Below are 144,179 nucleotides of genomic sequence, written 5' to 3'. Positions count from 1 at the left end.
TAAAAATCTTAATTAAATGAGAGTTTTGCTGAAAAAAAGACACATACTGGTGAGTATAATAGAGGTCCTAGATCAATTTAAGAGACACTTAAATCAACACATTATGTGCTAAAGGTACTAACAGTGGTACTAAGAAGGTGTCAACAGGACTATTCCCCACACAAGAAACTAGCCTTCCATTTATTTAAAAAAAACATAAATGCGAAGAGTACAACGTGTAGGTCCAAAAATTTGTTGACATGGTCCAGATCTTTTTGGTAAGTAAACCATTCTCTTTAAGCTTCATAGCTCCATATAATGGTAGCAGGAACAGTGGAAACCGAACATGACAAAGAAGTGCCAAGCTAGAGTCGTGTTAGTTGTGGTGGAAAGCGCTCAATATATATATATATAGATAGATATATTTTTTTTAATGTTCAAATTAGCTTATTATGCCCTTGCAGCAAACCAGTAGAAGGCATGTGTTGTGAATAGAAAGAGACCGGCGCACTAAGCGGTAGCCTAGTACCGTGTTCTCCATGGTGGTATGCGGGAGCACCGACTGTCAGGTGCGTGATGGACACCTCAAGATGGATGAACTCCGTGGATGGCTAAGGTTACGGAGGAAGTGTCATGGGGGAACTGCAGTGAGGGAAGCGTGAAGGATGTGGTAAGCCAAGGTGAAAGAGGTGTGATGGAGCGTCCGTGTGAGCGGGCATGTTTGTCTCCGCAGAAGATCCAGGAGGACAGTTTTTTTTCAGCATCTCTCGCTTTACTGGAGCTTCTCGCGTGTTTCCACCTTCAAGAAATCCCCTGAAGCTGCTTTACATTAAGCCGCAACATAATTAAATTAGAAGCCGGGCCTGAGTCAGTCCAGGATACACTGACTTAATTATTTAAAGACGGAACACGCTAGAAAGAAGTGGATTAACTAAGCTTTTCCTGTTGCTTAAAACATTAAAACACAACTGGAGGCTTAACAAGTTTTATTGAAGAATCTATACTTTTCTCTTGATGTACATGTTTTTTATTTACTCATTTATATTCCTTCCTTTTCACGTCTTCCCCAAATGCTTTTTGAAGGAGCAATGAGTTTCAGGGACGATTATGACAAGAGGGGGTTTATTTTTGAAGATAATCTACCTAACAATTTAGAGTTATGTGGGCCAGGATACCAAAATCCACCGTTTAACGCAATAGATTAAAACATAATTTGATTTTCAAGCACTTGTAGGCAACTTTGAATGACCCACGCCTTGAGTTGGAAATGTATTTCATCACACCTGATCAAGAGAATACGTTTTCTTTTCTCACCTGAATGCTGAGGGAGCTGATGCCCAGACTTCACTCTCCCAATAAACATCTGGTGTTCACATGTCAATAAAGAGACAACATTTCTCCAGCCTGTCCTGGTCTGCCGTACTCAGCTCCTATCTCGAAAAAAAGGCCAAACAGAGGAATCAGTATGTTTTATCTTCTTGGTAATAGAAATCCCCTGGTAAAATGAATAGCTTGGTCTTTTGGCTCAGCTCTTTCTTCACCAAAGATGCACATTCTTCAAGAATGTAGGTAAGTATGTACACAGTCAGTCCCCCTACTTCGTTGACTTGGGAACAAACCCCCAAGACCTTGGAAGTCCTCCGCCTGTTGAAGGGTAATACCCCTAACCCTGTTGTGGGCCATGATCCAGGAGAAAACTAAAGGGGTTTTGTTTTGTGAGAAAATAATTGGATCACAGAAACAGGGTTCGCTCCAAGGCTTGAAACAAACAAACTGATGGTAATGTGTTCTAACATCTCACCCTCAACACAGCGGGAAGATGGAGAACTAAACAAAGAGCGGCGGCACCGTGATGTTCCTGAATAAGACGTATGGCACTTTTGGACAAACCAATAGAAATGGGAATTGCATGAACTGGTTGGGGGGTATTATGGGACTACCTGGTATAATTTGATGTGGCGGCATCGCTTGAGTCTCTTGGGGTCCAGTAGAGTGAGAGATTAGCTGTCAAATCAAACAGAGACCCCCCTCCCCAGCGACTACCAGCTGAACCCGCTTCCTTCGCGGCTCAATCTGTCAAAGCCCGCAGAGGCGACCACAAACTCAGCAGCAGGGTGCAGGAAACACTACGTCTCTCTTTTCTTTTTTTCTTTTGTGTGACCCATTTCTACTACCCAAAGAGTGATGGAGGCAAACACCAAATTAAGTATGATGCTTGTCAGTCTCCACCAAATATGATTTATGAAAAATTTGCAAACAGACCAACCTATTCAATCCCTTTTTTGTATTTACCCTCACTATGTGGTTGAGCCCAACCAGTCTGGCCGAATCACCCACCACACTCACTTTACATTGAGTGTCCAAGACATGTGGTTCCAGACCTGATGAAAGGATCAGCTTGGAGCAGCCGTTTCTCCCGATCACATCAGTCCAGGATAGTAGTGTTGCCCTTGTGAGTGTGCACGACTCTCGGCATGTACTACACAAACGTCAGTTCAAGGTCCAGGTGAACCAAAATGCCTCTTGAGTGTTAAGGGGATTGATAGCACTTGAAAATGTAATCTAATGCTTATTTGGTGTGCCTTAAAAAACGGTGCACCACAATGCTTGAACGTTGATATCATGGCCCAGAAACACTATAATATTTGAGCTGAGAAAGTAGATAAAACATTGATGCAGAGGGAAGGACTTTAATGAGAGATGGGAATGTCCATATATGTTTGTGCTTTAAGGGGGAGGACGGCAGCAACTTTTAAGATGAAAACCAGTTATTTGTAACAAGTTATATCTAACGGAGGATTGATCAGACGTCAGAGATTAATAATAATAAAACATACAGTACAGTCTAAGAGTTTTTACCTAATGGGCTCATTCAAAGTTAATGTTTTTCGGACTGACTGATCTTATTTTGTCAAAGTAATGATGGCCTCTCATTTCTCGTTACTTAGTGCACAACACAACTTATGTTCCCAGCCTCATTAATAAGACAAACAATTCCACTAAGTACAGCTGAAAAGGCAAAGTAAAAAAACTTTTCAGTTGACTATATTTTTAAGGTCATCAAAGAATCCAAATGTATGCATCGCCCTCATTAAAGAAAAATGAGGCTATAAGACAAGTTTTCAGTTATTTTCTGCTTTTTTGTTTTTGGTTTAGTTGATAATCCCACATGTGTTCAATCAAAGGATTCATTCGACTCATTCAGTGAGACTCTATTATGTAAATATATTATTTAAAAAAATACAAAGCATTAAACGAGAAGGCGTGTCCAAACAATTTTACTATATTAATTTTCTATGCATTCTCCATTGACTAGGCTCTGTTAATAGGACCCAGTTTAAAATGCTTGGGCCCAGACGAATGTTCAGAAGGACATTCATGTTGGCGAGAGCCCGGCATTTCTGGGGAAAACTGCAAGCTGCGCGATGTGTTATCATGTGACTGGAAGCTGAGCTGCCGATTTTAACAAAGTTTTTTTCAAACAGCTCTTACAATTACCATAGAGGAAACACTGTCACTGGCTACTTTCATTTGTGCAAATAAACATTGCTAATTTCCTTATTATGTCAAATAAAAACTAAAAAACTACCGTCAACAGTCATAACAGTGTAAATATGGCTAAAATTGTTAAACACTGGATAAAAAAGGTTATCTTGGACTCACAGCCTTGCTGATCCCCCGTAATTACAAACTGCTATAAAACTGCGAGAAAATCAATACAGTGGCCATAGTAGACGGATGAAAATCGATAGGAAGACAGACGGTCGCTCCACCACGCTAAACATCCTCATTTTCTGGGATTTCGCAAAACATTTTTATATTGAATACACTGCTCGAACAGACACGACAGGTTGCATGTCCTTTATTGGCTTTTGCAAGCTTTCCCCAGACACCTTTCTTTATCTTTCACTCATTTAGCCGGCATCCATTAGCACGTTTCCGTGGGAACCGTCAGCATCTGATGCCCTGATTGGGAATTTTAGATCATGAGGAATATGTGATTAATGTTTTGGGTTATTGTTGGTAGTCCGGGGTGGGGGTTGATGTTAGTGCTGGATTAGTGTTAATGGTTCAGTTTGCCTATATGATTGACAGATCACCAACTGCTTATTATCGTGATTATGATACATTTCATGGGTAAACAAGGTTATAGTTGCGGGTTCAAAAAGGTTTTCAAGGGATCATCCATCTTCTTCTCTTTATTATCTTTACAGAAAAATGGGGGGGGGGTCTAAAGTAGATCCCTATTGTATTCTTCTTGTGTTCAACGTCAATGGGTTAGTGGGAGAGTGGTGGTTAGTGTGGTGAATGGTGTTATTACCCTTATACTGTGTGGCTGAATGCAGTGGTCATTTAAAGAATGAAATGTACGGGAGAAATAACATGAAGGAGAAAGTGTGTTTTTATTATAGTGTGTAATTGTACTCCATATGCAACAAATACACAACAGAAAAAAGTGTGTTTCTTTTCTTTATTTTTATTGAGATAATTCAATGAAGGAAATTGTAAATATTTTGTTTAATTTAAAACAGTTGCGTTTTGTTTGTGAGTCACACACACATTTATCCCAATTGGATCCAGATTTTTAGAGAACAGTTCTTCTTTCTTCCGTGACCTCCCGCATCACGCGTGAGAAGTCCTTTTCCATCCACGAAAGACCAAAATAAGCAGCTCCTCGTGGTTTGATGATGATGTGGTCAGATGTGGTGGAGGGGCCGCACGTCATGTATGAATTAAAAGCTGCAGAAGAGTGCGGTCGTCCTCGCTCGGGCCCCGACGCTCTGCGGCTGAATCATTAAAGCATCCCCACAACAGTCACGCTGGAGTTGGGCGTGTGTGGAGTTTCTTGCGGTCCTGTTCTGTTACTTTGACTAGCATGCTACAGAGTCTTAGTCCATCTATGAGTCCTATCTTGAATATATATGTATATATTTATTTGTATTCTTTTTTGCTCCAAATATTAAACTTAAGTTTTTAGCTTTATCTTTGATTTCGAATGTATCCCATGCCAAGTCACGCTACAGTAAGCCCACCCTCAAGTGACATCCGTGATAACTTCCACTGTGAAAACATCTGCTCAGCACTCATTTGTTTGTGTAAATCATTGAAAACTTGTGTCTAGTTCTCTCTGATTATTCATTCATTTTCTACAGATTATTCCTTTTAAAGAGGTCTTGGGGGGCTGTATCCCAGTCTGTCGCAGGGCGCACAAAGACATACAAGCACTCACAAGTGATAATAATCATAAGAGATTGTAGTCAAGGCCATGCTGCTGATGGTCGGAGGAGAACCTGATACATATATACAATATAGAGAGGGATTCTTGAAAGATTTTTTAACTGGATATTTTGGATATTTCCTGCTGTTACTAAGAAGAACAAAAAAAATATATATTCTTCAAAGAGTGATACGACACAGCACTGACATTGTTTTGTTAGCTTAGCATCACTAGCATTTCTGTTTTTCTAAATAGTTTTATGCTGTCATTGAAAGTTACAACACTTTTTGTTTTTCTTGTTTCTGCGGAATAGCTGAAAATAATGTAGCAAAAGTAAAGAAAAAGATTCCTCAACTGCTGTTCGTTCTTGTTTTCTCTCAAACTAATTGCTCCTGCTGCCCAAACATTTCATGAGCCGATGAAATTATTTTCACTCAATGCTTTCGGACCCCGGGGTTCGCTCCGGGGCCGCACAGGCGACCGCCCCTGCAGCTACGAACACACACCGCGAATGGTCTGTGTTTGCTGCTGTGTTTGTCACATTCGGCACGCTTCATTTAGCCTTGAGCTTTCACAAATCCTCCAGCTCGCTTTTTTTTGGCTGGAGGTGAAAGAGCTTTCTCCAAACTGGACCCTCGGACCCGCCTCATGTGCAGTGGAGCGGGAGAATTAATAATCTATAATATGTGTTTGTGTTCGCTAATGCTGATGGTTTTCCACTGAAGTGGACTCCATTAGTGCGTTTGAGTGATGGATACGACCCTGGTGACGGCTTCTTGAGCACCATTTGACACAGATTACATTACCCCAGACGGGTGCATGCGTTCCATCCGTCTCTCTCTGTCCATCGCTCGTCATCACTCTCTCTCTCTCCCCCTCCATCCCTCCCCTGCTCCGCGAATACAATGCCGTTATTGGATTCATAACAGCAGCCTGGACAAGCAATTAGCTGGGGCTAATGCTAGGCTGTTCGATTCCTCACCCGCACGTGTTTGCACGGCTGATCAATATGGCTTCAGGAGGCGCAAACATCTACTGCTACATCAAACTGCGTCTCGGGCACGTTTCGGCTAAGACGTCAAAGGCCAATTGGGAATTATGTCTGCAGAGCCAACCTGCATACCTTAGATCTGCATTAAGAGAGAGTTGACAAGTGTAGCCGACCTTTGGAAATGAATCGGGGAAAAAATAATGACCATCATGGGAACATGTGATATGGAAACAACCGTAAAGAAAAACAACTAGTATGTGTTGTTTTATATTTGTTCCTCAGAATTAGACGCAAAACAGAAATTTGAAGAAAAAGCAAATCATGATAACAAAATAAAAAGTAAACCGATGAACAAAAATAAAAGCATAACATATATATATATCTTATGCTTATATATATATATATATAGTATATAGCACTCAATCTTTAAATAAGAAACGCTGAATTGGGAGGGGGGGAGAAGAATAAAGAAAATTAACCATTTATTTGTAAAGAGAAATAAAAATCCAACTAAATCAGGGAAAAAAAAAAAAGTTCAAGAATGATCGTACAACATAAGATATATACCATAAAACAAATAGTATACAAACCTTTTGTAAATGTTTGACCCTTGGAATGAGTCAAGAAGTATCCAGTCACAGACAGACGACGGGGTCAAAAGGTTACAAGCAGGAGTCGAGATCAAGGCTGACATTTTAGGGGGAGAAAAAAAAAGATGGTGAACAGGTAGGTCATGTGACGCGCCAAGAAAGGTCAACCTATGAAGCAAGATCACCCATGGCAGGAAAACATGTGAATGCTATGATTGAAAGGGCTGATCTCTTGAAAGGGCAGAAACTGTATTTTGTCTCCGGAAGCGGGAAAAAAAAAGTTTTATTGGTCGAATCTACACAATCAAGCGCGTTCATTTGGAAGGCGTGTGCCATGAAAATGGTCTTAAAGCTTTTAGTTTCAGGAAACATTAAACATCTCTGCCCACATCAGCGCCACGCCTCGCTGTGCGCGATAAGTGGCAGAAAACTAATGGATGTACGGACAGCTGCGAGCCTCGCTCTGTCTGTGCACAACGTCCACCACTTTTTGTTAGCACACCCATTCGCCTGTCATTACACGGCCCATTTCTCCCAAACCCACTCCTCAGAGCTTCACAACAGTCTAATGACTGTTCGGCTCGGCTTGATGTTGCAGCTCTGCTCAGTTTCACTTGGTGCTCTGAGGATGAAGAGGGTTGAGACGTCAGTGCACGGTCCGTGGGAGGTCCCGCTACATTTGTGATGACTCCTGAATGAACACTTTCTCTTCAGGAGGAACCTTCAGGTGTTCTAACTGAAAGACATCATGTCTCCAGAAAATCCAGGGCTAGCCCCGGGGCCTCCTCCCAGTTGATGACGCTGCTAGTACATCCTAACATGAGCGACTGTCCGCCCTTCAGAAGTGGAGGTTGTTCTCTACTGGACGCCTGAGCGTTTATTTGTTGCGGTGCTTTTACAGCAGCAAAATGTGTCAAGTGTTCTTGACTTGTCATATTCATCAGCATGAAAACTGACACAGTTCCTTTCATTTATTCCTTAACTTTACAAGTCATCTATTTTACAAGCTAACGTAAGAGGCTGGAAATAATTTTCTTGCCCAAAACAATCAACTACTTGAGTATGAAGTGTTCAACAACTGTCCCTGGATTACCTTTACAACTGCTTTCTTTGCGAGTTTATGGAAACTCTTTTAGCTTTTTTTCTCTTGGTCACTTGAAACACCTTGACACGCCAGCCGGCTCCTTAACTAAAGCCATGTTTGTGAGCATGAAAGAAGCTGTGAGACATTAAGGTGCTCGAGTGGAAGATCTTCAGAATCCACTTCAGGGATGTTTGCTACTGTATACATGTGCGTCCATGCATACAGAACATCGGCTGCCTTGGCTGTGCTTATGCAGATTACATGCTTGGTTAAAGACCCTCACCTTCCTGAGGTTAGGCCCTGTGAGAAGCTCACGCGTTCGACACACAAGATCTGTGAACCGTCTCGATCTCTTTGTTCATGGCTACCGCAGAAGAAGAATAAGTATCTCTTAGAAAGCTTTATTGATATGTTGGCCACAAGAGCGCGTCTCGTTGCGGTGAGTAGATTCTCACAGAACAGTGTCTATTGGCCTTGAAATAAGTGCATTCAGTAAGTAAAGCTGGAAAAGGCTTCTTAAGGTGGTAAAGTTTTATCTTCTTCCTCTTCTCCTACTTTCACCAAATAACCTCTACATTGTCCACAATAGTGAATCCAATTATATTCATTTTATTATTTGAGATGAAATACTCATGTTACAAGTGAATAGCTTTTGTACAATTCTTTATTTTAGAATCAAGTCACACACAGCCAAAAAGAAACATTGCATCAAAACAAAACCGTTGGTTGATTTATTTTCTTTCTAGGACTGTTGCCCAAGACACTTCTAAAGTAACTCAAATTATATGTAACTTGATATTTTATTGAAATATTCCCTTAAGATGTATTATAAAGGCATTCAGTTCATGGTTATAAGAATAAATCCTCAATTATTAGACCTTAAAAATTCTAAAATAGGATTTTTATAAGTCTTACGATGTCGACCCACGATAAGTAAGATTCCATGTCATTTAACGCTAGCTTTTATTTATTCATTTTTGTTCTATCACAGCGGTTCTTTTTCAACATGGAGAATGAGCTGTCCAACAAACATTTTTATTCATTTTCTTTTCTTTTTTTATTTAACCAGGAAATGTCCCATTGAGATCAAAAACCTCTTTATAAAGGGAGTCCTGGCCAAGGGGTAGCAAAACTAGTTACATGTTTAAATTATAAATCAAAAATAAAATTCATACATACCATAAAAAACTGTTTAAATTTGTTGAATTAATCTCAAGTTCTCTCAATGTCGACTTAAAAACACTCAATGAAATAATAAACCTTCACCAATTTGGTGAGTAAACAGAGTGCTCCAGTCTATCAATATGAACTCAAAAATCACCCAACAAATCGCTGGTTCATCAACTGACAGTTTATGTTGTAGTTCTTCCAGGAGTAAACTTGCACTAAAAGCACATAAAGGAGCTGGAAGTTCCAGGTTTGTGTTAAGGCAGCACCATAAATGACAACCCTCGTTCTTAAACCTCCGATAAATCACTTCAGGAGAGCCAAAGTGCTGTGATCGCAGCTCGCTCAAGTAGACAAAAGGCTCCGGGATGATTTGATGTCTGCCGTGTAATTTTCAAAAAGGCAGCGAAATGTCAGCGCGGAGGAGCAGATGATAAACAAAGGATGAGCTGCTTCTGCTGCTGCAGAGATAAAACGGGAATGGATGAGCGACACGACCGGCCACATCACGGTGGGTTAGCTGCTGTATGAAAATGTTCATTTGAAAATAAATTGTTTGGGTCAATTGTCATTTATTTTTTAAAGTCTATAATTAATGAAAAAAAACGTCACTTTGAATTTCAGTAAAAAAAAAAATCAACAATATTCAACAGGTCAACAGGTTCATCATGAAGAACAGAACTCTGTTTATTTGAAATATTTACGATAGAAAATATGCTTAACCCTGCCCACTGAAAACATTCGTTTTTTTCTGGAAATAAAATCTTATTTACCATTACCAGGGCCACTATGCCGTGATTGTCAAGCATCGAGGTTTGTCACCACACGTCATCAATCTCGTTGTGGGATTACAGCTGGCTGGGGGAGGAGTGAAGACCATTATTATGTCATAATGGACTCTGCTCTCGTAACCTCTCGTTCGCTGAGATTTCAGACGGGGGAGAACTTTATAAAGTAAAAAGTTCAAAACAGGGTCATGATGAGGGATTTACTGCATCTTGGAGAGGAAGACTTGTGATCGATGTTGGGACCTATTTTAAGGGTCTCAGTGCTTTAAGAAAACCTTGGTAAGTCAGTCGCATTAAGATGAGGTCTCTCTTGATGTGTTGTGCATGTTCAGCTTTGAGCCATCATTTTAGGATTTGAGGAAAATCTTAAGCAAGGAATAAAGAAGACTACGAAGCCAACCGAAGTACACAGGCTATCAAAAAGCTGAGACAATATACAGAATGTCACCTAACATCCACTGTGGCTGCACAGATAAATTCTATACACAAAAATGTTAAGCAGAACTGGTTCTAGAGGTAGTTGAACAGCCACTTCATAGGAATCTGATGTTTATCCTGTAATGCGGAACAAATTCTGGTTAGAACCCAATACACCCAGTGAAGGTTAGCTCAAGACATGGGAACCCGTTGATAAAACTCCCATGGAGCTTCAGAGACACTGTCAAAGGTAGAGACCTGGACCACTCTTGAATCAGATGTTCAAATATTGGACAGATCTACCTCCCAGTGACCCTGAATAGGTTTCAAAGTTTCTAAAGAAAACAAGCAGCGTACTCCGTATAGTATAGCTTTCCATCCACCAGCTTCAACCACACTTAAAATCATTTGTTCTGGGGCCACACAATTGAACTTGACCCTGCGGTGACCCATCTTATAAAATGGGGTTTCCTTAAGTTTCCTCTACAGTTGTTCTTCATAAAGATGCTAGGTGGTTATGTTTTGACTTCCTGAATGATTAAACTGAGGTTTATGCACTTATATAAATAGCAATGGGTATTTCAAGATTGTATTCAAGCGGGGAACTGCATTTAACAAATACCTTGACAGTTATCGTCACTCGCTCACCACCACTCTCAGGAGTCAAACCTGTTTCCTGCGACTAAAGACGCCGAGAAAATCCATCAGATCCTCATCCATCATCCGTCCGTCAGTAGACCTCGGCGGACTGTCTCCATAAAGAGTCTTAATCTAGTTCCCCGGAGCCGCGGATCTGCTGAACACACAGTCGCCTCTCTGGCACATGGAAGCTGCATCAACCTCCGCGCCACAGCTGTGGGCCATCGCGGGAAACAATAAAAAGACTCTTCAATTGCTCTGACCTTTTTAGGCGGTGATATTTGCTCCGCCGCGAATGGCTGTCTTGGTTAACTTAGCCCCACAATGCACCTGGGGCGGCGGATCCCAGTGTTTGTCTAAATGCGAGTGTGTGGTAAGCAGATGCCACCCTGAGCTCAGCCCTTCTATCATGGGGGCCTAATAGGCCATAACAATAAAAAAAAGGCATCTTCAGGCAGCCCAGGGGAAATCAGCAGCAGCGCCGCCGTTGCACTACACAAAGACAGAGGAAACCACGGCGACCTAATTCCATGTCTGCAGTGTTTCGCTCAAGTCTCTCCTGGTTCCTCTTTGTGTCATCTGATCAGACTGAGTTATGACTCTCCGGCAGCGGAAGCATCCCATATTTGTGTGCATGCGTGTTGCTGTGTGTGTGGCTGTCAGTGAACATTGCATTATGCGGCCACCGCGTGAACGTCAGTCGTGACATTGTCGTGACTTTCAAAGCTGCTCACCAGTTGCATCGAAAGTCAACAGACACACTGCAACGTGTTTGCTGTAGCAAAGTGCGATTGTCATCTTCGCTTATAATCTTATCCTCTACCGATTCCTCAAGCCCCTTGGCGTCCTGCCAGCACATAGATTACGTCATTTTATTTTTGTTTCACAACAGACGGAGAAAACAGTACGTATTTGTGGTGAAGTTCAAATATACTTGATGATTAAATACTGTTAGTCTATTATAGACCAGATGTAGCTGATCCTAGCATTGCTGCTATGTTGTGTTGATTATATACGTCTTCAACAAAGGTTAAAGGTTAAAAGGCGGACGAGTGTGCGCTTTGTAAGCATACCTAGTTAGTTTGCTTTGGATCCGGGTAACTAGCTGGACATTTGCTTATAGATTACTGACCTCTGAGAAGAAGACTAATAATTCAAATGGTTCCAATTTCAGTCAAATGTATGCCATATTTATTGCATGTTAAATATCTACTTAAACTAATTATTTAAAAAATAAATCAGGTAATCAGTTTTTTTTATATACCTGGACAGTGCTGGGTATTTTAGCTAGTAATACAATGCATTCTGAAACCAAACGATAAAAATACAAGTTAAAATACTTTTATACATGAACTTGACATAATTTGAAAGTGTGTTTATCAGAGATTAGAACATTTTTTAAACGTCAACATGAAAAAATAAACCTTCGTAAGATAGTGTAATTAATTATTTTTTATTTTTAAGTTACTTATAATGAAAAGAAAATATGAGTTGTTTAAAAAAAATAGCGAACATTATTTACTTAAACATGGTTAGCAAAATAAATTTAAAAAAAAAACAACTTTAAAAAATATAGGTAAGATCAATGCAATAGTGCAAAAATGTATTTAAAAATGGTTTAACCCATGTGTTGTCTCTAGGTCAAGGTGAACGACACGTTTGTTTTTGGGCCTCCGGGTCTCCTTGACCCAAAGACAACACAAGGGTTAATGAAAAAACAACAATAAAGAAACAAGAAAACACATAGAATGCATGAAAGAAATCAGAAACAATTAATACTAAAAATAAAATGTCCCTTTTTCATGATGTTAAGAAGTAAAGTTAGAAAGAGAACAACATATTAATAAAATTTGTATATTATCTTCTGTGGTTTTTGGATTAGATAGAGCAACACACCTCCCCGCAGTACCAATATTTGTCCAGCAGGGGAGCAAAAGAGCAATTCATGCGACTGGCGTGTGTTTCTGCAGCAACTGTTCATTCATCACGCTGATGCACAACTGTGTGAGTAAGTGCTGCTCTCCAGACAAGTGTAGCTTGTGTAGTCTCACATCAGCTGAGCAACCATCATAAATATTGATTACCGGCCTGACGGCGCGCGAGTGGACGTCTGACCCCCAATTCAGCTGCTGTCAGTCACCACTCAGCTGTGATGATTGACAGCTTGAGCTTTGACAGTGATAAACAAGCGCGCGCAGTCGCTGAATCTCACTGTGACCCCGCTCGGTCTGACGGATGATGAGATTCAGTCGTATGTTAAAACAAGTCCCCGTGGCCTGTGATGTGGAGCTGCCTCTGGCCGCCACAAGATTTGAGCGTTATTCGTCCGCCGTTGAGGGTCGGAAAATAGAACACCAGTTCAAAACTGCTCAAGAGCATGAAACAAAAGTTTTACATCAGGATCTCAAGTCATTCTGCTGACCACCTGATCTATTTTGTCGGCTCCCTCTAAGTTTCCCTGGTGACCTCCAAGTCAGAGACCCTAGAATGTTGAAGGTCGAGTTCGAGGGGCTGTGAAGGATGTATGGCTTGCATTCAGAATGAATGCATTCGGGAGCTCTGTTTTTTTTTCACATGGAAGTTGTGCAACTAAAATACAAAAAAAGAAAGAAATATCTGTCATGTCTCAACAGGACTTTCAAGTCGTCTCTCCCGTGGTGTCTTTCAGCTCTTCCTCACTGCTCTCCCCCCTGCTGTGTCTTGAGTGCCGTCGTGACTCCCACTTTCACTTCATCGCTTTACAGGAGTGGCTGAGCTTCCGCATGTCGGCGCCCCCCTGCTGTGCCGCGGTCTCTGAAGTGACGCCAGCACCGCTCACTGGAAGGTGAGTCTAAATAGTATGATTTATTTTGTCCCCCGGGGAACTCACAACTTCAAATGCAGCCAGGTATAGTCAAGGCACTTGTTTTCTTTGATCAAACGCTGTTCTAGTCCAGCATTTGCTGTTAATGCCCATGTAAGTGGTACATGCTTAAAATGTTTCACGTTTTTTCTCTTTATGTTCTTGTTCTTATTTTATTTTGATTTATTTTTTATTTTTTATGAAAAATTGCTCTATTTGCTGTGGCAAAAAAAAATTCCCGAAGGAGACCTCCTGAGGGATCAATAGAGTTTTACCTTACCTTACCTTACCTTAAATGACTGTGAATACTGAATAATTCACTACACCTGAACTCACCTCATGCACACACGTGTATATATATACATATATATATATAAATATACAGTACAGACCAAATGTTTGGACACAAAGCGGGCTCATTCGAAGTTTACTCCAATTTTACGGTCTGGCTGACCATTGTTTCCTAAAGTAATGACAGTCACTGGTTTCTGTTTATGTAACCGGTTGGTTCTTGTCATGATATGAATTCTAACAGTTGTGCAATAAGGTTGTGTTTCAACCTGACTTCTGCTCAACACAACTGAGAAACCAACTCCATTAAAAAGTCAAGAAATTCCAAAAAGTAACCCAGAGAAGACGCACCTGCTAAGTGAAAACCATGTCAGGTGAAAACCTCTTGAATTCATCAAGAAAAAGGTAAAAGTCTATAGTAGTATTCATTTGAAAAAAAGATGGCTACCTTGAAGAAACTCGGCTTAAAGACATATTTTCAGTTATTTCAAATGATTTTGTTGACAACATAATAATGTGTATTCATTCATAGTTTTGATGCCTTCAGTGAACAGCTTCACTAAAGAAGTGAAGAATGTAAAGGATTAACTATAAAAAAGAAATCCTTCACAGTGCGAGCGAATAAAAAGCCTTTAGGAAAACCCAACATAAAGAGGGTGTTAAGTAAAGAACATGCTGGACTGTCATGAAAACAGGAGACAAAAAGGGAAAAGATGTGATTTGAAAAGTGAGCTTGGATATACTGTGGAGGAAGTCATTCACATGGTAATAATGGCTGTAGGTTGCGGGCAAACCCGTCTGATAACTGGAATACTCTTTCCTCTGATATAATTAGGAGGCTCGGGGACATTAGAGTCTTTCATCTCCCTCTGATGTCTCGTCTCGGGGAAATTCCCTCAGAAGATGGCGTGGCAGAGGTCGAGGGTCATCATTATCGGCGCCGCAGAAGGAGCGAGCGGGCGTGCGTGGGGTCAAACATTAAGACATATTCTGTTATCCATTAAGTTTGGCGCTGGAGGTCTTCACGTATGCCGGGCGGACGGTCAGATTACTCCATATTCAAGGCCACGGCTCCATCTGAACCCGCGCCTGCCAATCCCTTTCAAATTTGCCATTAAGCCGTGAATAGGGCCGTGGGGAATGAGCCGCAGGCAGCATGTCTGATGGAGAGCTGACCCGCTGCATCTTCGGCGGAGGCTCGCTAAATTGAATGGTCCAGAGGTTGCAAATTGAGACCGGGCTTTGTTTGGCAGCTGATAGGACCGGGGTATGATTCATAGGCCCATTATCATGCTGCTCAAGATACCTTCGGATCCTGCCAGGACCGTAATGGTGCGAGCGGCGCAAATGGAGACGTGTGGCGCGTTATTGTTGGGCCGAGGACGGGATTCGTCGCGGAGGCTTCCGCGGCGTCGGTGCGTGAGAATGATGAGGCAGAAGATAATGTCTTCCATCATACGTTGTTTTTCTCACCTCCGGGGTCGTCCCGCGGCAGCAACCTGGACGAGAAATCGTTTCAGCACGTGGTCAGTGCGTGGAGGAATCTGGTTGTGCTGCTAATCTTATCAGACGTGCGTGTGTGTGTGTGTGTGTGTGTGTGTGTGTGTGTGTGTGTGTGTGTGTGTGTGTGTGTGAGTGTGTGTGTGTGTGTGTCCTCGTGGCATTCATTGAGTCGCTGCTTGTGCGACATCACCGAGAGTTGATGTCAAAGATTGAATTAACCTTCTCTTTACAAGTTTACCGCACGCTCCCTGAGGGAGTCATGGAGTCCCTTTTGACTCGGGTAACTCAAACAACTGAGTCCTGCCTTACTCAGGACCAGGTGAGTCCTACTCATCCGAGTGAGTCTCTGATCTAAAGTAGAAGTCTCTTGTCTAAGTTTAAGTCTGATCTGATCCTGGTGACAAACCAGTACTTCTGTAGTCTGTAGACGACGCAGTAGACCTGGCCCTCCACCTCATTCTGCAGCATCTGGACTCCCCAGGAACCTATGCCAGGATCCTGTTTGTGGACTTCAGCGCTGCATTCACCACCATCCTCCCGTCCCTGCAACAGGACAAGCTCTACTAGCTAAACGTGCCACCCCCGTTGGACTCAGTACCCATCCCTACTCTTGCATTAACGAAAACAAAAGTATCTTCTTATCCTAGAAGATCATAAAAGATCCTTTGTGGTGTTCACACACATGAACAGGAAGTGAAGTCACCTTTACGGTTCATGCGACTCGTTTTGTTTGATCTATGAGACACTTAAGTAATTCACCCAATGGAACTGGAATCAGGGGTGCACCGAAGTATTCTCACTGGATTGCAATTGTAGATGATTGACTTAGTCATTTTGCATTCACACACATTCATAATCAACAGTGTACTGTAGGTCTGTTGACCTTTGGCTTACCACACTCTAATGATGCATTCATAGACACTGGAACTTGGGATGTTTTGAAAAAAAAATGATAAAACCTTTGACCTGAATGGTATTTACTTCATACAAACTAACACACTGTTATAGACTGAATTAATGTTGCACTCATTTATATATTGCACCCCGGAACCTTTGTGCCTTTATCTGTGTTCTCTACGGGCGGGTTTTTGTGTTGCACCGCCTACGGAATGTATGGTCAATGCTGGGCTGTTGTACGGTTATCTCTTTCCAGTAAAGTACCCTAACTGAGCTCCAAGTGTGCGTGCGTCATTACCCTCGGGTTACCACACACACCATGGGCTTTCACCTGTGATGTGATGATTTTATTTATCTGCTAGTTTTTATTATTATTTTCAGTGCATCCCTGTCCTGAATACATGAGAAGATTTGAGTCTCTATCTGTCTTGGATTTAAGTCGTTTATTTAACTTAAATCAGAGAGAAGCCCCCCTCTCAGATGTGATTCTAGAAACTCTTGTAAGATCAAATCACGCTTTTATTCTGAAAAAACACCAGGATGTGATGTTTATTTTACGATAGATCAGGAAGTTCATGAAGGTCTGTATATGAGTCAATTATGTGGAACAGAAATTTGGGAAAATATATGAGTCTCACCATTGAGTCTGACTGAATCAAAATAAATCGATGACTCAAAATACTGATTGTACTTACAACATCATAAAACTGGACACGATTAAGAGTTTTTGTGTGAAAGTGACTCCCCCAGACCTGGGTCTGTCGGGCCATTGACCAGGTTTAATTCCCTTCCATGAACCTCCACAGTAACACAAACGCTCAGGTCAGTGTTTATAGAATAGTCTGCCTCAGAAAACATTAGATTTCTTAAGAAATGTGAGGACTTCTTTTCTTATTTAGTGAGTCTCACAAGTCCAGAGGGTTGACTTGACACTGACGGTGAAATGTTGCCATTAGTTTAGAGATTTTTTACTTTTCTAACAATGATTAAGGTCGCTTTCGTTGTTTTCTCGATGAGACACGACGGACGATTTCACCAGACGATGTTGTTTAAACTCAGTGCTTTGCTTCGGGCCCGGGTCAGCATTAATTATCTCCCTTCACTTTGATTAAGAGTTTTCCAAACGGCTCTTGACCTTCACTCTAACAGCGGCATCCTCGCGGTCGTGTGATGCTTCCGCTTCATCCATTAGGTCTTGATTGGGGCCACGATGACAGCCCTGCTCCCTCACACTCCCTAAATCACTCCAGAGTCGCTTCGTTTTAAAACACACTTTGAGGGAAGATTCAGGCAGTGATTGATTTTTGATCCAACCTGTGACGAACCAGCTTCTTCATCCACATCACGGGAGAGTCCAGAAGAACATCATATGCCTGAGACACTTTTCTTGAAGTTCTAAGGTCTTCCTGAAACTCTATCTGACAATTAACTCTCAATGGAATAACTGGAATGAATATCAGCTTCTGTGAGTCAGGGATCTCATTATTTTCTGCCAAATTATTGTACAATTCTCAAGACTAGGAATTTTATTTTCAAGTGATGCATGGATCGGAGATAGATAGCATAAGTCGGAGAACTCTACATCAGTACGAAGTTTTAAATCTTTAATTTTGGAGATCCAGAAAAGACTCAAAGGTTTTACTCCTTAGTAGAGATGTGTCTTACAGAGTCGAAGCTTCGAAGCGTGTAAAGAGAAATCCAAGATGATTTCCGTGAAGCGCGGATCGAGGCATGTGTTGGTGACAAATGTAGTGACTTTCGAGATCATGCTAACCAGCCTACCATGTGACCGGAACGGTTTGGTTGGAAATGTAGGTGCCATCGAAACGCTATGGATCTGCCCTCAAACTATTTGTATTTTGAAAGATTTTTTTGTGCGAGACCGACCTTACCTTAGTTATGGAGCCTGCAGGAAAGAGAAGATACTCTCCTGTGTGGCAGCACTTAGAGCCGATCTCTCCTAATAAAGTATAATAATTATGTGATATATTTTGAAAGGGTGATATATTTGAACTGAAGCCCAAACACAAGTAATTGTTATGAGCTTCGCATTTATTGTCCACTTGATGGCGATGTAGAGCAAATGAAGCCTCATAAAACTTGGCCCAAAGGAAGAACTACTCGGCTGGAAGGCTTCAGAGGCTTCATCTCGTCATCACTACTCCTTAGTAGAGTTGCAATTATCAGCCATTACATTATGACCACCTGCCTTGTATCGTGGTCTGACAGTAGTCAGAAGACAAAATGACTTCCTGAAAAATGCGTCACTGGATTGACACGATAACAGCCAAAGGTCACACGCCAGTGTTGGAGAACATCCAAACTTCTTGCTCGCTCTCGCCTCATTAGCGTTTCTATTCCACGTCTCAATGTCAGCACTGGCCACAGAAGCGTGTCCCCGCAGCAGCATTAAAACTGAGTCTCACAGACACTCCTGATGATGGGGCGCAGGGAGCTGCAGGAGGCGACGACCGGCGTGTCACACTTCATCATCGTCCTCTCACCTTCCCCGCCAGCCGGGCATCATTTCACCCAGCTATATATGCAGGTATATCTATATATATAGATATACCCACACGTCCAGGCACATCACACCGAGCGGGAAGTGAAGCGGAGCATCCTGGGATAGAGCCCTGATGACACCCTGACAGGACGAGACAAATGGACAACATTATGACCAGCATCAAAAGTGTATATGTGAATGAGGGGGTTTGCTGGTGAGGGCCAGATATGACTTTGCTCTCCAATGAACATGACCTTGTTAGGTTCCCCGAGGTTTATACCAGGTACATTGATTCCTCTGGGATTTATCCGATGAATATCTATGTTGTCTGCATCAATTTTTAAAGAGAAAATGATTGTGAACACAACGTAGTCTTCAGAGGTTATGACACCAATCTATTGCTAGCGATCCAGTCTTAAGTGGACTTTTCAATAGTAATCCAACTGTATGTGTTAAAACTCCTGTGGGTCGTATAAATGACTTTGTGTGCTGGATTCGGACCCCAGGCCTTGAGATTAACACATGTGCTAAAAATCTTGCTAATTATTATATTTTACTCCTGCAGCTACTCTCTCCTTTCCATACTAATCACTAATCATCAGCAAACATCATAGTCCATGGCTAGAAGACCTAATGTTGCCTGCCCGGATTCAATCATTCTTAGAAGAAGGCTCTTAAGAAGGAGCACTAAAATATGGGGAACCTTAAGATTATGCTAAAGACGCTTCGTAAGAAGCTCTTAGTGGGCTTTGGCAACCTTTATAAGGTTGAGCCTCTCCTAGTTTAATTTCACATTTTTCCTTGATATCTGTGAAATGCCTCAGGGTTGTTGATGTTTCTTATTAGGTTGTTAGAAAGTTTGTATGGTTCACGTGAAAACCGAAGCATTGGGAAAGCCTTTGTTAGTCAGTCTTTCCATCACTATGGCGAGGTAGTGTAAGGCTATCAAAATGGCATTAAAAAGCAACAGACAAGGAGAGAGGGTAACTTAAAGGCAACTTATTTCAAACTCTAACTTTCCTCTTCCTCCCCAGGATGAAGTAAGTCCCTCATCATAACGATGTTTTGAAGTTCTTAAATTCTGGTCTTAAATCCCGGCCAACGAGAGGTTACAAAAGTGGAGTCCATTATGATATAATAATAGGCTCCTCCAGGGCGGGGCTTTAGCAGATTTTCTAATGTATATATTTTAGTTAAAAGAGAGTTTTGTACAAACACATACTGATGATACAGTAGAGGTCCAAGATCCATTTAAGACACACTTTAATCAGCACAGTAGTTGAACTAGAAAGAGAAAAGGGGCCAAGTTTTGACAATCAGGTGTAATCTCACAAGGCTCAGACAATAAAAGGCAATTAGAAAGGACAGGGAAAAAGACCAAATAAAACAGGAAGTGGTAGAAAAGTGAAAAACTAAATAATGTATAAGAAAAGTGAACTCATTTGACAATGTTTGACACCTTCCCTTTCCAGGGTGGTAAAATGAGTGGGGATAGAAAAATAAATAAAGACACAACATAAGATATTGCCTGCTTAAGAACAGTCTGGCTCAGGGGCAAAATACAAAAAAGCAATGTTGAATACAAACATACAAAAACCTTTCCCTTGCCTGTCTGTGAAACAAGAGTTAATTTACGTGTAAAAACCAGTTATCTGCACTTGTGTTCTGTTCTGAATTTGTCACTTTAAGGGAGCCGGTGACTCAGCAGGTCGTCTGGAACATTAACCGAGGGCCGCGTCTTTCCACGGAGCCCTGCAATCAAACGCTTCCAGGAAGTGGCGAGCGATAATGTCAGTGATGGATTCTACCGGCTGCACCTCGCTGCTTCCTTCATCAGCTTGAAGGACACTTAATTAAACACACAAAATGCAGAGTCTTGTCAGAGCGAGTGTGTGTGAGCCAGAGAGCAAACACGGCCATTACTCGCCCTCTCTCATTTCTTACCCTTTTTTTTTTTTCAAAAAAGCTGATAGCTTATCTTGTCTCGGCTGACACACTTCACTCTGTTCATTGCCGAGACATCCTTGAGTGAGTCCGAATCCCTGCAGCTCAGCTGATGGCGGGAGCGAGAGGTGATTATCCCAGAGATAGTTTTTATTTTCTAGTGCTTCGGTTAAACCACAAAACCTTCATTTCGCCAAACATATGAACAGTATTTTAAGTTATGAGAGACTGTGTTTTTAAAAAACATATTGATGGTTTTGTTTGCTAAACAGTGGGTTCTTTTTAGGAAACACATTTTTTTTCTATTAAACGTTATAAAAATGTATTTTTTTTAAATCCTTGTTGAACTACGAGATGAATTTTAATGATAGTAATTCACTGCATATTCCTCTCCATCACTCGTGAACAAGAACCAAAGGTCTACTCTCCGGGCCAGCATATCTAGCAGAGCTGGTCATGTGATTTAACAACTTCACAGCCGCACATGAATAAGTGTACACCACACACCTTTATCACTTTCTCATTCGTCCACTCAAGAACGCCTTTGTCTGTAATCCACGGCGAAGTCGGCGGTTGATGATGTAGTTTGAGGAGGACGGCAGACAAATTGGTGCTGATTATGGAGGAGATGCCCTTCACTTCTCCTCCTCCTCCGTCGCCTCAGACAATCATGATTCTCGCCGAACACAATCGATACACACACCTGGTTTTTCCAGCTCACTCTTATTCCCCCAGGTTGATGTAATCTTCCCCTGATGCGGAGTCATTCATCCTCACCGCTGCCCCGGCTCCCGCGGGAAGGGCCGAGATGGATTGTGGAATTTTCCAGCTCACGGAGTAAAAACAATGAAGTGGCTCTCGGAAGAAAATAGTTCACCAAAGAAGAGTTCAGCCAAACACGATAACAGGACGTTTTCAAGAGACACATAAGCATTTGGGATGAGCAGATAGAAGCGGCTCTAGGGTAGGTCCGACACATCCAGTGACCCCAAAGCAGGGCCAGATAGCAAAGGCCTTATGGGTAATAATGAGTTACATTTACTGTTACATGAGTTTTTGTTTTCTGTTATAATTGTGTAAAACAACATTTCAGCATTCATTGTTTTCTGCTGTAGGCAAATGTTTGTCTTGTTAGGTTACACGAGTCAAACAAACTCTCAGACCACACAGGATTACTTGAATGAATCCCTCTGGAGATCTCCTTCGGGAAATCAATAAGATAGTAAATATATAGTAATAATTAGATATTATAGTGATGTTTTGATATGTAAAATTCATTAGGGAAAGAAGAACGCAAGAATACTGAACCATCATGTTTGGTCTCTTGGGGATGTCATAGATTCTGGTCTTGCTTTAGAGGACTTGTGAACCAGCTCTACTGGGCATTGGTGTCGAATTTGGAGATGGAATATTTGCATGCACTGAAACACTAAAGTCCAAACTCACTGACGACACGACAGAACATTGTTCAGTCTACATGTCATCTGTGAGGCCGGACAGGACCAGAATCAAAGTTTGTTAGGGATTTTGTGACACTCCTGAGATCTTTGGTTTTTGGGTGACGAAATGTCTTCCTGCCTTCGCCAATGTCCAAAAACTTAAGACATAACCCTAACCCTCGAAAATAAGTGGAGAGCCAAAATGGTGGATGAAAATTACTTTTGGTGCTGGTCAAGTTTAGCTCTCAGTAACAAAAATCTGTTACAAAGACGTTCAGATCAAGTTCATGTAGATCTCCTGTCAGGGGGTTTACCTGTTCCCCACATGTTTCAGGTGCTCCTCCGATTAACCACAGTTTTGTTCGTTTTTCTCTCAAAAAGGTCACTAACGCGGCGTCGATTGTTGTTCAAACGAATCGATGAAGAACAAGTGAAATTGGGGGCGTCTGAGGCGTCTTTGGCAATGCCACGCTCTGACCTTTAGTGGTCGTGTTTGTGGAGAAATTAAGCAGCCGTGCGGCCGATCAAATCTCTGCAGGGATTATAAATCCAATCTAACTCTTCTTTCATACACAAACAGAGCAGATATGCTAACGGCACAAGCCTCACCTTTCCTTTGTGTCTGTTCAGTGGAGACTGCCGTGGTATTAAAGAACATGAATCATTTGATCTCTTTCCAGCCGAAGGATTTTGTTTATCTATTCCGTGGTGTTTTCACCAGCTTACAGCGCTTTCTCATGGAAATGCAGGTTTCTGCTCCCATCCTTTTAGAGCTCATCCTTTGTCCGATGTGAAGCATAACGGCTTCGATTCGGACTTCCAGGCCGACCGACTGGTGCTGTCTCGTCTTCCCGCGCTCCCCCCGGGGTTCTGGACAGATTAGCCGGGCCTGCAGCCGTTTGTCCACGTCTGGTAACAAGATCGATTCTGTGCTGCTTCCTCACCTCCAGGGAACAACCGGACATCGGCGCTCCCAATGTGTCGGGATTCAATCGTCACAACTTTGGCAGCTGAGCGCTGGGTCAGCAGGTGGGAACGTGGGTCCAGATGTAAGTAAGTAAGTAGTAAGTAATATTTATTTATATAGCGCTTTTCTAGACGAGGGTCACAAAGCGCTTAAACAATCAAAACAATACTCAAAAAAGTATATATTTTAAAGATCAAGATAAAACTGATAACACAACAGGAGTTCCAAAAAATCAAGGAAAAGCCTGAACAAATAGAAACGTCTTAAGATGTTTCTTAAAGGAGTCAGTAGATCCATCAAGCGCAAAGAGAGAGAAGATCGTTCCAAAGCTTAGGAGCAACAGCCTGAAAAGATTTCTCTCCTCTGTGGTCCTCAAGTGTCCTAGTCCTAGAAGATGCTGTTGATTGAACAAGTGGCGTGAAAGTTCAAAATGAAAAGAAAACCTTTGGGTGGTGTAAAGTCTTGCTTAACTCATGATGACTTTAAGGAGATTTAACTTGATCCTTTCCTCAGATTTCATCCGTCTGCACGTGATTCTCCAGGAACATGGTCTCCAACCTTTACAATTCAAATGCATACTTTAAAGATTATTTTCTAAAAAGCTTTATATCTTGCTCCTTTTTTTTTTTTAAAAGGAGGAAACGTCTGATGAGCAGCGCAGGAGATACCTCGACATTGACACACACACACAAACACACACACACACACACACACACACACACACACACACACACACACACACACACACACAAACACACGCACACACACGTACTGAGGGACTAATTAACTCTGATCACATCATCCTCACTTTAGTGGTGTCTGTCGCAGTGACTAATTGCTAAATGATCACAGCAGAAACATGACGCAGAGTGAGAGCAGGAACTTGTCTGTCACACACACACACACACACACACACACACACACACACACACACACACACACACACACACACACACACACACACACACACACATATACACACACATACATGTCGACATAATTCACAGCTTTGAAATTAAGCCATCATTAGTGTTTCGTTCCGCTTGTCCCCTCATGTCATTTTTTTAAATGATCGTAACATTTTTTTTTTTTGGTGTGTCTTTTTCTATTTTCCTTTTCTTTTTTGTTCATTTTGTTTAAGTTAAACAAGGTGCTTTTTAAATGTATTTTTTACCGTTTTTTTCACAATTCAAATAAAAATGCATAAAATATAGTTTTTGTCAGATTGTAAATAATTATTTGATCAGAATATTAAGCGATTTTGGCATTTTCTGTCAAACCCTTTTTATGACACATTTTTTTATAAATTTATTCTAAAATAAAAATATCTTAATATAGTAATCGCTCTCCGTCACACCTTTGGCGAACTTTAACTTTTGCACCATATTTCTCTGTTGAAGAACCATTTATTCTGTCTGGGTGACCTTTTGTTATGCTTTTAGTTTATTTAACAATAATTTCTCGCGTCTGTGTTTTTATTTAATGGCTCAAATAGATAATTAAATGAATATAAATGGATGTCAAATCATTATAAAATGCTTGTTTAAAATAAAACACCTGTGTCTAGGAGGAAGAAAAACGTAGCGGGATGTTGAAGTACAATATTATTACGAGTGATTATATTAATCTGCTGCTGCGTTATCAGAGCAATTAGCGCTAATTCAGCCGAGCTGCTAATTATTTCCATGGATCCAGAGAGTTTCCTCACCTGTGGTGGAACCTGACGGGGATTCTGGCGTTAATTAAAGACGGGATTGTTAATCAGAGTTCGTCACCTTCCTTGTTTCTCCCAGAACGATGGACTCTTCATTTCCTGAATCAGGATTGAAGAATCCTCTTTTCCTGGCGAACAAATAACATGTTCCCTGCCGGCTGACCCCCAGAACATATGATGGATCCCGGAGGAAATCTGCTCCGTTATTTTTTACTTTCCACCACTTATGAACAAGCCTTTTGGGGAAAATGGTGTTTTTAATAGAAATATGGTCCGATGAAGAACGACGACAGGACTCTTTCATTCTTGTGATTTACTGACAGACTTTGACGTCCTTGTGTGTCTTTATCTACTGTGATGTTTTGTCTTTGCCTCACACCTTTGTGTGTCACTACCTTCGCATTACACCCTCGGTTTGTGAAGGTGCACGTATGTCTTAATGTGTGCGACTGCTTGAGGAGCTTGAGCCGACAGTTTTCTGTGAGCGGCACCAAAAACCAGTCAAATTTGACTAAAATTGTCACGTTTTTCTCAACATAGACGACAATGTCAAATTACAAATAATAACAAATTAGTGCGCTCTTAAATGTCGTGTTATTTCAAGGTCAAGGTGACCCGAGGCTCAAAAACAAACAACTGGACCTGAGAGGAAACACAAGGAATACCTCAAACACATTTGTTTTCTGGGCCTTCAGTTGACCTTGACCTTGAGATAACAGACGGGTTAAAGGTCTTGAGTCCATGAGGGCCATGGATTGTGGGTTTGGGTGGCGGCTGGCCCATAGAGGGCGCTAGGGCATCGCCCTCCCACCGATTCAGCTTTTTTTTTTTTTATTTCTTTATCATTTTGTTTCGTTTTCTAATTATTATTTATTCTTTTTTAGTTTAAAATAATCATCAACAGATATCTTTTTTAGTTTTTTTTTCACACTGACTAACCAAATCATTGTTCTGTTTATAAACTTGTTCTTTGTCGTCATTCTACATATTCAGTCCATCAGTGTCATATGTCAGCTGTCAAAGTGTTGATTCCTACATGAGAATGAATATTGTGAAGTTAAGACTATCTTCCACTGATCCTTTAAATGGTATACGCAGGGAAATGTACTGGAATATTTTTCACCAGCCGACACTGGTGGGTGGCAATACAACAACTGCAGACGGCAGACAAGGTTGGTTGCCTGGGGCAACAGTAGTAAGCAGGCTAGTCGTCTTTAGTGGTCTCTTCTCGAGATAGAAAGCAAGTCTCTTTACACTCACTTTTTAGATGATGAAGGTGAAGCTGCATTTCATGCTGATTCTATAAGGGATAACAGGGTTAGGCAGACCTTGTATATCATGGCAGCGTCGGTGCTGAACATTCGAAGAGAAAACACATCAGACTATTGAAAGTATCTCAGTAACAGTCTGGAACAAACAGACGCAACTTGTTGGGTTGAATGATTAGTTATGGCTGTATTTTTGGGGTTAAGAGAAAACTTTGACATTCTTGACATACATTTTGAAACTGTGATTTGTAGTTTTAAGTTCAGGTCATTGAAGGCATCATCAGGCTTTGATTGGTTGTGTTTGATTGAGGGTGGTTTGTTTCTGTGGTAAAGCGTTATAAGTTTTTGTTTATTGTTCCGGCTGTGACAAGAAGGATCTCTCTCACCTGCAGCTAATACAAAACTCTGCAGCAAGAATTATGACCCACTCTAGTAGAAGAACTCACATTTCCCAGATACTTAAGAGTCTGCATTGGCTGCCAGGATCAATTTTAAAATTCTTACTTTCAGAGCTTTTAATGGTCAGGCTCCTCCTTATATACTGATGTTCAGGACCAGAGGAGAGAAATCCTTCCAGGCTGTTGCTTCTAAACTTTGGAACGATCTTCCTCTCTCTCTGAGTTTGATGATCTACTGACTCCTTCAATGAAACATCTAAAGATACTTTTATTTGTGCAGGCTTTTCCCTGATTTTCTTGGAGCTGCTGTGTTTGTTTTATGTCTTATGTCTCCTTTTAGAATTCATTTTTTTTTTACATTTTTTGGTATTTTTGAATGTGTATTGCTTTTGATTGTTAAAGTGCTTTGTGACCCTAGTCTAGAAATGTGCTTTACAAATAACTATTACTTACTTACTCCTATCTGCTGATAGACCTTCCAATAGGAAAAAAACAACACACTGTCTCGTCAGACTGTACACTGTATTTCAAATTAAATACATGCAGTCTGACGAAGAGAGACATGACGATGCAAAAGAAGCAGACATGATGTAAATGTTTATTGGATTCGATTTTTTTATTAATTGGTTTCCATTAAAGACATCGTTGTATGAAAGTTAAATAAAGGTGTATTTTTCATTAAAGAACTCATGTTCTTGTGATTACTCTAATGGACACAATGAAATCAACCTCGTGCTAAATCAAAGCACTCTGGACGACTGTGTGAACCAGCAGATCTTGACAGGCTACAACATTGTAAAGTAATCCTTGCTTTAAAAAAGAATGGGGCACCCCGGGTTTAGAGGTTTAGAGTACTTTGATGATATGTGTTTGAAGGTTCTGTTTTACAAGTGATCTTTTGAGGGGGTTCGATCGACATGCTGTGCATGTCTCACTAGTCTTCTCCAATAAGGGAGCACATGTCTGTGGGCTTGAAGATAAACTCAACAACAAGCAGCACAACAAAAAGTGAGCACTTTCTGTACAGTTGTTCAACTTGTTGTCCTACATTCGGTGACTCAATCCTCACAAAAGGAGCTGGAATGAAAGAGAAAAAGAGCCTCCACCGCCTCTCGCTCTTTTCCGTGCCTCTGCAGTCATGAATAATTTCCAAAGACGGAGACGAACAGATTTTCTCCTCGCAGGTACGAAGCATGTAGGCCAGCGGCTTCAAAGCTTCCCGGAGTCGCAAACATGCGCCTCAAACTTCACAGTGAAACTTCAGAAATGTCACCACGGTTTGTCGCGAAGAGTTTTGTGGAAGGTTGTTGAACCGTGATGATCTGGAGGTGACTCACAACAGCTCGGATAAATCATAGGAGAAACCTGGAGGAGGACAGATCTATAGAACTCGCCTCAGCTGAGTCAGAAACATGTGAGTGACATATCAGTGCTGCTCCTATCATCTCTCTTATCTGATGAAACTTTTGCTTCCATTTCTGGGAACAAATCTTCCTCTGATTCAACTGCTGATACATTTTTAATCATCTATCGCGTAAAGTCGGGCTTGTGGTCCCTCATTAAGATTCACTTCCTGACAAAAAACATTATGTAAAGCAGCAAACGCCAGCCTTCGGTTTTTAGGAGATCTTCAGAGTTGCTCGTCCCCCTCACTCGGTTTGATCGGCCCCCTCTCAGCAAATTAGATCCTGACCCAATTTCGTTCACTTTTAAAGCAGACTTTGTCTTTTCCGCAGCGCCCGTCTGTGGGAGTTAGATAACGCTGGCTTGCTGCCTCCTGGTGGGTGTGAGGCTCTCGTCACTCGACGCCTTTAAACGTGCAGAATTCAAACATGCACTATTGATGCGGCGTTGCATCATTTAGAATCCCCAGGCAGGCAGGCAGGCGGCGCCGAGCACAAGAAGTCCAGTCTTTAAATGATGTCTTTTTGAAGTGGGACCTCGCTCGATCAATCCCTCCCGACTTTCATCTTCCCTCCCTGGACTCCTGCTGCGCCCTCTCCCCTCTTCTCTTCAATCCGTCCATCGCAACCATCATTACCGTGACTCCATGCTGGGGCCTCCTGTTCTCATCTTCGCCCTCTTCATCGTCTGCCAGGCGATGGGCGGAGAAGTTCCTGACGCAGATGGCGGAAGAAGGCGCCGAGTTATGCGACTGGTCGGTCGGGATTATGATCTTAAGTGGACCGGGCAGTGATCACTTCATCATTTCTCATTTCCTGATCAGTGAGTGGGTTGTTATCATCCGACCCGGTCCGACTGTGTCTTCTGATTAGAGGCTCCACTTCAGAACAAGCAGGCGTGAATGGAAGATGAGGTTGGTTGTCAAGGATCAAAGGATGTTGCAGTCATGAAGCAGAGAGGACCACGATACTAAGAAGATTAAATGCTGTGCAGCTTATCGTTGGTCGGACCTGTTTGGTTCGCAGTCACCTCGTGTCTTCTGATAATGATAACTTTACCACAACAGTATGACTCACAGGAAGATTCTGAGTCAGTGACTGAGGAAGAGGTTGGTTGAAGGGGACCAACAATGGTGGGGTTGTTGGTAGTACCATGGTATGAGTAAGAACTCTATTAGTTATTGCAGCAGAGAGTCATGGAGAAGTTTCACACAAGCGTATTGTCACCTCAAAAATTTCAAAACTTACAGTCAGATTCACTAAAGTGTAAACATGCACATTTTTCAATCTAGGAGGATGCAAAGGGAGCTGAATCATGACTATTTGAATAAGAGTCGAACATTTGACTGAATGTTTGGACTAAATAAAAGTGCTAGGAGTCAAGCATTGGTACATGAAAAGCTTTCATCAGACCAAAAAAAAACAGCAGGTTAGCGTCGCTGATGTAATTAATAAACATCCAGTGCAACACCCTGGATGTAGCACAGTAAGTTTAGCATTTAAATTAAAAAGCCAAGACGTGCGGTTACGGCCGCACTCGCAGGTTAATTAAGCTCCTTAACCTCGCTGAGCAATCAAGTTACTTTGGGATTCAACAATCCGGCTCCTTTCTCATTAAAACATTCCCACATACGTTATCATGTCCAGCACAGTCGTCCTTCAGTACATTTCCTTTGTCTCGGGAGAAGCAACTGGCGACAAACTGGCTCGCACACGGTCTGCTGTAGCTGATGCTGCCGTGGACACATGCTGTTTCAGAATCAATAAAAATCACTTCCGCAGCTCCGTCCTCTATTTCCTCCCAGGGATTCTCCCGGGTGGAAATGTGGCTGAGCAATGGGAAAAGGACACGAGGAATAATTGCTACCTTTCAAAGGTGACCGAGACTGAAAAATCCAGGATTTTCACCCCCGTCCCTGAAGACCTCTGATTCATATCCACTGCTGGACTGAGAACGAGATCGTGTGTCATACGAACAGCTCTGCAACAGAAAACATTTATTGTGTATTGACCACAATGTCTCTGACTACACAAATTTCAATTCTCCTGTGTCTGTTCAGCTAATGAGCAGCTAAATGACGCGTAGAAAGGTCAAACCGTTCATGAATACGGTACGTTCCATGTCATTTGACTCGCTTGCTTAGCAGATTACAGTCACAGTCGCAGATTCAAACAATAAGAAGAATAGAATAAATATAATAAAAAACATTCATGACAGCATTAATCACAATGCAAATGAATATTTTACCATTTTGTATTGTGACCGGATGTGTCGTGAGTCATTAAAGGACAAGAGACGGGAAGAAAACACCAACGAAGCCTCTAAATAGCTGAGGGAAACAATACCTCATGGATATAAGGACAAAAAGGTTCAAGTCTTGATTTAGTGGACAGAAAAGTTCAGTAACCCGTAACGTAAAGGTGAAGTGTGACTCGAGGGAATAGTCTGCAGAAGCTTCATAATGCACCACTGGCATGCATAATAAACAGGATAAGATAGGATATAAATATTATAAAGACTAAGAAATGTTAAATATAAGAAGAGTACAATATATACATTAGTTTACATTCATATTCATGTGTAGAACAAAGCGTATGGCATTAATGTCTTTCTTTTTTTCATGGCAATCCTGGTTATCTCTGGTTCAATGTGTTTGTCGTATCAATTGTGTCGTTTCCTGGTCAACTTAAACTAAATGCAAAAGTTAGCAATGTTTTCTTTGACAGATTTAATTCCATAACATAGACAAATGGTACAAAGCTATAGATACTAAAATAAGCAAACAGTTAGCATAGATTTTATTTGTATTTATCATTACTCCATGCCGGAATTTACCGTCGCAAGAACAAACACAGGTTTTCCCAGGAATAGTGGTTCTATCCTTCGTCTATCCTTATTGGCAGCGAACCAGGGGAGGTGTATCTCTATTCTGAGAGGGTATCAGGAGAAGCCACAGGTTGCCGCTGCGTAACCACTGGGAGGATCTCGACGGTGCTGGAATAAATAGACTGGGACTATGAGGTTGTTTGCCCTGGATTAGAAAAAATGGATTAGAATGGAAAGATTAGCAAGCAAAATTTAAACAGGTTGGCAGTGGGTCTGTCTAAGAAATGTGCTTGAAGGATTGTTTTTTAAAAAGACAATATCATGTCTGGAAACAATATAGTGCATCTTAGAGACTTTTCATCTAATACGTGTAGATAGATAGACACTGTTTATAAACAATATTTATCACTGAAAAAGTGTTAATGAGTAACTATTTACCACAAGGACTCATATTTGTGACGACCCGTTCACGTCATATTGGAACGGTTGTGCGATCTGTAAAAGGGGTACCGACAAGGGGGACCCAGGGTCAGTAGAAAGTGACTCCTAGATTAGGGTACATCTTGTTAGAGGAAGTGATAATGCTTTAGATCCAGGAAAAGGACACTATGAACCCTAGAACTAGAACAATGTTCACCAGTTCCTGCTCTGCTTCCTGCTCAGTTTGTACCAGCTGCCGTTTCAATGATTCATCGCTGGCATTTAATGAGCTGATACGGAACAATATTGAATACAGATCCTCATTTCCTCACCTTCCTTTTTGCTATTTAATAGTTCCCAGACTCTGACTGGAACATACATAGTCAAACACACACACACACACACTTGTTTCCCAGGGGTTCCTATAGGCGCTAAATATTTAATGCAACTATCGCAGCAGCTTACTGTATTCAGACGAGATGCTTCACCGACGGAATGTTGATGAGACGAAGCGACGGCTCTTGAAGTCTGATCGTGTGCTGAAAATAACCAGCTCTAGGTATATTGGGCTCAGAGAGATCTGGCAGGAGGACGAAAGGATGCATTAGCAGAGACAGAAAGAAGGGGGTAATCGATGATGCTGCAGGTTGCCACCCCTGGGTGATTCCAGGTGCCTGACTCAGCATTTTCTGCAGGAAAATACAAATATAAAGTTTTAAAGCGTGAAAAATCGGACAAGGGAAAATGTCCCGCCAAGCATCACGCAGTTACAATGATTCTCAAGTCCAGGTGGGTTTAACAGGTAAGTCTGTACATAGACTACAAATTAAAAGATATCAAAGTAATGTCAAGATTTGGAAGTGGGAGAATAGGAAGATAAAAATGATGATACAAGCAGCTGCAGAACGAGCGACAATATTCGTGGTTAGTTCTTGATTTTAGGATCCAGCATCAGTTTTACAGAATACAGGTATATCAACACTAAAGTGCCATGTCTAATCACTCAAGCCAACAAGATCACAACCACCAGCAAGAACAGGAATTCAGTCTATGAAAAAAAAAACATGGATCAGGGTTAATTTACTTCCAAAACCTCAAGATTACTAGAACAAGAAGTCAGAACCAGTAACCAGTCTTGACATCCCAAATATTTATCTTGGAGGTGCAGAGTCACACCATTTTCAACGACACAACACATTCCTACTTGAAAGGCGAAAAGACAAGGCCGTACTAAAATTGTAGAAAGAATTGGGGGCAACTGGACAATAAACTTTTCATTGGTTTATTTTCCCTTTTCCTGACATGAAATAAAGAAATTGTGGCCAGGAAATTGTTTAGTTGTTCATCAAAACAATGACTATTATTTAGACTAACACCTAAATATTAATAATAATGAATTAATATCTGCATCACAATAGGATTTAAACAATCAAAATGTAAAAATAACATATGAGAACGAAATGGGTCTCGAACCAATAACCTAGAGGTGAAGTGCCATATGCTGTAGTCTTAAACTAAACTGGCTGATGACATGAACAGGGTAAACTGACATTTATGAATTAAACCATTTAAATTCATTTGTTGCCAAAAACTATTAAGTCGTGGCCACAAATATATATTTTTTTTCTTTTACCATGTCATGCTCCGTACTGAAGGAACATAATTACATTTCCATGTCGAAAAAAAAAGAAAATAACCCAAAAAGAGCCTTTTCTCTTGTTTTGAAAAAACATCTTTCTTTGGCGGCTGGAGACGCTTCAGTTTTCCAGATGGTTTTATTGTTGTAATGACAATGTTCTGACAGTGGGGGGAACCCCCTGTTGTGCAGTTGAATACAACTTGGCACTTTGTTCTCATACACTCCTGATGTCAGGCAAGATGCTCAGAGTAAACACAACGTTCTGAAGGGTTTAATAATAATAATCTCTATTTATATAGCGCCTTTCTAGACCAGGGTCACAAAGCGCTTTGACAGCCATTCACACATACTGATGGGAGTAGGCTGCACCACACGGCGCCGAATCTGCCCTCAGGAGCAATCAGGGTAAAGTGTCTTGCTCAGGGACACAACGACACAAGCTTGTCTGGAGCTGGGATTGAACCTGCAACCTTTTGGACTGCAGGCAACCACTCTACCATCTGAGCTATGACGCCCCTTTCTGAAAAGACATACTGTAGAAGTCTGGAATTGATCTGCTCTACTCTGGGTCCGAGGTTCAATACAATCCTCAAGATGATGGCTTCAATGAACATTTCATCCATCTGACCGTCTGAAGACACAAATATCTTGAAAACAGTGAGTTGGAAAAAGTAATGACCACCAGACACGAACTCTTACACAGTCAACAAGGCTTTTGGGACATTTTTAAAAAGACTGAGGCAAACAGGCAGGAACAACAAGTCAGCTGCAGTAGATAATGTGACTGCTGGGGAGTAGATGCCCATGTGCACAGCAGTTCCAACTTCTCCCTGAAAGTGTTTTGTTTCATCATTCACTTCTGTTCATTTTAGACAAATGTTCAGTCGAACCAAACGCTGTCTCTGGTAAAAACAGTCGAAGCAACTTTTCTTTGACAGATTTATGAGTCTCATCAGGCCGAAACATTTTCCTAAAACGTCCCTCGGGGGTTAAAAGGGAGTGAAGAACCGCCGCACGCGCTGACGGCTGAAACGGATGAATCTTGTCCGCGCGGCTCCAGAACGACGTCCTCGTTTATATCCACTCTGTGAGGTCGTTTAAGAAACAGTTTTGGTGTCGTTTAAATTTCGTCTCAATTTGAAGCCAGTGACACGGAGCCACATTAGCGCTGAGGAAGTGCCGTTCGGTGTTTCTAAAGCGACACGGCGTTATTAACGAGTTCGCTGCTCGGCAGATGAAACCGTAACTCAGGATTAATTGCTCGGCGTGGATTTATGGGCTCTGATTTCATGTGAGTGCTTTGATGCAAAAGCAGCGATAAAAGAGCGATGGTGTCGGACTATAACAAGTCTGTTATTGCGGTAATGCTCCTGCCAGCAATGTCTTCACGAGGGGGAATTTGTTTCCATCACCGTTATCGTCGGCGTTCTCTCTTTGTCTGCACATTTTTATTGCCTCCATTGTTTGTGTGTGCAGGACACACACAATGTCAATCCTCTCATGCATCACATGCATTTGTGTGTAGCCGAGTATTCATCCGCCGTTAATCTGCCTCCACAATAATCCTATTTACTGGATTTGATGTTACACTTTGACTGCTGCCTTTACGAGCGTCCAAAACGCGGCAGATTCGATGCTATCGGATCTTTCAGGTGTGTAACAATGAGCTGCTTTGTTTGCAGCTCAGAGACACGCGAGCGAGAGAGAGGGAGGTTGAATGGGAAATGAGGCAGATAAGACGCAGCGTCGGCTCGTGCTGTCGCAGTGAGCCGAGGAAGACAAAGAAAGACCCATAAACACCCCATTTTGAAGAGAGAAAGAAAAGTAAAATAGTCAACAGAACAAAAAAAAAACACAGTACAGATAAAGAATCAAGTAGATAAAACATGATGAAAAAAAAATCAATAGGAGAGAGTAAAATAAATATTGACGATAAAGATCAGAGAGACCTAAAACTTCTTGATGCTACCAGACTGTCCTCTTGATGTCCTTCATCGTCTTTAACATTCTCAGTTCAAAAATGTCTGTCCTCCCTTTAACATCAAACTTCTCCACTTGACACTTAGATCTTGACTTTTCAAATCATGCACAATTTAAAACCTTGGTATCTCTATCTCCCCTTCTCTTCTAACTCTCCTTTTAAGTTTTCCACACTGCCTGCACCCTCTTCTTAATCTATGTCGTGCATTCTGGATGCTATTTATTTCACTTCCTCATCGTCATTCTTCCTCCTTCTCCATGACACGTGTTCTGTCATTTCTCTTCTCTCCATTTTCCTTTTTTAATCTCACTATAAATCACATCATGGTCCATGGAGACACCTCTACTTACCTTGTGTATGTAATTTGCTGCCCTTCTTCTGAACTCTGCTTTATTTATTCATGCATGAAAACAACTACAGGTCACGTGAAGCAGGGGATGCGACACATTTTGGCACAACTCAAAAGTGTGACTAGCAGCTGCTTTAGTTTCAAACACAGGTTCAAACAATCTGAACTTAAGCAACCAGTCGCTGAGAGTTGACCAATGAAACTGATCAACTGGTACCTTCTGGAGGACGTTACAAATACCATTGTTGTGTACTTGTTAGTTTTAGGAGTGGACACAATGAGGTGATTTCTCAAATTGCACACATAAACAAGTTCAGGGTTCAGGGTCAAGCTCCTCATAGAGACAAACGTGATGCACTTCAGTGCTGTTGCAAAGCAGGACATGAAGAAATAAAAAGAGCATCTGCTGCTCATTTTTCCTCTTCGTCTGTGTGAGTCGCCATCAGTTGTCTCTCTCTGTGGTTTAAAAAGAAAACAATAAACCATATTAGCCATTAAGAAATCCAGGAGCCGTTTTCTTTCTTTACTTATCCCAACATATTTAACAACTGAGGGGACAACACCACAAAAATATAATGTAAAAGATCATTTAATAATGGTAATCTAAAAAAGTTTAACACAACACGTTAATAAAGAGGATAAAAAGAAGTGAATGAAAGTGTGAGTAGGGAGGGGTGAAGGCAAGGTGGTGACCCCTGTAGGTCAGAAGAAGAGTTGTGTTCACTTTATTTCACATATTCTCTCTGGTATCCCTTGTGTTGGTACAAACACATTTGTTTTCGGGCCTCCGGGTCATCATGACCCTGAGACAACATAAGGGTTAAGAATGGATGGGCAGAGTCATGTTAAAAACTCAACATTCAACACATCAAACAAAATGTATTTTCCTTAAACGCACAACTCTGATTGAGTTCACAAGCTTGACAACGCAAAGAGTACAAACAGACTCCAATATTGACCAGATGTTGTGTCAGCTGCTTCTCTCTCACTCACCCAGAGTTAATCCATTCAGTCGGCGAGTTGATGAAAGTTTGTTTTTCCTCTCATCTGACACACTCGCGGCTCGTTTCTGTCGATTGATCTCTCGGCTATTGAATCATCTCACAGCATCACTCGTTGCGTCGTCCAAGCGGGAGATTAGTTCTGATACACAGAGATAATTAAAAGCCTCATTAGTGCCGACAGACTTCTGAGCGAAGCACAAAGACGCCTGAGATCCAGTTTCCTGCTGCGTCAAACAGAGAAGCCAAAAGAGCCTCGGAAAAAAAAAAAGATTGTGTTTAGTCACATGAAAGTGACGCAAACTATTTTCAAATACTGAACATCACTAAACTCTTTATTGGCGATCTCGGCTTTACTTTTTACAAGTGATAAGTGCCTCTTTAATTCCCCCACTGTATTCTCTCAGTTAAATAAATGGTTTAACCAGAACAGAGTAAATGCGTGGCCTAGGGGCCAGATGTGGACTGTTGTCTGTATCTATCTGGTCCTTACTTAATTATAAAACTCATAATTTTACAAACGTTTGACAACTAAAATGTCATTTTCTACTTGGTTTAATTCAATGAAAGTTAAATTCTTGAGTTGTGTGTCTTAATTTACATTTTTTTTAATATATCTTTATTTAACTGGAAAAAGTTATCCTTTTTTTAACGGAACTTGTCCGTCGTTGTTTCATATATTCTTTATTTTTATATTTTAATAATATATTTTTAAGTGCATTAATTAAAATGTAGAATAAATATTCTCGCTCAATGCCAAAGCTTAACTACACTGTCATGTGGTAGTTATTACTAATTATACATTATTTTATCAGTATTTTGTCCCCTCACGTTAATACCATCTTTTATCCTCCCTTCTTTCAACTGGCTTGACTGCGTCGTAAACAACATTCACAATCTGCAACGTGCGCTGTTCTACTCCAAGTCTCTCCTGGATGACTGAGTCTGAAACATTACATTTGATAGTCACTGAAGGTTCAATATGGAAACAAACTTTGGGAAGTACGAAACAAGATCAGGTATTCAGGAGAGACTCAAAGTAGAGCCTCTGCTCCTCTAGGTGTCTAGGTGACACCTTTTAAGGACACCTCCTGAATTTGAGTTCCAGCTAAGAAAATAAGAAAGATAACTAAATGTATAAGGTGAAAAAAATCTAATCTTTTCAGGTTATTAGACAAGGTTATTATATGGAGGGCAAATTAAAAATGACATTCTGTCATTGACTGACAGCGGGATATCATAGGAAAGGATGATTACAGATGATAGATGGAGGAGGGAGGATAAAGAGCTGCTGAACATGCCAACAAAAAAACCCGCTTCTACAAAGTGCAGCACTTTGATTTCGTCGCCTGAGTCCTGGAAACGTTTCGACTGCTTTATTCATGAGCTGGATGTTAGAGCAGGTAACGTCTCCTCCTGTCAGACCGATGACCTGAATTAGTCTCCTCAGAAAAGAGTAAACAAGAAGACGCCTTTAATGCCTGAGTGCGGCGTACACGGCTACATGTGGAGCAGAACGATAAGAGCGCTGAGAGAGCGATGTCTTTATCTCCGCTCGGAGTGATGGGGGAACGGCTCGAGGCGCCGCATGTATATGTGAGCCGTGTAATTAGTGCAGGAGGAACACATTTGGTATGTACACACCATACATATTCCACAGCGCTCGACGCTGAGTCGATCCGCCATGACGGGCTGTGCCTGCGGGCTGACAAGCGAGAGCTCAGAAGTTCATCAAAACTTTATTGCTAATGGCGTCGGTGGAAGAGACTCGGAGGATCAGAGGGGTCTCAGAAGCGAAGGAAAGGTCACTGTCTCCTCATTTCCTTGACGATTGACGTTTCTCGGTATTTCCAGATCCAGGATTGAAACCTGCAACCTCATTGCTAGAGTCATGAGGGTCTAGAGAAGATGATGAAGGAGGAGAAAAGGAGCTGAGCCAAGAGACAGAGCTATTGCATAATCCTTTCTTGATCTCTCTGCTCCAATCAGAAGTCCCGCCCCGCAAAACATATACAAGATGGAGGACGAACACAATGAGTCGTCTGGTTTCGCATCAAACCGAAGAAGATCAAATGTTTCCCCCCGGGAGTCTGACGTCTCGCCGCCGCCGCCGCCGAGCAAGAAAGAGAATCACTCCCTCCATGTGCTAATTTAGCGACACGACGATTCCCGGCGAGGCTTTCTTTCTTCATCTGCCGTCGCTCCTCAGACGGCGTGTGTGTTTGTTCGGATGCGAGTAACGAGGAGTCTGCCGATTAGATCAGCGTCGCTTTGATTCCGCTGTCGATCGTCTGAGTCCTCGGACAGAGAGTGTTTTGCAGCTCATTGATCAGCAAATTGACTCGTGTCTGAACGATCGGGTGTTTCACCTCCAACGCCTGAAGACAAAGAGTCCGAGAATTAACTTGTTTGTTCGACTTTTCTAACCGCACGTATTTATTTTCACCTTCACATATAGTATCCTTGTCTTCAGTCGTCCTGTCAGGATGTACAGACTCAGATATTCAGGTCGACTTTAAAATTCATTCGCGACGTAAACCCGCCGCTCTCGGTTAGCCAAATGGGATTAGAGCTCGCCGGCTCGTTTGATGTGCACAGACGGTCGTAAGCCAGAGGCAGGATTTTCAGACGAATGTGCTCGTCTGACTCATCCCTTCTTTTCTGTCGTATCCACTTCAGGAACACGGCAGTCTTTTTCTTGTCGTCCTCTCACAGGTCCAAGAAGCTGGAGTGAGCGCTTTGAAACGGTCTTGAGATTTGGATGTACATTTATTCATCATTCATTTCATACAATAGTACCTTGATTCTTCTAGGTCTTAGCCACCTTTTTGTTTGTTTTCAATGTAGCCACTAACGCGACTATGCCTATGTGACTAAAGGTTAGTTGATGCTAGTGTTCAAGATAATTGAGATAAACTAACCCACATTATTGGTCCGGTTATGACCAGTAAGAGCTACAGTAGACTGAAGTGTTGTAAGTATACTAAAGTAAATTAACTTGTAATGTACTCATTTGATACTTATTCTGACTTAAATGGAACATTTTAATTTTAAGGACTTTTCAAGTATACTTGTCTTTATACTACCAGTGTACGAGGTATACACTGAGTAAACATTTTAGTTTACAGATGTATACTCTTCTTTATAATACCACGTTATAGGTATATCATTGTTTGTATTTTGGTAAAATGCACACAATTTAACAGACTTTAAATCGGTCTCCAACCGGCAGCCGTGAGTTTCCGGGCATACACTATGGCCACAATGCCATCGTTTATCACCTTATGATCCTGGTGTTCATAACTCATTTTGGTCATGATAAAGCATCAAGCATCAAAGGACACTAGCGGGTTTTCTATTCCTATTGTCAAACCCTTAAGAAAGGGACTACTTAAAGTAAAGTCATAGTACACTTGAATATACATGGTTTTGCTAAGGAATCATATTTTCTTTGTTTTTGTTACATGTGATTTAACTTAAATAAAGTGTGTCTTTGAACGATCTGTTGTTTAGCAGGTTAATCATATCAACTCAGCTTAGTTATAAGAACCAACCTTGATGGAACAGAAAACATTGTTTATTCAGCATCTGGCTTTGTTAGCCATCAGCTCATCCCATAAGTAGACACATAGACCAGATAACAGGATGCACTGTTGAGTATTCTCCCTAAAATAAGCGTGCGGATGTTGAAGAGATGAGAAATAACAAGCTTCCTGGTTTGACCATCCTTGAGTTTGATGTCCACATACACACCATCGCTCTCGTGACATGGGATTAGACCTCCAGGTGAAACGTCTCCTCACATCCTGTGACCTACTTCCACATCAAAGACCAGCACTTCACATGGAGCTGATTCTCCACACGTGCACACGATTGAAGGTTCATGTATGCATTCAAACATTTCTGTCACACCACGGTGTAAATTCCTGACATCTTTGAAAGCAGCTCACGAGATGAGGAGTTCGGAGACAGTTGGGGAAGAAGGGCTGGTCGTAGTCTTGGTTGAGTGATGTTCCTTTGTCCTGATTGATTCATACGGACTCAAATAAAAAGTATTAATTAAATAGTCGGTGTGATCTTAATGTGTAATTCACAATAATTGACACTTCACAATATTAGTCTTAAAAATGAACAGACCTTATTGACTACTGGCCTCTAGATGAAGGTTTTTTCAGGTGAGGTCAAGGGAAAAGGGCCACAGGGGGGCAGAAGACCCTCATTAAAATTCAAAGACATCTAATTTTTATTCAATTTAAAACATATCTATTACATAATAATTATGGGAGATTGCCAGAATTATATATATATATATTTTTTTTTTTTCAAAATGTTTAAAAGAGGTAGAATACCCTGTCGAAAATTCTTAAGGGACAAATTTCTTTTAAATTAATACCATATTTAATACTTTCAAAAATAAAAATATTTCATAACTTAAGCTCCTTTCAGCAAATGTAAGGCCTGTTTTATAATTCAACATTAAAAAAAACATAAATAAATCAAAATAAACTGTATTAAAAAAAAAACGTTTCAATGTGAAAACAGTGGTGTTAAATTCAAGACCAAATTAAGTTTATTATTCAAATTTGTATTTAAAGGCACTACATGTTGTATAAGAAAATATTTTTTCTGTCTCCCCCTAGTGTAACTGCAATGTCTTTGTTGTCCTCGTTCTCAATTTTCTGCAAATACATTTGTTCATGGACGTGTGGACAAGTGAGGCAGGTGAGGCAGAGCCTCAAGGTGCAATCCTTCACAAACTGTGTTGATAAAGGCGCCGGTTGACGTATCTCTGAATGTCGCCAATATAATGCTCACAGATACATTTATTTGCCTTTGTTTTCCACAGTCTGGCTGATGTCTTTAACCATTAAAGTTTAAGGTTTGTAAGGGTCTTATTTAGTTTCATTGTTTGGAAATACAACTGCAGTGAAAAGACAAAGTTTGAGGCACACAATAATGATCCTCCACAAACTACGTCACTTCTCCATTGAGTAGGAGAGTTTTAAAACTAAAGGAAATAACTTGGACTTTAACATCAAAGTAACAGAGATTTGTGTGGAGAAGGAAAGGCGCATGGACTTTATGAACAGATAAAATTAAGACCAGAAATGGTTTTAATCTCAATCGTATGAAAACTATATAAGACTAAGAAAAATAATAAAATATTCTTTGTTTTTCTCATGCTTATATTGACCCATTTAATACTCAATATATATCTTTTCCTGATAATAAACTCAATCACAGAAGTCACCACGCAATATTAACCAATCAGAGGCAACAAAAGGCGCGAGTCAAACTTAAATCGGGAGAGTTCTCGCTAAACTTTATGTTAAATTCGCCACAGTAGGAGGAAATTAATGCTCGGCTTTCAAATTAAGAGCATTTAATCAGCTGCGTCTTCCTTGTAATCCTTTAATATCACGGTCGTACACTGTACTGTTTAAAATCCACATTTGCTAATCCTTTTATAAGTATTTATTAGTTCATTCATCTATTGATTGTTTAAAAGGAATTTAGATTTTCAGCCAATTGAAAGGTCTCAGATCATTAAATATGGCGGGTTCAATATTTTGAATACATAACCTTAAATAAATTGATAATTAAAACATAATATTTCAGCTATGACTCTTAAGTCAATGTCAAAAATGACAAACATGATGCTATAGATCAATATTTATCCACAATAGAATACTGCCATAGATCTAGAGGATGTAGACTAACATCCCACAAAATATCTCAACAATTCAAAATAGACTTCTTGAGAAATTATAAACTAAATAATAAAAAATAAAAAAACATCTTAGTCATATGATATTGTCAAAATATATATGTTGTAACTGGCATGGAGGACATCATAAAGTCGTCTTTATGACATTTTACCCAAGACCGTATGTGTGAGTTTATATACTTGTAAAACTCACACTAAAGGAGTCAGTGCCTCACCAACCATGAACCTCACCGCACATCATTGCATTTGTTTATGTGTCTTAAATACCAGAACAAGGTATAAAAATGTAGTCCTATGCCACAATAATATTTAAAAAAGAAAAGTCAACTGTAGCAAACTAAAAAGATTTTTGTGCGACAAATGTTTGAAAATGGAGGCTAATCAGACGCTCGAGCAATGAAGTAGAACTCTGAGGGGAATAAGTGTCCTGAAGATAATCCTGGAGTGATGTGTGCACCAGAGTGTGCGAAGGTTAAACCTCCCCTCAATCCCACAGATTAATCTGGACCCGAGGGTTGGCGTCCGGAGCTTCTGCATCGAGCCGCATCTGCCTCCAAATTGCATGTTTGCAGGCGATAACGCAAACGTTAATGTTCCCGCCGTTATTTGAGGAGGAACAGGTGAGGCAGAGTCCACGGTGACATCTGGACCTCTGAGGGCGCGTGCAGGAGGGATGTGGGCATCCACGCGAGAAGCAAAGGGATGTCAAACAAGTCTGCTCAGATCAAGTCGACGAGGATGAACTTCGACCTCCAGAGAATCACAGATGTTTAATGTGGCTCATTACTGACGAGACAGATGTGGGAGGCTGGAGGAGGGGACTGTAATCTGGAAGCCAATAAAGTCGGTGCACAAGTAATGTAGCTCGCATTACAGAGAGACAACAAACAACACTTGATTTAAAAAACTAAGTTCAAATCTTGAACTTTTTTCCTATGATTTTGTATGGCAAATGAAAATAAAAAACTGTTGTGATACTTGTTGATTTATTTTGAACTACTGGACCATAAGTCCTGGTTTGATTCTTCTGTTAGTGAGTTTGAAGTCAGTATTTTTAAAAGGATGCTGAAACATTCATTCCACTTTTCCTTTATAATATGTGACCTTAAAATATTTTTGGAAGCACTGTTCCAGGTTTCTAGACATTAAAAAGCCTTTTATTTATTGTAATGAAAAAGAAAAGAGTCCCCCAACTATTGAAAATCTAGACTTGAAAGAAATCAGGTTAGTTGTACGCTCTGAACTACCAGTGGGATAGAAACAGGGCTTTATGTTTAGCATCCTTTTATTTTTTTATGTCGTTTTAATGTACTGCAAAACAAAGGAAGCCATTCCATTTTCCCATAATGCCTGAGCGGTGGGCGTGCACATTTGCACCCAACTAGTACTGTCTGCGTTTTGACAACATGAGACTAATTGTTTTATGAACAATAATAAATTCAGTCATGGTAGGTGTGTAAACTTTATTTTCCATTTTACAGGTTCAAAAAAATGGATGATGAACAATAACATTACTTTATTAGGTTTGTTTTTTCTTTAGGACTTAACTAAACTTAACTTTTTTTACTTAGTTAAAATCATGGAGTCGTCATATGCTAAAATTAAGAAAGAGAAAAAAACAAAAGTGACCTTTATTTCTTACGAATACACTGCAAACAACTTCTTGGAAACACATCATATGCGGTGCAGCAGAGATTTACTGTTAGCCAGAACGTCATATGACATTTACTGAGCATTTTAGATCATCATGGTGAAGAGCTTAGACGAAGAAATTGTCTCTATTGAAGACCTCGGCCAAATTATTTGTGGTATGTAGAATATTCAAGTGGCTTGTCTGTCGCTGTAGATATGAATGTAAGCAACCAAGGCTGTATCTTCAATAGATTTATTGACAGATGTACAACATAAACAATTATTAGGAAACAGTTTTAAATATAAAATCAATTTCAGATGGTTCATGGCAAATGTATGGAATGTGAATGTGACACTCTAAGAGTAAAGATTCAGAAATAATTAGGTCAATTCTACATAATCATAGAAATATACTATTTTAGAATGTGACTAATCTGGAATTGGAACGGAATTACAAAAATACACTGATATTGATATTTAACTGTTAAATAATTAATCATTTATTTTTTATTTTAATGTCTTTATCTTTATTAATTACATTTGACGTTTACCAGACTATATTTATTTGCTTTATATTCTATTGATTCTTCAGCTACAGTACATGTGGTCTTACATTTTAGAGATTTAAAGGGAGCAGAGTGAAAAAAAAAAGGAATTTTAATTTCTGCCATTATTGCTACTTTTTCTCGAAACAGTGGTTGAGTGTAACTGTGTGTATTCTTGTGTTTATTTTTTGTTGCGTTGGTTGTTCTGATCTTTGAAGTCTCATCTCTATTGTAATCGAGTATTTTCTGTAACACATAGTTTTCTTGAAAACGCTCATGTTAAGTGTTTCATTTTCTTAGTCTGTGACTTTTGTCATTACCACTATTGGACCATATTCACTACTATTCACCACTATTGAAGTTCAAATGATGTTGCGTTAAGACATATCCATGCATCTGTGCTCTGTTTTGTTACAATTCACCAGTTAAAGCTCTTCTCACTATTTTTGGCTAATAAAACTTCACTGCAGACTAGCAATAGCAGAAATAGGTCAATATCAAAGAGTTGACATCGATGGTGCGAGGATGTTAGAATAAGCAGTTTACTTTAAATTTTGTTTTAGTTCCCTTTACAGATATTATAGGGTAGTAAGAAAGACACAAGTGCACGCATTCTGTGTCTATAGATTTGTCTGTATTACATAAGAATGAATGATCAAGAGAATCATCACTGAAAATAAATAAATGAGAGCTATGTCAATAAATTATTACTTTCAAAATACTTTATTATTAAAGTGTGACAGGATAGTCACTCGACAGATGAGGCCAAAGAGATGTTTAAAAAGAATAACGTAATCCTGTTTTTTTTTCTTTTCTATTTTCAGCAAATCAAAAACAATTTTCTACATTCATTTCATCAAAAAAAAAGAAAAAAAAATGTCCACCAAGCCATATTTCAATGAAATCCTCACAAGACAATTGTGGCACTTGATACCTGTGCAACTCTTTCCTCTGGACTACAAGAGGTAGGCTTAATAAAGCCTGACCCAGACTGTAGCCCCACATAATAATAATCCTAATAATAAATTAACCAAACATCATATTTCTTTTAAACACAAATGACAAATGTAAATAAACAAAAAGCTGTACCGCACCATAGAAAATAGAAACAAAACACCTCCTGTGGAGAACAAATAAGAAATAAACACTCATAAAACACCTCCGTCCAAATGGAATGTGCCACTCACCACACCCCAAAACACCTCTATTTTAACTGGATGGTTCAGTCCCTCTGGTTCTCTTCCCCAAACCAGGACATGGTGAGTACTTGACTGATAATTTACAGTTTACGCTGAGACACAAAGCAAATACTACATGTATTGAAAAAATATCCAGGTACATGTTCTGAGTAGGCCCGCACCTTTGGGAATTATGAGAAAGATTACTGGTTCTAGCATTTAGCTTCTGCGCTAACAAGCTGTCGGACTCAAAGTTTTTCTATGTTTGATCAAGAAAGCAATATGTTCGAAACAAGTTCTGCAATATGATAAAACAAGTCGGAATTACGTTTGGACCAGAAATCCAAGTCAATAACTGCAAGTTCCAAACTAAAAAATGTTTTATGGAGAAATAAATAAAAAGCAACTTGAATCGTTCATTACACTCCTCTTCTATCTCTACTGTCACTCAAGGTCGTCATCCCTCAATCACAATAATACTTTATACAGTACTTTTCTTTTTAAAAACACAGTGAGCAACAACTACACAACACATTATGTCAAACATATCTCATCAGTTGCTCCGTCTTCTTCCACCATGCAGTGTTGTTGGTTTAAGTCGTTCTTAAACCAGAGGAAAGACTCCCACATGCGTGACATTTTCCTTCTGACTTTAATCGGCAACATGTCAAACATGTCACGCAGCATCTGTTCAACAGTGTCCCTCCAGGATCCTCCTCCATGTTCCACTCTGCTCTCCTGCTGGTTGAGCAGCAGGAGCCGGGGCCCCAGAACCCCTCTATCTGAGCAAGTCTTGTTCCTCTCTCCTCCCTGCAGAGGAGGGCAGAGCTGCTTCAGTCTCGCAGGGGTGAACATCGACACCCGCAGAGAGACTCACCAGCTGCTCTTCTCTGCTGGAGGACTGCCTGGAGCTCCAGCTCTGCTCCATGATTCGATTGTCGACCAGAGTGATGGATGAGTGTCCTGAGTGACAGCAGGAGGAAACTGATGACACCTAAACGTGTGGAACATCCAAGGACACTCCATCCTCACTCCTTCTCCTCAAGCTCTTCTAGCCTGGAGCTTCTCCCTGGTCCTCCACCTCCCAGACCTCTTTGATGCAAATAAAACTGTAGCCAACACACCATACTTCACTAAACTGTACGATTCCAATTGATACTGTTGTGTACTATTCTTAATCAATTGTACTCTGCATAGTTGGCTTCTTCAAGTTACTTTATTAACTTAAATATTTGTTAGAATATCTAGTTCAGTACTACCTATAAAGTATACCATCATACCCTAACATTCATATGACTAGCCATATTAGAAATATTTATACTATTATTAACAAGAAAATACTACAATACACTGCACTTGCTAACAATACATGTAAAAACTTATTTACCTCACATCAACTATATGAACTCTATTATACTTTACAAAGTCTGTTCTATAATTACCCTGCTGAAGTTTTCAATACCAAATATAACACATTAATATGACAATTGAGACACTATGAACAAACATACTACATGATACACTTCTGCAATTCTATACCAAATATCTACCACTATACTGTTATGTCTGGTACTTAATGTACGTTAAAAATCTATAATGCAAATAAAAGAATGCTACAGGACACACTTAGGCAATATACAGTAAACAATTCACAAAACACAGATAACTACTGAATTGACACAGAAAACATGCAATGCCTATAAACACTGTTTATGTCAGTCAAATATCAAAGCTATGAAGTTAGACATTAACTAGTTTTTATCGAGAAACCCTCTCATGATCTATATTTTTTCCTCAACTTTATATTTGTCAAAACAAATGTACCTTTAGTTGTACAACACATTTAAGTCAACAAGATTTTTTTTTTTCTGAACCACCCTAGATAACACAACACTAGACTTACTACTCTTGCATACTAACAAACTTATCATTACCATGATATACTACACCACCCTAACAAATACTTTACTAGACTATACTTATTCAGGTATATTACAAAATGCCATCAACTGTATGCTGTAATAAAACATAAATTGTTTACCACTCGAGTGATTTAACTTGTATGTCGAATGAATGAAAACTAATATCAAATTACTAAATAAAACACTAAGAAGTAAGTAAGTAAGTAATATTTGTAGAGCGCTTTTCTAGAGCAGGGTCACAAAGCGCTTAAACAATCAAAACAATACACAATGAAATATAAACTTAAAAGATCAAGACGACACCGAGACAAGCACAGGAGACTCATACAATAAAGGAAAAGCCTGAACAAATAAAAGTGTCTTCAGATGTTTCTTGAAGGAGTCAGTAGACTATACTGTTGGTCACCAACCTTATTTGCACCACAGACCGGTTTAATGTTGGCGTTATTTGTGTGTACTGGCCTATGATTAAAAAAGAAAAAAGAAAAATATAATATAATATGAATCAGCAGGAGCACTTGTCTGGTTTCTCTGAGAAAAGATGGTTCCACGTAGAGATTGTGTTTAACTCACCATTTATCATCCTATTTATTTTTTAAGTAAACTTGAACAAAATAGCCTCACATACTAATATGTTTCGAGAAAATACTTCAAATTCTTATTTTTTCTTTTCTGTGTGACCTGGTATCAAATGCCTTGTGGACCAGTACCGGTCCCCGACCCAGTGCATGAGGACTAATGGGCTATACTAAAGTACTTGAGAACATCACCATCACTGGTCAGTGAGGCTTTTGTTCACAAAAGAAATCTGTAAATGGATAAAAAAAATAATCTTTGTGTTTGTTGTTACTGTTTTAATCTAAAAGTTATTCTGAGAATACAGTTGGTATAAATAAGTGGTTTAAATAAGTGGGGATTTGGGGATCCCTGCTCTAGAACACTGTTCTTACATAAATATATTGTCGTAGAATGGCAATAACATTTGACACTATAAATATGCTACTTACAGTAAAGTAGTAAAAGTGTGGTGTGACACATAAACTTGCTATTAACTGAAGGTCAGAGATAGTTTAAAGAATAGTTGCAATAAAACTGATTAACTAAAAAATCATCTCTGTCTGCTTCACTTTAAACTCATGACTTCTGAACAAAAGGATGTTTCAAAATCATCCACTTGCTTGTTTAAAGTTGAAGCATCCCCAGAATTTCCCTCTAAAATGTTGTTTTCGGTGTCTGTGTCGCACTTTGAGAGGAGGGAGAGGTGGGGTCTGCGCCTCCGCCGAACACTTTGTCCCTGAATGTTCTCCCAGACATGTGATGACGCAGCAGTCTGTCTGCTGTCTGGTGCTGCGTCATGAGCGCAAAGCCTCCCCAAAAACTGCACCTCTCCCTCTCAGCATCCGCCATCCTCTCGCCTCCTCCTCCTCCTCTACACTTTTATTTTAACATTGATCCGGAATCCACCTGCTCAAAAGATCTCCGCGTCTGGGATTATTAAGGATTAAGAAGTAAGAAGTAAGTGGTGCCATGCGGTGTTCTGCGGCAGCGGCGCGCCGCGGCGAGCTGTCCCGTCTCCGCCGCTGGATGCTGCCGGCGTGATCTCCAGACCGCAGCGGGAGGAGGATGGTGGAGGAGGGCGGCTAGGGTCCGCTATCATCGCCTGCTCGCTACAGCCCTGGATCGGGGTGCCCGTCTAAAGTGTGCGCCGGGCGGAGGTCTGGACCCCCGCGCCGCCGACTGGAGAGCGCGTCTGAGCGGGCACGTGGTCGCGTGAGGAGCCGCTGTGGGGGGACTGGAGCAGAGATGTGAGTTTGAAATCCTCACTTGTGGTCGCTCAGAATTGCACCCCCTCCACAACTTCCTAGGCTCATCTCCTTAAAATTGGGATTCTTTAAAAATATGGTTTAAAAGTTGGGGTGTGTTCAAACTTCATTTCTTCAAGAGACTTTTCCAGACAAGCATCAGGACTTCAATCTCAGGTGGATCCTCGCCTCCTTCACTGGCAGACCGTCCCCTCAAATATTTGTGTCTGTGGACTCTTTAACCCCCGGAGGCCTCGGCAACTGTGACTATACCACTGTGGATTTACAAAAGAAGTTTTTTAAGTAAGAGCAATTATTTTAGCCAGACTTCTATTTCTTTGGCACAAAACAATCAGGGTTTTCGTGGGAACAGACTTGTCACCTCAGGGATCACATCGAAAGTGACACAAAATCTCAGACGACGTCTCAGGGATCTCCAGACTCTAATCAAACCCAATCCGTAAAAAAATCTCAGGCGACGTTTGTCTTCCTCGTCTTTTTCGGAGGCGGCTCATGAATCAGGATGGCAGACGACAGTTTCCAGTACCGAGCGCTCTACGAGTACCGACGGCAGCACGGTGATGACATCAGCCTGCAGCCCGGCGACCTGCTTACCGTACCCAAGGCCTCCCTGCCGGAGTGCCAGGAGGGCCACGAGCAGAGCCCACGAGGGTGGCTGCACGGGACCAACGAGAGGACCAAAGAAAAGGGGAACTTTCCAGGGACTTTTGTGGAGTACGCTGGGGTGCTGAGGACCGGCCCGACTATGGCGGCGAAGACGGGCTGGTCCAGGACTCTACCACCATCCCAGATGGGGGTCCAGACCACGGGTAGTCAGCTTGTGGGAGCTTCCTCAGGTAAGCTTGATTGGCTGGCCCTAGTTCTTGCAAGGTTTCTGCTATTGTTGCCATGGTTACAGTTGTCCGAGTGTCAAGACAAGTTGTTAGTATAAGAAGTGGGTTCACTGGTGTCTTATAGTTTTTGTTGTTGAAACAACAACTGCAGGTCGAGTACTATTGTGTTCTGCTGTTTATTAAGGAAAACTAAGGTTCAGGGTTCAAACAGAACATAGAAATATTGTTTTTATTTGAAACATACACTATATTGCCTTTGAATATTGACTTGGTTTAAACCTCTCTATAGTTCTGGTGACCATGAAGTACCAAACATCTTCAAGAACAAAAACGCAGGAAAGCGTAGTTCAACATAGTAGTAGTGTAGTGAGATCATCTGAACTCGTCTCAACTCTGCAGACGTCTGGAGGCTTGACCAGATTTTAAGGTCAGCAAACGTATCGCCTCGCTTATTAGGTTTTCTCCCAGTTGGTTTAAGTGTAAATGATTATTATTGGAGTTGGTTATTATGTAAAAATGTACAAATGCTGATGTGATTCTGAGACTGAGCTGCTAAATTTACCCTTGTTGTTGTGACTGCTTATGTAACTGTCGGGCTTTTTTTAGTGGCAGACAACAATGGACTGACAATTGTTTTTCCCATTTATTCCATTCGGTTCAACCCGAATATCAGTTTCAAGGATTATGGAAAACAAACCACACATTTAGTTTGTTTATTATGAATAAATTAATTATTCTAAATTGCTGAATATCAAAGTCAGCGGAAATAAAAACCTTTTAAGTTAGGGTTTCAAAATCATCTTCAGACTATTAATACGATGAGCATTAGGATGAGCATTAAGCCTTTGAACTTTGTTCATTAGGAACTTTGTTGATTTTGTATCGCAACAGTAGCATGATTCATGTTATTTATTTTAGTTTTTCTTTGTGTCTGGGGACAATTACATTATCTTCTTATCTTATGATAATATTTTAATTATAATGGATAATAATACCATTTTTACACTGGTGTAAATGGACCCAGATAAATAAAGGCAGTGTGCTGCATCAGGCCCCCGGGCCTGACTTTCCACATGTCTCTTTAAAATGCTTATGGTAAAGTTTACAAAACAATCTCCTTTTGTAGCCATAAGAAGCTACGTATTAACTTAAGAAACTCGGATCTCAGTGAACTCTTGAAATACTTAATGATTTCTTAAATTGTTGGCAACTTCTCCAACATCACATGAATACATATTACATCAAGATATATCTTCTAACCAAAGATCAAGAAGTCAACAGTGATCCATGATTTATCCGTGGAGTGAGTTCATGTGATGGTCGTAAACTTCCAGTCTATCAAACCGAGCGCGGCGCTCACACGCCGGCTCGACACTCATCTCAGAGGGAATCGATACGAAGATGTGCTGCCGACTGATTTAGAGCCGCGACCGCTCACAACAAATGTTTTTCGCAGAATTCCGTCGTTGAGGAGATGTACGATCATCGATCCGCAAACTCATGATTATTCATACGTCATCTTCCGAGCCCGGATGTTTCGGGCATCGATCATTATTGAGCCGGGAACACGGCTCCAAATCAACCCAGTGCTGCGAACACGCTTCATGTTATTGCATGTACATGACTCGCTTTACAAGGAAACTCATTTACTGACGTTTGTATCAAGAGTTATCCTTTTTTACTTAGTCCTCAAACTGCTATAAACTTTTAATACTAAAAGGACAAAAAAACACTGAACTCACAAAACAACTGGTCACATGACCTTTTTCCTCTGTTTACTGACCTCTAGAATGAAACAGTTTTGTGTAGTCTTTGCCTCAAAATAATAACCCCTGTTATGCTTATTTGTCTTCCTCCAACGCAATCGGATTCAAATTATACTTCGTTGAAATTTTTGAAATATTTTCATTTTGTGTAAAACTACAATGGAAACCCAAGTACACATTATTCATTGGTAGCAAGTTAATGGGTGTTTGCATTGCAGTTAGCTTTAAGGTACCAATCTTTTACAATATTTAAAAGTTTGATGATAACTTTGGTTGCACCATAATGGGCATTTACATTGGAGTTAGCTTTAAGCTAGCAATCTTTTACAATATTTAAAGGTTTCATGCTAACTTTGGAAGCACCTTAATGGGCACTACATTGCAGTTAGCTTTAAGCTAGCAATCTTTTACAATATTTAGAAAGTTTGATGCTAACTTTGGTAGCACCTCAATGGGTGTTTACATTGGAGTAAGCTTTAAGCTAGCAATCTTTTACAATATCTAAAGGTTTCATGCTAACTTTGGTAGCACCTTAATGGGCGATTGCATTGCAGTTAGCTTTAAGGTACCAATCTTTTACAATATTTAAAAGTTTGATGCTAACTTTGGTTGCAGCTTAATGGGCGTTTGCATTGCAGTTAGCTTTAAGCTAGCAATCTTTTACAATATTTAAAAGTTTGATGCTAACTTTGGTTGCAGCTTAATGGGCGTTTGCATTGCAGTTAGCTTTAAGCTAGCAATCTTTTACAATATGTAAAAGTTTGATGCTAAGTTTTGTATCACCTTAATGGGCGTTTGCATTGCAGTTAGCTTTAAGCTAGCAATCTTTTACAATATTTAAAAGTTTGATGCTAACTTTGGTTGCAGCTTAATGTTCGTTTACATTGCAGTTAGCTTTAAGCTAGCAATCTTTTACAATATTTAAAAGTTTGATGCTAACTTTGGTTGCAGCTTAATGGGCGTTTGCATTGCAGTTAGCTTTAAGCTACCAATCTTTTACAATATGTAACAGTTTGATGCTAAGTTTTGTATCACCTTAATGGGCGTTTGCATTGCAGTTAGCTTTAAGCTAGCAATCTTTTACAATATTTAAAAGTTTGATGCTAACTTTGGTTGCAGCTTAATGGGCGTTTGCATTGCAGTTAGCTTTAAGCTACCAATCTTTTACAATATGTAAAAGTTTGATGCTAACTTTGGTTGCAGCTTAATGTTCGTTTGCATTGCAGTTAGCTTTAAGCTAGCAATCTTTTACAATATTTAAAAGTTTGATGCTAACTTTGGTTGCACCTTAATGGGCGTTTGCATTGTATTTAGCTTTAAGCTAGCAATCTTTTACAATATTTAAAAGTTTGATGCTAACTTTGGTTGCAGCTTAATGGGCGTTTGCATTGCAGTTAGCTTTAAGCTACCAATCTTTTACAATATGTAAAAGTTTGATGCTAAGTTTTGTATCACCTTAATGGGCGTTTGCATTGCAGTTAGCTTTAAGCTAGCAATCTTTTACAATATTTAAAAGTTTGATGCTAACTTTGGTTGCAGCTTAATGTTCGTTTACATTGCAGTTAGCTTTAAGCTAGCAATCTTTTACAATATGTAAAAGTTTGATGCTAACTTTGGTTGCACCTTAATGGGCGTTTGCATTGCAGTTAGCTTTAAGCTAGCAATCTTTTACAATATTTAAAAGTTTGATGCTAACTTTGGTTGCAGCTTAATGTTCGTTTACATTGCAGTTAGCTTTAAGCTAGCAATCTTTTACAATATTTAAAAGTTTGATGCTAACTTTGGTTGCACCTTAATGGGCGTTTGCGTTGTATTTAGCTTTAAGCTAGCAATCTTCGAGAATATTTAAATATGCATAGCAATAATTTGAACCTAATTGAAACTGGACATAATAGCTTTTAGGCTTGGAAGACAATTTATACATCGAGACAACAACAAGTCTTTTTTTTTTGATAATCGCTAAGGTAATCTCTTGTTCTCATTAGAGAACCCTCCTGCCCCGGAGGTAAAGCTTGATAGTCTCACATCACTAATCAGTTAACCATACAACGCTTCTCCCCTGAGCTCGCCGGCTCCGTCTCGCTCACATTAATGGATTCCTGACGCAAGGCAATCTCACCTGCCGTAGTTTCCTGCTAACGCTAGCTGGGCGTATATGTTGCGCGGCGATAAGAGGCGTGTTATCTGACTCTCTCCACGCTCCGAGCCATTCTGGCGCTAATGAGCCGATGCAATTAGATCCGTTTCCCGATGAGACGATGTCGAGCGTTTGTTTCATCGCAGCAGGAAGTCAAGGATCCTCCATCGAGGGTGAGGTCGGCTTCCTGTGTACGACGAGTTCACCGAGATCCTGATTACGACTCCGACAGTGTTGTGAGTGATTCATTTAGAGAGTCTGTCTACATGAACGCTGACAAATCCCTACAAATCTGTAGAGATTTCTGTCGACTCCTGTCATGTATGGAATATCTTAACACACAACTCGACTCGTTCATTACTATTGTTGATCAGAAATTAAGGGTTCATTGTAAAAATAAATAAATAAAGGCAACTAATGGAAAAACACTTTTTTAGTAAATGTAAAAGGTTTCCAGATTCATCAAATAGAGAATAAATAAACGTAGAAATTTGTTCAGTATCATTAAAGAATTACACTTTTACACAACTGAAAAAAATTAAGAGGCCAACTCATCACAATATAACAATATTGTTATTAAAAATGTTATTGAATATTATTGTATTATTTGATTTACATCACATAAAAAAATCATATAATAATATAATAATGTCCACGACACACATTCTTTTCTAAATCTAAACAAAGTCATGACAAAAAAACAATATGGAAAAAACGGTTTTACATGGAAAAGTAATATATAAAGAACAGTTGATATAAAAATTTTATAAAAATAGAATACATTTAATAACAAGTAGGACAAATAGTGACCTTTAATTATGAAAGTGCTCACAATTTATGTAATGAAATTAACTGAAAATAAGAAACCTTTATATTGTTTTTAGACTTAAGGTGCTCGTCTCCCTCTAGTCTTCCTCCTCAGGCACCAGTTCTCTGCACTGCGTCAGAGCTGCAGGTCAATGAGTCGCTGCAGTGCAGACGGACTCGCCACGTGCTTTAGGAATTTTGGGATTCAATTATGACTGTGAAGCAAAAAGAGTCCTGTAATAGAGTATCTCACTCATGTATTTAAAGTTTTTGGTCTTACTTGTGATACTATTTCTTCCTTTGAAGGCCTCGAGCTCGAACTTTTTGAAAATTATTTTTTATAACAGATGAACTGACAGTTGCTCGGTTATCAGACACAGACAGAAACACAAAACATGCAAAATGCACAAATATGATTACAATAACAATTGTATTTATGAATTTAAAAATGGCATAATATATTGAAAATAGCACAATAGAAACTAACATTATAAAACAATATAAATGCTGTTAATATAAATAAACAACATATTAAGATATTAAGGTAAAACACAGTAAACAAGTGAAAGAATGTAAAAAACAATCAATACATTTAGTAAAGAGTTAAAAGGATTACAAAAAGCTAGTACACAATTTAAAAAGATTTAAAACAAATAACAGACTAATGAACAAATAGACTTTAGATGTTCTTTTATTGTCATTGCACAGAAAACACAGCAGTGAAACTGGCAACGAAATTTCGTTGCTTGGCAACCGTTAAAAACACAGCAGAGAGATGTATATATTAAAAGTATAAATATAAATATTAATACGTTAAATATAGTGCAATATAGTATAAACTGAACAAATAAATAACATTATAAATATTGCATATAATAATTCATATATATAAAGTATAAATACAAACAAGTTAAAAATAGTGCTAATTTGTTATAAACAGAATAAATACATTTTAAATAGTGCATAGCTCAAGTCATATGTTCAAGTATATGTTAAATAAACCACAAGTGCAAATAAAAAATACATTTTTATCACAAAAATGTGTCTTACTTCTTTGTAAAATGTGAGCCTTGAACATTTTATTTGAGAATCAAGAAGTCAGTTGGGGTGATATGCCACGGACCCCCTGGACAGCTCCCATACAGTATAAACAGGCCTCTCACAAACACACCAACAAAAATGGATTCTCTTCTTGTTGTGTCTGGACTGTGGGAAGAAACCAGAGTGCCCAGAAGAAACCCATACAGACAGAAAGAACCCCTGACTCGGACCATGCTGGATTCGAACCCACAGCCATCTTGCTGCAGCAGGGGCTGATCATTAACAGTCCGAGAAGATCCCGGGCCGGTGATCCACCGGAGCAACGGTGTCAATAAAGGCAGCTCGCTCGTCAGCCGCTGGATTTACTCGCCATCAACTGGATTCAGCCATCGATCCCCGGTGCGAGCTCCACGGCTCGTTTGTCCTCTCGCCGGAGTGTTTACTCGGAGAGACGACAGGTATGAGCTCGGCTGAGTCACTCCCGCTCGGCAACACTTAGAAACTTAGAAACACAAAAGAGAACCAACATTGCACTGACAAAAAAAAAACACAAAAACACTTAGAAGAGGCACATATATAAAGTACCAGGTCACACACTCACACTAATACAACTGTGTTAGACCACAGAGATACACACAATCTCTATGTCACATCGATGAATGTTGTCTGACAAACACAAAATAAAACATTCATCGCAAAAGAAAAAACGCTTCGTAATGTTTAATAACGAAACACTCTTTTACGCGCTTGTAAATCTCTCGCGCTTTATACCTTTTGGTTATTGCGACACCGCACGTGGATGTTCCGTAATCGCCGCCGAAAAGTGCTAATGAACACCAGCGAGACTCGTGCTAGCGTGTGCACGGCTCCGGCGACAGAGCTTAAATTATTTTTACAGCGGCCGGAATTAAGGCGGTCAAACGACACGGCGGGCGAGTCGATAGAGTCACTCGAGAGGACGTTAAAAAACGGAGCGAGGGAGATGAAAATGAGGAACGGGGGAAGGGGTTTAAAAGCTTGTGGTTTTATGGTCGTACATAAACGCGGTCGGCGAGTGGGTTCTCCTGGTCAGGGTGATTTCGTTCCTCATTTCTTTTTAAACATAAAACCTGGACTCGAGACACTGCACATAGATCAGGATTTACAAGCGCCGACGTCTCTGCGGGCTTGACTTTGCCGCGCGTGACGGCGGATCAGCTAAAGGATGCTAGCTCTTACTGTTTGGTTTTTGTGTTCATTGTTCCCGCTACGTCACTCTGGACTGAAATATACGTTTTTTTATGTCTTAAGATAACTATGCAAAAGTTGAAAAAAGTTAACTATTGTTGGAAAACTTAAAATCCCACGGAAAAAATATTAAATATACAAATAAGTAACATTTGAAAAATAAGACTATTGCCTTGTGACCCTGGTTTAGAAAGGCGCTTTTCAAAAATATATTATTAACTTACTTATGAACTATTTAAATAACATTTAAAATACAAATCAAAAGAAAAATTGTACGGAAAAAAAAAAAAACTAGACCAATGAATGGGAATGAGGGGAAAAAAAGGGTTATTTATTTAGTTTATTTTAGGAAAAAAGATTTTTGACTATGAATGAAAGTCGACTTTCAGAAAATGGTAGCTTAGCATTAGCAGCAAAGGCCTCAACTCAAGCCTTGGATAAAGTGATGATGGTCGTAACAATCATCAGTATGTTGAGATTTACGCAACGAATATAAAACACGTTGATATTTCTTTCTATTGCACTTTCTATATTGAAAAACTGTTTCTTTTTGTTTCTTGCTAACAATGCTAAGAAGGTAAAGCTAACCAACACACAACAACAAGCTGGTTAATCCACCAGATGGAGATTTTTGTTTAGTTTTTCCCAATGATCCAATAAATACAGAGAGAAACAGAAAAAGATTCCCAAAAAATATCCCCAACACCTTCAAGAAAAACAGAACTAAAGCGAAGAAATTTCAACAACCAATAGTTCATGGTGACTTGTTTGTTATCGTTTTTTTTTTTTTTTTTGCACACTGTGAGCCACATTAAAATGAAAGCAAACACAAGGTCGGACCAAACATGATTAAAACAAACAAAAAAAAACTTTCACCTGCAAAATAAACTGTCCTGTACCAGCTTCTTGGTCACAAATCATTGCATAAAAGTAATAATTAAATGGTTAATTAATTCTGAAGAGTTCTTCTACTCCAGCCGGACCATACATCTTACTGGCTATTACTCCTTTGTTGCTTCTCTTCCTCCCATTTGTCGTCACTCGCTGTGATTAATCCCTGTTTGTTATTCCACTGCAAATATTCTGATCGTGGCCTTTTGGAATCCCTTACGTGGCCATTTTGTCGAGTGTGTTCGGATGTTTGTGTGTGTTTGCTGTTATTGCCTCTTTCTTTCTTGCTGATGACGTTTGAAACCACTGACCTGCTCACAGACATGGATCTTGTTATTTCACATGAGTTTTAAAAACTCCCACATGAGTGTTCTTGGTCCCGTCTCAAGTCAAACCGTCGCTGCAGCGGCTGATTGAAGATGAAAACTGTGACTTATTAAGAGATTTGATGAAAGATTGACTCTCTTGGATGACCTGATTGTTAATTCATGTCCAAACGCCAGAGTTAACCTTCCAGTCGTCGGCGGTTCCTCGTCGTCCTCCCTTTGTTCTGCTCTTGATTAGCGAAGTTGAAAAAGCTTCACCGCCGCGTCGCTCCGGCGCCGAACTCTCCCTGAACTCACCTGCGACACCGAGGGTTCGCTCGGTGACGAGTTTAAGTCCAGTGATGTTCCGCCGCTTTCTTCTCCGTCATTCTCTTTGTTGTGGCCCCGCTGTCATTTAGTGGTCGCTCTCTTCCGTCGCTCCCCTCCGGCCCTTCGCTCGATCAAAGGCTGCGTATGAATATTGAATAACTTTCTGTCTTTCTGGGTCGAATGTGTTCAAATGAATCCAGTTTATAGGTTTTATAGAAGCTTGAGGGCTGCGCTCGAACGACTCCCTGTCGCGCTGGGTTGATGTAGGATATGACCACATTTGTATTTAATATGTATTCATGGTTGAAGACCGCACTGATGCTCAACCAATGCTATCGTTTCTCATGATACACATGCGTTCACCAGAGAGATCTTCATTGGATCATGGAGAGCCTCTGGCCTTCCTGATGGCTCATGATGGTCACCTCACTGGGATTCAAACTCACCACTGCAGGCGGATACACAACTAAACAGAATAGCCTCTTAAAAACTGATGTGTGTGGAGGGGGGTCCCCAACATTTATTGCATCACGGACCGGTATTATGTCGACATTATATTCAAGGACCGACCTTGAGATTAAAACAGCAAGTAATAAATCAAATCGATTTTGTGTTTCAATCATTTTTACTAGTTTACAGGTTTATTTATTTTAAATTAACTTGACTTAAACAAGGCTCATTTTACTTTGGAGAAAATAGATTCATCTCTTTGACAAAACAAAACATATTTCAGACAGTGATAATAAAACTTTTTTCTTTCTGTGTAGCAAGGTAACAAACGGCAGGGGGTCGGGGACCCCTGCATTAATACAGAACGATTATTGAAAATAATCGAATCGCGATTAATTTCCTAAATATTGCGATCGCAATTAAATATGTGATTATTTTTTCAATGTCTTTTTTTATGCTTTTTTTTTCTCTAATACAATAAGTGATTCACTTCAAAATAAACATACATTGAAATAAACAGAGAAGGTTCATTTAGTTACTATAGTTACACTTACGTTCAACTTGAAACCTTGTAAATATTCACTGCAAAGATTAAAAAAAAACCAGCAAAAATTAGATAAAAGGTGTGATGTAAACTTTTATATTAATTAAATCATTCAGCCCTAATTAGGACCCCTTGTGTAAAATTTCGGAGGTTATAAATTCAGTTACAACCATTAACCACTATCATTTTGCAAGAGAAACAGTTTGGACATTTTTTGTGTGTCCACATGACCAGGGTCAATTGTCTTCAACTAGTAGAACATGTTTCTGACAACAAACAATTTAATTTTGTATTTATTATTGTAGTAAATCTATCTTTATTCCGTTTTTTTTTCTTTTTTTGTTGAATATTTTCTGACCATCCAAATAATTTCAGTGAATATTGAGATCATATTTAGAAAAAAACATTTTATGTCATTTTTTAGATGTTTTTTGGATGGTTTAGAAATACTTTATTGTGAAAGTTGGGTTTCTTTATTTATTGATCTTTCTTCTTCCCCTTTCTTCACTTTTCCTTTTTTTTCTTTTGGCTTGACGGTCTCTCTCAACAGACCAGTTTATAATGTGGCCCCTGAGGAAATGTAATTGACCGCCTCTGCTCTACAGGCTTGGTCTGATGCTTTGCCCAAAATACACTTGACGGGTCTGAACAAATGACAGTGTGAAGTAAAAGATGCAGTATATTGTTCACTTCAAATAGTGATACTCACTTTTGTTTAGTCTTAGTTCAAGGTCAGGTCTGTGTGGCACACATTTGCTTTGGTGAGCTCAACATTCCCAGAGCACATGAGGCCAACCTGCAAGATTACTTGAAAGATGTGACGTCATCTGCAAACCTGCAGCTGCTCCTGTGTGTAGACTTTGTGTTACTTGAAAAAAAACAAAAAACAATATGTATGTCACTATTGGAAATGGAAATTTGCTTATTGCCTCTTGTTATTTGTTTGTCTTTTGTAACGCATTATATGACCATAAGAAGTAGAACACATTCAGTTGGATTAGTTGACAATTATCAGGTCTAAAATCCAAATTATGTTCATTATTGTCTGATATATATGTTAATCGACTCAATAGATACACATTCTTTCAACACGATGAATGTATATAATGAATTATAATAATAAAACATAAGAATATAGGGTTATAATCAGCCGATGTTCTCCTCAGTTGATATTCTTGACCTCGAGGTCACTCTTCCTTCTTCCTCTTCTTTATTTCGAATGTTTATTTGCCTCAAGTTTCATTTCAAACAATTACATCTCACCTTGGATATTGTTCTCTGTTCTTTCGAGGCAAGATTAACGGTAGCAGTGTTTTTGATATTGAATATTCGCACCGGAAACCAGCCGAGTCTTCGTCAGATACATGTCCAAAGTTGATCTCATGACAGCCAGTCGAACTCTTTACCTACAGAGGTTCGTCTTTTAGGTTCTGATCGGACCGTCTATATATTTATTGTCCAATTGGATACTTCCACAACTAACAGAAGAAAATTAAAAATATAAATTTAAGTCGACAATTAACAGAAGAATACGTTTTTTCTAAACTCCACTTGAACCAAAATTATACATAAAATATTTCTGTCTCTGCTTCAGACAAGTTTGTTTGTCTCTCCGTGGAAGGTTTCAAATAGCGGCTCGGCTTGCTTGGAACCAGAGCAGGTACTAAAAGAAGTACCTGGTACCGTGCTAGTGGAAACGCAACCTTGTCGAGTGGAGCTTGAGCGAGACAGTTGAAAAAAGGGGCCATCACTCTTTCTTCTCTAATTTGCTCACCTTTAACATATTCACGTCTGCTAAATACAAATCTGTCCATCCAGGAACGGTTGTTTTATTGCGAGCGTGCATTTGTCGGCCTGTATTAGCACAACCATGCGTCTCCTACGCCGGCTGCGTCCGGGAGATTCAATTATTCGCTATTTTCAGGACAACATCTGCAAATCTTTCTTTTTTAAAGAAGCACTCATGTTATCCACTCACAGTCCTCTCCGCCGAGCACTCCCTCCATCACTTACTTTTCTCATTTAATAAAGCAGCACTTCACTACGCCATTACCTCCAGAACAATCTCCCGCTCATTCATCTTCCTCCGTCCCGCCCTCGCCGCGTTATCTAATCTCAGCCGCCGGCCCGTCTCCGCAATCCTTGTTATAAAATTTTGTTATAGGTCTTGCATTCAGCAATTTATTTTTCCCATTTATCATCTCGATTTCCAGCCCCCGGGGCACCCCCTCCATCGCTGGTACCCCCTCTCCTCCTGGCAGTTTTCTTTTTCTTAGTTTGAGCCCAATCATGGAAGCGTGGCTCTGTTTTCTCGAATCAGGGTCAGAAAGTCGCTGGTATTTCGACTCACGCTTTTTTAATTTCACACCTAACTGGAGTTCGAATCCCCCCCGAATGAAATTAAGGATTCATGTTTGCCATTTCGCAGTTAAATTAACACAGAATGTGTTAAAATAAGCGGAAGGAACGCACGCGATAATTACTTCTGAAAATCACGGCACAAAATGTTCATTATTTAAAAAATGGTTGAAGTGAGCTTTGAAAAAAAAATTAAATGTAGAAAACCAATAGACATTTAACTTAATGTGTACCTTTGTTTATTTAATAAGTGTATTTTCTTTAACTAATGTCTTTCTTTATTGAATGATCTTCATTATTTCTTCTAAAAGCACATCATCATGACAGAGGACACCATCGTTCTATCTGCACGTTTATATAAAGATTTCTTACTGCGCTCTGCGGCAGAGATCATATCTTCAACCTGGAAATTTAATTTGGGGTTCATCCATGCTCTTTGTGTATTACAATAATATTTAATTTAAAAAAACATAATTTGTATTCTCATCTACTCATTGAGAATAAATTGGCTGCAGCTCCCCCTGCAGGAGGTTATATGTATCGCAACACAAAGGCGTCTGTCAGACAGAGACTTCTGCAGCTTCCAGCTCTTGGCAGCAGAGAGATTAGAAGAAGACACACACACACACACACACACACACACACACACAGACACACACACACACCATGGAGGTATTGGGGACATGATACATGTGAGGGAGGAGGAGATGTTTGAAGTGTGAGTGTGTGAGAGAGAGAGCCTGTGACTGTAGTTAAATTTAGATTTTGGCGAATCCGCTTCCCACAGAATTCCGTCTCCTCTGTAAATCAGAGCAGTTTCACGGCTCGACTGCCAAACTTCCACAGCAGCGGCAGATTGTGCTCGCGGCAAGGGAGACGAGGATGATGAAGATGTGGGTTGGAAACAGACGGGGCGGGTCGTGTCGAACTCAGCTTCTCAACTGGACAAGAACTGGTTGTTCTGACGAGCCCAATGTCATATGAACTCTGACTTAATCCCGTGATCCACCCAGAATATCTCTTCTGTGTTTGGTCTCCTCATGTTCTCATCATCATCCTCGGCCGTGCTGCTGGTGTTTTTTAATAGTGTCTATATTTTATATATATAAATATATATTTCTTTATGAGCTGATAAGCAGTCTGTTGTTGTTGGTTTATCTTGGCAGCTGAATGACACACACCAGTTTAAACAGGTGTGTGTGTGTGTATGTGTGTGTTTTAATATGTATGTAAATAAGGTACAACACTGGCCGTGGACTCACACATTAATCGTTGGAACGTCGCCGAGCATGTAGTGTCCCGCCAGGTTTCATGTCAAGGTATGTGACGTGTGTGTGTGTGTGTGTGTGTGTGTGTGTGTGTGTGTGTGTGTGTGTGTGTGTGTGTGTGTGTGTGTGTGTGTGTGTGTGTGTGTGTGTGTGTGTGTGTGTGTGTGTGTGTGTGTGTGTGTGCTTGTGTCTGTGTGTGTGTGTGTGTGTGTGCGTGTTTGCATGTTCTCCTTCCCTTCACTTTACGCTTTTTTTACATGCTTTACTTTCTCATATTTTTGTGTCCTTCTCGCTCACATCAACTCTTGAGCCGAAGGCTAATGATTTGGTTGACCACTGTTATTGTTTAGGATTTGTTAGCATTCAGCTAAGTTAGCATTCAGGTGCCGGTCTGGCTTCATGTAAAATGCATGAGGTCAGGAAACTGTCGTGTGTAAAACAAATGCGTTTTTGTCAGTGCACTTGAATAACAACATGTCTGCATATTTTCACATTTGTGGTTATGAATAAAAAAATAACACTTTTTTAAAAACTAGGCTCACTCATCCTGATGTAATATTTCTTTTTCTATGAATGGAAAAAACTGTTTAAGTCAATGATGCACGATGCAATGATTTAACAACAGCAAACAAACAAAATCCAGTTATTTAAAAAATGAATTAAAAAAAAAACTTTTGTGTAGCCAATATTTGGTCATATACATTTATACTTGGTTCTTTTGCCTCCCTAGTCACCCTAGTCTTGCAGATCCATTTAAATATTTTAGGGGTCAAACTCAATGGATTGACCCAATGATTAAGCAAGTGGCCCATTGGTTAATTCTCAAGTAATGGGCTGATCCATCAGCTGGATCTTCAGACGTTTTTATTTGTTCAGGCTTTTCCTTGATTTTCTGGAACTCCTGTGTTGTTCTCAGTATTATCTTGACCTTTAAAGTATATACTTTATTGAATTTAGTTGTTTTTTTTGTTTAAGCACTTTGTGACCCTTGTCTGGAAAAGCGCTATATAAATACAAATTACTTACTTACTTACTAACAACACATCTGGCCTCCTTTAGTGTCAATAAAGTTTAGGGGTTTTTCACATCAAAGGAATAAAATACTAAAGTGAAGCAGAAAAACTGTTATATTTGACAAGAATAATGTGATTAAGTGAACCGATTACATGTGCAGTCTCATTAATTTCTGGACAGAAAACAGCCTTTGTTGTGAGTCGTCACAAAAGAAGGTTCCGTACATCCCATTATTATCTGTTAGCCAGGGGACGAGGCTGTGACTCATGGGTTAATGACCAAATCCCGGGCAAGCGAATCGTCTCAGAGCTCTGCTTCTGTTTGCGTCTCCGAGGAGGTTCTGGCTGCATGACTGTTTTGAATTCCTTCATGTGTAAATGTGTGTGTAGCTGAATAGCCGCGGGCTCTCGCAACAACCCTCAGTGTGCGACCGCCTTCATCTATCGCAGAGAAGTTAAAAGAAAAAACCACAAACACCCAGAAACCAGAATGTTTCCTAATCGGATTTACTCAAGGCTGCTAATGTTGACCCAGTTCCCAACTGATGTACTGTCAGAGTCTTCTGGAGCGATCCAAGGACCAGATGCAATGTAATTTGCTTCAAGTAAGAGTGTAGCTTTGTCGGTGATAAAAAAATATTGATAGTTAAACCCTCTCTCACTATATTTTCACAAAAGTATCTATACACCACCCAGAAAAATAAGTGTATCAGATAATGGGAAACATAAATCTAAGGTGATGTGAAAAGACTGCACCATTTGAGCTGTGGAAGACTTAAAGCTATATTAAAAGTGTTTGGGAAAAAGGTGTGGAATATTTGTTGCAATTCGGGAAGGACGGATTTGAAGTAGAAGACCATGGAATAGTAATTATTAATGGAAGTTTTGATTGTAGGTCCACATTTGCTTTAATTGATAAAAATAACTTTAGTTAAAGAGAACACATGGAAGCATTAGTTTAAGCTGAAGACCCAGGAAATTGATAAAATGTCCAGGAACTAGAGGTGCAGATGAAGATCCGACAGAATGGATTATAGAGGTGAAGACCAAAGGAATCTCAGGTTGTCAGTGATGGATCTTATGAAGTAGATTCGTATGAAAAGACTCACAGGTCTCAGGAGTGGTTGAAGGAGAACCATGAAAGTTATGGTTGTATGATGTATATTTTATTACCTGGCGGCCAATGGGAACTTTTGTTTTTCTCGGAGGGATCAGAGATGTTGAGGTGAAAGTCAAAGTAACTTACTCAGTGAAGGAAACTTCACTTGTAGGACGATAGGAACCCTTGTTCGAGATTGTCAATGCGTTGATATATGGAACGATGCTCTTCAGAAATTGAAGGTTGATGGTTGGTGAAGGGAAACAGAGGAACCAGAGTTGAAGCGTTGTTACGTGACGCTAACAAATACAAGTCAGAGTCTCGTGTCGGACTCCGAGTCTCTTCCATCTCTCTGGAGAACAATCTTCCTGCTGGTGTCACTCAAACTACTGCTCAATATTCCAAACGGCAGCTTTTATTACTGACTCAACCGGCAACCTGATAACACTAATTGCTGCGCGACAACCCAAATGCTTTCACCTCACACACACACACACCCACACACACACACACACACACAAAATCCAGCAGCTGACAGGCGAGACGATTGCCGCTCTCCTGCTAATTCCTTATCTCAGCCTTCAAGCCTGGATCGTGCTTCTTTTCTCATTAATGCCTCTTAACTCCCTCCATCCCTCCGTCTCTTCACTCTCACACTCTACTTTCTCTCGGCTTAATGACAATTCCACCCCCAGATTACTTTCCTGTCCATTGACACGTTGGGAACTGTAACGTTGACTGACACAGCAAGAACCTCGGCTGCCGTCTCTTCTTCTAATTCTAGTTCTATGTCCAGTTCTTTCCATCAAAACACTGCGTCTCGGCAGCGGTGATACGACGGGACTCCGACACAGACACACAAATTGAGTGATCGCTCATATTTCAGTGACTGGTGTCACTCACACATTTACGACCAGAGACTTATCGTTGTCTCCTCTGTGTCAAAATGGTACTTTGAGTAGGTGATCAGTTCTAGTTTATGGTGGCCTAGACTAGTCACTCAGTCATGGACTTCCTCCTTTAGAGTTAAACTATCCTGGACCCTTATTGGTCCAGAGAACCCACTGTATGGGAGGTGTCATAGCTTAAATGGTAGAGAGGTTTTGTCGCATTGTGTCCCTGATTGCTCCTGATGGTTGAGCTGGTGCGCTGGGTCGCAGCCTACTCCCATTAGTGTGTGGTTGTGTGTGTGAATGGGTAACTTTGTGTAAAGCACTTTGGGTGCTGAATAAGCATAGAGAAGTTTTATAGAAGTAAGAGCCATTTACCATTTACCAGTGTCTTCAAAATACAGGTACCCACGCAATCACACTGGTGTTGGGCATTATGAAATCTGTACTAGTTCAGGGTCACGAGACACAATTTCAATACAGTTTTACCTTACCTTACATGAGACTTGATCCAAGGTCGACCACTCTACTCACCACCTCCTCCGTATAAGCCATTCATATACCAACAGTGCTACAGTATCAACATTTTTCTTGAGATCAAATCAAAACTTTATGTAAAAGAAAATTTCATATATTTTGGCCAATATCTGTGGTACCACCAGTCAGAGGCTGTAGTGGCATTCTCCTGGAGTTTCTTCGCCATTGATTTCAGTATTGAAGCGCAAGGCATTCTGGGATACCACTAAGGGAGGTCCCAAATAATCTTAAAAGTGTTGACGGTATGGCCCTCCCACTCGGCCCTCTTTCCTTAATTTTGGGGTATTGTGGGAGCTTGAGGAGAGAGTTTGAGGAATGAGGAGATCCATGGGACGAACCGGACTGATACTTCTAAACATGAATTTAAGATTATTTTTGTTTCTTAGAGTCATTTAATTCACTGACAGAACAGATTAAAGAGGAGTCATGGACCATGATGTTTGCCAAGTGGAGAAAATATAAATAGGTTGTAGGAGGAAGACCAAGGATGAGGGTAAAGAATACATTTTCTAGGTTGGAGGTTATCATAATTAAACTTTGGTTTTAGTTCTGGACAGAAAGATATTCAAATGCATACAAGAGCAGACACTAAACTCTGAGAAGAAACTTTAAAAAACTCTCTTCCCCACAGATTATCTTCCTACAGACTTTCTCTCCACTCACCACTTGGCCAACAGCCTAGTAAACCCCAGCTATACACACTGTGGTAGAAAACCACCGCTCCTCCCTGGCCTCCTTATCTCCGTCTCAAAATATGTGGTCCTTTTTTCTTTGGAAGTTCATCCATTTTTCATGCGTATTCCCTCCCGACACTTTGCCTCTCCCTGTGGCTTCCATCGTCAGCACCGACCGCCATTAATATTTGATGTCCGAGGTCCTCTGCTTGCAACAACACTGCCAGACCTCAGGGACACACTCACAGTTATCGTTCGTTGTGGTGAGTTTTTAAGTTACACTTAACTGTCGTCTATTTTGTTCTAGAGTCGCTGATATCTGCTAGTACATGGAGAGTTTTGTGTATTCCACCTTTAGTGTAACCAAACCTTACCACACTCGTGAACAAGACCCCAAGAAGGTTGAACACACAGGTGTGTGTGTTTTAATATATATGTAAATTAGGTAAAACACTGGCCGAGGACTCGCAGATTAATTGCCAGAACGTCAGCGAGTGTGTAGTTTCTCAGCAGGTTTCAGGTCATTATGTGTGTGTGTGTGTGTGTGTGTGTGTGTGTGTGTGTGTGTGTGTGTGTGTGTGTGTGTGTGTGTGTGTGTGTGTGTGTGTGTGTGTGTGTGTGTGTGTGTGTGTGTGTGTGTGTGTGTGTGTGTGTGTGTGTGTGTGTGTGTGTGTGTGTGTGTGTGTTACTTTTTCTCATTTCTTTTCTGTTCATTTCAACATCGGTTTTCACATTTGAAGGCACACAAGCTAGAAAAAGCATTCAGGGGTCAGTCCTGGTAAAATATTCCTTTTATGTGTCTTGAACGTCTCAACTTGAGGTCGAGTGAAGCCATTTGAGGACAGAGACAAACAAGAGCAGGGTTCAAGAGTTTGGAAATTCTACGGGATGTGTGACAATCCGAAGCCCTAGGGACTAAATCTGACCTAACTTAATGCGTCCGTATCCTGGTCAAGATTTTCCAACCTGAACCTGGCCATGGTCTTAGTCTTAGTGGAGCTTATCTTCATCTCGTCTGTTGACGGGTCCATTGTTGTGAGCGTTGAAGGTGTGAGTCCATAGACAGAACTACATCATCTGTATAACGGACAAATCCATGTATACAGTATATACCTACATATGAAGAGCAGTCAGAAAAATATGTAATCGATTCCGCCAGTTAAATCTCTGACCCAGGAGCACTCACCGGGCAGGTGCACGATGTCCTGTGGTCTGGCACCCATGCTAGCCTGAGATCCCCGGAGGTCCTTCAGGTTAAAGGATGAGGTCTAACAGGGACCGCTGACGGCAAGTTCAAAAGCAAACAGGGACAGACCAGGGGGAGGAGGAATCACCCAGGGAGAGGAGTGGGATCAACGGTCACACACTCTTTATCTTCTTACCTTACATTGTTGACTCGATCCCTGCGTGTTTAAAGAAGTGGTCTAGTGACTATGATACGTTATCAGAATACAGAACAAGATCACTTTTGTCAGGAAATGTGAAAATGACCACAACAGAGTCGATCTGATTTCCAGCCGCTGACCCTGAAAACAAACGTAATAGAGTCAAGAATTTGTCTTATTTCTTAAACATTGAAGTCAAAATATTAGCCACTGTCACTTTCTGTTCATTGTGTAGTTCTTTAGTGTTTATCAGCTGGGAGCATTAATGTGATTAAACCTGGTCAACAGTCCGAGTGACTCCAGTCCAAATCCTTCTGCTTTACTGAGGGAAACTCTTCGACTCATGTCTCTCACTTTTAATCCAAATGTATTTATGAACGAGAGACTAAAATAATAATCAGGTTTTTGATGATACAGGTTTATCTTTTGCGGAAACTAGAAACTAGTGTTAGGGTTTTGTTCCGATTAACCGACACCTCCCCATTCTCGACACGTGGTGGTGGTAAAGAAGGACACAGGCACAGGAATGAGTTCAAGGGAAAATGCTCATTTGGTGAAATATGCAAAAGTCAGAGAAACAACTTACATGATCAGGGACTCTAAGCAAAGCAGAGATCTATCGCAGAGACGTCTTGGAGTGCCAAGCGCAAAGTAGTGGCGGATCTTTTATAGTATGAATATTCAAGTAAACGCCTCGAGTCATTTGTGCATGTATGATTGGTCTAAACCAGGGGTGGGCAATAAATCGATCTTGTGCACCATTTGGGTTCGAATGAATGACAATTTTTAGAAGGAAATCAATGCAATTCTTAGTACATAAGTCTGAACTTGTCTGCAGTGCAGGATGAGATTTAACACAGGCTGACACTGAGCTTAAGACCAGGTCTCATGGACATTTTTGGAAGTTACTCTCAGAGGAAAAGTATCTTCTCATGAGGAAATATGCTCCTCACGGACTGAACTATTTGAATATACTGTAGTTTTTATGTAGTTCAGCATTTTTATGAAGATGATTAAATCCACACATTCCTTCCATCATGACTGATCATCATTCACTTCATTCAGTGCAAGTCATCTGAGTAAAGTATGTTCTTACTTACGTTGAGCAAATTTGATGAAGGTAGATCTTTTGAACTTGACAATTATAAAAGTAGCTCGCAAACCGAAAAAGTGTGAGCACCCCTGGTCTAAACACTTGTCTTCTGAGATGGCCGTGCCACGTGGTTGTTGTGGAAAGTTACTGCAATTTGATGTTGTCTAGTAGAGAATCTGTTCATCAGTTGACTTACGCAGATGTCTGTCCTTGGTCGGAGTCTAGCCGGGACTATCAAGAGAATATTTTGTCTTTCTCAGTGTGAGTGTAGGTTTGACCTGACCTGAAGAGAATAGCTGTACACATGGATTTTAATGCAAGGCAATGATTATTTAATATGAATTAAATATGAAAGATTATCAGTTAATCAAGTGATTATTTGAAATGTCTGTGTCTAGCATCTTTAACATATGCCTCACGGACCAGGGGTTGTGGACCACTGCTGTGACCCTGGTCTGGAAAAGCGCTATATAAATAAATATTACTTACTTACTTACTTACTTACTCTAGTTTTTGATGCAGGGGATTCAAATTCAACCAACCAGCCGTCGCATTTGCCAGTAGTTTGTTCAAGGATCTCACCTCTGCTACTGTCACCAGGCAGTCACGCTTCCAACCACATAAATATTTTCTTATGAAACTATTCTGGTTACTCATATTCCTTTTAGTGAGAAAACTTCATCTTCTAAAGTAACCAAACCAGAACCGGTCCGGTCCAGAATTTTGGAAACTAAATTCCTGATTTAATCTTTCATATAATAGGCCATGAGATCTTGTCTGTGGGCCTCAACTGGCCCACTTGCTGTAGGTTTGAGACCCTAAACTCATCAAAACAATTTAAAATAAAAAAGTCGTAAAAGTTTGGGTTTAACTTAATTTCAGTATGGCTTTTGCAAATCATAATATTAGCTTAGGTACACTCAACTAACGTAATACAATTATTTGTAACAACTTATCATAAATGATTATACATTTAGTTAACTTTTTTTTTTTTTGCTAGTGTACGACCAAGTTTATTTTGTTATTTTTTTAATTAATCAAATAGAAAATTAACATTCTGCAACAATTAAGGACCTACATTTAATCTGAACTTCAGTAATCTCGACCCGGTAACCTCCTTCTGTAAGGAAAGGCTAAATAAGAACATTTGTTTTTTCCAACCTGAGCCTGTGTGTGTCTGGTGCAGGCGCTGATGTTGTGTATGTCGTGCCTCACATCGTAGCAACAAAGCCGCCTCCACAACTGGAGTCCACTCACGTGCGCACACGACCACGGAATTGGAGAAAATGCTGCAGTGTTGGACAAAAGATGGGTAGATCAGCACTAATGGTTTTAATAGTCCAACATCACCCCATTAAGACAAGACGCACACACACACTATGTCACTTATGACAGGGACAGACATTTCAAGGTTGTGCTGTGAGCTACTTTTATTTCCTGCAGCGAGTCTTTTCCACTAGGTCAGCGTTAAAATCAGGTCCTAAGGAAAGTGACGTTAGCGATGATAAATGACTTACATGTTTCATTAATCACGCGGCTGAAAGGTGTGCAGCGAGAGGGAGGGCGAGAGACGGAGCTGCCGAGACACACAACTGCTCCTTTGGCCTCTCTTTGTTTGTGGAAGCGAGCCAGCCGATGATTTAACGCGGAAGAAACCTGCGATCAAAGTGACAAAGTCAAACAAGCGCCGGCTGTTTCTTGTTTAAGAAAAATCTGTCGCCGATTAAGTGAGTTGAATTCGCTCAAGTTGAGCCAATTAGAGAGACGGCGAAGTCGTTTAAGCGACAAACGGCGGCGGTTACACTTTGAGTGTTCTGTCATGTTGGCAGTTGATGACTCTCGCCACCACCAGGGTTCGATTTAACTCCAGCTTGACTACAGAATTAAGCAGTTGAAGGTTGAGGAAGGATTTTTTTTCCCCTGCAATAACGAGACTAAATATAAAAGTGGCAAAGGATTGAATTGTTCATGGACTTGAATCTTTGACTAAAGAACATTTATTTGCATTTTGTCTTCTTACCGTGACACACTGTCGAGCTTGAGACCCAATAAACCAACGCCTGAACTAAACAAGTCAGTTCTGCTTCCGCTTCAAGTAGACAAAGCCGTATTAAGACGTCATGAAGAACAAATTAAAATAATATCAGGTCTCTTTGTCCCAGCTTTGCTGGCGATAATGTGGTGAAATTGATGTTGACCATTCGCATATTTTCTGACTGTATCCTAAAATAACTACATTCTGGGAAGAAGTATGTGTAAAAATTGTTAAATACTATACAAAAATATGTATCTTTCTCTTCTAATACCATGCAAAGTTGTATTGGTGGCTAATAAGAAAACCATCACCAAGTACTAGAACAAGGAGGAAACACGAACATTAAAATTAAGGGCAAATATAATTTCTGTAATTTTCAAAATGCAATTGCTCACCTACAAAATAAAAATGGAGGAAGAAAAATGCTATAAGATTTGGGAAAATGGACAAGGATTGATACGAAGAAGACTAAATGACTATTTGAACTCTGTCTGACTTTGTGCAATATCTTTTATCTCTTTGGAAACATCAATCAAACCCATTCTATGTTTTTATTATTATTATTTATTCACTTATTTCTCTTATTTTTTAAATTGTAGTTTTGCATTTTTTTTCTGTATGTATTGTTGTTTGATTAAGAAAATAAATAAAAAGTGTATCTTAAAAAACAAGAGTAGACTTAATTTAAATTCATAGTATTAGTGTATTTAAAGTGTCATATCACAACAAAGTTATCTCACAGTTTAAGTAAGAAAAAGAGATCCCAGCGAATCAACAATGAAACAACAAAGTCAGTTCTCTGTTTATGCCTACGGTATAAGAAACAAGAGTCAATAACTGAGTTGTTTCTGTTTCCACCTGAAACAGATGGCGGCGTTTAAAATACGATAAAAACAAAAGCCTGAAGGTGAATGATTAATTTCAAATCCTAACTACAGAGCTTGACATTAAATGAATCAAAGCTATAAGAGATGAACTAAATAACTCATTTCTATTTTCACGTCATTTTTCGTAAACAATATATATAATGTAGAATACAATTCAAGAGTCATGTCTGTGTCCATCGGATACAACATGCAGGTCTTTAGATGTGACGAACTAAAGCTTCTAAAAGACCTTAAATAAAAGATGATGTTTCCACACCAAACACGCAGCAGTGTCTTAAGATATGACGCCCTGACGACTCAACATCTGGCCTGAGTGGTTTCTGGGTGTTGGGCAGGATGTGAGACTCATCGTGGTGTCGCCCCGTTGAGGTTGGAGACAGTGATCCGTCTGAGAAACTGTGAGGTGTTTACTAAAAACTTCTGTTTTTCCCCGAACCGATCCCTCCCAGTCGAGGTGCCGCTCTGCTTCCCCCGCTCGATAACCTAAATCCCAGCTCCCGAGGTTGACGTCCGCCTGACAGCCAGATAAGATGCGGGATTGGACTCCGGTAAACACGGCAGATTTATTTGGAACTGACGTGTCACCGCCATAATCTCTGCATCGATAAAAGCACTGGGACGGAAACGTTCGCAGGATTAGTCTTTTATCACTCGTACTGGCGGTGTGGAGCGAATGTAGAAGCGTTTCAGTTCAGCTGAGGAATCAACGCTTCAAATCCAAATGTGACTTCTTTTTTTTATCATGAATATTGAGTTTCAAAGACATGGCCCTCATTAGTTTGAGACCATAGTCATGGAGGAACGGAGTGTCTGATCTTCACCAGACTGAGAGAGGACTTTGAAAGATCAGAGTTAAGAAACCCCAAAATGTAGAGGTTAGAATGTTAAACAAACGTGTGCTCGTCCACTTTCATTAAAAAAAGGATCTGGTGCTTCTGCAAAGAGACGCAAAGTTTCTGTCACTTCTTTTAAAAGTTGCGACAGCCGTCGTCAGATCAATAATCCCGGGATGTAACGCTCCGGCACGCGGGATTTATCTTCCACTGCAGTCCGAGCTCACAATCTCTGCCGCGAGCCGGGAAGAAAGGGATTAGCTTCATCCTTCTTTTGTGAGAGGAGCGAATGTCATCGGCTGCATCACCCATCGTCTCATCTTTTCATTCCCAAAAGTCAAACCGTGTCGCCGCTGTAAGGTCAGCTTGTTTCTCCTGTTCGCGGCCAGAAACCTTTTAATTAGCTAATTGGGGAAGAACGAGGGAGGGGAGGAGGGATGAAGAGGGGGATTTATTTTGGTACTCAAGGTCAGAGCTGGGAACTCCTCAACAGGTTTGTAAGTAAGTAAGTAAGTAATATATATTTATATAGCGCTTTTCGAGACCAGGGTCACAAAGCGCTTTAACAATCAAAACAATACTCAAAACAGTACATACTTCAAAGATCAAGACAACACCGAGAACAACACAGGAGTTCGAGAAATTCAAGGAAAAGCCTGCACAAATAGAAACGTCTTAAGGTGTTTCTTAAAGGAGTCAGTAGACTCCATCAAGCGCAAAGAGAGAGGAAGATTGTTCCAAAGCTTAGGAGCAACAGCCTGAAAAGATTTCTCTCCTCTGGTCCTGAGCCGTGTGCGTGGAACCATAAGTAGATTCTGATCCACAGACCTCAGAGCCCGAGCTGGGGTGTAAGGCTGGATCAGATCAGTGATGTAAGGAGGAGCCTGACCATGAATAGCTCTGAAAGTAAGAACCAGAATTTTAAAGTTGATCCTGAAAGAAACTGGAAGCCAGTGAAGAGTTTTAAGGACCGGAGAAATGTGAGTTCTTCTACTAGAGCGGGTCAGAATTCTCGCTGCAGAGTTCTGAATCAACTGCAGGCGAGACAGCTCCTTCTTGTTAAGACATGAAAACAAACTGTTACAATAGTCCAGACGAGAAGAAACAAACGCATGGATTACAAGCTCCAGATCATGTTGTGACAGCATTTTCCTAAGTTTAGAGATTTTTCTCAGTTGAAGGAAACAGTTTCTGGTCAGTTTTCTACAGTGTTGAACAAGAGACATGTCTTTATCAAATACAACACCCAGGTTTCTCAGGCTCAGTTTGACAGACTGACCTAAGTCACCCAAGTACTGACTCAACCCTGGAATCGTATCATCAGGAGCAATCACCAGAGTTTCAGTTTTGTCCACATTAAGCTGTAAAGTGTTTTCACTCAGCCATTGTTTGATTTCTAGCAAACAATTGACTAAGCTGTTCAGCCTTTGGGGCTCAGTTGGGTCAAAAGAGCAGTAGAGCTGGATGTCATCAGCAAAAATGTGATAAGAAACATCTGGAAATCTCTGAATGATTTTACCAAGGGGAATCAAGTACAGCAAAAACAATAAAGGACCCAGAACAGAACCTTGAGGGACTCCACACAACAGATCTGCCGATTCAGACCTCATTTGATTGGCAGATACACTAAAACTGCGCCCAGAAAGGTAAGATGAGAACCATTCTAACACAGACCCAGACAGTCCCACTTCATCCCTTAGTCTTCTCAGCAGGATCTGGTGATCAACTGTGTCAAAGGCTGACGACAGATCCAAGAGAACCAGAACAGTGAATTTACCAGAGTCAGCCGACATCATGATGTCACTGGACACTTTCAATAAAGCTGTCTCCGTAGAGTGATGTTTACGGAAGCCAGACTGAAACTTCTCATGGATGTCGCTCTGATCCAAGAACAAAGACAGCTGCTCGGACACCACCTTCTCCAAGATCTTGGACAAGAAAGGGAGCTTAGAAATAGGTCTGAAATTACTGAGGTCAGTTGGGTCTAAGCCTGGTTTTTTGAGCAGAGGCTCCACAATGGCATGTTTAAATGCATTGGGAAAAACCCCTGTGGAAAGGGAGAGGTTCACCATATTGGTAACCCAGGGGCCAATTACATCAAATACTTTGATAAAAAGCCTACAAGGAAGGACGTCATCTGAGCAAGAGGAGGGTTTCATCTTGTTCACTAGTGCTGAAATATCACCCAAAGATACAGCAGAGAAGGATGACCAAGAGGAGGAGATGGGCTCAGAGACAGTAGGGGTTCCCAACAAAGGGGGAGAGATTTTCTCTTTGATCAATTTAATTTTGTCAATGAAAAATCTCAACAATGCATTGCTGTCAGCTTCACAGAAGACCGGCGTGATTTGAGGAGCAGGAGACACGAGAGAATTAATCGTCATGCATGATGGATTGGAGGTTTTTTGTTCTAATGAAAGTTTCTGTTATGTTTGGGAGGAAACCGGAGGGAAACCCACAGTGTAAAACCAAACGTGTGACTGCAGTCATAAGCAACTTGAAATACTGGACGTACTCTGGCTAAATATCACGAGCGCCTCCCGTGTAGACAGTAGGGCAGTTTGGCATGTGTGATATGCACAGCGCAAACATGTGCGATAATTATGAATTATTTATTGTCTAAATCAAGCATTTATTAAATGCGCACTTGGAACAATCAGGCGGGACTTTAATTGCACATGGTCCCTAGATGCCGCTTCGCTATTGGCCAGAACCAGCACACACTCAGCCTCAGCAGAGGGCGTGTGAAGTAAACAAGCATGGAAGACGAGGAGGGAAAAGCAACTCATACGAAGAAGACATAAAGTGCAGCCTTTAGAAGTTATTTCGCAAAATGTACCCTTTCAGTCAACTCAGTTTATAATGATTTTTTTTTTTTAATGTTGAAAGGAGTTCGACCAAAGATATCTTCTGGCAAATATTTTGCCCAAATTGCAATTCCAGTGACTTATGAAACTTGTGTGAAGACTTTAAAGGCAGAATTGCTTTTGCACTTCAAGTTAAAAAATAAATAAATAAATATTTCTGCAGGTACAAAACCAGAATGTTCAACATGTTAATGTATACAATGCAAATAAATGCAACATTTTCTTCGCAGAATAATGGGAAAGACAAGACATCTGGAAATATTTTGGACCTTGCTATGTTTGAGAGTATTAACATTGATTTATTTGTTGTATGTGTTTAATTTTCCTTTTTTTTTAAGACTCATTACATTTATAGGTGAAAGAAGAAAACATCGCATTAATATTGATATCACCAGTCTAGACACCAATATCGTATGTTGCACTTTTTTCCAATATCGTGCAGTCCTAGCAGACAGTAGACAGTAACACAAACAGATAGAAACAAACTTAAAACATAGACTTGTTTATTTTACCACTGAGCAACAGTCGCCTCATTAAGATGGACTTACATTTTGCCTATAACTCTAAAAAAAAAGGATTACTTTGAAATCCTTTAATCCCAACCCTTAGTCGAGATGAGGGTGAGAAGAAAATGAGTGATGGTTGAATTTTCGGTGAACTATTGCTTTAAGTCAAACAAAAATCTACAAGTGGGACATGTAGCCATTAGCTCAACAATGCTATCAAGCCTAGGGTTTCAGCAGACCACTTATCAGGAAGCTCTAGCCACCTTAACAGTCAACTCTCGGAGGACCTTTTGCTCAACTCTGGCATTACTCTTTCTCTTTCTCTCACCGGAGTGGATAGAATTGTCATTTGGCTCAGCTCTTTCTCTAAATGATGTCGATCCCTGTGACACAAGATTGGCAACAAGTCTGTCCATCTTCATCCTTCCCTCACCCATGAACAAGACCACTAGATACTTACTCTCCTCCACCTGTTGAAGGATCTCTTCCTTCTCAGGTTTAGAGATTTTTAGATCCATGCATGAAAGAATCGAACTACCAACCCCTTGATCTAACAGTGTTACAGGGCTTTACAGCCACTTTAGTCGAGACACGTCTCCTCCCACTCCCACACTCGTCCAGAAGTCTTGACGCTCGGAAGCAGATTTATGACCGTGTGAGTAATAAGCGGCGGCTCCCAACTGAGAGGACAATGAAGCTCTTCCCTTCTACATCTATCTATTTATCTCACTAGCAATTTAATGGCCCATTTCCCGACTGGAGGAGGCGTCTCCCCGAAAAAAAAGATTAATCCACATCTCAGCCTGGGGGGCTGAGGGAGGGGGGGCCGGTCTTTAGCTCCGGCAGGTCGGTGTGGATGTAAATGAAGCGAGCAGGTGTGATGGGAGATAGACTTCATTGAGGTGAAGGTTCGCCGGCGACTCATGCAGGTTTAGATGATCGTGATCCACTCAAATTGACCAATTATGGCGAGGATGAATTCAGACTCCAGGCGAGAGAAGAACTCATCAGAAATGTTTCGTTCTTAAAGAGAAAAAAAGAAGCTTCAGGGAAAAAGCAAAGGTAAACCTGGAGTTTCGGGTCTGAACGCCCAACTCGGTCGGATGCAGGGTTGAAGTATTTGATGGACGATGACGAGAGAAGTCCTTGAGTCTGTTGGTGTTGCTTCTGAAGTGCATCCACCATCTTCATCTTGGTGAAGTTGAACTTATCATCATCATTATAGTTGTTTATGTTTCAATGAACTAATTAGATTTATTTACAATTTACATGCTAACATTTTAACGGCTTTTGTTCATTTTGGTGTTGCAATTAAACTTTCAACCGCTAGATGGCAGCAGTCCTGACGTCCTAAACAACTATAGGAACAATTAAATCCCGCTATATCCCGGCATTGACTGAGGACAAGAGGATACAGTTGACTCTAGCAACTTTTAAAGCTGACGATTGGACATATTTTGGTTTCAAACAAATGAAAGCAGTTACAACTTCATCAAGAGTCACGTGGTTTGTAAATTCTGCAACACCAGAGTGAAGTACTCGACAATACTATAAATATATCCTTGTTACTACAGTAAGGCAATATATCATATTGCGTTATTGTATCACCAGATTCTTGCAGGGTTTTCTCACAACTAATATTTCTTTCATCCACGGACGTCATGGTAGATGTTTATGTGCTGCTTCTCCAGAGTTCAGCAGAAACAAAGTTGTCGACAACACTGTCGCCTGCTGACGTGTGCAGAGGACGAAGTGTTGCCTTGTTTCATTTCCACGCTCCAGGACTTTTATTGTGGCGGAGCCTTGTTTCTATTTGACTTCAGGAATCTGCTCAGAAGAACCTTCCGAAGTACATTTGAGCAATTCCGGCGTGAAGATTCTCCTCCAGGGATCGATTCCTGTTTGTCTCCTGCTGTTTTTCTGATGCTGCGAGTTAATGTCTCGGTGGCTTCACGCTCCGCTGCTCTGTGGTGACACTGGGGTTGAGAGACAGCTACTCTAGGTTACAGTGCTCGTGCTCGTGTCTGCAGACTCTCACCTGCAGAGCCTCAGAACAAAGACACTGACCTCATTTACCTGAACCCAGAATTAAAAGTTTAAATCGGATTTTCTTTGTTCATTTAATTTAGTTTTATCATGGTTTGGCCTTAAACAAAATATAATACAGATGATTCAGTATTTTTCTTTTTCCTTAACAACAACAGAACAAATGCAATGAATTCAATGAATTGTTTTAAAAGTTTGAAAAATTTTAAATTGCCTTTTAAACCAGACAGGCCTCGTCTGGCCCCCCGGGGCCGCGTCCCACCGACCTGTTTCACGTATCATTATCGTGATACCTGCGACTTTCCAATCATAAAGGACACCGGGGCCACTAAAAATCATGACCTTGCTCAAAGTTCCGGGACCGGGATTTACTCTCTCTGCCGTCACCTGTCATCGCCAGCGTTCTCCTCTCGCCTCCGGTAAAGCCGGGCGAGGTCAGGGAGCCGTGATGGGGGTCAACAGCAATCTGTCACCGTGGGCGGGGAGCGGAGGTGTGTGTGTGTGGGGGGGGGGGGGGGGGGGGGGGGTGGAACGGCTGTTGGGTTAATCTGAAGAGAAAAACGCAGAGAAAGGGAAAGATCCTAATCCTGACTGAAGAATGAGCAGCTCCTGCAGGTGAAGGGTTCTTGGAGGATCACAACACTGTCACTCAAGTTTGATAAAAATGTGTTTTCTTCCATGAATGATCAGCTGATTAGCTACGTTAGCATGTATCAGATCTTTGATGAAGAAGTGGTTTCTCTCAGTTTTGTTAAAAGTTTAAGTACTACTAGTGCTTTTTAACCTACATTTTGAATTATTTTTTTTGTTTAATATATGAAATACAAATAGCTTTATGGAGTCATTATGAAACATATACATATTATTTTTGTATATTGGTGAATCTTCAAATACATCAAAATGAGCTTTCCTCTGGACCTTTTTTTTGACTTAATGAACTAAGAATAAAACAAAAGATGATGACAGTCATAGATATGCGCACCTGTACTGCCATGAACCTCAAATGAATGACAACAGGAATCTGACTCAGAATTGTCTTTTGATTCATCTTGAAATCAACGAAAACTATTGTTATGAAAAACTAAGAAGACACTCAGCAGGTGTCGACATATTAAGATAATTTTCAACTGTTGGGTAAGATTCTTTATTTGTTCAGGCTCTCACTACTTTTATACACTACTATTACTATTATAAAAAATACAAACAATTATATACATAAAAATATATAAAATAATTATATACAAACAAATATATACAATAATTATATACATACACATATATACAACAATTATATACATACACATATATACAACAATTATATACTGTATATACAAATATATAAAACAATTATATACAAAATGATATATACAAAAATTATATACATACAAATATATAAAACAATTATAGCCATACGAATATATACAATAATTATAGACGTATGCATATATACAATAAATGCGCTGTGAAATGGACGCTGGGCTCTGAAGCTGTCATCATCATCATCTGAACTAAAAATGAAAGGTGATGATACATAAAAATTAAATTAAATCCAAAAAAATAACTCAGAGTCCAATAATAATCGCATCAGAGTTTATCAGCATACGTGCTTCATCTGTCAGCGACAGCAAATACAAAATATAATATGACCTATAACAAGTAAAGAGACAAAATAAACATCACCTCCACTTACACAACGATCAAACACATCAGGATATTAATTAAAGCTTTAACTAAACTTGTCAACAGAGAGTGATATAGTGAATTTAGTGGCGATTATCGAGCTAAGTTTTTCCTGGATATTAAAATCGACCGCGGACCTCGACGGGTAACTGTGCGTTCACTAAAGTCTTCCATGAGTGTGAGAGCTGAACCCTGAGATGAGTAAAGAACGGCTGGATAAAGAGAGTGCACATGATTGATTATTATTATATTAAGAGCGTGTTGAAGATCGTGAGATCACTGTGGCGTTTCAAACACAAACCTTTTTTGTGTTCTTCCAGGATCAGTGTGAGTGTGTGTCTCCCAGGTTTCTCTAAAAGCATTTTTGGTTTCATTTATTCCGGATCGTCAAGACAGCAGATGGCCTGGAGCTTTATATTGTTGTTGTGGGTATGAGAGTGTGAGTGTGTGTCGTCTCATAGTGTGGTTTTACCAATTTCCTGTCGCATGCAAATCTTCATAACAATCAGTTGCATGTATGTAAAGATTATGTAAAGATTTACATAGAATAGATTCATCGTTTCTACCCCCAACCTCAGAATTAAACTGTCTAATAGCACGAGGAATGAATGAGTCCCTGACTCTATTAGTGTTGCATCTAGTGAGGAGCATTCGTGCTCCATCTGCTTCTCTGTTCTGACAGTGTGTGTGTGTATCAGCAAGTGTCGATACGACACACTCGCATGACGCGTGAGAATTCGTAACTGCTTTCATTTGTTTCATTTGTTTGTAAACCAAAATAAGCCCAAACTTTCAAAGCTGCTCGGATAAACTGTATCCACTCGTCCTCAGTAATCACAGAGATTTCACTAAATTGTATTGTTTCTTTAACTGAGGGAGAAATGAATGGGACTTCTCCAGCAGTGGAACATTTAATTTAATTTCAACACAGAAATGAACAAACACAGTGAATATTTGCAGGTTAATTGTATATTTAAAAATATGTATTTACACACACTTTATTGGACTATGAACCATAATTACTATAATAACCATAATTTCTCTATATTTATGTTAAATATAAAATATAATTTGAAACACAAAAGAAAACGTGATTTTCTTTTTCTTTCAAATCATAACATTTTTAAATAGTTCTTTTTTATGAAAAACAAAAGGAATACAATGCTGTTTATATTGATACAGTATCCTGAACAAAAAGATAGAAATATTTAAGTTGATATTTGCTCACACTTCTAGTTTTAATATGTTCTTACTGTGTTACAATCCTCTATTGTTACAATCTTACCAGCATTATTAGTCAAAATGATGTGTGTGTCTGTGTGTAGTTGTGTTTCAAGTGCCTCTAACAAGCTTTTTTCTTCAACATCCTTTGTTTAATTGATTCTTCATCCAACGTCCTCACAACATATGGCCTGGAGAGCTTTACATCTGCGACCATTACCTTGTGTGTGTGTATTAGTGTGTGAGTGTGTGTGTGTGTTTGTTAGTGTGTACGTCTCTCAACTGAGGCAGTGAAATATTAATGCGAGTCACATCTCGTCACACACTGTCTCACATCAGAAGCTGTTTACTAGCACAGCTTCTGTAAGTGACCGTTGAGGATGTTAAACCCACACACACACACACACACACTCTCACACACGCACACACTCTCACACACACACACTCTCACACACACAAAGCAACTATGGCAGCAGGAAGACTCTTTTGTCTCCTCTCGATTCACATCACAACGTTTTCAACCCCACGTCTGTTCATCCTTTCTTTCTATCAGCCTCATCCTTCAGAACCCAAGTCAGTCCCAGCTAGTCGGGGTCAGAGTCAGAGCTTCGTAACACAAAGAAAGTTTGCTTTGAAGACTCCAGTCGTCTCCCAGACGTGTCCATCAATAATAAATGATGTTAACACCACGTCAGGTTGTACATTTTCATTTCTCCACGACCTTTGACCTCATTTATTTCCCATTTTGACTCTACAAAACCTCAACCGTCACATGACACACAGCGTTTGTGTCCTGCATCGTTTAGTGAGATTTTTATTTCAACTTTAACCATCTTTTGTACATATTTTTGTTCGTTTGTTGTTGTTGTTGTTGTTTTTTTAACTTATTACCATTTTTCACGATGTAATGTCAATTTAACTCAATAAAGTATTAGCTTTTTTTTTAATTGCTTAAATGTTTTCTAATAATAACTGTTTTCTTTTTTCATGATATCTTTTATTATAGTATTGTTTTCAGTTCATTTTTTTTTACTTTTCATTTTATCTTGATGATGATTGATAAACATCTTTTAATTAACTTTATATTCTTCAATCAAATATTTTTGTATGTTTTTTAATACTTTCATTATTGTTGTTTTGTATGTTTTGAACTTTTTTTAAGATGATTTCTGTTTTGTTTTTATGTATGTATGTGTACTTAAAAAATCTTCCTTATATATATATATATGTAATTTTTTTTTTTCTTTAGCATTTTTTTTTTCTTATTTTATTTTATCATTCTCTTACATATAGTATTATGGGGTTTTATTCCTTTTTCCAGTTGCCGACATGAACTAAAAGCTTTCTAAACATTGATGTAAGAATGAAGCAGGAATGATCTGATTCTGATAAGAATAAAAGTATAAAAGCTCCTCCCAGACCACGACAATAATGACTGGAGTTGACTTTCTCGCGTGGAGCTAACCAAGCCTGTCACGTGACCCGCTTCGGGGGAAAGTTAGGAAAGTAAAACGTGACAAGATGGATGGAGGACGGACGGAGGAGTGAGAGCTGGACTGGTCAGGGATCAGCGGGACTGAAACATTAATCAGGACGGAGCTGGACGCGGGGTCTGAGAGCGTAACTCAATTTTAGACTTGGCTGGATGGTGTGCATTAATAACTCTGTGTGTGTGTGTGTAGGTGTGTGTGAGAGAGTGTGTGTGTGTGTGTGGGTTCTAGTAGCTGATGTGAGATGTCTGAGTGGCTTCTATCGATCCGCTTCTGTTTGCATTCCTTTAGGAGTAAACGCCATATCACTCAGATCAATGAACTGTGTGTGCGCTTGTGTGTGTGAGTGTGTATGTGGGGGGGTGTCTATGTGTGTGTGTGTGTGTGTGTGTGTGTGCAGTGGCAAGTGGAATCCACCATGATGGAACACTTTCCTCCAATCTCATCACTTTAGCCAGCCGTAATATGATACACACACACGCACACACACACACACACTTGCCTGGACCACCATGACGACACGTTTCATGTCACAGAGCTCAAACAGAGACAACATCACAGGGGAGTTCTGGTCGCACACTCGTGTTTCCACTGAGTCTGTTTGTGTTCAGCACCACAAGTGTTTGGGTTTGAGACAAATTCTACATGTCGCACACGATGGACGCACAAACATGTTACATTTAGGTTGACGGAGAGAATGAGTCTCATGTTTTTAGCACTACAACCTCCTTCATGTCATCAATCTGTGCAAACACTGTTGTGTAGCTACTTACTTTGGTCTTTTCTTGCATTATGCCCGCTTTTTTGTTGTGTTAAAGTTTTCTTTGTTTGTGTGGTGTTACTATCCTTTCATATTGTTGCATTATTCTCACAGTTACTTGTGTTGTTTTGTTACGTTTTTCTTGTATTTCTATACATTCTACATTCTTCTTGTGTTACATTCTCCGTTTGTTCCATTCTTCTTGTTGTGTTTCATTCTTCATTAGGTCAATTCCTCTTGTTGTCTCTCGTTCTTCTTTATTTTACATTTATTTCACGTTGCGTTACATTCTGCGTTTGTTACATTCTTCTTGTTGCGTTACATTCTCCGTGTGTTACATTCTTCTTGTTGTGTTTTATTCTTCATTAGTTGAATTCCTGTTATTGTGTTACATTCTTCTTGTGTTACATTCTTTGTTTTTTCAATTAATCTTGTTGTGTTTCATTCTTCTTTATTTTACATTCTTCTTGTTGTGTTACATTCTTCTTGTGTTACATTCTTCTTGTGTTACATTCTCCATTTGTTACATTCTTCTTGTTGTGTTTCATTCTTCATTAGTTTAATTCCTGTTGTTGTGTTTCATTCTTCTTGTGTTACATTCTCCATTTGTTACCTTCTTCTTGTTGTGTTCCATTCTTCTTTTGATGTATTCTCCTCGTTGCATTTCATCCTCCTCTTTCATTCTTGTTGTGTTCCATTCTTCATGTTGTGTGGAGGACCTCAGCTAGTCTAGAAGTCTAGATGTACACGTGTGTGTAGAAGAATGTGTGTAAATATTGTCGTGATACTGCAGGTAGGGAGATGCACGTCTGACCCGTGCGAGTGCTCCTCCATCACTCCTCCATCGCTCCTCCATCGCTCCTCCATCGCTCCTCCATCACTCCTCCTCTCCCAGAGGTTCCTCCTGTCACGGCAGGTCTGTAAGGTGGAGATGAAGGATCAAGGTTTCACTCACGCAGCTCAGCTCGCGTTGTTTAACATTCAACACACACACGCCGAGAGGAACGACGCACTTGAGCAGCTCGTCTACTTTTCCCCTAGTTTTCCGAACACCAGTCAGAGTCTTTACCGCCCGTGAGATTGAGAAGTAAGCGGTCAGAGGTCTGCTGGCTCCTTCACGGTCCAGATGAAGGCACTGGTGCAGCAGCCGCAGGTAAGACCAGCGATTAGCTGCGGAGCCGACAGACGGGGCGCTCGAGCGTGACGTCCACTTCCTGTCACTGATTTGAAGGCTTTAAATGACAATCCCACCCCCAATCCCTCCATCATCATTTCTTTGTCTGAGCTCTGTCGCTCAGACCATCTTGAATTTTCTCACTGTCCATCTGAGAGGATCGCCTACACTGAGCAGCAGATGACACTTGTCAGTGTCACGGAAAAGGTCGCAGGGAACCAACTAACTAATAGTTAAAAAGAAAATAAATTGCAAAAAAACACCATCAAGGAATAACTGGAGATAAATATATTTAATTTTAAATTTCATAAAAATATTTAGAAATAAAAATGCAATTTAAAAACTAACAAACATATACTTCTGCTACAATAAAATGGAATAAAAAGCCCAAAAATAAAATAAATTAGTGCCACATGGGAGAAAAACATACACTGGTATGTTGCAGTAGAGTTGAAAGAGTAAGCATAAACTTTTGAAGAAAAAAGTAACACCAAAGCAAATTGGCTCCAACAAAAATAAATCGCAAAGAATACATTTTGACAGTCAAAAATAAAGAAATAAAGTTCAATAAAAACAAATTGACTTAGTAGAAAATAAACACCAACTTGAATAAAAACAATATAATTTATATATAATTGTATCTATACTATTTAATAACTTTTTTGTACTATACTAACGAATAAGTATTTTATATTTAGTTTGAATGTAATCAAATTGGTTTTCCTAGAAATAAAATGAATAACAGTTTAAAATGAGGAAAAACTGATAATTATTTATATATATATATAATCTACCAACTGCATTTATCTCAAGGGGTAAATGTATATACACATTCAATACAAACTTAAGTCACTTTAATGTTTTAAAATATGAATCAACAAAATAGGAAAGAAAAAAAAAGATATTTGCTATATTTGAAAATCAGAATTAAATAAATGACCTTGAGGATTTCAAAGGCGTGAATAGATTAGTCTTTAATATAGTTTTTAAGAGTAGAAAGGAAAGAATATGCTAAAAAAAAAAAAAAGTACATAAAAAAACAAAACCTCAAGTTTATCGTTCGACACTCAAAAGACTGAAAACCTCCGACAATGGAATTCACTTCCCCCTGTCGGCTAGCCTGGGTACTGCTCACTGCATCTTCTGGTGTTTGTGTTGGCGCGCGTGCGTGCGTGCATGCGTGTGACTGCTCATTATGTTGTCTGTACACATAGTTGTGTGTTTAATTTGTGTTAGTAACTTATTGTCCACGCAGTTTTGTGTTTTAATTTCTTCAATGGTGTTGAGTTTTTCCTCATTCCTTTGTGAGTCTGTCCTTGTGTGTAACTCTGTGTGTGTGTGTATGTGTGCTGCTACACTGTGGAAGAGAGAGAGTTTGTGTGCTCCATCCTTCTTTGTCTCTTCAAGTGTGTGTGTGTGCGTCTCTCCGACTCGTCGTTTGCATGTGTGTGTCGCCCACAGCATGGATGTGTGTTAGCTATCTGTGTGTGTGTGTGTCTTCTGTGTGTGTGTCTGCTGTGTGTGTCCATATGTTCTCTATAGGAGCTGCTGAATCCACCGCAGCGACAGAAACCTTCATCCGTCTGCTTCACTCTTCTTTGTGTGTTTTCACTTTTTCTCTTTTCTTTTTTTAACAATCTTGTCATCCTCTGTTGCTTCTTTCTCACCCATCAATGTCTCTCCCTCTCGCCCTCCTTTCATTTCTCCCAGTTTCTTCTCTAACTTGCCTGGCTTTCCTCTCCTCCTCTTCCTCCTCTCCATTGTCCGTTGGCTCTCCTTTGTCCTCCGCTGTCTTCCCTCCGTTCCCTCACTCCCTCCTCCGGCTGAGATATTGCCTCAGTGATACGTTGTGACACTGACGTTAATGGAAGCACTGTACATTTAACCACCGGGATCTCCGGAGTTTCCTACCACACAGACACACACACACACACACACACATGCACACATGCACACACACAAACACACAAACACACATGCATATAAAAAGGGATAAACAGAAATACAGCGGCGTGTGCATCTGTGAACAAAGAGTGTTGTCGTTTTTACTTGATTAGGATTGAATATGATTGTGTGTGTTTGTGTGTCGTTTGTGTGAACATGCATGTTCATTTTTTAAACCGTGACATCACAAGTGTGTCCACTCAAGAGGAGTTGTGTGTGAGCATTTGGTTGTGCACATTAATGTTGTCTATGTGTTTGTAAAGTGCAATGTTGTTGTGTACGTTTTGTGTGAACTGATTGTAGGTTTGTGTTGCCTTCTGTGTGGGGTGTTATGTGTTATCAATATTTGTGGAGGTGTGTCTATGATTGTGTATTGTAATCTCTTCGTAATACTTTTTTTGTGTCTTTGCAATGCTGTGTATAATGTCGCTGTGTAACTGTTTTGTGTTTACAAGTAGTAATAGTTGTGTTGTTGGGGAATATTGCCATTTGTCTTAAATGTGTATGTTGTGTGGAGAATTAAAGTTGTTTCAAATGTGTGTGCATGTGCATGTGTTTGAATACAAAAATAAAGTTGTGAGTAGTTTTGTGTATTGTTGTCCCCGGATGCATTTGTGTGTGTTGAATTGTATTGGTGTCACATTTTTGTGTTCTTTTGCATGATTATTTTGACATATTTTGTGTTACAATCGTAGTGAATAAGTGTTGTGATTGTTCCGTCCGGTTTGGTGGTGTTTGTGTCATTGCTTTACTTCACAATATTGTGTGATCCTGCATTTGTTGTGTGTATATTTTAACAATGTTTGTGTTCTTGTGCGTGACCGAGGGTTCTAATAAATACTATATATTTCTGTTGTGTTTCTCTGTGTGCGTCTTCCTCTCTCCAGAGAGAAGTGTGTGTGTGTTTGTATGTGTGTCACTTTACAGTGTGACTGCCAGTGTGTGAGTTGTGCGCTGAGAAGTGACACATCTGTCAACACCCAACAAAAGAGCAGGAGGCGACAAAGAGCTGATGTAGAGCGAGAGGAAGTGCATGTGTTTAACCTTCATTTGACCTTCAATTATCCTTTGTTTGACCTTGTTAAGAGTCAAGAGAAACACTTTAACAGTCGTGTGTTTAAGAGTCTGTGACATGATTTTCAACCCAGACTAGAAAAAGTAACTGGTTAAAATTCTCTTTATATAAACTAACATTTACACAAAAGTAGTGTGTTGATATATGATGGTGATTAATGACGTAATAAGACAAAACGGTCATTTTAGATTATTGTACACTCTTTTTATTTTGTGTCTTTGTCGTTTCACCTAAATATTCCCCTGCAGTTTTTCAATGTGATACTGACGTTTGACGTGTGTGTGCGTACATGTGTGTGAGTGTGTTATTACAGTAGAATAATCTCCAGCGTGTGGTGAAGAATTCCTAACAGACATTTACAAGGAATGAATTCTTTGTGTGTTTGTCTTTTTATGAGCCTGTGTCTGTGTGTGTATGCAGGCATGCAAGTGTGTGTGTGGGTTTTAGTGTGAGTGCCTGGGCGGTTTTGTAGGAGTGTGTGTGTTCAAGCATATATGTCTGTGTTTAAATTTTGTCTTGGTTGTTTTTGTGATTTATTATCATGTGTGTTTTAGTGTGAATATTTGACTTTCTGTGTCCAGCATGTGTTTTTATCTGTGTGTGTGTCATTAAGTGTGTTTGTGTGTTTTTGTGTGTGTTTTTGTTGAAAAGTGTTTGAGATTTTTTTTGCATTCGTCTTAAAGTGTGTATGTGTGTTTTAATTTCTATTGCAGTGTTTTTATTTATTTATGTATGTTTATGTCTGTATGTGAGTTTTGTAGTGTGTTTGTGTTTTATTTCTAAGCGTTTTTGAGCGTCTGTGTGTATCTTTGTGTCTGTTAAGGGTGTGTGTGAGCAACGGCTGCTACTGTTACACACTATTTTAGTTGTGTTGAAAAAGGATAGATTAATTGTATAATATATAGTTTACATTAAGCAAAGTTGAACTTTTAACTGCATCAACACTTTGTTCTTAATTATTCTTTTGTTCACTTTCTCGATGACAATTAGGTTAAAAACTTAAATATTGATGCGTCATCAACAATAAATGACTCTTGTGGGTTGTTGTTCGGAACACGATGATAAAATAATTCATGATTGTTGTTTTATTGTGAATCTTTCATGTCCCTGCAGGTGTGGAGGCGGAGCTTGTGCCAGAGACGACCGTGGTGGCGGTCTGGAGACTCACGGAGGCCATCGAGAAACACGGTGAGAGAAAATCTACTGTAACTGTTGAATTAGCTTCACAAATATACTAAATATTTCCAAAAATATTAAAATGTCTTTGAAAATCTTGCACTTCTAATGCAATTTATTTGACAAAGATCTTGAATTGTGAATTTCAGTTTAGCCGCTTGTGTGTCTATCTATGTACATGTTTGGATTCATTTCTATATTAAGATGAAGGTGTTTATTGTTTACATTGTACATTATCTGTGCATGTGTGGAGTGGATGTTTTTGGCACATCCGTGCTGTTAAAATCATTTTTGTTTTGTTGTGTGTACCTCTCTTGGTGTTGTCATACACTTGTATTACATCTTTGTGTCAAAAGTGTAGTGGCAGTTGTGTCTTTATAAACCCATCATTTGTGTATGTGTTGTGTTAAAGAAGGTAAATGGATGTATTTTATTTTGTTTTTTAATTATTAAGTCAAATAAATAAAGGTTAAAAATGAAATCAAAGCCATCATGACATTTCTCGAAATGTTTATACATTTGAGTTTTAGGTCAAGACAAAACATTTAAAAATATTTGGAGTCACGGTAATCAGAAACAAACATGTTTTCATTTAAGATAAATATCACAAATAATTATTTTCAATTTTAAAAACAAAACGATTGAAAGCAATTTGAATATTTACAATATGTATATATATATATATATATATATATATATATATTTTTTTATTTTTTTTATTTTATTTTAATCATAATTGTAATACTTTTTCAAAATATATCTGATTCGTCTGCTTTTTTAAATTTGAATTAATTTTTTTAAATAATTGATGTAGAATTATTTTTCTAATATTATTAATATTCTATTTCACTATAAAACTTATAAATATATTATTTTTTTCCTTTATGTTTAAGTATAACAATAATACGTATAAAGATCTATTTATAAAAGCTGTTCGTCATATCATGAAACTAATATTGTTACAAAATACAAATAAAATATAAGAACTAAACATAAAAAAATGTTTTCTTTGTGAAACATGATAAATAAAGTGCAAGAGAGCAGTTTTTCTGCCAGCAGTCAAGGTGAATACACCAAACAAAAGCACAAACACCTCACCTGTCCAAAGGGTCTTAAGACTTTCATTCAAATATCCTTGTGTGCCTTTGGTTCCTCCTACTATATTTAAGTCCATAAGTTGCTCCTTTCTTGTTTCCTGTCCAGGACCAGGACAGAACTATGAGTCAGTGTACCGAGTGGGATCAGGCTGTGGTGGACCTACAGAGCTGCTCCAGGCCCTCGACTCAGGTGAGTCTTTCCAATTAACTCAGTGCAGGATCGAGGGGTCTCAATCAAGCCCTCAATGAGTGGTCATAATGTTATGGCTTATGATTATATGTAACTCAGATAGGGTGCCTGAAGTTGTTATGCTTGGGTCACTGCAGTAAGTTCTCTGTTTCCATCACAACAAGAACTCAACAAGTCCTCCCTCCCCCGTCCTCTTCTGATGACGTCACACGCAGCCCAAAAAAAGTTTGGGCTGCTGAAGTTCAGCTGTGGCTCCACCAGGGAGTGCTCTGACTCTGCACTTTTATTTTTGGGATCCCAAAAAAATCACAAGCAGGTTGAGGAGGAGGAGGAAGAGGAGGAGGAGGAAGAGAGAGGGGTGAGGGAGGGAGTTCTGTTATTCTACTCTCCAGTTTTCTCTTCTTCTGAGGATTCTAATGAATTATGGATTTCTGGACTCAACAGGATGAATAACACGGAGCCTGTTAATATTTATGACACGTCATTAATATCTTCATCGTCTACCTCGGCGCCCGCAGCTTCAGCCGCTTTAAATCATTAACCAGCGTCTGATTTTAGGAGTTCATCAGCTCGAGCTGCTCTCCACGGTACCCTTGCACCGGACCTGTGGTCTTCCCCCCGGCGTCAGCTTCCTGTCCGGTAATGAGTCGAAATCTGAGTGGGCTCGGATTCAAGTTTGACAAAGTTCTATTTGAATCCCACCTTTCTGAGATAGTATGGTGTGGAAGCGGGTCAGACCTGAGACAGTCCTACTGATTGATCGACTCAAAGATATGGAAAGTTCATGACACATCTCAATGGGACAAGTAGTTCTATTAAGCTGTGTGGTGGAGTGACCAGGCCTCCGGGTTCCAAGGGGGGTATTCAGATCCCCTGAGAGTACCTAACAGGTCCAGGAGGAATTTAGCCAGCAACCTTGACTCCTGTGTATGCAGTGGAAGGAGGGGGCGGGTGTGAGACGAAGCAAAAACCCCTCCGATGTCCCAGCTCGTCTTCGTCAACTTGGCCGCTTTGATGCTCTTCTATGACGGCTTCTATAGAACGTATACGAGGAGCGGAGGAGTTCAGCTGACGGGAGGTCACGTGATCTCATGCAGAAGAGACGGTTTCAATGTCTGACAAGTGGGGAGGCTTTCTATGATCTAATGTGGAAGTACATTAGGTCATTTCCTGACAAGGGAACTTGCAGCTGACCAGAACTGGGATGTGTGGAAGTTCAACCCATTTTTTGGGGGGTCTCCTGGGCCGGCTACACCTGGAGGCAGTATAGGCTCTCCGGTGATGAACCAGGTGCTGGGACTGTGGTCAGGATTGGTTTCAGTGCCTGGAGATGTACGTAGATACTTGACCCACATACCATGAAGACCCCAGACACCTCTGATATCTGCTAGGTGCTGAAACGGGTTGTTAGCCTCTGAAGGCTTGTTGTGACTGACCGTATCATGATGTCCAGTCTAGACCCAGACTATTTGCCATGGAGGACAGCTGGGTACCTAATGGGGACTGATATAGTGGAGGTACTAACAGCTTGCGTTGCACATCACCAAACTCATGCCCAGCCGGGTGTTTTAGCTGGACCTTTGGCACATTTATTCGACAGGTGTTGCGAGGGACATTCTTTAAAGTTGGTACTAAATGCCACAGTAACATCACAAAATTAACTAAGAGGTGTGTGTCACAGTTTAAAGAGACATGTCTACACAATGAGGGGCAGTGTTTTGTTGTCTGGTCCTTAAAGAACAGAACAAGAAGAGGGATACTACTATGTTCATTTCAACTTAACGGCATGCTGTTGATGCAGCACATTAGGATGAAACTCTCCTATTTATTAATTATTATTAATATTAATAATATTATTATTATTAAGTTCTATCCAAGTATTTATTTCTGTGATTTCTGGCTCTGTTTCCAAGTGTTTACACAACAATGAAGCTGGCATCGCTGCCAATGGACTCCGGATCCTATTTTACAAAGTTGTCTGGACGTAGTCAGTCTGCTGGACAGTAGGACGACAAGGCAGATCCCAGAAAAGCACTTGATTCTGCATAAACCCGTTGACTTGCAGCTCGGAGCCGCAGTGTTCCGCTGCTCTTTGTCTGCGCCTCCAGAGTGGCTGCTTACATAACCGAGGCTCCGAAGCACCATAGGCGTGATGGTGCCCACCTGATCCATATTTACCTCCGGCGTGTTCATCTGGTCCCACTTCGCCGCCCATGTGCTGTCTTCACTGCAGAAGTGTGTGAGAACATTACCTCATCCCCTTGACCTCCGATTGGTACGAAGCCCGCCGTTGCCATGGTGATCTCCAACCGTTTTTAGCCGCTCGGTTCTGCCAAGCCCACACAGCGCTGAGTGTGTTGGCCCAGTAACTGTGTGTTTAGCTTTGCTGTTGTTGTGAAGACCGCAAGTTCCACCGTCGGATTTCGTACACGTTTAAGACACGTTAATGCAAGTGTTGACACTAAATGATGACACACGTTAGTGAAGATTACTTCTTAAGTCGCAACAATAACTTCAACAAAGTATTTTTCTTTGCCTACTTTTACCTGATGTGTTGTCATCAAGCCGCATGAAGCTCCCAACACTTCCTGTTCTGCTGCAAATACTAGCATCAAGCGATGTAAAGCTGACATCCCTTCCACTTCTGTATTCGCATTAAGCTACATATAGCTGAAATCACTTCATGTTCTGCTGCGAATATAAGCATCAAACTACATAAAACTGACATCACTTCATGTTCTCCTACAAATATTAGCATCAAACTATGCAAAGATGTCATCACTTCCACTTTCTGTATTAGCATTAAGCTACATATAGCTGACATCACTTCCTGTTCTGTTTCAAATATTAGCATCAAGCGATGTAAAGCTGACATCACTTACTGTCTGCTGCAAATATTAGCATGAAACTATGTAAAGATGACATCACTTTACTTACTGTATTAGCATTAAGCTACAAATAGCTGACATCACTTCCTGTTCTGCTGCAAGTATTAGCATTAAGCTACAAATAGCTGACATCACTTCCTGTTCTGCTGCAAGTATTAGCATTAAGCTACATATAGCTGACATCACTTCCTGTTCTAGTGCAGCGCTGTGTCTCAAATCGCATACTTCTCTTAGTATACTAGAAGTTAGTATGCATCAGGATAGTGTACATACTAACCAGTACGCACATTCTCTACAGATATTACGTCTCAAATCAAACACTGCTGCTACACACTATTGATGCAACAGCTTCTTCTTCTACTTCTATTTAACGATGTTTCAACCAGCTGTTGGAACGCTATCTTCGACACCTGCTGGCAGCACGTTTTGCAACTTTGGAAAAATAAATAAAGAAAAAATATGAGAATCGAAATATTCGCCAGATATTTACGCCGGTATCAGCAAAGAAGACGTCTCATCCTTCTACAGCTGCGGAAAATACACCTGTAAGTATATGAATATATATGCATATATATCCGTCTAAAACGTCACTAAGATGGCAGCTGTTTAGGGTAGATAGTGTCCATCGAACCATACTCAGTTTTGTGGGCCTTTTAGTACGACAATTTAGTGTGCATGGCACACTAAATTTCGCATACATATAATTGAGATGCACTTACGCACTAAAAATACTAACTTTGAGTACGCAAGTATGCGATTTGAGATACAGCACAAGTGCTAGCATTAAGCTACATATAGCTGACATCACTTCCTGTTCTGCTGCAAATATTAGTCTCAAGCAATGTAAAGCCAACATAATTTCCTTGTTCCTGTTGACTTACTTTGATGAGGACTAACTCATTTCTTGAGGAAATACCTCCTTAACCTTTTTAACCTTTTTAACGCAAAAATTACGATTTGAAGTACGAAGTTATTGTGCATGTATTCACATTTATATGGAGGACGTTTGAATCAGAGGTACTCGGCTTCAACCCAAACATTTATCCTAATCACTGACTGACTCACATGTGTGTTAATGAGCAACAGCGTGAGTCTCTGCACAAATAACATCAACACACACCTGCAGCTGTTGGACTCGCCGGTCAGTGGCGAAGCAGATACGTGACTCATGGGTTAATTTTGATACAAATTCTCACTGCAACAGCAGACATTGGATGGGAGAGAAAGTTAGTGTTGTTGTCATGACAACACTCGCCGACCAGTGGAACAAGAAGTGAATGCTGGAGTGGAACTTGCGACTGGAGGTCCAGAGTCTTGGCGACGTGGTTGCCTGTTGAAGTCTCGTCTGACCTGAGATGGTGAATTTAAAGCGTCCGAAATGAATCAACAAGTACAAACACGTCTGCGAGTGTGAGTCAGTGGACAGATGGACAGCAGCTCGGGATGTGTGCCAGAGAGATCGTGTGTGTGTGTGTGTGTGTGTGTCATTCTGTGTGGGACTTTATCTACACTATCTCTGTCAAGAAGAAGCTGATGATTCGTCTCTGTAACTGTATGTATTTATGTGTGTCTTAGCTGAGTGTAACGGTGTGTGTTTGTTGATGTGTAAATTAATTAGTGTTTTTACCAATGTGTGTGTTTGTACATTTGTACAAGTGTGTTATTTAGCTGGTGTTTGTTGGATGTGTACAGGTGTTTCCATGATGTTTATATGTGTGTGTGTACAATTGTGTCCATGTGTGTGTTTGGTGTGTGTTCATTTGTTTTTGTGCTTACAAGTGTGTGTGTGCATTGGAGCCATGTGTGGTTGCGCATATAAGTGTGTATGCTATGTTTACAATCGCCGCAATAGTTTGTGTCTTTGTTTGTGTATTGTGTGCATGTTTGTGCTCGTGTGTTGGTGTGTGCATACGTGTGTGTGCGTTCATGTGTGTCTCTCTGTGTGATAATATGTACACACTCTCACTGTGCCAACATGTCAGCACTGAGTGGGCAGTCTGTGTTTTGGAAAATATGACGCATGCTGGCTGCAGCAGACACACACACACACACACACACACACACACACACACACACACACACACACACAGTCACACTCCCACACACTCCAAGAATCAATAACAGTTTGTCAGAACGCTCGTCCGTCTGCGTCTCACGTCCAGCGACTCGTCCCCTCAGATCGTGCTCCTTCTCATCAGCACCGACCAATCGGCAGCTGTGGAATCATTAAATCACCTTTTATTTCTCTCCTCCTCCCTCCTCCCTCTCTCCTCTGTTTTTATTCAGCCATTCATCACGGGCTCCTTTCCTCCCCTCGCCGCCGCCGCGCTGACAGGAGTCGCTGAGTTCAGCAAAACACAAATTAAAAGTGCAGCTGTCCTCCGTCACTTCATCCCTCCATCCTCAGTGTTTCGGCGTTCACCCTCGCTCTCGCTCGCCGGCCTCGGGTCCCGCTATTGGTCCGAGGTGATGTCATCATCTTCCTCTGGCGTCTGTCGATACTGAGAGAAGCTTTTTGTTGTCATTGGAGGAGAAGAACACACACACACACACACACACACACAGGATCAGGTCTTGCTGCTGAGAGTCTGAACAAAGTCAGAACTTGATCTCTGGCTTCTGTTCTCTTCTTCACTTTGATTCCTGCGACCGCAGCTTCTTCCTCCTCGTCTAGAACCATCGAGTTCCTCTGACACATCTTCCTGTCGAGGGGGCAGCAGCTAAGGCACAGATTCCTCTCTCCTCGGAACAGTGGCTCTACTCTGAGTCTCTCCTGGATGTCTGAGCCTAGAGACATGATGATCTAGTTCTGATCTATCCTTCCGTCACTCGCGAACAAGAGCCAGAGATGCTTGACTATAACCTACAGTACCTGGACATGGCATTCCACCATGGTCTCCAATTTAGAGGAGCTTACCTTAATCTCATACTCTTTATTGTTTATGTTATTTAATTTAAAATTGTTATGTTTTAATTAGTGTTTGTATCTCTCCTCAACACTTATGTACTTGTGTATGTGTACTAATGTTTATCGCTGTGAATATTGTTTTTTATTATTATGCTTGTTTTTATTATTTATTATTTTTTGTTTTGTTATATTGTTTTAATTTTATTTTTGTATTTTTTTTATTATTACTCCTTTGTTTTATATCATTTTTATATGTGTACTGTCAGTTTGAATGTTTAATCTTTTTTTATGAACTGCTGTTAAATTTAAACTTTAATTCCCCCAGTGTTGGAGAAATAAAGGTATATCAATCAATCAATCAATCAATCAATTAATCAATCGATCAATCAATATTTTAATAAATACACCACATTTAAATTTAGTGTTTCTTATTAAATAAAACAAATAATGGATGGAAAATGGCAAGAAATAGTTAGAGAAATATAAGTTTTATCTGTAAAGCAAAATATTTAAAAACTATATATATGTTTATGTTTCCTGTATTTATGCATTCATAAGTGTTTGTGTATGTATGTTTTAAGTGTGTTGATGTGTGCACATAAAATGTGTTTATTTAAGTGTCCCTTGTGAGTGTTTTTCTTTTTTGTTGTTGTGTGTTATTAAAGCATGATTAATTCAAAGTAAACACATATTTGTAAGTCTAATAAAAAGGTAATGATAATTTAATCCGCGGGTCGTTAAAAGGCCTCGAGGATCATGATCACTCTGTGCATAAAATCCAACTTTCAATTCCATATCTTGCTGCTTCTCCTCCGGTGCTGACTCGTGGTTTAATGGAAAGATTCCAGAGCTGTGATGGTAATAAATGCGTCTCCGGAGTCGACAGAATGAACATGAACTTCAGATCCAAACTGTTCACGCAGCAGTGGAACTCAGAGAAGGGTGTCGATATTGAAGTCTGATGGAGAAATGCCCCGAAGCTTTCCCGCCGGCGAAATCCAGACTCACAATCTGAAGCAGAACAGCTTCAGGGTTTGACCTGAGCCTGAACTGGAGTGTCTTAGGTGTTCCTAAGTTTCGGAACCAGGTGGAGTCTCGTACAGCAACAGCTCCGGCTCTCAGGAAGTAAACAAAAACACAGATTCTTGATGGACCTACAACTCTCACAGCGACATTTGGGATGAGGATCAGCTCCTCTGATCTTTGGGTCAGGTTCCCAAGTGAGGGACGTACAGGACAGAGAGGGACCGACAGAAGATCAATACAAGAGATTATCTGTCCTAATTCTCCTTAGTAGAACCACTATTACTCAAGCTGAGGTGTTCAAATAGGAGGAGGCCCCGGGGCGGACCCAAGGGTGACTGGAAGGTGTGTCTCTGCAATTAATACATCAATGTTCCCCGGAAGTGCTGGAGGAGGTCTGGACCTCTTCACTTCGGCTGCTGCCACTGCGACCTCAGATCAGGAAGGATGGATCGATAAATGATTTCAAATAATCAATTATTAATACACACACACAAATACACACACTCACAAATAACTAATACTTAACTTCACATGGTACACACACAACTACACATGGGTACAAACAAATCTATTCTAACTACCCTTAGATACACACAGACATGTGCACTGACACACACACAAGATGCACGCACAAAGACACACACTTACACACAACAAAGAAAGATGCAAACATACACAACTACACAGAAACAAACACGACTACAAAATGATACACAAACACAACTATTCATAGATACACGTACACACACACACACAACTATGCATAGATAAAAGCATAAAGACTTGCACACACACAATACACACAGATGGATACACACAAGACACAGTCATGCACACAAACATATACACAACTACACAAGGATACAAATTACACACACATCTAATAATGAATACACACAGACATACACATGGCTGACACACAGGTACACACAAATACACAACTACACATGGATACAAACAGACAAACCCTTGGCTCACACACAGGTATGTGCACGTACAAAACTACACATGGATACACACAGACACAGACTTGGCACATACAATTGTGTGTACACATACATACACAACTACACGTGGATACACACAGACTTGCCTAACACACAGGTACACACACAAACACAACTACACATTGATACACACAGACACAGACTTGGTTCAACGACAGGTACACACACAAACACAACTACACTTGAATACACACAGACTCTGCTCAACAACAGGGACACACACAAACACAACTACACATGGATACACAGAAACAGACTTGGCTCACACACATTTATGCACACAAACAATACTACACATGGATACACACAGACACAGACTTGCCTAACACACATGTACACACACAAACACAACTACACATTGATACACACAGACACAGACTTCGTTCAACGACAGGTACACACACAAACACAACTACACATGGATACACACAGACTTGCCTAACACACAGGTACACACACAAACACAACTACACATTGATACACACAGACACAGACTTGGCTCAACGACAGGTACACACACAAACACAACTACACATGGATACACAAAGACACAGACTTGGCTCAACAACAGGTACACACACAAACACAACTACACATTGATACACACAGACACAGACTTGGCACATACAATTGTGTGTACACATACATACACAACTACACATGGATACACACAGACTTGCCTAACACACAGGTACACACACAAACACAACTACACATTGAGACACACAGACACAGACTTGGCTCAACGACAGGTACACACACAAACACAACTACACATGGATACACAAAGACACAGACTTGGCTCAACAACAGGTACACACAAAAACACAACTACACATTGATACACACAGACACAGACTTGGCACATACAATTGTGTGTACACATACATACACAACTACACGTGGATACACACAGACTTGCCTAACACACAGGTACACACACAAACACAACTACACATTGATACACACAGACACAGACTTGGCTCAACGACAGGTACACACACAAACACAACTACACATGGATACACAAAGACACAGACTTGGCTCAACAACAGGTACACACACAAACACAACTACACACAGACACAGATTTGACACACACACACATGTGTGTACAAACACATGTAACCACACACACACACACACGTGTATGTAGGCATGTGTGTCTCCATGTGTCGTCACCAGCAGAGATGGATCGTGTCCTTCACTCTCCAGGAACTCCAAGAACGTTCTGGACCTCGTGACCTTCTGGCCTCGTCACTCTGGTCGTACCTGCGTTCTGCCTCCAGATAGCAGCGTGACGTGACGTTGCCGCGACCTCGCCGCAACCTCGCCAATAATCTGAGGGAGATTATTCAGACAAGAGCAGTAATCTGACGGCCTCGACCGACTTGACGTCCTCAGGAGCTCCAGTCCTTGTGCCTCGCTGATATTACCCACAATCCCTCTGGATCTGAGGGATGCCTAGCAGCCCATCACTGATAACATTATGACCACCAGATACTATCCAGATAAGAATTCTTAATTCAACAAGAAGTGACTCAAACTATCTGAGTTTGTGGGTGTGACTCAATCCAGTAGTTGAGTCACATGTGATTCTCTCACTTTTCTTTTAACTCGATTTGATGGACAGGAAATGGCGTCACAAACATCTGAACGAGTCTTGAGATGTTTGTTTGACTCACGAACTTCATAGCTATTTGAGAATCTTCTTGGGAAGAAGGAAGTGGAGTTGACTCACAAACAAATCATAGAATAGTGAAAGTAGATCATTAGAATATTAAATTCTTGAACTTAATTTAAAATTGAGTAAATGTTCTCTTTTAAATATTTAATTAAATATTTAATTCAACAATTATTATTTTTAGAGTTTGTTTTTATTGAATACTTGAATACAATAATGGCAATATTTAAAATGAATAAATCTTGTTTTAGAAATTGAGTTTGAAAATCTGATTCCGAAAATATAAAAACATACATTTTCTAAATTCAATATAAAATATATATATAAAATGGTTGGTATAATTGTGCCAGTAGAAACAACAAACGTGTACCAAGTATTGTCTGGTGGCTCTAATACACATTTTATATTGAATTGAAAAGACAACAATTGGAAAAATATAGAATTTCAAACATTTGTGTTATTTATTTAACATATATTTTTTATATATATTTATTTATTTAGACTTTTAAAATAACAAATCATTGAATTTAATAATTAAATAAAATTCTACCTGAAAATTCAAATGATTGACTTCAAAGAAAAACAGTGTTTCAAGAACAGAATTCAAAGTGTCAACATTTTAAAATGTTAAGTTCAACATTCAATATTCCGATGGCACAGGTTTACTTCCGTATGGGATCCTTGACACCCGAGCGCATCATTGAATATTGTGTTTCTAACGTCGTGTCGTCACAATTTCACGGAAGAGATTCTTCACGGAGGCGTTGACTTGGATCAAGGCTCTGTTCCAGCCTCTGACTAATGATTCAGAAACCTTTAAGAAAAAAAAATACACTTGACCTTTCGGTGTGGCACGGCGATCCATATCCAGTCCGATCCGGTCTGATCCCGGCCAATCAAGCCTCCCTGCCAAATGGATCCCTCTGAAATTCACTAATCCAATAACCATCCGGACTATTGACTCGGCGCCGCTCGGATCGGCCGCCCGTCCGGCACATGCGAAGCGATACGGCGGCCGGATGAGATATTGAAGGAGAGGTGCCGGTGATGGATGATTGAGGCGATCGAAGAGGAAGTGACAGCCTAAATTTGTAATTTGTTCCTTTGAGGGAGGATGAAAAAGAACGTCCTCACATGTCAATACATCAGCACTCAGACGTGAATGAGATCAATCATCACACGCGTGTGCGTGTGTGTGTGTGTGTGTGTGTGTTTGCTTCCATGACATTTGACAATCACTCACTGTCCAGTTATGTTGAGAACACAAGAGGAGTCAAGGCTAATTCTGTTAGCACTAGCATGTTTTCACACGAAAACACAAAAAGTGTGGAAAAGAAACTTCAGTGACAGTGTTGACAAAAGTCAGCAGTTAAATACGAAAGTGAAGAGAGAAAAGTAAGTAAGTAAGTAAGTAAGTCATTTTTATTTGTATAGCGCTTTTCCAGAACAGGGACACAAAGCGCTTAAACAATCAAAACTTCCAGAAAATCAAGGATGAAACGAAAACAATAAGACGAAAGTGAAAAGAAGGAGAAGTTACAATAATGCTGTAGAAAAAAATACAAGTTCAGTAAAAAGAGAGAAAAAGAACAAAAGAGACAAAAAAGGTGTTTATAACGTGTAAACCTACAAAATGAGGAAAATAAAAGTTCATTCTAAAAGTTAGTTTATTAAAAAAAACGTCTATAACATCTGTGATTGTTTTGTTTTTTTCAAGTCAGTCTTTTTTGTTTCCATTGTTTCTTCGTTTTTTGGCAACTAGTTGAGAAGTTTTCATTTTCTTTCCCACACTTCTTTTTTCTTTTTTATAATTCCTTGATATATTTTTTATCTGTCAACCTTTTTTCTGTGCCTTCAACTTTTCGGGGGGTTTGAAAACTTTGTTAACTTTTGATTTTTTTTTTAAGGGTCAAATATGTTTCTGTCTCTGATTCTTGTGTTTTGTATGTGAGGAACCAGTTTCTAATCGTCCTTCATTTTCTCCTAAAGTGATCGATCAATCTTGTTAGCGTTAGCATGTCGGCTCACTCAATGTTTTTTTTGTTCAACTTCATGGAGCTCAATGAAAGTTCTGTGAATCTGGATGTGGAACAGAAACCTCTACAGGACAAAACACCTTACTGTTGTATATTTTCAGGAGTTATCAGGAGAAAGCGTAAGATCTTCTGCTGACGAGAGCGACTTCTTACCGCTCTCAGAAATCAACTCTTCTGTATCAGTGGTTGCCGATAGCGACCGAATCCTCCTCTGCAGACATCCCGCCGTCTTTCATCCTCGTGGTGACTCGTCTGCTTCAGAGAACTCATGTGCTTCTCCCCAAACAATCGTGTCTTTCTGCAGCTGGCGTGGGAACGACGGCGACTCGTGTCTCGGCCAGAATCCGTCTGTGTCAGCCTGCTGTTGTCCACTCTTTACTGCTGACTCATCATTAGCTGACTCAACTTGTTTGTCCACCAAAAACTTGTGTCTTGATTTCAACGGATTCATAGAAAATGTCACGGGAAAAGTTTTTATTTTGGCTTGGGTATCATTTTTTAAAATAAATAATGGCAACAAAGCATATTGTAACAAATTGGAAGAACTACAGAAAAACAGCAATAAATGTAAATTGTAAATTAATTTAAAGTGTTTTGAATGTTTATAATTCACAAACGCATCATATTAATATTAAATATAGATATTTAATCAGAAAAAAAAGTTAAATACGGTCAAAATATAAATGTAGGTCAAAGTAAATAAAGACAGAATAACATTTATTATACCTTTTTATCCAAATGTTTAACTTTATTTAATTAGAGGACAATTCCATTTTCATTTCAAGGAGTCAAGTGAGTCACAGGATCCCACTTTTTATCCCCTTTCCATGACAAGAAGCGTCTGATAAGAGATAAGAAGGAAGTGGGAGTTCAGGGAGAGAGCGGAGGGAGAGGTCAGCCTGGATCAGAAGGTCGAGGGGAAAGATGGAGGACAGAGAAGGTCCTGCTGGCGCCGCTCCCTCCGTCCTCGCCGACAGTTATCAGCAGTTTAGTCTGACGACCGCTGAAGGTGCCGGACATCTTCTTATCCTTCACCGGGATAGTTGAGACCCTGCCATCGAACGCTTGCTCCGTGAGACTCACGAGCTGATGACACACTTTTTAACTTTCATTCAAACGACGATCCTTTCATGATGACATACTTCACTCATTCTATTCAACTGAATGAAGGATAATGAAGGAATGAATTCCCCTCTCGGTTTGTGAAGGAGTCGGAGACACCTTGGAAATACATCTGACACCACGGATGTTTCACTCCCCTCGCCCATAATGTAGGTTTTTGTCCTGCCATTATAGAACCTCACCTGTGACTTTTAAATGTCACTTTTGACTCTATTTTCCTCTTTTCATCTTTGCCTCTTCTTAACTGTCACACTTAAAAAAGACTCAAAAGTTGAGTTGAACAACTTTTGTCAAATATATCTATAGCTGGAGGGTTGTTTATCGATGTCTCTTCACAGCGACCTACATTTCTCACAAGTCTTTCTTTGATGGTCTACAGAAGAAAAAAAGGAATCATCTCGGGAGTTTGTTTATCCTGAATTGTCCTCCATATGTTCGTCATTCCTTAACAAGTCTAGGAACCTCTATTAATAGTCTTCTTTTCTTTTCCTCAGATCCGTTCTCGGTGGATCTGGATCACTTCGATGCCGCCTCCCTCGCCGACGCTCTCCGGGGACTCCTGCTGGATCTGCCGGATCCCATCATCCCCGACTCGGTCTACCGTGAGCTCGTGCACGCCGCCCAAGGTACGGCGCCATGTTTGCGCTTCATCGCTTCGGCTTCATGACGTACAGGTGTACTGACACAGGTGGTCATAATGTTTGGGAGATCGATTTTTCTAAACGTCTAAAACTATTTCAAGTAGGGATGCAACAAAATGAAAATCCTTGAAACCGAAAGTCAACAACAAAAAAACAAATTAACTTATTATGCAGTTATTGGTACCATTCCATGTATGACTATTACTCACTAAACTCACTTAAATCAAGGCATTTTAATTGTTTTAACTTCTTCAAAGAATAATTCCATTACAAAATCATAATAATATTTGTTAAAACAAAGTGCATTTATTAATGTAATTATTAATTTGTATTAATTGATTGGTTGATATACCTTCATTCTTCCCTCATTGGGGAAAGTTTAGTTGTCAATATAAAGTAAAGTGTATAGTACATACACAAAGTAAAACAAACAGTACAGATATATATATTTTTTTAAACTAGAAGAACAAAGCCATTAATAGATCAAAATGATAATTAGAATGTAGACTTTAGACTTTCTTTTATTGTCATTGCACAGAAAACACAGCAGTGAAACTGGCAACGAAATTTCGTTGCTTGGCAACCGTTAAAAACACAGCAAAATGAATGTTTGATAAAAATGGATAAATATAAATATTAATAAGTTAAAAATAGTGCAATATAGTTTAAACAGAATAAATAAATAATGTTTTAAATATTGCATATAATAATTTATGTATATAAAAGTATAAATATAAATAAGAAAAAATAGTGCAATGTGTTAGAAATAGAATAAATACATAATATTTTAGTTCATTGCTCAAGTCAAATTTAATTCAACAGTTTGATGGCCAGAGGGAAGAAGCTGTTTTGTAAATCATTCTTTTCTGCAGCGGATGCTGACCATATAATCACATATATTAGACCATATAAATAATGGAAACATAAACGATATATTTAAATCATTTAACATTATACATAATGATTAATATATTGTTGACAATAAACATTTATAATAAGACAAGAACTACTGGTACTAGATTTTTTTTTTAAATGAAAAGGCAAACGCAAGAGAAGTACAGAAAAGTATAGAAAATACTTTTTGACATTTTTTCTTAAGCCTTGTGTTATCTCAGGGTCACGGTGACCCAAGGTCTTTCACAAGGGGTTAAGTCTTGACTGCAGTGGACAGGATGTTGGCAGAATCTCTCTTTCCTATAGAGTCTGGAAATAAGCTGACAATGCAAATGTTTATTAAAACAAAAGTTCTCTTGTCCATATGTTAACTATAGGCAAATAACAAATTAACCAATAATCCAAAAGTGCAATGTGGACAAAAACAGTTTCTGTGCTTGATGCAGTGAGCTGCTGACATATGGGAAAGATCTGAGGGACTTCATTATGAAAGGGACAGTACATAAATCAACATTTGTCAAATTTAAAATCCTTGTATTTATTTTTAATGAGCGACTAATGGGATTACCCAACTCTCCTGACTCCCTCACATGTTTCAAATGTTGAAGTCTTCCTCTCCAAGATGCACTAAGTCCCTCATCATGACCCTGTTTTGAACTTATTACTTTATAAAGTTCTCCCTGATATCTCGGGTTATGAGAGGTTACGAAAGCAGCGTCCATTTTTAATCAATTATGGGCTTCACAACGACCTGCTTCTTTCTCTATACACGTCCCTTGTAGGTGGAGACTTCCTGGGTTAATGACGCTGGGTGACCAGCCTCGATGTTTGACCAATCACAGGAGAGTGGTTTTGGTAAAGGAGATTTTAGCTTGAGAAAAACAGTGTTTTCAGTGGGAGGGGCTTAAGTACATTTTCTAATGTAAATATTTCATTGAAGAGAGAGTTTTGTACAAACAGACACATACTGATGAGTACAATAGAGTCCAAGATCAATTTAAGACACACTTAAATCAATAAATTAGTTGCTCTTTAAATTATTTGACACAAAAATGAATGAATCTAAACAATAACTCAAGAATTAAATCATCAAAGGTATTTTCAAAGCCGATTTGTATCTGTCTGTTTCTTAATAGAATTGAAAACTGTTCCAGTTATCGTGTTTGGTATTCCTTCACAAAATATATCCTACGCTTTTGAACGCACCATAACAATCCTGATGTCATTAAATGCATCATCCTCGTGTGACAAGGGATGCAGTGAAAGAGACTTCACAAGGTGCTTGACTACAACAGATCCTGTGCAGCAGGAAGTGTCCTGTATCTAGTTTTATCTTTCAAAAACTCCAATCCCTGAATCCTCCGGTGGGACTCGAAACTGCACCATTAAGGGCTCCAAACTCACGGTCAAGTCAGTCGGCATGAGCTCGATGTACGTCTCAGTACCAGAACTGGTGGTTTTCACGCGACTGTAGCATCTCATCAGCGTCACTGCTGACCGACCGGTGCATCAACACATCAGGAGAGGGAATTTTTCTGTCAGCCGATTTCATTTCCCCTTTTCGCTGTTGACCCCCATCTTCACCCACTTACCTGCCGGCCCGGCTAGCCTGTCACTCTCCCATGCTTTTAGGGACTCAACATCCCTCTCCATTTTTCATGAATTTCTGGACTTCTGTGACAAAAGCAGAAGGCTGTAAAATGGTGCTAGCTCACATTAGCTTGAGATAAAAAAACATTTTTTTTAGGTCCCACGACATGAAAGTAGTCCCAAACTGAAAACCCTCTCAATAATTCAGTTCTGTTCCAACTGTTAAGTGACAGCACTTTTACACTTTGACTTATTTATGAAAACATTTTAATTTCCTATAAAGGGTCCAGCTGGCTGTTTAAATCCCTGACTTCCTAAATGAACCTGAGAGTCATGACTCCGTTTGAGTCAAAGAGAAACAGAAATGTATATGTTCTATATTTTCTAATTATGTTTTTATGATGATGGTGAATAAATTGTGATTATTTATTAACATTTTGTTTTTGTATAACAGTGTTTTGCATTTAGTGAGTCATCCTAACTCTAAATCTTTCAAGCCTCTAACCCATGAGTCATGGATTTGCTTTTAGTCCACATTGTTTCTATGTTACAGATCTTAAGAACACAGTCAAACAGGTGGAACTCATGTAGTTGATGAACCGCACACTTCTGTGACTATTAAGTTAGAGATACAACTTTGACATAAATATGTGAAGATCAAGGTCTATTTCAGACCATATGGCTCAAACTGTCAGAGAGGAAGTGAAGAAGACTCATAGAGTTGATGAATAAACATCTGAAATGATCTTCAGTCAGAGTCAGAATAGATAGTTTTGATAGTTCTTGTGTCAGTTCATCTAGGTGAGTTCAAGTTTCTGTTCACAGCAGGTGAAAAAAAGTAGTTTATGAACTGATGTTGTTGGACTCCTTGAATCCTACAGAGAGTCTCTCAGACTGTTGACCAGGTTTAACATTTACTGTGACTTCAAAGTTTAAGTCTCTTGTCAAAGAACAAAAATACTTTTTTCACACTCTTCAATACAAGAACACACACACACACATGCACACACACACACACACACACACACACACACACACACACACACACACACACACACACACACACACGCATGCACACACACACACATACATTTATCAGTTTATTCAGTATGTGAGTCATTACCATTGATGGTCTCACTGTGAACTGGAGGTCAAAGGTTTCAGAATGTCCAGCATCCATCTGGTCCAGAGAGTCCAGACACACTCACACATGTGTGAGGTCTGGTCATTGATCTCAACATCTGCATCTGGGCTCCGACAAACAAAGTCTCGTCTGGAGCTTCTTTATTGTTGCTGAGGTCGAGTCATTCCTGCGCCAGACGTATCGCGCTGATCAGTTTTGCTCTAGATTTACTGCCCGGCCTTCGGCACTCCCCAGACCTCCCGGCCCGACCCCTCAGATGGCCATGACCCCCACCAATACCCCCCTCCACCCCACTGTCCAGTTGTCCAGCCGCTCAGACTCTCAGGGTCACAGATGGACGAGCCAAGTTCTCTGTCCAGCCTTGACCCCTATTGACCAGCCGGGTCACGACAATCCATATAGACTGTGTGTGCGCAGTGTGTGTGTGTGTGTGTGTGTGAAGTGACCTCCACCAGGCCGAGTGAGGTTGTCATACATCTATCACACACTAGATCACAAACACACGTGTGTGAGTCGGTGTGTGTGCACCACGGACCGACTCACACACACGCACCCCGGGGGCTTATGAAACACAACAATAAAACATCTTCTAAATTATGACTTGTAATTACTTTTTGTAAGACGACCACCTGACATTGACTCTACCCCCACATGTCTTCATCGCCTCGGACCTCGACCCTGACATTTGACCTCTGACCCATCCCATAGTCTCTCACAGACACACACACATAGAGCCAACAGTTTTTAACGTTTTTTCTTGTCAGTGTCTGCAAGACTTCTCTCCATTTATTTTCTTCCTTAAAACCTTTTCAAATAAGTGTTTGAATATGTTTTACTTTTCAGCAGTTATGATTTTAACTTCTGCTTTTCATCCTCCATGTTTAATTTTCTGCTTTTTGTTATCATGTTTACCCATCAAAACGTCCTTCCGCTGTGAAACAGGTTGTTTTTTTTATTCAGATCTACACCACGTATCAGCAGCCTTTCCCATCTTTGAGCTGGCCATAATCTTTATAGGTTGATTTACAAAGTGGGTTTAATCTTGGACCAATCATGGGGTCACTAGTAAGGATGCACCGAAGTAATAAGAAATAAGTATTGGTGAAAACGAAAACTGAAAATGGGGTAAAACCAATACACAAAATAACTTATTATGTAAATTTTAAATTATTTTTAAAATGACATATCGCATTTTAATTGTACAAATGAATAGTCATTGAAAAAAATAATAAATCAATTACAAACCTTTTTCTTATTTAGCGCAGAAATGTATTATAATTATATTCAGTGTTATTTTTATAGTGAGTCAAGTTTAACTGAATAGTGTTTTAAACTCCGATCTCATGAAGAGAAATCCTTCCAGGCTGTTGCTCCTAAGCTTTGGAACGATCTTCCTCTCTCTTTGCGCTTGATGGAGTCTACTGACTCCTTTAAGAAACATCTTAAGACACTTTTATTTGTTCAGGCTTTTCCTTGACTTTCTGGAACTCCTGTTGTGTTATCAGTTTTATCTTGACCTTTAAAGTATATACTTTATTGAGTATTGTTTTGATTGTTTAAGCGCTTTGTGACCCTGGTCTGGAAAAGCGCTATATAAATTAAAATTACTCACTTACTTACTTACTTTGTGGATCTGAAAATCACTAAATAAATACAGTTCAGGAGCAGTTCCTTTGTTCAGCAGTTAATCTTTCTTAGCTGCTGTCTAGAGCTCTGTCATTCTTGAAGAGACTCAGAGTAGAACCACTGCTGCTCAATGTGAAGTTGAGATAAATCCATGAGAATATTCAAAAGCTATTCGTTTGTATTGGTCATTACTGAGATCTTGACTTGCTAGGTTGACGGTAGGTCTTCGTCTCTCTCTTTCTCTCTCGTTCGCTCGCTCCTCCGTCACTCCATCCTTCCATCAATCAAATCAGCCATCAAACAAGCTGTCAATGCCTCCGTCAGCTCTTCCGTCAGCACTCTCCGTTATTGACATCGATTGCCACACTTTTGCTCGCTCCAAACACACAAGAGGCTCAAACCACTGATCAATACCAACCGTCACGACACCTGAGAGCGAGCGTCGTAGGCCTGACATCGTAAATCACTGCAGCATAAAGAAAGTGGACAGTGTTGTGGCGTAACAAAGTTATTTCTTACTCAACCTAAGTACATTAGTCACAAATTAGAACTTATCATTCACACATTACATTTGTTTTCATTCATCTCATTATTAGCTGTAGTTTTTAGCGATTGTTGTGTCGTTTCCTTTTTTGTATTATTTATCTTAGAATAATTTTGTAGACGACAGTTTATGTTTTCAGCTTTTGATTATGAGGAATCTGGATCGAAATTAATACTATGTACCACAATGGTTCTGATATAAAAAGTGATGGCTAGACTGAAAAAAACACCTCATATTTTCATGCTTCTTTCATGTTCTCACATCATACAAAAGCGTAGCAATTGTACCATTAAACCTGAGTTTCTAGCTTGTTATAAAGTTGATCGAGTGAAAGAAGCAAGCCATGTAGCAGATTTCTTTCAATATTTTAAACATCTATATTGCTCTTGACCTCCTGAGGGTCACTAGGACACACATCTACTGTACATCAGAAACAGATATTCTCTTCACCCACTCTTTCTCTATTCCCACTTGGATGAACGATTCAACCTACCAATGACCAAAGCATGATGTTTTCTTACCGTTTATTTGAGCAAAGGCCTGAGAATTCGTAAGAAATAAACGCCTGTTAAATCTGTGATAGCTGATGCGTTCAAGTACCGACGTCTGGATTGCATCTACCCTGCACACTTCAACAAGGTCTTTGAAGGGGTCTTTCTGTGCAAGTGCAGGAAGTCGTAACCACGGGTATAAAGCGACCGCCACTACTCGCAAAAGATCCCTGCGGAGCTGCTGAGCCACTTTTACAAACCTCCACGAACCACCTGTGGTCTGGTTTGCTGCTATTGGTGCTCGTATCTTTAACACACTCAACCCACACTCTAGACACTAGGAACTCTTAATGTCCACCTCATCCATGAATCTCATTGGTCCAACACTGTATCTTCTCTCAACATTATCCTTTGATTTTCATAACCAGTCTTGTTCTCCATGTGAACCTCAGTATCTTCTTCTCTGACTCTTCTTACTTCCTGACTCTCTTAACATACCTTGGTCCTATGGAGTTCTGACCCCCAGATGTGTTTATTTGCAGCCAAAACCTGCCAATAAAATTCCCAAATGGATCTGTGTTTCAGAGAGTGGGAGTGTGGAAGAGTGTGGGGAGCGACTGAAGAGGATCCTGGAGTCCCCCAGTGTTTTTCAGAGCAACCACCAGCTCCTGGTCCACCTCAGCAGGCACCTGAGTCGGGTCAGCCAACACCAGCAGGTCACACCTAAACTCCTGGGCCAATTATTTGCTAAAGTCATCTTCAAGCGGTCCAGTGTCAGGTACGTCAGGAGTTGGTGTTAACCAGGTTCCCTGAATGCACCAAGAAGGTGTCATTTCTGGCCAGTATGATTGTTACTTGCTCAAGATGCTACAGTATCCTTTATAAAGGAGCTGGATGTTGACGCAGGAGGTTTTTTTTAAGGGCATTCTTCATGCAGATTACCACCGTGATGCTCTTGACTGGGGTTGAAAAACATATTTTAAGTTCACCACTGTGTTAACATGCTTAAACAATAGGTCATTACGAATAGCAACAGTGAATTGTACTTGTTAATGTGACGATGGGTGTTCGACTGTTGCAGCTTCAGCCCTGAGGCTGAGGGAAGGTTTCTGTTTGTTTGTGGTTGATCGGTGTGTGAGTCAGGACTGTAACTCAACGTTGAGGTGATTCTGTGTCACTGAGTTCTTCTGTGTTCGAGTCCTGAAGGTTTATTTGTTTTCCTCACCTACCCAATATTTACAGTGGAGACAAACACAAGTTTTTTGTGACTGTGACTGTTAGTTTCAAAACACATTTGAGACCTCATTTGCCCTCTTCCCTACAGATGATGTAGATAGGTAGCTAGATGGATGGATGGATGGATGGATGGATGGATGGATGGATGGATGGATGGATGGATGGATGGATGGATGGATGGATGGATGGATGGATGGATGGATGGATGGATGGATGGATGGATGGATGGATGGATGGATGGATGGATGGATGGATGGATGGATGGATGGATGGATGGATGGATGGATTGCTAGATAGATGGATGGATGGATGGATGGATGGATGGATGGATGGATGGATGGATGGATGGATGGATGGATGGATGGATGGATGGATGGATGGAGGGAGGGAGGGAGGGAGGGAGGGAGGGAGGGAGGGAGGGATGGATGGATGGATGGATGGATGGATGGATGGATGGATGGATGGATGGATGGATGGATGGATGGATTGCTAGATAGATATATGGATGGATGGGTGGATGGATTGCTAGATAGATATATGGATGGATGATGGATGGATGGATGGATGGATGGATGGATGGATGGATGGATGGATGGATGGATGGATGGATGGATGGATGGATGGATGGATGGATGGATGGATGGATGGATGGATGGATGGATGGATGGATGGATGGATGGATGGATGGATGGATGGATGGATGGATTGCTTGATAGATGGATTGCTAGATAGGTATATGGATGGATCGATTGCTTGTAACTCATCCATGGTTGGATGGATGGATCGATTGCTTGATAGATGGATTGCTAGATAGGTATATGGATGGATCGATTGCTTGATAGATGGATTGCTAGATAGGTATATGGATGGATCGATTGCTTGTAACTCATCCATGGATGGATGGATGGATGGATTGCTTGATAGATGGATTGCTAGATAGGTATATGGATGGATCGATTGCTTGTAACTCAACGTTGAGGTGATTCTGAGTCACTGAGTCCTGAAGGTGTATTTGTTTTCCTCACCTACCCAATATTAACAGTGGAGACAAACAAAAGTTTTTTGTGACTGTGACTGACAAACACATTTGAGACCTCATTTCCCCTCTTCCCTGCAGACAATGTAGATAGGTAGCTAGATGGATGGATGGATGGATGGATGGATGGATGGATGGATGGATGGATGGATGGATGGATGGATGGATGGATGGATGGATGGATGGATGGATGGATGGATGGATGGATGGATGGATGGATGGATGGATGGATGGATGGATGGATGGATGGATGGATGGATGGATGGATGGATGGATGGATGGATGGATGGATGGATGGATGGATGGATGGATTGCTAGATAGATATATGGATGGATGGATGGATGGATGGATGGATGGATGGATGGATGGATGGATGGATGGATGGATGGATGGATGGATGGATGGATGGATGGATGGATGGATGGATGGATGGATGGATGGATGGATGGATGGATGGATGGATGGATGGATGGATGGATGGATGGATGGATGGATGGATGGATGGATGGATGGATGGATGGATGGATGGATGGATGGATGGATTGCTAGATAGATATATGGATGGATGGATTGCTAGATAGATATATGGATGGATGGGTGGATGGATTGCTAGATAGATATATGGATGGATGGATGGATGGATGGAAGGATGGATGGATTGTTTGATAGATGGATTGCTAGATAGGTTTAGGATGGATCTATTGCTTGTAACTCATCCATGGATGGATGGATGGATGGATTGCTTGATAGATGGATTGCTAGATAGGTATATGGATGGATCGATTGCTTGTAACTCATCCATGGATGGATGGATGGATGGATTGCTTGATAGATGGATTGCTAGATAGGTATATGGATGGATCGATTGCTTGTAACTCATCCATGGATGGATGGATGGATGGATTGCTTGATAGATGGATTGCTAGATAGGTATATGGATGGATCGATTGCTTGTAACTCAACGTTGAGGTGATTCTGAGTCACTGAGTCCTGAAGGTGTATTTGTTTTCCTCACCTACCCAATATTAACAGTGGAGACAAACAAAAGTTTTTTGTGACTGTGACTGACAAACACATTTGAGACCTCATTTCCCCTCTTCCCTGCAGACAATGTAGATAGGTAGCTAGATGGATGGATGGATGGATGGATGGATGGATGGATGGATGGATGGATGGATGGATGGATGGATGGATGGATGGATGGATGGATGGATGGATGGATGGATGGATGGATGGATGGATGGATGGATGGATGGATGGATGGATGGATGGATGGATGGATGGATGGATGGATGGATGGATGGATGGATGGATGGATGGATGGATGGATGGATGGATGGATGGATGGATGGATGGATGGATGGATGGATGGATGGATGGATGGATTGCTAGATAGATATATGGATGGATGGATGGATGGATGGATGGATGGATGGATGGATGGATGGATGGATGGATGGATGGATGGATGGATGGATGGATGGATGGATGGATGGATGGATGGATGGATGGATGGATGGATGGATGGATGGATGGATGGATGGATGGATGGATGGATGGATGGATGGATGGATGGATGGATGGATTGCTAGATAGATATATGGATGGATGGATTGCTAGATAGATATATGGATGGATGGGTGGATGGATTGCTAGATAGATATATGGATGGATGGATGGATGGATGGATGGATGGATTGTTTGATAGATGGATTGCTAGATAGGTTTAGGATGGATCTATTGCTTGTAACTCATCCATGGATGGATGGATGGATGGATTGCTTGATAGATGGATTGCTAGATAGGTATATGGATGGATCGATTGCTTGTAACTCATCCATGGATGGATGGATGGATGGATTGCTTGATAGATGGATTGCTAGATAGGTATATGGATGGATCGATTGCTTGTAACTCATCCATGGATGGATGGATGGATGGATTGCTTGATAGATGGATTGCTAGATAGGTATATGGATGGATCGATTGCTTGTAACTCAACGTTGAGGTGATTCTGAGTCACTGAGTCCTGAAGGTGTATTTGTTTTCCTCACCTACCCAATATTTACAGTGGAGACAAACAAAAGTTTTTTGTGACTGTGACTGACAAACACATTTGAGACCTCATTTCCCCTCTTCCCTGCAGACAATGTAGATAGGTAGCTAGATGGATGGATGGGTGGATGGATTGCTAGATAGATATATGGATGGATAACTTTACATTTAAAAAATAGTTTTTGGTTCTTCATGTCTTTTCTTCTTCATCCAGTGCGGACGGGAACTCGGAACATGATGTCAGGATCCTGGAAGCTCTGATCACGACCGGAGGTCTGGTGGAGATGCAGCCGGCACCAGGTAGGACAGACGTTCCAAAGCTGCTGCTGCTGCTGGTTGGTTTTTTCTCACTGGAGTCTCTTTCCTCTGATGAAGAGTTGGTTTTCCAGAAAAGCTTGCATGTGCGGGTCAAGACACCCTCTCCTGCTGCAGTGACTTGGGGCGGCGAAGGTTGATCCGAGTACTTCGGTCGTGTCAGAGGAAGACACAGGACACTCATCCTGGAATTGTGTAAATTGTTTCATGCTATGCTATGAAATGAGCTCCTTGTCTGAAATGGTTTTGAAATGTTACATCCAAGGTTCATACTGCATATATCATTTTTTCTTTCTCTTTGGCCTGGTAACAAACGCCTCATGGCCTTTGCAATGTTCAGATCCTTCCCTGTTGTCGGTGCCGCTAGAAGGCTTTGTGCTTGTCGTGTCATCAAAACAGAGCCAGAACCACAAATGTGGCTCTGCCGCGACCTGTTTGTGCTGAGTTGCTGTTGCTAAGTAACACAGGTGCCGTCGGGCCCCTGGTGTGGACCGAGCTGGAGAGACTTGATTCCATCATAACTTCTTCATGTAAATGGATCTGGTCTTCATGATCGACGGATTGCAATGATTGCTGAAAATAACGTTACTGGAGTGCTAATGTTGGAAAGAGCAGCGGCAATGCTAAGTGGCTAACATTGCTACAGTGCAGCGTTAGCATAAGTACGACAGACACACACTTTGAGCTGTTCTTACCCCACACTTGACTTTTCTCATACTGAGCTATTAAATAGTCTCTATTGTCTTTTTCAAGATGAAAAACTTTGAGTGTTTTTAACTTTAATATAGCCAACCGCGCAATATTGACCAATCAAAAGCGACTTTAGGCCGGTCTTTGTGTCTATCTGTCATTACAGCACCACTACACACAACACACAGACATCAACTAACTTAACAACATTTTAACAACAGTGCCGACATCGTACGGCGGTCTATCTTTTGTGGTAATTTCCCCAAACTCCTTTCATAGGGTCGAAATAAACTTTCAATTTTCAAATGAAGAGCTTTAAATCAGCTGCGTCAGCCTTGTTGTAATCCTTCATTACCACGGTCATGATCGGTATTGTTTAAAATGCCTTTGTTTTTATTGTTTTTCGTTCTTATTCTGTGCCATAGCTATTGATGGTTTAGATTTAGATGTTCACCCTGTGAACATTTTGGAGAAATTGATAATAAAAACAGAATATTTTGGTTATCATGTGTATTATGTCATTTTCAAAGATGATTGTTGACGCTATAAATCAAAAAGTTTCCAATGGCATAGATCCCTTCTAGAGGATGTAGATTACTATCCAACAAAATATCTTAACATTTCAATGTAGGATTTTGGAGAAATTAATTATTTAATCATTTAACCATATCTTAATTATCTCGGTCATAAGACATTGTCAAAGATGACAGATGCACAGATCAGCTTTATTAAATGAATAAATACTGTGAAAAGCGTTATTTCTTAATTCGCTGAGCGCTTCATGACACTCGATTTTCACTCTCGTTATTTTCTAAACTTGGTAGCTGTGTAACTCCTACAATAACAATATTGCTTAATGAAGCGTGACATGCTAACTTGCCTACACGGATGAAAGATGAGGTCTACGCAGACAAAAGTACGGTGACGCCAAGATGCATTTTCGGTTAAACACCAAAACCTATGCTAAAGGTATCCGCTGTTTTCATAGCGCTAAATGCTATCATTGTTAACTATAAATGCTAACATTATTTAAACCAAGCTAAGGTTGTTACATTGTTAGATTTAAACATTGCTAGCTTGCTAATGTGTGATTGAAATAGCTATTAAGCTAGAAAGCTAATATCCCCTGGGCTGTCTCACTGTAGTTAGCATCATATTGTTGCTAAAATGATGCGCATGCTCTGCATCAACTGTTTAACATTACTCAATTTACATTGGTCAAAGGTTAAATAGCCAAGTTTACGCTAACATTGGTGAAATGCTAAGTGATATTGGTTTGAGTTTGTTAATAAATGTGTTGTTGTTGCTTGACTGTTGCTAAAAAAATGCTAATTGCTAACATCATAAAGAGTCTGTTTGTTGACAAACAGTAACAAAGCTTGCAATTACTTTTGCTCGTCCACACTGACAGTTGTTATTGTTACGATACATATTTAAGAAGGTTCAACATCATGTGTCGTGATGAGTTAGCAGGTCCTGGTCTGTCTGTGGTTCCCATGGTGACGCAGCAGCGGTCAAACCACAGTCGCACACCAGGGATCGATATGGCTGCTGAAGTTGAAGGACTTGAAATTGAGTTTCATTTTAGAGAACCGACAAGTGTGTGTGTGTGTGTGTGTGTGTGTGTGTGTGTGTGTGTGTGTGTGTGTGTGTGTGTGTGTGTGTGTGTGTGTGTGTGTGTGTGTGTGTGTGTGTGTGTGTGTGTGTGTGTCGGTGAGTGAGAGGGAACACACAAAGGTCAGACAGCAGATGTGTACTTGATTGTGAGAGCCGGTCGCACCGCCGAGGTCACTGGTGTGGGTCGCCGCCGGTGCGTGTATGTCAGCGGGTCGGTGTTTGTGATGGTGTCGGGGTGGGATCCGGGCTCGGTGTTAAGTCCGCCCGGTCTTTGTCTGGACCTCGGAGGTGGACTGGAGAAGGTCAGCGGAGAGATGAGTCTCAGCTGGAGCTTCGCAGGCTTCAGAAAGACGCCGGGATTTATTGCTTTTATTCGATGATTTAGGGTTTTTAAAAAACGCTGTAAATTTAAGGAAGTGGCAACACCTTTTAAAAGAAACAATGTAAGTTATAAAATATATATTCATGAAATCCATTTTTAGATTTGTGAAAATTAAAACTTGAAAAAGGTTAAGATATGAAATACAATGTAAAAATACTTGGTAGAAAAAATTGAAATTAACTTTAAAAGAAAATACAACGTTAAAAAATGCTTTAGAATAAAACTCTTGGAGATTCAATTCGGCTAAGAAATGTCCAGTGCCCTGTCAGATGTGTAGGACTCAATAGATCTAATGAGATTATTTTCAGCCAGGCCACTCCTTTCATAAGGACTCGGTCAGATGTGTAGGACTCGAGAGATCTAACGTGATCATTTTCAAACCGAACACTCTTTTCATAAGGACTCGTTCGGATGTGTAGGACTCGAGAGATCTAACGTGATCATTTTCAAACCGAACACTCTTTTCATAAGGACTCATTCGGATGTGTTGGACTCGAGAGATCTAACGTGATCATTTTCAAACCGAACACTCTTTTCATAAGGACTCGGTCGGATGTGTTGGACTCGAGAGATCTAACGTGATCGTTTTCAAAACCGAACACTCTTTTCATAAGGACTTGTTCGGATGTGTAGGACTCGAGAGATCTAACGTGATCATTTTCAAACCGAACACTCTTTTCATAAGGACTCGGCCAGATGTGTAGGACTTGAGAGATCTAATGATATCATTTTCAACCCGAACACCCTTTTCATAAGGACTTGGTCAGATGTGTAGGACTCGAGAGATCTAATGGGATTATTTTCAGCCAGGCCACTCCTTTCATAATGACTCAGTCAGATGTGTAGGACTCAAGAGATCTGCTATGATCATTTTCAGCCAGGCTTCTCTTTTCACAAGGACTCGGTCAGATGTGTGGGACTCGAGAGATCTAATGAGATCATTTGAATCCGGACCACTCTTTTTAAAAGGACTGGGTCAGATGTGTGGGACTTAACACACATTTCCTGTTGAGAAAGTCTTCATCTGTTCAGTCAAAACACAAGGTTCCACAAGGCTGGACTGGTTCTGCTTGACTCTTAAACACGAGTTGGTGTCAGAACCGAGTCATGACTCATGGATGTGTGACTACTTAAAAAAGTCCACACGACGTGTGGACCCTCGACACGTGGTCCATGTACTCACTTGGGTCGGACCAGGATCGATAACTCACCTGCTGGCTGCAGAGATTGGATGGAGGCATCAGGGAGTGGATCTGATGCTGCGGCGAAGGTTTTTAAAACGCTCGATAAAAACAGGTAACAAACAAAAGCATCTCTTCAGGATTCAGTGCGGCGCGGGGTTAAACCAGTTCAGCGAGCCTCGCAGTGCGTGTTGGCAGACGAGCGCACGGCAACAAAAGGATGCTTTTGTGCAATCTTTGAAGTGTGTCTTTTGTAACATCTCTTACACAACCCTCTCGCTCCCTCTTCGCAGGGCGTCGCAACACAAAGCCTCCGCGTGCTTTGTAATCATAGAGAGAATCGAACTGATGTAACGCGCTGCTTCGAGTTCCGTCTGGTTTTCATTGGAGAGCTTCTGATTTACATCCTCCGTTCTTGAAGATGATCCAGGTTTCCTCGCCAGCGTCTCCTCGTATGAACTCTAAATCCTTCTCCCACTTTGATCCAAAATAACGTGTGTCGACCGTCAGTGGAAGGCAGCAGCCCCTGAGCATGACTCATTCTGAACCGACACACTGATGGAAGACTGAACCGTGTGTGTGTGTGAGTCCATGCGTGGCTGTGATGGAGACGTGGTTCTTATGGTGGATCATCTGAACATCTGACCAGCACTGTTCTACTTGGTTTACTGGCGCAAAACTCACTCACTCAGTCCAGTGACACAAATGGAAAATGACTTTAAATCACAGTCCTTTGTTAGTTTAAACAAAAAAGAAATGCAATGAACAAATAAATAATATTAAATTATTTAAATAAAATAAATCTGACTGAGACCAAATTGGCTATGAATGAAATATAGCCATAGGCAAAAAAAACCCAACATTGATCTTATGTCACAGTTTGTCATTTACAATAAAAAAAATGGAGTCATTCAAGAACATTATTTAAACTACCTAATTAACATGTTAAAGTTATTAGTGGTATTCGAAGTTTTACTAATCTAGATAATAAAGAAATAAATAAAATCAAATAAAAATTGGTTAAAAATGTACAGAGGAATGGAAACTTAAATATAAATTAAGTGAGGAGGGAAACATGAAAAATGTAATTAAATGTTGACAAAAATAAAGCAAAAACATATTTTAAATGACTGTTGGATAATTATTTATTTTTAATCGAAAGAAGAAAAAAAGGAAAATAGTAATAGGTAATAAAAAAAAAAACTATTAAGAATTGGGCCAAAATAAATTATTTTCTGAATGATGACAGATGTCTCCCTTAGAAAATTCAAGCATGTAGATCAGGTCAACACTAACAGTGGTGAAGTGTGTGTATCTGTGCGTGTGTGTGTGTGTGTGTGTGTGTGTGTGTGTGTGTGTGTGTGTGTGTGTGTGTGTGTGTGTGTGTGTGTGTGTGTGTGTGTGTGTGTGTGTGTGCAGGGCTTCTCATCACAAAGAGGGGCGTCTGACTCCAGTGCCACTGGCTGACAAATTAGCTGGATGGGCCGGGGGTCTTCAGAACACACACATCACGGCCTGTCAGACGCTCGCTGCACACTCTCCTGTTTAAGGGTTAAAATATCGCCGACAGGCACTGGCTCACCCTTGACCTCCACTGGCTCACCCTTGACCTCCACTAATGCTGCCTGGAGGGAGGTGAAGGAGGTGGAGGTTCGTTCATGAACCCCTTTTCGTTCTCAGTCAGTCATTCACTGACATTTGCAGCGACTCACTCCAGTGAGGAGAATGTTTTCTCCTTCTTTGAGCGTCAAACCTCTGGATCCAACGCATCCGAGTTTGTTCTTCTCAACTGAGGGATCCTGAAGAGCTGCTTCAAATCGTACGTCTAGATTGCAAGGTCGGCAGATTCAGAACATGTGTGACGTCACTTTTTGTCGCCCAATAATGTACTTGAGAAGGTTTGCAACAATTCTTCAAGTCTAGCCAAAATGTGAAGGCCTTCCTGAACATGTGCGACTTATTCTAACCAGTGTGGCATCTGGATGAAGAAGCATGACACCATCTAGATCAGTGGCAGCACATTATAAACCTTGACTGGTATATGAGGCGTTCAAGACAAAAGAAGGAAGGAACGAATAAAGAATTGAATATAGAAAGATAGGTAGAAAAACTTTATTTAGCCCTCTGGAGGTCTCTTTGGGGAAATTGTTTAATAATGGGATCATTTAAATAATAATAATAATAGTTGTAAAAAAAAAATAATAATAATAATAATTAAATTAAACATTTTAATACATTAATACAAAGACATCATTTTTATATAAGCCTTGAATCTTAATTTATTGTATATAATTATATATATTTTTTTAATTATTTATATTAGATACTTACCCTTATATATTTGACAGTTTAAAGTAGGATACATTACATGCAAAATGGTGTTATTATTAATCAAATCAATTATATAATATTTAATTTCATGTACATTTTATAAAAAAATTAAAAAAAAATGTAAAAGCAATAAAAACATGTAAAAAAAAAAAGGATGAGAAATAATGTCTTCAAAAAAGACCTCAAGTTATATGTAGAGTTGAACTAGCAACACAAATTTTCGACTGGCATCGTAAAACATTTCTACACGGTCAGTTTGATAATATCATTTTGATGCTTCAAGTCGTGTGCGACCAAACTTTTAAGTGTGACGGCAGAAGGGTGAGGAGTAAATCAAAGTCACTGCTGGTTCGACGAGGAGCTGCAGTTCATCTTCGCCGAGTGGCGAGGTGTGTGTGTGTGTGTGTGTGAGGGCATGTTGGTGTGAGGCAGATTAGCGTGAGAGGCAGGAGCATGAATATTACATGTGCGTTTTACATATTTAGTGGGTGTGTGATCCCCTCTCTCTCCCCTGGTGGACAGAACGCTTCCCTGGCTAGCTGGTTCACTGTGGGGTCAAACACAGTCACAGTTGTGTCATGTGATCTGGTCGGAGCTAGAAGTAGAAGTTGATGAATTACGTGATGCAATATTGATGCAATGCAGTTTGTCTTCATTTAAGAAAGTTTATATTTTCAGATTGCATCGATTAGAACGGTTCACAGTTCAGAACTGACAAACCTACTCAAATAGGAGTTGAAACGACTTCATAGAACCCTACACAGTCCAGTGGACTCGCTCCCGAGCCACTTGGATCACCATGACCTGGATGAAAGAGAACCTTTAGGGACATTCAGCCTAAAGCTTCGTCGACTTAGAGAAGTTAGTCAACTGCAACACAATCTTGTTTGCTGAGTCAGCAACTCTTAATAATTCAAAGCTCTGTATTTCTCATCTCACATTTTCTCTACTTGTGTTGACATCCAATAACTCTCCCTTTCTCTCTCACACACACACACACGCGCACACACACACTTTCTCCAACCGCATCATGAGGTCAAAGGTGGTCGTCGAGCGAGACGTGAAGGTAATGGCCTCTGAAATGACTTGGTTAGCTGGACACAGCGAGACATGTGACCTGGTCAATCCACACCACACGAGGTCAGGGTCACCACACACACACACACACACACACATACAGTATATGTATACCCACATGCACTAAGCTAGGAAATAAAAAAATCCCTTTTCAGGCATGATGAGGCCTAAGGGCCACCTGAGGCCGTTTTAATGGACCGTTCAAAGGACTAAACTACAGATTAAAATAATTTTAAATTCACTATTTAAATTCAATTACATTGGTTGCTTGCCATATTGTGGTTCAACCTCTTGGTGTCTCACTGTTTCATTTGTATTTTTTATTTGCACACATTACATACACGCTTACTTTGTTCATCAAGTGGTTTTAATTCAACAACAGAGACACATGACAGAAACTAATTACAGCAACAAACAGTAAACTCCCATAATGCCAAACCACTCTATCAAGTGATGGCTGATTGGTCGCTACAATACTGTATTTTACTTCTATGTCAATGTCGCCAAGTCTATAATTGATCTACAGTTGTGGGGTTTTTTGTTGTTTTTTTTGGCTGGCATTATGGGAGCTGTTCAAGACACCGTTACTGTGAGGGTTGTTGAGAGGGAAGTCACTCTGTGGATTTTGTGTAATGCAGGGTTATCAAAGTGCTTATTTTCAACCCTTTTTACCAAAACATTGTCATTATATTGACTTTTTTTATCACTGAAACGTTGTCTAGCATTTAAACCTGAGAGTCACTGATCGGCTTCTCATGTGGACGTTTCCCTGCATCAGGAAGTCTTATCTCAGGATTGGACATCCAGGGAGGTTTAAGATTTCATGCTTTATTGAGTGGAAGACAGTCGTTAGGTGGGCTTTCGGACGCCTCACACACACATTGAGTGTGTGCTTGTTTGTGTGTGTGTGTGTGTTCTCCTCTGGAGGTGTTCCACCACCTAAGCTCATAAACCCTCCGGCGGGAGAGGGAAAGGTGAGTTCCTCTGTTTATTGGCGAGCGAGGCAAGAGAATGATCTTCCCGCGACTCGTAATCGCCGACAGCTTTCATAAAATGCAACCTTGACCTCCGGGCGACGCGGGGCTGCTGATGGAACGTTGTTATGAGGCCGTTATGACTTTCCACTCGGCCGGGCTAGCGAGGCAGTGGAGCCGGCAACAGATTCGCAGTGTTTGCTGTGGCTCGTCCAGGAATCATTAAACATGAAGTCACGCTGACGGAGAGGACTTTTCTAGAACTCTGGTGGCAGCTGGACTCAAGTGGACTCACCTAATGTGGACAAAAGAGTCTCTGCCACTTCCTGTCTTGGAACTTGAGTCACGGGCACTCACTTAACAGACAAAAACATTAAAAAAAAAAACATGGATTAATATTTAATATCCATGTGATGAATCGAGATCAAAGGTCAAAGGTCGTCCGAAACATTTGTTTTAAAGCCTGTGTCAAAGGGTCGTGCATTTGCAAGTGACTCGAGCGTTCAGATCGCTGGAGTTATTCTAAACAAATTACAAACAAACAAGTCTTTAAAAAGAGAAACTAGGACACAAGCCAGATGAAAACGGGGAAGTGCCGCTTCAGCGTTTCTCCTGAGTCCGATGTTTACAGTTCCACTGTGCAGAAACTACGGGTGACATGTTCTCCACTTGCTCCTTTCACACCCGCAACCACACGCTGAGCTGCATTATCTGACAATTAAGTCTAACTGCGGATATTGTGTCAATTATTCATGATACTAAGTCAGAACACTAAGATGAGAATTGTATAATCTCTGAAGATGAAGTCAAAATTAGAAAGTAAAAAAAAAAGAAGAGGAAGGGAGAAGGAAGTGAGAGAACAAAATAAAACTGATATTTACATTCCTGTCTAGAAAATATATTCAAAGGATTCCTTGTGTGTCTCTAAACTCTGTTAGAAGGCTGGTCCTCAAACCTGACCTCAGCGTTTGTTTTCTTCACCTGCCCGTGCCGTCTGGTGCTCGCTGTCCGACCGGCTGCTCTGACCTCATCTCTGGCCGGGGAATCACTTCCTGCTGCAGAGAGCATATGTGCTCGCTCCATGTTCCTGCTCACCTGCACACTTCCACCACTCCCTCAGTCCCTTTTTAGACGAGCATCATACATGGACATTATGACTAGTGAGATACCTGAGAGTGTTCTTAAAGAGCAACTAATGTAAAAACCCAACTCTCCTGACTCACATGTTTCAAAAGTTAAAGTCTTCCTCTCCAAGATGCAGTCTCTCATCATGACCACGTTTTGAAGTTATTACTTTTAAAGTTCTCCCCATGTCTGAAATCCGAGCGAACAAGAGGTTACAAGAGCAGAGTCTTTTATGATTTCATAATGGCTTCACTCTAATCACTCCGAGTTAAGTTTATACAAAGAGTCCCTTTGAGGTCGAGACATGGCGATTGATGACGCCGGTGAAGAACCTTGATGTTTGACTTATCACAGCAGAGTGCGCGTGGTGGTAAACAAGATTTAATCACCAGAAAAACCAAGTGTCCTCAGTGGGCGGGGCTTAAGATAATTTTCTAATGTAAATATTTCAATGAAAAGAGAGTTTTGTACAAACAGACACATACTGATGATATAATAGAGTCCAAGATCAATTTAAGACACACTTAAGTCAACACATTAGTTGCACTTTAAGTATCTCATGACATAATGAACTTTCGTAACATTACACTAACATTCCACTTAAAGTCTGCACCACATGAGCTCCTCCTTTGACTTTACATGAAACTCAGGAGAGGGAAGTCTCCGCTGCTGAACGACCCAAAATGATCCAAAGATAACATTCCAGACACTTTCTCTGGAACACAGACAATGTTGATATCAGCTTCAGAAAGTCTCCCGTCGTCGCTGAGCTGCAGTCAAAGACCTCATTGTGCCGCCGAGCAGCTGAGACCGGCTGATCGGCCCCGAGTACCAGTTATTAAATCAGCCTTTCTCCGCGAGTGTCCACGCGCTAATTCCAGACTTTCCCTCTAATCCTATCAGCCTCGCTCTTGCCCCACTTGCCCGACTCACAGTGGTTTCCCCTGACTGACCGGGGGAGGGGGTCAGAGTCGCAAACAAACTCGCAAAACAGTGGACTTCATCATGAGTCCGAGAAGGGGTTTCCCTTGGTGCTGCCCCCTTGTGTCTGCATCTCCATGAGGCCAGGACAGGTGTACGACCTTGATGTACTCGCCTGCAGCCCACTCACATGATGCCGGACCTGACATCGGCAGAGTGTGGCCCGGGAACACATGTGGTCTTCTGTATTTATGTGGCCCTCAGGATCATGTAGACACTAAAAATCTTATTGTTTGTTTCTTTTTTTTTAATAACACATTACCAGTTCAACTCCTAATATAATTTAAGTTTTTTTGTTTTAGGAATGATTTTGTAAGGAAATATAAGAATATTTGTTAATAATTAGTTTTTTATCAGATGAAAAAGCTAAATAAAATACAATAAAATAATAACATTAGCTTATTTACCTTAATTTTATCAGATTTCTAGCTATCTTTTGGGGTTTTTTCTCCATTATAATAAGGCTTTAATTGCCAAGCACTGTGCTGGACTGTCTCCTGTGCTGGATGGATATTGATTAGGTTCCATCCAATATCAGTTACAGGGAAATGGTGGCAGTGCTGAAAAAAAAGTTCCTAAAACGAGGCATGGAGAAGTTTTCTTGTGGCTGATGGAAACACATTTTTCACTTTAAGAGAAAATCAAACAAGTGAAACAATAAGCTCTTGGTTGCTCTTTTGTCTTCTGTTAACCAATGCTGTTGTCATCACACGCCCTTGCTCTTGAACCAGGTCTGAAGAAAAGAAGAATCATATCTCTGCACGGATGCTTCAGGCGTCCATTCAATTCCTCATTGAACTCGTTCCTTCAGGTCAACTGGACGACTCTGAGCCTCGTCTGACGGTGGAAGTGGAGGTGAAAGAGGGGTCACACCTCCTCGCTTCTTTAACATCAATAGTTCCGACCGAATTGTACTTGAGTAAGAGCAACTTTTTTTCTATTCATCGATCCGGAGAATCGAGCGCCCGTACATCGCAGACGCTCCGAGCAGGTTTCCTTTCATCTCAGAAGCCTCGTTTAATAAGTGATGAGTCGGCGGCGACGGAGGTCCGACCTGCTTATACAGACGATCCATGATATTACATTCACAAGCCGCTTCTGAGGCTTAGAGAAGTTTTGATATTCAACTTTAAATGTTATTTGTTATGAGAGAGTGAAGTAAACAAGTATAGCTGGCGCTCCAATGTAGCCGACAAGCTAATCCATACCAGCATGTATTCAATGTGCAATTATCATTCTGGTTACAGACTTTTATTTTGTAATAATTCATTTCAAAATGAAAAAAAGGAGAATAGTCTTTTGTAGCATCGAATGCTAATCCCAATCCTGACAGGTGTCATAATTGGTATCCGTCAGCGTTAACATGTGATTAATTACTCGCCATCCGGATTAGAATTTTGCAATTACTTAATGAAAACGCGAAGCGGGAGTTTTGATTAGAAAGGGTTAATTATAAAGACCTCTATGGTCTATTTGTGTGTGTGTGTGTGTGTGTGTGTGTAGGGGTGTGTGTGGGTTCCTGGTCTTTCCTCCCAAATGTCATTTAAAAATGTCAAACTAAAAATAATCTGATGATTCCTCGTCTAATGTTTTGAAATTAGAGTTCGCGTCTCCGACAACAATCGTCTTTTTAAGCAATTAAAATTTGAGGTCAAAGTTCAGTCGCTTCTTAATCTGGAGGTCACTTCAATGAAAGGTCAGTAGATTATTTAATTTAAAAGTTCGAGAGTATATGAATGCCAAGTAAATTAGATTCTAAAATGTTAATTAAATATCTCTATTAGATGTTGAATAGATTATTCTTTTAATTTCCAAAATTCCCATTTTTTAATTTGACTTATGTTTAAGTGATTTAAAATATACATTAAAATATAAAATAAAATAGAATATATATAAATATACATATCAATATTAATATGATCTTTAAAAACAGAATGGATGTGGTATTATGTTATTGTTTTTATGTATGATATGTAGATAAATATTTATTATGCCTTTTTTTATTTTGGAAAAAATGACAAATATTGAAAATAGTAAAGTAGGAAAGTTTTTTTTTCTACAAAGTCGAAAGGAAGTAAGTATAATAAATATTTATAAAGCGCCTTTCACAGACCAATACACAGGTAAAAATACATATATACAAATTTGAAAACCTAAGTCAACACAACTTTAACACATTAATTCAAAACAAAACTGCTGTATAAATAATATTAGAAAAAAGGAAACTAAACCCAATGATAGCTAATATTGAAGGAAAACATGTATAAAGAAAAATAAAATTATACAAAATTAATAGAGTCGTGAAAATGAAACCCAAAAAGGTAAAATAAAGTATATTAAAAATATATACTGTATATATTATAAAATTAAATAATAAAAGAAGGACGTCAACACGAACGATTGAAAACTATTTTCTTGTTGATTAAACAAACAGACTGTTAAGTAGAAAAATATTTGGCAAAATATGAACAAAAATGTAAAACGTTCATAAATAATAAAATAAATACAACATTTAACCAAATGTAAAAAATACAGCCTTAGGAGGTAACAAACGTCTTTTTCAGCCGGTCCCACGCCCTGATAGATGCAGAGGGTTGTGTCAGGACGTGAAACTTGTTCAAAACCAAATATGGGAATCAAAACTATGACTTGGATGTGGAATGGGGAAGTGCAGGAGAATATAAAGAGAAAGAGGTTGGCAAAGAAAACGTGGTACACGGAGAAGAATGAAGAGAGCAGACAAGAGTACAGGGAGATGGAATAAGCCAAAGAAATGGAATATGATGACTTGCATGCTCGGTTGAAAAGTAAGGAGGTTGAGAATGATTTATACAGGTTGGCAAAACAGAGAGATAGAGACGGGAAAGACGTCCAGCAGGTTGGGATGATTAAGGATAGAGAGGAACATGTGTTGACAGGTGGAAAGAGTAAGGTTTGAAGAGCTAATGATTGAGGAAAATGAAAGAGAGCAAGAGGGTAGAAGAGGTGACTTCTGTGAACCGTGAAGTAGCAGAGATTAGTGAAGGTGAAGTGAGGAAGGAACTGAGGAGGATGGAGAATGGAACGGCAGTTGGTTCTGATGATATACCTGTGGAGGTATGGAAGTGTCTATTGCAGTAACTATAGAGGAATAAAGTTGATGAGCCATACAATGTTATGGGAAAGAGTAGTGGGAACTAGACTGAGAGCAGAAGTGTATTTGTGAGCAACAATATGGTTTCATTCCGGGAACGAGTTCTACAGATGTTGTATTTGCTTTAAGAATGTTGGTAGAGAAATGTTGGTCAGAGGTCATTGTGCCTTTGTAGATCTGGAGAAAGCTTTTGACAGGTATGACGAGAGAGGAACTATGGTATTGTATGAGGAAGTCTGGAGTTTCAGTATGTTAGACAAGTATAGGACATGTATGTTAGACTGGTGCAGGACATGTATGTTAGACTGTTGCAGGACATGTATGTTAGACTGTTGCAGGACATGTATGTTAGACTGGTGCAGGACATGTATGTTAGACTGGTGCAGGACATGTATGTTAGACTGGTGCAGGACATGTATGTTAGACTGGTGCAGGACATGTATGTTAGACTGGTGCAGGACATGTATGTTAGACTGGTGCAGGACATGTATGTTAGACTGGTGCAGGACATGTATGTTAGACTGGTGCAGGAAATGTATGTTAGACTGGTGCAGGACATGTATGTTAGACTGGTGCAGGACATGTATGTTAGACTGGTGCAGGACATGTATGTTAGACTGGTGCAGGACATGTATGTTAGACTGTTGCAGGACATGTATGTTAGACTGGTGCAGGACATGTATGTTAGACTGTGAGACAGGTGAGGTGTGCTGTAGGTGTGACAGAGAAGTTCAAGGTGGAGGTGGAACTACATCAGGGTTCGGCTCTGAATACCTTCTTGTTTGCGGTGGTGATGGACAGACTGACAGATGAGGTTAGACAGGAATCTCCATGGACTATGATGTTTGCAGATGACATTGTGATCATGTGTGGTGAGAGCAGAGAGCAGATGAAGGAGAAGCTGGAGAGGTGGAGATACTCTCTAGAAAAGAGAAGGAATGAAGGTTAGTGGCAGCAAGACAGAATACATGAGAGTGAGTGAGAGGAACCATGAGGCTACAGGGAGTGGAGATGAAGAAGGTGGACAACAGTCCAGAGTAGTTGAGATTGCGGAAAAGAGTTGAAGACACGTGTTCAAGCTGGTGGCATGGGTGGAGAAAAGTGTCAGGAGTAATGTGTGATAAAGTATCAACCAGAATGAAAGGAAAGATCTACAAGACAGTGGTGAGACCAGACATGATCTATGGTCTAGAGACAGTGAGCACTGAGGAAAAGGCAGCAGAGCTGGAGGTGGCAGAGATGAAGATGTTGAGGTTCTCTTTGGGAGTGACAAAGATGGATTGGATCAGCAATGAGTCCATCAGAAGAACATGTTGGATGTTTTGGAGATAAGGTCAGAGAGAATGAGATGGTTTGCTCATGTACAGAGGAGGGATGGTGAGTATATTGGTAGAAGGATGCTGGGGTCGGAAGTGCCAGGCAGGAGGTCTAGAGGAAGACCAGAGAGAAGGGTCATAGTGAAAGAGGAAATTAAGTTTGTTAGAGAGGGGGATACAGAGAACAGGGTTTGATGGAGGAGGTCGATTCGCTGTGGCGACCCCTGAGGGGAGCAGCCGAAAGGAAAAGATGAAGAAGGTTTTACCAAATGTAAACAATGTGTATATTGAAAACAAGTCGAAACCGATTGAAATAAATGGGTCTGAGATGATCAATTTGGTCTATGCTGCATGTCTTGATGCATATTATATTTGACAAATAAAAAGTACTTGAACTTGAACTTGAAAAAATAAATATGTATTAAATGTGAATAAGAACTCAGAAGTGAACGTAAGCAGCAACAGGTGAGTGAGACGATAGCAGGAAGTGTGTCATGAAAAAGAAAAGAAAACAAGAGTGAATGTTGTGGGTGAAGCACTCTGGCTGAGGAACTGAAGTCGTCGTCCTCCCATGAGGTCATTCAATCTCACCTCGTCTCACTTCATCAAATCTTTTACCTTTCGTTTGTCACCGTTTGTCTCCTCCCCCCTGGCGCCGCAGTGGGGGTCACACTTCCTCCCACTCCAAACAACGACCCGGTGATATCTGGACCCGACAGCCCGGATAAGTGGTCCGCTCTTGTTGCCGCGCCCGACTAACGAGGTCACGCAGTCAGAATCCAAACAAAGTGAAAAAAAAACGTCCAAAAATGTCATGAGCGGAGGAAAAGACGAGTGCGACTCGCCGAGGTGACTCCGGCGCTGTCGGTGATCCAAACTCCCCCTGACAGGATCGACCTTTTCGGAGCTCAACAGAACTTATTTTGTCACAACATCTCTGAAGGCTCGGGCGCCGAGCTCTGACAGGACGTGAAGTTACCGCAACGATCGGAGGTACACAAAGTCTCCGGAGCGCGACAACAACTTGTCAGTGAGTCTCAAGAGGACGCAATAATCGACCTTCAAGTCAGAAACACAAAAAGTGACGTGTCCGTTAGGCGGTCCAGGTCATCAGTGGAACTTTCCGAGTCAACAAACTCCGAGCGTGTCGAAGGTTTGTGTCGTTAGGATTGATTGATTCCTTGTGTTGTAGGGTTGTTGGACTCCACATGCAAGTTCTCAGCAGACTCGTCTTTTTTCTCTCAGATCCAGGTTTGTTCCCGCACAGAGAAGTTGAGCAATGACAGACAGCAGATCACGGGGTATACAAAAATAACACAACGTCAAAATGATGCAACACAAAGGCAACACAATGTAAAAGTAATGCAACAACTGTCTGACAGAAGACGATAGCAGGGTTCACAATAGAGACGCAACACAAGGAAAACACAAACCAACCATTACAGACACAAAACAAACGCGGCGCAAACAATGCACAAATGCAACACAAGCGAAACGCAATTGCTGCACGGAGCAAAGGCAAAACAACACAACTTCAACACAAAAAAAACACAAATGCGGTATAGAGAAAATGCAACACAACACTAATGCAATACAAAAACAAAACGTTAATAGAAAGCATCACATATGCAACACAATGAAACACAAATTCAACAAAGCAAAAAGCAACACAACACGATAAGAGACATGTAACTACATGGTAGTAATGGAAATGCCACTCAACTGCAACACAACACAAATGCAACAAAAATAAAAAACAAATGCAACACAGTGCAAACACAACTCCACAGATGCAGCACAAAGAAAATGTATCAAAACACAAATGCAACACAAAGAAAATTTGTGAGACAAAACACAATGAAACAAAAAACGAAACAAAAGATGGAATTCCGATAAAACAAAAATGCAGCACAATCTAAATATAATACGAAACAAATGCAACACAACACCATTGAAGTACAAAGCAAATTCAACATTAAACAAAACACAAATACAACACAATGTAAATGTAACACAGCACAAAGCAAATTCAACATAAAATGTAAAACAAATGCAACACAGTGCAAATGGAACATGACACAAATGCAACACAAAGCAGATTCAACACCAACACAAATTCAATACAATGAAAATGCAAAACAACTCAAATGCAACACAAAAAGAAACACAAATGCAACACGGTGACAATGCAACATAAAAGAAATGCAACACAATTAAAGTCGACACAAATGAGATAAAACATGAACGCAATAAAACACAAATGCAGGGTGGAGGCTTCAATACAAGATGGACGTTACAGACGAGCAGTATGAAGGTATTTAGATGTTTTTAAATGTTTCATTTTGGACGAAGATGAAGACGAAGTCAACCGAGCTCCAGTATTTACATTAAAACGAACAAACGTTTTTTGTCTATAACTTTGAAAAAGTAACAACTCTGAAAATAACCTCAACATGAGAGTGAGTAGACACGAGCTGAGTTCGAATTTTTGGCGAACTATCACTTTAAGTTTGGACCTGTTTGTTGTTGTTGGCAGCGTTAGCGTTGATGCTATTAAACGCAGCTCTGTTGACCCAGAGATCAACACACAGTAAAGCCGGCTTCGGCTCCAGACGAGAAAAGAGCAGAGTTCAGGAGAGGACGAGGAACCTGTGAACTCGCTGACTCACACGTGTGCTCACAGTCGTCAGTACGTCAGGCTCAGGTTTTTTTTCGAGTAGGACCTGGTCCTGGTCCCCCTGAGGTCCTGTAGCATGTGAGGGGAGAGAACCTGAACCCGTGAAGTCCTCGCACAGACTCACACTAGTTGAAACTCCAACCACAGGCACAGTCCCGAGCGTCTGCTCATCTCAACACCTGTGTGTCGCCCTAACTAGCTGGGATAAAGGGTCGTTTTTTATCCACCGCCACATGTGCTGGTTTTGTAACATCACTGACACCAGAGGTCAAAAGGTCACCGCGTCCTCTTTATAGAGTTTGAGCTGAGTAAACCAGGGATTAGCGATTTGAGCTTGTTTTTTTTTTTTCAAGTTCATGAGGATTGTAATCTGAGTGACGCAACAGTGGACGCCGTGATGGTCGTCCTGGACCCACATGAGGTCACATGACCACCTGTGGAGCGAGAGAATGTATTCATGGCGCTGAAGTCGACACGGTTTTCTCTGCTTCACCAGAGTTTGGATTTGAAAATGACGTTGTGTTGGTTCACGTCGACAGAAGGTTGGAGATGCGATGCACAACAATACACAACTCACACACAACTCACTGACGCAGATCGAGAGCTGAGACTAGAAGAGCAACAACACAAAATACACACAAAAACAGAACTTTATTATTCCATAACTCGCTCAAAAATCAAGTTTTCTTTCTGTTTTCTTTTCTTTTTGATCAGAATTTTGGGTCAAATCACACACACTCTCTCTCACACACACACACACACACACACACCCGTGCACACACTGTGTATTTGTGGTTGTGCAGCTCTGTTGCGTGACAGTCGGCTTGTTTCTGCTCTTTCGCTCGAGTAGTTCCTTCACTCCAGGAAAAGTGTGTGTGTCCTGAAAAAAAAACCCAGACTGCGCTACTTACAGCTCGTCTCTCCTCCGCCTCCTCCCATCTTCTCTTCACCCTCCTTCTTTCTCCTTTCATTACATCTTCTTTTTTCTCTCGAACTGCTCAAAACTTTATCCCCTCTCTCTTTTATCTCTTCCATTATCTTCTTTTATATTTCTGTCCTCATATAGTTTTATCCCTTTTTATCTTTTTTTCTCTTTTGCCTTCTTCTTTTCATCCACCTTTACTTCAGTCCAGGTTTGATCCATCGTCAAATTTTGTTACTTTAGCAATTCTTTATTTTACACTCATTTCCCCCTTTTCTTTTTTCATCCTCTATTAGTTAACACTTCCCTTTTATTCATCTGTTTTTAAATTCTTTACTTTCACCCATATGAGCTATCGATGTTTTCTCTCTTCCACGTCAAACATATTGTCTTTCTCTTTTTCTTTTTTTCCACTATTTTCTCAAATTTCGTTTCCCTATTTTTTATTTTTCATGTATTTATCCTTTTGTACTTTCACTTAATTTCCCTCTCTTAGTTTCAACCTCTCTTTTAAACTTTCAATCCCTCTTTTCATCCATTTATTTTTTTCAAATTCTATAGTTTATTTCCTCTTCCAGCCATGAGTTCTCCCACCTTTTCTTTCTTTCGTCCTCAATCTTCTCTTCCTCTCGTCATCTTCTCTCTAACTTACTTTCTTTACCTCCTTCCTCTTCTTCCCCTTTTCTTCTCCCCGGACGATCGGCTCTCGTCTTGACAGCTCTGAGGATTCACGGCCCACAAGAGTTGTCTTGTTTTCGGTGTGTGTGTGTGCGACCGTGTGTGTGTCGGTGATCTAATGCATTTCACACACCAACACACACTCTATCAAGTCGCCGTCCACTGGAGAGATTCCCAGGGAAGGTAAACACATGTGGCGAAGTGCTTTTCAAACACACACTCGCACACACACTTACACACACTCGCACACAGGGGAGTGAGCTCGCGTGCCCTCCCTCGCTCGTCCACAGTGTCGGTGGAGGCGGCGTGGAGCTCCTGGACTCTTCGCGTGACACCAGATGTAGATTGATCGCCTCTGTCGGGGAGCGCAGCAGTGGTGAAGTAAACAACAAATAAACAGCGACTCGGGTCAACGGTTTTTACAAACTTTCTCTCCTCACTCTCACAGCAACATCAGGCCGATCATGTGACCTCAGCGACTCGTTCTACACGTGCTTTATTCAGGGTTAAGACTCACTTTTGAGTCAGTGTGAGAATGAGTGTTATGTGAGTAGCAAAAGAAACGTGTTTATAAAAACGATGATCAAAATCTACCTACAGTAGCTCCTCCTCTTATCTCTAAGGGCTTGTTTTCCTCCTGGTGAAAGAAGGCATCAAATTGATATTTGTCTTTTAGCTCAGCTCTTTCTAAACCCCTCCAATAGGATTTAATGAGGTTTTAGAGGCACTCAGCCAGTTTATGGCTCTGTCTGATGAGGAAGATACATCGATAGATAAAACTTTATCGATCCCACTGAGGGTCTCCTTCGGGAAATTGTTTAAAAACATGGAACGCTTCACGAATTTTCGTGTCATCCTGCTGAGCTGAGCCAGAAGACAGAGCTCTCCATTTACCATATTTTTTGGACTATAATGTGCACTTGAAATCCTTTTATTTTCTGAATATGATGCCCCTGTGTATGGTTGTACTTGCTGACCTTGAAATGATTTATTGAAGTAAACGGCGCTCAAAATATTTTAGTACAACTTTGGTTAGCTACGAAGCCGAACCACAAAGCTCTGTAGTATTACTCTGTAAGGAGGGTCTGTAGTATTACTCAGTAAGAAGGGTCTGTAGTATTACTCTGTGAGGAGGGTCTGTAGTTTTACTCTGTAAGGAGGGTCTGTAGTATTACTCAGTAAGAAGGGTCTGTAGTATTACTCTGTGAGGAGGGTCTGTAGTTTTACTCTGTAAGGAGGGTCTGTAGTATTACTCAGTAAGAAGGGTCTGTAGTATTACTCTGTAAGAAGGGTCTGTAGTTTTACTCTGTAAGGAGGGTCTGTAGTATTACTCAGTAAGAAGTGTCTGTATTATTACTCAGTAAGAAGTGTCTGTAGTATTACTCAGTAAGAAGTGTCTGTAGTATTACTCTGTGAGGAGGCTCTGTAGTATAACTCAGTAAGGAGGGTCTGTAGTATTACTCAGTAAGAAGGGTCTGTAGTATTACTCAGTAAGAAGGGTCTGTAGTTTTATTCTGTAAGGAGGGTCTGTAGTATTACTCAGTAAGAAGTGTCTGTATTATTACTCAGTAAGAAGTGTCTGTAGTATTACTCAGTAAGAAGTGTCTGTAGTATTACTCAGTAGGAAGTGTCTGTAGTATTACTCTGTGAGGAGGGTCTGTAGTATAACTCAGTAAGGAGGGTCTGTAGTATTACTCAGTAAGAAGGGTCTGTAATATTACTCTGTAAGAAGGGTTTGTAGTTTTACTCTGTAAGGAGGGTCTGTAGTATAACTCAGTAAGGAGGGTTTAAGGACTCGAAGCATATTTCAAACTCAAGGCTATAAGTAACACAGAAGAACAAAATGCAGCTTTTAATCCAGTCCATCTTTATTTATGTCAATAGAGCCTTTCATTTGTAGTAGTTGCGCCTTTTAGTCCGAGAAAATACTTCGGATTTTAACTCGTCATCCTCTGCTTTGTAGAGACTCAAGAACAAGATCACAGACGAGAAGAACTCTCTCTTAGATGTTCATGCTCAGTCATCCAGGACAGACTCAGTGTAGAACAACTGCTCCTTGTCGAGAAGACAGTTCATTTAGATGTTGTCGGGGTGTGTTCAAGGTAAGTCTGGACACCTCGGCTGTTGCCCCTAAAATCTGACCTTTGGAATAGAGGAATATGGATCTGAAGGCTGATTGGTTGACGCACAGACTGAACTAAAAGACTCCTAAATATTGACGGATCCAAAGATCTAAGAGGATCTATTTCGAGGTCCCACTCAAGTCAACCCGGCACAAGTCAGTTTCTCTCTCAGGACCGGGATGCACTTTAACCCAAGCTCGGTTTCGTAAAGCCGCCTAAGCCCCTGCAGCGTTACATGTATCGCTGCCTTCAATCCTCCTGCACTTTACATTGCTAAAAGCTTTGCTTAAATAGGATCGCGTATGTCTGGCATGTTTTTCTGCCTCCATAAGCTCCGCGGGCTTTCAGCTGCGTCAGCCGTCTGGGTGTCGCTGTGTCGACCTGGCCAGAGTGAAGCAACACGCCGGAGTGCGCGGAGATCAGCGAGGGTCAGCGGGCTTAGCTTCTGAGAGCTCGCCGGTGGTTTTTAGATGCACTGGAGGGCCGCATGGATGTCACGCTAAGCTGATTAAATGTTCACACGCGGAGCAGAGCCCAGTGGCCGCCTGACGTCCCCGCCTGAACCGCAGCCAGCACTTACAGCTCGGTGTGACGCGGCAGCGAAGGCGACAAGAGGTCGCGGCACCCATTGATTTGTGTCTCTCAGGTGCAAGTCAGCACAACACTGAGCCCACACTTTATTTTAGAGCGGTTAGCCTCTCCTGAGTGAGGCGAGGAAGTGACATCAGAGGGCAAAGAGCAAACGAGGACCTCCACTTTTTTTTCACCTGGTCAGACTTCAGGTCCTCAGGCTTCTACTATTTAGACTTGAAAATTATTTATTTAGTCTTTTTTTTTTTGATGAAATTGAACATTATCCTGAATGGCTTTAAAAAAACAAGTGCAAATAGTATAAAAATGTAAATATTCAAAAAATTATATATTATCAAATAATCTATAAATATTCACTCCAACTTTGTGGAGTTTTTTTTACTTTTATTTAATATAATTTCTCCGTATTTATTTCCCCATATATGAAGTATATTCCTCCCCATGTGTTATATTTAAAGTGTGAGAATTACTAAATCATAAAAAGGCAAGTCAATTAAAAAAAAAAGAATATCAGAGAAAGAAACAGAAAAGAAAATTGTTAAAGTGCAAGTTATTGTAAGTAAACTCTACTTAAAATAAAATACTTTATTTTGCCATTTAAGGTGAAATATCTAAGAAAAATGAAGAAAAAGTTGAACAAGTGAGAAAAAATGTCGTTAAAAAAGAGTTAAAAACAAAGACCGATTTTCAAACATGTCTTGATTTAAAAAAACAAGAAAAATAAATCTCATTGAAATGTTAAATTTGAGTTTATGATTTGGATTTTTTTCTGCTCTAACCAAAATACAAAAAATATATTTAAAAAAAAAGTAATAAAATTGAGTTGATCTGTTTAAGTGTCAACACAGACATGACATGTTGTGGGATCAGTGCTAGCAAAGCCTGTACTCATGTTGTGTTCCTCAGTCAGATCAGTTTTCATCACCGCCGTCCTCAGACGACCACTCAGGAAACTCTATTTTGGTCCAATAATTAAGAATAGAAGCTGATTATGTTTCCACGAATCCTGTCGAGGCTTTGACGTCTCCCCGTCAACTATCCTTGGCCCGGTGGACTGTGTGTCAGACAAAAGCTGCTTCCATCTGTTGCGAGGGAAGATTACTGGGATGAAGCAGCAAGTTTGTGTTCCATTCATCCTGGGTCTGCATGTCAGCCGGGTCTGAGGAGTGTCTCTGGGACAGCAGAGACACACTTTACATCCGGGCAGACAAACACATGTCCCGGTTCACTAAATTAAAGTTTAATTACTTCCTTTGGTTGCATTATGGATGCAGGAGATAATACAGCGCACGACTTACATCAGAGGAGTCTTATTTTCTGTTACACTGTTGTGTCTGGGAATGAAAAAAACAACTCATTGATGTCAAATAAAATGGGAAACAGAAAGATGGAATCTTGAAGTCTTTAGGAGAAAAGTTTAAACGTATTGTGAAATATATACTTTAATAAATATCAATTCATTGAAAACAACACTATAGACTATAAAGTCAAACAAGACTGAAAAGGCAACAGAAAATAATACACTTTTTTACATGGAAAAGAAAGTACATTTTGAAAAAGTTTACACGGTGATTATGAAAATGATTGAGTTGTCTTTTTGATTTAAAAAAAAGTTGAGGAAAAACAGACAGGTGTGACCACAGAAAACAATCTATTAAGAAAAAAGACTGGAGAAACTTATTTTAACTAGAATAATGATTATAATAATAATTACAATTAAAGAAAATATAAAGGAAAAAGTAAACTGAAATTTATAAATAAAATTTAAAAAATGTAACAGTAATATTGAGAATGTAAAAAAAAAAAGAAAAAATGGTAAATACAAATGAACAAGGAATATTAAAAAAGAAAAGAATCATCCATCGTTGTGGTTTTGATTAAGTAAAAATGTTCTACAATCGGAGAAAAGTCTTCTAAGGAAACGAGAAAAGGGGACACTCTGGACCGGAAGGTAGACAAAGTGAGTATCTACTGATGATGATGACACGCCTCATTTCTTATACATATAACATATTTTAGAGTCTTGATATTTGATTGACACAAGGTCACAGTTCTGTGCATTTTCCTTTACAAGAAGAAAATCTTTCGAGCTCCAGAGAGACGTTCTGACACTGGAGCGTGTGACACCCCCGACAACAAAGTGCAGGGTGGACAAGCTTCAGATAAACCCCGGGGAGCTGGGATTATTTTTTTTTTATCCTTACCGGGCGACTGAGGAGTCTTGAAAAGTCGGTCTGAAGCTTCAAGCCAAAGATGAAGGAGTTCAGGTGTAGAAAAAGTAACACCAGAATGGTAGCTAAAATAACCCACCACTAGTTATTTACGCTAGTTTGATTAATTACACTAAAGCTTTGTTAAATAATGGGGAGGTTAAACCTGGTCGACAGACTGAGTGACTCGTGTCCACGTAGTGGGAAACACAAGTAGGTAATCTTAGATAGTGTGTGATGCTATGAGCGTAACTTCTTGCACTCCTCCTGGTGAGCTAATGACAACACAAATTAGTGGTACAACAAAAATAAACTAAACAGGAAGTGGGTTATTTAAAATAAGGAAGTCACCCACGATCACTGACACACGCGTCTTATCAGAAAATTACTTGCTACAATAAATGACCACGTCGTTGGCAGAGAGATCCACGCTGTCTTTTTTCAACTTAGAGGGAATCACTCAGATGTTCCACTGAGTCACTCTTTGAGTCTGACTCACGACTGAGAACTACTTAGTGTTGAGACTTTAAAGTGAACTTAGGTGCCAAGGAAGTTAAACCTGGTCAACAATCTGAGCCAAAAAGACCCGACTCATCACAACCATATGTTGTTGAGTCAACTCCGCGTGCTGATGGTTACCTCATGGGAAATCCAGGGCGCCCTCTGGTGGACGACAACATTGGCAGATGTGTGACTTAATCTCGCTATTAAAGACTCTACAAGCTTTAAGCCAAACATGCAACTTTCTCGGTTGCCTGTTGTTCTTCCCAAAATCAATCGCTTCAGAAATCCGATGCAGTTATGACAGATTCTGAATAGCCTGGCTCATCATAGCGACGCTGGAACTCTAATCTGTCTGACTCGGCGTCCGCTAACAAATGGCGACAGCGGCGACGATGTCACTCGAGTCGCTGACCAATGACAGCACAGGTGAGCGTTACAGACAATGGTTCAGAGCTTAATGGTCACTAAGGGCCGACTCTGAGGCGACGCTTCGGTTCATTAGGAGCGCAGGATAACTGCCGTCCCAGCCGAGGGAAGGTAATCGTGAGGTCAAGAGAAAATGGTCGTCACGTATGCGGTAGTGTGACAATGATGTTGAACCTTGACCCCGCGGGCTAATGACGTGACCCCGATGGACGGGGAAAGTCAATAGAAAGGACGGATGAGGAAGAAGACGAGTTAAATAGAAGGATGGAACATCAAACCGTCAGATGCAGTCTGAATGGAACCCACCGAGATGCTCATGGATCCGGATGAATAGATATTGATCGGTGAGTGATTCTGACTCAGGAGCCGATAATGCTGAGTCGTTCGCAAATCTCTGACTCAAGTTAGAAGTCTGGAACTGGTAGTGTACGACACCTCGGATTCAAGTTACTAGAAAGGAAATGGTTGTACCAATGAGGTTATTAGGAGTTAATAGTATTGGGTGAGTCAGATGAGTCTTACATTTTATTAGAACCCGTGACTCGATTGCCACAAAGATCTGAGTCATCACAGTTGCTTCAAAGGTGTGTAAGACATTTGAAGAATGACTCGGTCATACAAACCTAATAGAGTCTCAAGTGGCTAGAAATGAAGCGGAATTAATCCCAAACCTCTGATTGGACGAGGCAGACGGACAATATTATGACTCATTCAGGATCCAGAGTCTGTATAAATCAATTTCCATTCATGGAATCTAAGTGAATCACTACTATGGAAATTGTTCGACTCAAAACTCTGACTCTACAAGAAGCTACAACGACTAGGGCTGGGTATCAAACTTCGGTTCTCTTGTACCACTGACCGGAATTATTATTGAGCATCGAAACATGTGTGGATTAAATGGCAGAAAAACTGAGAACAAAGCAACAAAGGCAGTAAACATTAAGTTGTTACTTCTTGTTAGAAAGCGTCCTTCTGCACAGGAAATTATTTATTATTTATATTTCCTTCAAGAAAATTGCTTAAAGTGGAAATTTATGAAAGCTAAAAAATGTAACTACATTTTTGAACTATGTGTAATGTCATTCCTTTCTTATGGAATTCATTATTAAAAAATGGTACCTGAAAAAGTGTCGGTATCGAACTGAAGGTACCGGTGTCAGTGTTAGTATCGGACAATTTCAATTTATACCGGGCCCTAAGAACGACTCATCTCAATCTAACACTATACATATTATTGTCGCACACTTACAACTTTGTCTTAATCTCTGAGAATATGATATATAGTATATATATAGTAGAATAGTCACTTGGTAGTAAAACGATGGACAATTATTTTCTTGAACTGCGGCGGGCAGATTAGCCGAGGCGCTAACTAGCACAGAGCTAGCCACAGGGGAGCCATCGGCTGGTGGGACATGAATCTTGCGAGCTTGTTGAGGGGGGTTGAGATGGATAGAGTATTATCTCCGGCGTGGGCTCGCCCTCCACGTTTGGATGCCTGATGATAGCGCGCCTGGACGTCGTGGTAGCCGGTTCTGAAAATCGATCGCCCATTTACATCAGGACCGTCCGCGGCGCGGCGTAGCTAATTATGTGTTTGGAGACACTCTCGGGGTTCAGCCGAGCGATCGACCTGATCTGCATTTAAATAACTCGGGTGGTCAGTGAAGGCAGCAAACTCTCTTTCAGGTTGAGCGAGCGTAGTGTTTTGTTTAAAAAAAATATAACCCTGAGTAAACAGACCAAAGCGATCTATCGAGACTATCTGTGATCCACAAAACCAGTACTTTAAACCATTTTTTAATCTTCAATCAGAGAAACTTTCGAATCTCTCCTGAGACTCAGAGTAGATCTTAGTTTAAAAGTCATTTAAGCACCTTAAGTCTAAAGGAGCAGCACAGTTATATGTATTTCCCATTTCAGTACGTGATTAAAAATGTGTTGAAGAAATGTCTGTTGTGTGTGCGCCAGAGCAGATGGACGAGTGTGAAAGCGGTGGCGATGGTTTGGGTTCATGTGTCAAAGGTCAAGCAGACGTCTGTGTATAATGGATGTAAATAATCGATTCTTTTTCAGGATTTCAACTCATTTTTCAATTCTTAAAGCTGCCGTTTAAAAAAAGAAAAATGTTTCCATTAATTGGTTTATTTTTTTATTTGTGTATAGTTCTATTTGATTTTTAGTATTTTTATTACTTATACATTGAATATATTTATGTATATGTTACTTCAGAGAATGATTTCCACTAAATTATACATTTGATGTTCCTTTTTATTTCCTTAAATCACATCTGAATGCGATCGAGTGGTTTACAGTGTTTTACCTTAATAATAAAATTGTATTAATATTTATTTATCCAGTCATAGATAAGGTAGTGAAGTAATACATAAATGTAATAAAGATTATTTTTTTTTACCTAAGATACAATTCAATCTAGTAGATTTATTCTGGAAATAAATGTTATTATTAAAATGAATCATTATTATCACAGAAATTATTTTTAAAATACTATATTCTCCAATAAACTTGACACTTATTAAAAAAATGTTTAACAACTTTTACGAATGTATTCAAACTTTTGTTTCTCCTTCATAAAAAGTGTGTAGTTCAAAATACTAATGGACAGTCTTTGACTTAAAAGTATGTTTTATAGTCGTGAAATTATTAACTTGAATTAACTTTTTTTATTATATATTTTCCAGTGAGAGCTGCTGTGTCATGTAGAGGAAGTTACATTTGTTCAATGAGTTTAACGCACTTCCTCTCTAGCAATTTGAGTCACAGAGACTCACATAGGTAATTCAAAACTCGTATCTTTTGACCTTTGCGTGAGAAAGTCTGTCTTTTCATTTTTAAGCAAAGGAATTGGAATTCAAAGTCCTGTGTGGACTCCAGACTAGAATCCTCAATCTATTGAGAACATGTATGTGACTCAAAGGTTAATTTATATATTTTTGAGAAGAGTCATTCCACTTTGACTCATGGAATCACTGAGATGAGTCCATGTAGTAGTGATAATATGTTCTTGGGTGATTCGAATCAGTAGTTCTGAATCAGATCAGTGACTCAGATCAATCCCAGATTGAGTCGGAGACTTCAGAGTGCATCAACCGCTCACAGTGACTCACTCAGATATGTGGCACTGAGTGAATCCAAGATCGTTCCTGTAAAGTCAATGAGTCATTTGAGCGTCACCAAGACGATATGTGTCATGGACATATCATCGTGTGAACATCAGACTCTGACTCTCTCATTCACCACAAGAACTCCTCTGCCCTTGAAAACCAACTCGCTGGATCCAGAAATAACTTGCGTGAGTTTGGTCTACAGGCCATGTTTGGGCTGAACCGCAGCTGCTGATTAACTCATGTTGAGTCTCTCGGGCGAGGATCCGGAGGTACACCTGGAGAGCTCCTCGATAGTGCAGATGTACTTAAGGAACATGGTTTAGTTGCCCTCCCTGAAGAGCGAAAGGATCTAGGTCAGGTGGTCCTGACTGGAAGTCCAGGACTGCTTCCCTTAAGTCTCTGTCACAGTTCTGCTGCCAAATGTATGAGGTTTAAAGTCAAATATATATTGATACTAATGAAATCCAGTCCACCCATAGTACAAAATGAAAAATGTATTGGATTAAATGAACGGATTAGAATTTATATATAAATAATAAAAGATAAAATTAAGAGATAAAATATTTGTATCTTCATCAGGAACACAGTTATAGCGAACGTTTTTAAATAATTGTCTCTATCAAGGTTGATGTCAAAATTCAGAATTACGACATTTTTATTTTAGATTTCCAAAAAAATGATTTTAAATGAAAATGTACTAAAAATCCAAGGTAACAGTGATCACTTATCAGTTAAATATGTATGTATTATGGAATAAAAGTAAAAAGAAATGTTTTAAAGGAAATTAAATCTTGATTTTGACTCCTTTGACTATTATCTTTTATCTCCATTATTTACCCATTACATTGTGGCTTTATTCATCGATTAATATCAGATCTTTGACTTGACTTACTCCTCTGTGCATGCTGAGTTCACTTTGTATCTACTTTTGACTTTATAAATAAGATTTGATACATTTTCAAAGTTGACTGTCGTGCTGCTGATGTCAGACCTGATCTGGGACTACAAGTATAAATGCTTGGTTGTAATGAATGTGACAGCGGCGCGTCAGCACTGACGTCACCGACGCTGACACAGAAGCAGATGTTTCTTCTTTTATTTATCTCCTCTCCTTTTCAAATCTCTTCCTTCTTGCATCTCCAATGTATCT

The 144,179-nt window shown here is 40.2% G+C and overlaps 1 protein-coding gene and 1 pseudogene across 1 annotated transcript; both read left to right on the top strand.

The window, feature by feature from the left end:
* Positions 1-48,768: 48,768 nt before the first annotated feature.
* Positions 48,769-115,100, top strand: LOC148086516 (phosphatidylinositol 3-kinase regulatory subunit alpha-like). The gene is made up of 6 exons (XM_087782994.1): positions 48,769-49,923; positions 89,367-89,441; positions 90,633-90,716; positions 103,882-104,013; positions 110,903-111,095; positions 114,860-115,100. Exons 1-6 carry the CDS (start codon positions 49,590-49,592, stop codon positions 115,098-115,100), a joined length of 1,059 nt encoding a protein of 352 aa, XP_087639120.1. The 5' UTR covers positions 48,769-49,589.
* Positions 115,101-127,947: 12,847 nt separating this feature from the next.
* On the top strand, positions 127,948-129,995 carry LOC148086515 (uncharacterized; annotated as a pseudogene).
* The last annotated feature ends 14,184 nt before the right edge of the window (positions 129,996-144,179 follow it).

The sequence above is a fragment of the Callionymus lyra genome, chromosome 2 (assembly GCF_982586985.1).
Source record: "Callionymus lyra chromosome 2, fCalLyr1.hap1.1, whole genome shotgun sequence".
NCBI classification, from domain to species: Eukaryota; Metazoa; Chordata; class Actinopteri; order Syngnathiformes; family Callionymidae; genus Callionymus; species Callionymus lyra.
The sequence above is the reverse complement of the archived record's forward strand: the minus strand, read 5'-3'. Positions and strand labels throughout refer to the sequence as shown.

Bases quoted from the DNA above. Each gene is read 5' to 3' on its own strand.
- LOC148086516 (XM_087782994.1), top strand. From the start codon at position 49,590: ATGGCAGACGACAGTTTCCAGTACCGAGCGCTCTACGAGTACCGACGG. The intron at 104,014-110,902 runs GTACGGCGCCAT...TCTGTGTTTCAG, and splicing joins GCTCGTGCACGCCGCCCAAG to AGAGTGGGAGTGTGGAAGAG. The intron at 111,096-114,859 runs GTACGTCAGGAG...TTCTTCATCCAG, and splicing joins TTCAAGCGGTCCAGTGTCAG to TGCGGACGGGAACTCGGAAC.